At 53.0% G+C, this 138264-nt stretch overlaps 9 protein-coding genes and 1 long non-coding RNA gene across 13 annotated transcripts in view; 4 read left to right on the forward strand and 6 right to left on the reverse strand.

Moving 5' to 3' along the window:
* Positions 1–6285: 6285 nt before the first annotated feature.
* SLC15A3 (solute carrier family 15 member 3) lies at positions 6286–18032 on the forward strand (the record flags this gene model as incomplete). The annotated part of the gene is made up of 8 exons (XM_082627089.1): positions 6286–6843; positions 10005–10294; positions 12222–12369; positions 13821–13931; positions 14658–14826; positions 16285–16443; positions 17225–17380; positions 17861–18032. The coding sequence occupies 8 exons, from the start codon at positions 6286–6288 to the stop codon at positions 18013–18015; spliced, it is 1746 nt and encodes a 581-aa protein (XP_082483215.1). The 3' UTR covers positions 18016–18032.
* A 48-nt stretch (positions 18033–18080) lies between these two features.
* On the reverse strand, positions 18081–30499 carry TMEM132A (transmembrane protein 132A). Of its 2 annotated transcripts, none has more exons than XM_082627087.1 (11): positions 30125–30499; positions 27450–27664; positions 27037–27255; positions 25947–26278; positions 24097–24246; positions 22832–23030; positions 22604–22747; positions 21326–21528; positions 20312–20588; positions 19775–19966; positions 18081–19356 (listed from the first exon to the last, which is right to left on the reverse strand). In XM_082627087.1, exons 1-11 carry the CDS (start codon positions 30222–30224, stop codon positions 18313–18315), a joined length of 3075 nt encoding a protein of 1024 aa, XP_082483213.1. In that variant the 5' UTR covers positions 30225–30499; the 3' UTR covers positions 18081–18312. The 2 variants fall into 2 exon arrangements, with proteins under 2 accessions (XP_082483213.1, XP_082483214.1); XM_082627088.1 differs by having other exon boundaries at positions 18082–19356; positions 22832–23027; positions 30125–30498.
* A 933-nt stretch (positions 30500–31432) lies between these two features.
* On the reverse strand, positions 31433–39887 carry TMEM109 (transmembrane protein 109). 2 transcript variants are annotated; one of them, XM_082627828.1, is made up of 4 exons: positions 39726–39887; positions 34448–34692; positions 33438–33540; positions 31433–33017 (listed from the first exon to the last, which is right to left on the reverse strand). In XM_082627828.1, exons 2-4 carry the CDS (start codon positions 34682–34684, stop codon positions 32626–32628), a joined length of 732 nt encoding a protein of 243 aa, XP_082483954.1. In that variant the 5' UTR covers positions 34685–34692; positions 39726–39887; the 3' UTR covers positions 31433–32625. The 2 variants fall into 2 exon arrangements, with proteins under 2 accessions (XP_082483954.1, XP_082483953.1); XM_082627827.1 differs by lacking the exon at positions 39726–39887 and adding an exon at positions 39531–39719.
* A 10093-nt stretch (positions 39888–49980) lies between these two features.
* PRPF19 (pre-mRNA processing factor 19) lies at positions 49981–60578 on the forward strand. The gene is made up of 16 exons (XM_082627826.1): positions 49981–50213; positions 51885–52034; positions 52220–52296; positions 53039–53180; positions 53264–53337; positions 53456–53518; positions 54400–54441; positions 54568–54642; positions 54970–55045; positions 55140–55249; positions 56738–56893; positions 57131–57200; positions 57431–57516; positions 57819–57989; positions 58139–58244; positions 60151–60578. Exons 1-16 carry the CDS (start codon positions 50195–50197, stop codon positions 60246–60248), a joined length of 1515 nt encoding a protein of 504 aa, XP_082483952.1. The 5' UTR covers positions 49981–50194; the 3' UTR covers positions 60249–60578.
* A 9690-nt stretch (positions 60579–70268) lies between these two features.
* On the reverse strand, positions 70269–88370 carry ZP1 (zona pellucida glycoprotein 1; the record flags this gene model as incomplete). Its single annotated transcript, XM_082629330.1, is given in 23 exon segments — positions 70269–70377; positions 71177–71207; positions 71210–71240; positions 71244–71314; positions 71578–71649; positions 71652–71696; positions 71788–71829; positions 73841–73904; positions 73907–73926; positions 73929–73954; positions 74013–74189; positions 74280–74348; positions 74350–74418; positions 75022–75074; positions 76052–76165; positions 76238–76425; positions 76917–76970; positions 76973–77061; positions 77375–77464; positions 77466–77515; positions 77723–77793; positions 77796–77843; positions 88322–88370. Coding segments are annotated over 23 exon segments (1632 nt in total).
* A 265-nt stretch (positions 88371–88635) lies between these two features.
* On the forward strand, positions 88636–92868 carry PTGDR2 (prostaglandin D2 receptor 2). Of its 2 annotated transcripts, none has more exons than XM_082628552.1 (2): positions 88636–88885; positions 91577–92868. In XM_082628552.1, exon 2 carries the CDS (start codon positions 91585–91587, stop codon positions 92800–92802), a length of 1218 nt encoding a protein of 405 aa, XP_082484678.1. In that variant the 5' UTR covers positions 88636–88885; positions 91577–91584; the 3' UTR covers positions 92803–92868. The 2 variants fall into 2 exon arrangements, with proteins under 2 accessions (XP_082484678.1, XP_082484679.1); XM_082628553.1 differs by lacking the exon at positions 88636–88885 and adding an exon at positions 90925–91009.
* A 1346-nt stretch (positions 92869–94214) lies between these two features.
* On the reverse strand, positions 94215–102343 carry CCDC86 (coiled-coil domain containing 86). The gene is made up of 4 exons (XM_082628554.1): positions 101481–102343; positions 97154–97283; positions 95325–95399; positions 94215–95136 (listed from the first exon to the last, which is right to left on the reverse strand). The coding sequence occupies exons 1-4, from the start codon at positions 102233–102235 to the stop codon at positions 95017–95019; spliced, it is 1080 nt and encodes a 359-aa protein (XP_082484680.1). The 5' UTR covers positions 102236–102343; the 3' UTR covers positions 94215–95016.
* A 31-nt stretch (positions 102344–102374) lies between these two features.
* LOC309808362 lies at positions 102375–104348 on the forward strand. The gene is made up of 3 exons (XR_014294743.1): positions 102375–102548; positions 102664–102782; positions 103683–104348. It is a non-coding gene; the product is annotated as an uncharacterized lncRNA (long non-coding RNA).
* A 14155-nt stretch (positions 104349–118503) lies between these two features.
* On the reverse strand, positions 118504–126024 carry MS4A10 (membrane spanning 4-domains A10; the record flags this gene model as incomplete). The annotated part of the gene is made up of 8 exons (XM_082629331.1): positions 125875–126024; positions 125330–125449; positions 124125–124181; positions 122532–122660; positions 121256–121366; positions 118925–119043; positions 118777–118861; positions 118504–118596 (listed from the first exon to the last, which is right to left on the reverse strand). Exons 1-8 carry the CDS (start codon positions 125926–125928, stop codon positions 118504–118506), a joined length of 768 nt encoding a protein of 255 aa, XP_082485457.1. The 5' UTR covers positions 125929–126024.
* An 8338-nt stretch (positions 126025–134362) lies between these two features.
* The window catches only part of MS4A15 (membrane spanning 4-domains A15), a gene marked incomplete at its 5' end in the record, with an annotated part of 10496 nt that continues 6594 nt past the window's right edge, over positions 134363–138264 (reverse strand). Inside the window, 3 exons of the mRNA XM_082628780.1 lie at positions 134363–135598; positions 136525–136638; positions 137005–137097. Coding sequence (XP_082484906.1) covers positions 135482–135598; positions 136525–136638; positions 137005–137097 — 324 coding nt within the window. The 3' untranslated portion in view covers positions 134363–135481. The remainder of the gene's footprint in view (positions 135599–136524; positions 136639–137004; positions 137098–138264) is intronic.

Here is a 138264-nt window from a genome sequence, read left to right on the forward strand (position 1 = left end):
TTGCATTTCCTTCAGATAGACACCCAGAAGTAGAATTGCTGGATCATCTGCTAGTTCTATTTTTTACTTTTCTGAGAATCCTCCATACTGGCTGTACCAATTTACATTCCCAACAAGAGTGTGTGAGGGTTACCTTTCTCCACAGCATCACCAATACTTGTTATCTCTTGTCTTTGCCTTTCTCTTATAAAGATACTTGTGACGGCATTTAGGACCCAAAAAGATAATCCAGGATAAGCTCCTCCTCTGAAGATTTTTAATTTAATCACACCCTTTGCCCTATCAGATAATATTCACAGGTTCCAGGGATTAGGATGTGGACATATCTTTTGGGGGGCCACCATTCAGCCCATGATACCCTCTCACAGCAGACATTTATTTATGGCCGTAGTTCTCAACCAGGGATGATTTTACCGCCCAGGGACATTTTGCTAGTGTCTGGAGACATTTTTGTTGTCACACGGAGGTGGAGAGATGCAGCTAGCATTTTGTTAATAGAAGCCAAGGATACTGCTAAATACCCTACAATGCACAGGACTGCCCTGTAGCAAAGAATTAACCGGTCTGAAGTGTCAGTAGTGTTGAGGTTGAGAAATTCTGATTTATAATAAATTATTATTATTATATATATTATACTCTCTCTAAGAAACCTCCACTGTCATCTCCATCTCTTTATCCAACTTTCTCATTATAGTCTTTATTATATGTGACACTAAATACATCTTATTCTCTTTTATTTTATTCTCTTCTCTTCTATTCATTTGTTTCTCTCCCCCAACATGTCAACTCAATGAAGACAAAGATTTGTGTTCGTTTTGTTCACTGTTATGTCCTCAGCCCCTTGAACAGCACTCAGCACATAGTAAGCAATCTCAAAACATGCATTAATTAATTTATTAATTAAATAAAGTGCAGGTATTTCCTTTACTGTACACCAGCCACAGTGCTGGGTTATCTCACTTGGATGCTCACAAAAAACCCCGTAAGATAAGGAGTATTATTCTCCCCCATTTTTCAGATAAAGAAACTGAAGAGGTTAAGTAGCTTACTGAAGATCGCACAGCTCTTAAGAGGTCAAGACAGAGCCTTTTCTCAGGTGTCCAACCCCAGGGTATATTCCCTTGTGGAGGCAGGGTGCCAGGCTCTAGGACACAGAGATGAAGAAGACACAATCCCTGTCCCCAGAAGTCTCTAGTCCAGTGGGAGAAACAGACAAGTAAGCAGACAACTATGACATGAGTTATGCAGGGGGCTCTGAGGACTAACACAACCTTGGGAAATCAGGGGAGACTTCTCGGAAGAGGTGACATCTCAGTCAAGTCCTGAGGGACCAGGATTCATTAGTCATGGGAGGTTCTAGGCTGGGGAGGCTGGGGCAGCATGTGCCAATTTCTAGATGAGAGACAGGACTGGAAGCTGAAGGCAGAGTGGGGGCAGGGGCTGTGGAGAGGGAGCTGCGAGGGATGAGACTCAGGAGCTGGCAGGGGGTGGGAGGAGCCCTTGCAGGGTTTCGAGCACACTAACTGCAATGCTGACCATGAACTAGAAGGCATCGCTGCAGTGGTCCAGGCACGGAAGGACGCAGCCTGAATGGGCCAAGTGCCACGGGACAGAGAGAGGTGGGTGGAGATGAGACAGGGTTGTCTGGCAAAATCACTGGGACTTGGGGGCAGGACCCTTGGAAATTCTGAAAGAGGAGCAGGCTTGCTGGCCCATCAGTTTTGTAAAAGGTTGAGAATGGACATTTAGTAAAAGGAAATAATACGTAACAGCTGTCATCTGCCATGTGTTGCCGCCCCACCCAAACCCCAATCCATGGATGTTCACACTCATGGGTGCTGAGGGGACAGGAAGACAATGCGAGGACGCATCCCCTACTGCCATCTGCCCCCTGGGGGCCACGGCCTTCCACAGGCCAGTCCGCAACCATGCCAGACCTTCAGCCCTGGGAATGTCTTGCTTTCATTCATCGCCTTGGAAAGGCGTCCACTCTGTTCCATTCTTTTAAAGGCCCCTGGCTCTCCTGATGGTCATGGGAATGGAATAAACCAGCAGTTTTCAACCTTGTCCTACAACAACCCAACTAGGAACTAGGGTCTTCCGTGTGCTGCTACCCACCTCGTGGAGAATGTGAGTCCTACACAGACATGTCAGCTGCAGGTTACATGCCATTCCTGGTGCGCCTGCTACACCCCAGGATGTGTTGGGATTGGCCACCCCTGGCATAGGAAGCTGCCTTGGGTGGACACCTGCACAGCTGTCCAGGAACTGCCCCGGGCCGTCGCTGTCCTTCCTTCTCATCCGCCCCTCCTCACTCCACCGCTGCTATGCTTTCATCCAGCTCTGTTTTTGATTCCTACCTATCCTCTAACCCAGGATCCCCTACAGGTACAGGGAATAGGTTGGCCCAGTATAAGAAAAACCCAAATTGTCCTGCACGTGTGTGGCAGGCCTTGGGTGGGCCTGGGAGACAAAATTGGCTCCACTTCAGGGGCTGCATCCTGGTCATCCTTACAGAGTTGCAGTGAGGCTGTGCATATATGATGCTTACTGGGGTCTGTATCACCTGCAGGTGATGTAGCAGGACAGCACTGGGGCGTTGCTAAGAAACCGTACCTGCAAAGCTAGAAGTTAGATCTAGGTGTCACCGCTTCCTTTTTTCGACCACATAAAGTAATTGTGCTGGGTTTTAGAAGGTGGGGCTGGAGGGCTAAGAAGTTAGGCAAACCCCACTTTGGAACTTCCCACAACCTGGCGTCTCTCACCTGGCCTGGCAGAGGTTGTCAGGAGGACCTGGGTGAAGCCACTGCCACCAAACATCCCCAGCTTGCAGACAGTGCCGTCCTTGTCTTTCTCACGTTCACCAGTAGCTGCCACTCGGTGTGTATGTGAAAAGGCTCCTTCACCAGCCTCCGACTGCGACATCTGCAGAGCCACTTCAGTGATTCAGTGATGGCCTCCCTAGACCGGGGTAGAGTTGCAGACCATCCCCAATTTCCAGAGCAGCCAGAAAGCCTGATTTTCATGTGAACATTTCTGAATTTTTAAGGAAATAACTTAAACATTTTTTTTAAATTAAAAAACGAAACAAGAACTAAAATTACACACCATGGGGCCAAAGGCTGTTTGGGCCAAACCACATATGTTTAAGGGTCACGGTCATGGGCCACCGGCTCTGGGTCTCCTCAGACTAAAAGTCTGCTCTCTAGCCCATTACATGGGTAATCGATGTCAACTCGTGCCTGGGTGGTACTCACAAGTATCTCCAGAACATTACTTCTGCTGTCTGCAGGACACAAATCGCCCCTATCCAACAAACCAGGTCTCCAGGACTTTCCCCAGTCACCCCGCCTTAGTTCCTGGTCACCACACACCTCCGGGGACGGAGACTGGTTAACAAGGAAGAAACTGCACTTATTTTTTTTTTTTTTGGCTGCTTCCCTCTCCTGGTTTTTCTCCGCTGGCTACACTGTTATTAGGACCTTTCCTTTCGTTCACCACCCCATAAAGGTCACTGGTGGCAGGTCACCACTCTCATTGGCAAGGCCCAGCTCTCTGGGATGGCATTTGTCACCTCTGCCACCTTAGTGACCTTGTCAAGAGAGGACAGAGTGGAGTCTAAATGAGATGTGCAGTTCGTCACCACGCCCTGGTGATCCTGAGCTTCTACCAATTAGAGGTAGAGGCAGATTAGTCCAAGTATCTGGGAGGGACTGGGAGACTCCAGTCTCTGCCCACCTCATCCACAGCACTGTCCCTGACTGACGTGACTGAAACAGAATCCAGGGTGGAGAGCTCTGCTTTCTCTCCATCACCCTGCATTACCCCTGCCCTTGCATGGGCTTGTCCCATCCATCACAGCTTGGCTTCTTACCCGATAGAAAATTTTAACAACCCAGATTTTGGTGGTATCTACAGCTTTTGCAAGACTCCATTTATTTTAGCTTTTAGCCTTCCTGAGGCTATTCTTACAAATCTTGGCTTGGGATAGTCTTTCATTTATTTATTCAACCAAAAGTTTATTGAGCACCTACTATTTGCCAAGCACTGGGCAGTCATTAGGTTAAAACAGTGAAAAGTTACACAAACCTCTTCTACAAATAGTGCTGGAACAGCTGGACATCTGATCCAGCAATCACACTCCCTGATATTTACCCAAAGGATCTGAAAACGCACGTCCACGCAAAAACCTGCACACAGATGTTTATAGCAGCTTCATTCATAATTGCCAAACCTTGGGAGCAACCAAGGTATCCTTCAGTAGGTGAATAGATAAATAAACTGTGGTCCATCAGACCACAGAGTATTATTCAGTGCTAAAAAGAAATGAGCTATCAAGCCATGAAAAGGCATAGAGGCATCTTGAATGTATAATCCTAAGCAAAAGAAGCCAATCTGAAAAGGCTACATACTTTATGATTCCAACTCTATGACATTCTGGAAAAGGCAAAACTATGGAGACAATAAAAAGATCAGTGGTTGCCGGGGGATGGGAGGGTAGGGGAATGAATAGGCAAAGCACAGAGGAATTTTAAGGCACTGAAAATACTCTGTATGATACTGTAATGATGGATACATGTCATTATACACTCGTCCGAACCCACAGAACATACAACACCAAGAATGAACACTAAGGTAGCTACGGACTTCGGGTGATTATGATGTGTCAATGTAGGTTCACCCTTGGTAAAAAAAAAAAAAAAAAAGTATCTATTCTGGTGAGTGATGTTGATAAGGGGGTAGGCTATGCATGTGTGGGGCAGGGCGGGGTGCGTATGAGAAATCTCTGTACCATCCTCCTGATATTCTTATAAACCTAAAACTGCTCTAAAAAATTATAGTCTTAAAAAAAAGTTCAACAAGTTCCTTGATCCAATGACAGTTCTATTCCACTGGAGGTGATAACTGGTAATTGAACAAGTATTATGTGCTCCGAAGACATTAAAACAGAGAGGATGCTGAGGATCCAGTAGGCAACTGCTTAGATAAGATACCAGGGAAGGTCTCCATGGAGAGGAGACATTCCGGCTGAAATCTAAATAAAGAGAAAAGGCCACCCATGCCAAGATGTGGAGGAAAAGCAGTTCTGGCAGAGGTAACAGCAGAGACCAAGGTCCTGAAGCAGGAAGGGGCTCAGTATGTGAGAGGAACAGAGAAAGTAGGTCAGTGTGGCTGGACCTGAGTGGACGTGGAGCTGCGTGATGTTGGAGGAGGGCAGGGACCAGATGCCGTGGGGCTTTTAGGTCAGGGTGAAGGCTGGCCCTTAACCCAAGTGCACTGCAGAGCTCTGAGGAGGGGAGGGCTAAGGCCTGATTTTGATTTAGTCTGAGGTCAGCCTCTCTCAATCTCGACTTACTTGTGGGCCCTCTATGGCGCCACAAGCTTCTTGAAGGTGCCCCCACTTCCTTCCTCATGATAGCATTTGCACAATCTGAATTGCATTTGAGAGCTTCCTGTGTCTCTCAGGAGCCCGAGCAGTGGTTTACCCCTAGTTCAGCCACCATGAACCAGTCATCCCCGGACCTCCCTTCCCCGCCTCCACTGGGCCTCAGTCTCCACATCCACGAAGTGGGCGGGTAGAACCAAACGATGCATATGGCGTTTCCGGTCTTATCACTCTAGCTTTGGTTTGTGACTGGAAGAGGATGCAGCAGAAGTGGGATCCAGGAGAGAAACGAAAGTGAAAGATGGAAAAGTAGGCAGAGCTGAGTGGGGGGGGAGGGCGGTAATAGGGGCGGGGAGGGAGGTTTTTAGAAAGCTGGCCTGGCAGGGTCCCTGTGACCCAGACTTTCGCTTCTCCTAAACACCCCAGAACACCATGTGATGCAGCCTGGACACAGAAGCAGCGAAAGGGGAAGCTAGGGGCTCCCAGAGTTTCTCAAGGAGCAGAGAGCTGGACAGAGGCTGAGCCCGAAGGGAGAGGGCCTGGGAGGGGCGGCAGGGGAGGCAGTCTCGGGAAGGGGAGGAGGTGGAGGAGACAGCGGGGCGGTGGGGGCACAGGGAGCCCCTGTGGGAGGACCCTTGTCTCCGGAGTGTGGGCCAGGTGTCACCAGGGGAGGGGACAACTGTTAAGAACGGGAAGTAGAATCCGGATAGCCCCAGAGGCCCCAGGGGGCGAGAAAGACAGGGAGAGGGGACAGGGGAGCAGAGGGGAAAAGGGAGAGGGAGGGGGACCAAAAGGGGTGAGAAAGGAGGGAAGGGAGGAGACGAGAAGAGGGAGGCCGCGGGGGAGGGCCGGAGGGCTGCGGACAGGGCGGGGTCTGAGGAGAGCAGCGGGGGCCCAGGATGCCCGGGTCGCGCGCCCGAGTGGAGCCCCGAGAGTCCGGGGAGCGCCGGCCGCTGCTGGAGCGCAGGCCGCGGGAGCCCCGACGGTGGTGGCGGGCGGCGGCGGCCGCGGTGCTGCTCGTGGAGATGCTGGAGCGCGCCGCCTTCTTCGGCGTCGCGGGCAACCTGGTGCTCTACCTGAACAGCGCCGACTTCCACTGGGCGGGCGAGCAGGCGTCCCGCGCCGCGCTGGTCTTCCTGGGCGCCTCCTACCTGCTGGCGCCCGTGGGCGGCTGGCTGGCCGACGTATACCTGGGCCGCTACCGCGCCATCGCGCTCAGCCTGCTGCTCTACCTGGCCGCCTCCGGCCTGCTGGCCGCTACCGCCTTCCCCGACGGCCGCAGCTCCTTCTGCGGCGAGATGCTCTCCCTCCCGCTGGGGCCCGCCTGCCCCTCGCCCGGCTGCCTGCACACCTCGCCCACCCCCTACTGCGCCCCCACCCTCTACGCGGTGTTGCTGCTGCTCGCCCTGGCCGCCAGCTCCGTCAGGAGCAACCTCACCTCCTTTGGTGCCGACCAGGTGAGTAGCAAGAGGGCCCGCCCCGTCGGGAGGCCCGGGGCGTGCGGAGGGAAAGCGATGGACCCGGGAGTCAAGAGGCCCTGGCTGCCAGCCAGCGTGACCCCTCTCCGGGCCCAGTTTCTTTATTTGAAAGAAGCTGTGGGGTTGGGGGTTTGGGGGTGCGGACCCCTACAACAAAAACGGTGGCAACAATAGTGATCACCATGGCTGGCCTTGGACTATGCGCCACTTTCAGTGTTTTAACTCATTTCATCCTCTTTACTTAGAAGGTAGGTAGTATTTTTATGTCCATTTTACGGAGTAGGACACTGAAGTTTCAGGATGTTTATCGGCCTGGCTGAGGTCTCATAGACAGCAGGTCGAAGAGCAGGGTAAGGGTAGCTGCACTTCAGGCCCCACACCTTGGGCCCCATCTCTGTGTGTTGTACGGATCTAGAGGCAGGCGGGAGCCTCTTCCTGCCAGCTGTGCCAGAGGTTGAGTCAGGCCCACGTGCTCAGATCCCATTTCTGCCACTCACCAGCCAGAGGCACTCGGGCCAATATCTTAACCTCTGTGCCTTTTTCTGTACCCTTTTGGACAGAACATGGCACATAGAAATTCAGTAGATATTTGTTAAATGAATGAGTAAATACTGTGTCATATATGTCATGGCTATATTTTGATAGCTCTACTCAGTGGGCTATTAGACGGTAATTTAAAAAAATATGTAACGTGACTTGAACAAAACCACATACAGTGTTAATGAGCAAAAGCAATGCAAAATTGAATACAGAATATGAGTACAGCCATGTGAAAAGAGCAGGTGTCAACAAAAGGGGGAAACTGGAAAAAATGGTGACAGTAGGTGCCACTGGACTAGTTGTACTTTTGTCCTAATTGCTTTAAAATGTTCTTTAATTGCATGTATTACAATCAGAAAGGGGACATTTTGGAAGGAATATTGCATCCAGCTGGCATCCACAATCCAGCATCCAACACAATCTCCAGAGTCCTTACCAAGGAGTGACTCATCCAGCCTGTTTGGATTCCTTTGATGATGGGGGAGTCAGTGCCCCCAAGGACAGCCCTGTCCATTTCTCAGCCACCACTGACCTTCCTGCAGACCAGGAGACCCCCAATATCTGCCAGTGAGAATCTCTCATCTTCCCTTAATTCTGCTCTTTCATTGACATCCCACTCCACCCACAGGTGCCCTTGACTTCATTGACCTCCAGAGGGCCTCAGCCATCTACTGCCTCCTGTCTGTCCCTCCTCTTGGTGGCAGAATTGGTCTCTCAGAGGCTAGGCCACTGGGTAGCATGGACTCTGGGTGGGGCCAGGCCAGGCTGGAAGGCTGCCTGGGGGTCTGGCCTGATCCCTAGGACAGTTCAGAAACACTAAAATGATTTGAGGCAGGGATGGACATCATTAGATTAGGTTTGAGTTCTTTAAAATGGCTCTGGTTACAGGGTAGGCAGTGGATGGGGGTAACTCGAGTGGGCACACCAGAGCAGTGAGGGGGCTGCTGCAGAATCTGGGGGGGGCAGTCAGATGGGGAGTGCAGGTGGGAGGGGGTGGCACCATCTGGCAGACAGCCATACCCAGGAACTGAGTGTTTAACACACTTGCTGATTTCAGAAAGGGCCATCCATCATTCTCGACAAAGTGGCTGCTCATTTTAGGAGAGCTCATTTATATCCTGAATGGGCTGCCTGGTCTTCCCCTTAGAGTTGCAATTGTCATATTCATTTATATCCAATTAATAAATGGAGTGCCTGCCCATAATGGGACTTATTCAATTTTCTGCTCGAAAGTCTACAGCAAGGATTTTCAGTGAGTGAGAATTCTCAGTGAGTGGACAGGCCCCTCCCTCCTCATCCCCAAGAGGACCCCTCAGAATCTCCAAGGGGATGCAGTTTTAAGCGCACCTGTGTGGACTAAAATTTTACATTTGGAAAATGAACAAAATACCTAGTTACCTTTTTCCTAATGCACCTACAGAAATTAAAGCTTGATAAAATCTTAACTAATGGATATATGTATCTCTGGGTGGAAGGAGAATAATGGATTCTGAGATTTGGGGAGTTACTGAAACGGTGATGGGGTACAGAATCATTTATCTAGAGAGGTGACCTCCAGACATCACTGCTTTTAAAAAGTACAGATGCCCGGGCCCTGACCCAGACCTGCTGAGTCAGAATCTGGGACCAGGGTCTAGGAGAGGTATGGGCAGCCAGTGCAGTTGATTCAAGCCAGCAGACCGGAAGGGTGCCTGGGGCCTGGCTGTTGCAGATTGATCCAAATCCTGGGTAAAGATTTTCAGCCCTACTGCCCTTGCTGGGGGGCCCAAATTTTCTTGTTCACCAGGCCAGAACCTGCTCTTGGGGCCATGTCTGGGACCACTTCTGCTTTCCCTGATTATGCCAACTTTGTCTGACTGGGAGGCAAGTTGTGGTGGGAGCACAATGGAAAACTCCATTTGCATCTTCAAACTGCAGAGGAAATTTTCAATTAGACTTCTAACTGTTCTTTCAGTAATATGCACAAATCATATTTAATAATGTGGAACAGACCTAAGACCTTGACTGGCTTTTTTCTGACTATGAAGGTGATGCACAGTATGGATTACTCAAAGACAAAGGGATAAATCAGCTAGAAATGAACAAAGTGGCACCAGAGACATCTGTTGTGTGTACTAGTTAGTGACAATAAAAAAGCAATGTGGTGGCGCAGTGGTTGAGAGTCCGCCTGCCGATGCAGGGGACACGGGTTCGTGCCCCAGTCCGGGAAGATCCCACATGCCGCGGAGTGGCTGGGCCCGTGAGCCATGGCCGCTGAGCCTGCGCGTCCAGAGCCTGTGCTCCACGGTGGGAGAGGCCACAACAGTGAGAGGCCCGCGTACCACAAAAAAAAAAAGAAACAAAAAAAAGCAATGTGCGTCAAGGGCAGGAAGAAACAGCTGTGTCAAAATGTCCTGATCATTAACAGGTGACTCCCAAGAAAAGGGTTTATTCATTCATTCGACAAATATCACTGAGCATCTATTTAGTGATCAGGATGAGGAAAGTGCCAGAACACCCACCCACTGATCCAGGAAGTGTCTCTGTGGGAGAGGGGGTACAGGCACACGGCAGGGTGCCCGCACACCTCCTTGGCCCTCACTCTCACCCTTGCTTGGCAGGTGATGGATCTTGGACGCCATGCCAACCGCCGCTTCTTCAACTGGTTTTACTGGAGCATTAATGTGGGTGCCGTGTTGTCGTTGCTGGTGGTGGCTTTTATCCAACAGAACATCAACTTCCTGCTGGGCTACAGCATCATCGTGGGCTGTGTGGGCCTGGCCTTCTTCGTCTTCCTCTTCGCCACCCCCAGCTTCATTACCAAGCCCCCCACAGGCAGCCAAGTGTCCTCCATGCTCAAACTTGCTCTCCAAAACTGCTGTCCCAGGCGGTGGTGCCGACACTCTGCCAGGTAAGGGGAGGGCTCTGGGTGAAGGGGCCACGTGATCCAGTTTAAAGGCATTCTGGATCAGCTCCAGTGGTAGCCCTTTATGATGACCAGCTCCCCAGTGGGCTAGAGCTGCCCGCCATGACTGAGGCTGTTGACAGAGGTCAGGGTGATGGTGGTGGTATTGGCAGTGGACTAACTGTAGAAAGTATGAGGATGTTAGTGGCCTTGACAGTGACGCTGGTGATAAAGATAGGGATGATGGTGTAATTAGCGACAATGAAGATAAACGCTGGCAATGGTGATAACCATGGCAGTAGAGTGGTGGTTACGAAGATGATCTACCAGTGAAGGTTGTCGGGATAGCAGTCTACGCTACCTGGATGTTAAGTATAAGAAAGGCTAAGCTGTCAGCCAAACGGGCTCCCTTTCCCATTAGCTGGCATTCAAGGGAGGAACATTCTGAATGGCCTTGCATGTGTACAATGGCTTCCTTTTGCCCCTCTCTTCCCTGAGTTAATTGACTACTTATGCTAAGCAAACCTGTCTCCAGACCTTGGACCCAGTTACAGCTCCTGTCAGTGGGATCTAGATGGAAAAGGTATAGAACATGCTTTCCCCCAACCTGGTGCATCGCTGTAAGGTTTTGTTTGAATGGTCCATTGCTGCCTAACTAACTACCCCAGAACGTAGTGGCTTAAGCAACCACCTTTTTTTTACCCCTCAAAATCCTGTGGATAACTGGGCTCAGCTGGACAGTCCTGCTTCTTATGATATCACGGGGGGCTGCAGTCACTGAGGACTTGAGAGGGCTAGAACATCCAAGACGGCTCACTTTCCTGGCCGGCAGTCGATGTTGGCTGTCAACGAGGACACCTCGGCTCCGCTTCGTGTGGCCTTGCCCCCCAGGTGGCTGGAGCCTCTCCCGGCAAGGTGTCTGGGCTGCGAGAGGAGGGAGCATTCCAAGAGGGAATGTTCCAGAGGGCAAGAAGTGGAAGCTGTCGGTCCCTTGAAGGCCTTTTGGAGGTTTGGAGTCCCAAAGCATCACTGCCTCCTCATTCTGTTGGTCAGTACAGTCACAGCCCAGCTCAGATTCAAGGGCAGGGCAGCTAAAATCCACCTGTTAGTGGAAGAGCAACATCCCAAACTGGGTGGGGGAGAAGCTGATGGTGGCTGTCACACCACACCGGTATCGTCCCTTTTGGAATCTCAAAGGATGAGGCAAGGCTCTTGGGCAAGTAGGGATTAGAAGCCTCTCAGGACAAAGGGCAAAGGGTAAAGGATAAAGGTTGATCTTTCCTGTCTCCTAACAATGTTCCCTCCACCCCTTCCTCTCCATCCCTTGTTCTGTAGGGAGAGGGCTCCCATGTCGCCTGTTGAGGAGGATGGACTTGGAGAGCGTGCTGGGGGGACTGGGGTGTCTCAAATTGTGACAGCCTCTCTCTCTGAGTCAGGCACGGACTGGGGCTTCCCTGGTTCCCATGGCACACCAACCCTACAAGCCAAAAAATCCCCCAAGACTCTGCTCGCCACAGCCTCTGGTCTTACGTCCCCCAGGACCCGAGAGGCCACAGCTCTAGGATGGAATGGGTCTTGATCGCCAACTCTGCCACAGGGATGACAGTGATAGTATTGACAGTGGCAGTGCCAGCACGGAAAAAATAATGGTCACAGCATGAGAACTCCATGGAGGGGGTGGCTTTGGTGATGGTGATGACCGGACTAACGGCGACGATAGGCATGCTGGCACTGGTGATGATGGCGATGACGGCAAAAGGGATGCCGATGGTGGAGGGGAGGACATGAGGGTGGCGATTTCTGAGATGATGTCTGCGACAGCTGGTGATAGGGGAGTGGGATTAAAGTAGGGGATGATGGGGGAGGTGGGAAGGCGGCCATGCTGGTGGTGACGGTAGCAGCCATTTCATCTGCTGCCTCTATGGCCCCTCAGAGACCCTCGAGGTGCCCAGCTGCTGCCTGACCAGAGGTCTCCCCAGCCTGGCCCTTCCCCCCAGGAGGACATCGCCAACTTCCAGGTGCTGGTGAAGATCTTGCCCGTCATGGTGACCTTGGTGCCCTACTGGATGGTATACTTCCAGGTCAGCACCCCTGCCCTTTCGCTCTGGGGGGACTGGCTCCCCAGGCCCCTCACTGGTCTCATCTCTCACGGTAGATGCTCAGGGTATGTGGAAAGGGGGGGGGGGCGACTCACAAAGTGAATTGCTGCCACGTAGCAGCTGGGGTGGCGCCTGGCGCTGAGCCGTCCCAGTAATTACACTCTGGGTGGTAGAGCACAAGGAACTCTGGAGACGGGCCTGAGGCCCAGTGACTGAATAAGTCACCCCATCTCTCCGGGCCTCAGTTTCCTGTTAGACTAGAGGCTCTAACAGTTCTGCAGCATTCAGGTTCTCCGACTTGGCAACGGAGGCCCAGAGAAGGTGTGTCGGTTGCCCGAGGCCCCACAGCAAGTTAGGGGCAAGCTCAGTCCCTCGAGTGCTTTGCAACAGTGGTTCCCCACCCTGACCGCGCCTCAGAATCCCCTGCAGAGCTTTTAAAAAATACAGATTCCCAGGTCCCACCGCAGACTACTGAAAGAGAATTGCTGGAGGAGTCTCTAGTGTAATAAACTTCTCAGATGCTGCTGACGCTCAGCCAGGTTTGAAAACCGCTGCTTCCCGCCCGCTCCCCAAGGGGAAGGTTACTGCAGTGAATGTGTGTGCGGGTGTGTGGAGGGTGGGCAGCAGCCTAACCCCAGCCTCTAAGCCCCAGTCCACAAGGTCACTGCCTCCCACACATGCTCTGCAGGAACCTTGTTGCAAGCTGCAGGGGGTGAGGGTCATGCAGGGCCAGCCTGCTGCTTGGGGGTGGCACAGAGGCAGAAGGTGTCTATGATGGGACATGTGCGTGCATGGTTGATCCCTAGTCGTACCAGTTGTCAGAATACTGACATCCTTCCATACCAGTCAGCAAACAGCTGCTGCCCTGAGCAACCCAAGTGCCCTCCTCTGACCCCAGGCCCTCCTGCAGGATTCTCCCAGAGCCCCCTCCCTCATACAGCAACTAATGGGATAACGGCCGGTATGGCGGGGACCCCTGAAGCCTGCCCCTGCTGCTGTCCAGGGCCATTCTGGTGGGTCAGTGCCTACACAGTCCCCAGTTGTGTCAACCTGTGGGGCTCAGCTTGGCCTCAGTGTCAGATGAGCACTCCCTGTGGGGACAGCCATGCATTATCTTCCCCGTGTCAACAAATATTTATCCACGCTTACTCCGTGCCAGGCCCTGGAGACAAGAATGTGAGCCAGACCAGCTGGGCCTGGGCTCTGGAGCAAAGCTGCACTCACAGCCCTCAGGCCTGGGAACAGAGCAAAGGAAACTCCCGGGGAGGGAGGAGGGTGGGAAGGTCACTTGCCCCCTGAAGCTGGGCGAGGGGACAACTGCCCAGCTGCCCTGTGCTACTGCGGAGGAATGCCTGCCTTGGAGCTGGGAGCATCCTGGGATGGAGGTGAGGCGGCCATCTCTGTTCCAGCCTCACCTCCAGCTCTCTCGGCAGATGCAGTCCACCTATGTCCTGCAAGGTCTTCACCTCCAAATCCCGGACATCTTCCCAGACTACCCTGCCAACAGATCCGCGGCTCTGAGGGCCCAGAGCGGTGGCTACAAGGTGAGAGACACACGTGTGATCAGCCCCCACTTCAGGCCGGGCTGGGGGCTTCCTCTAAGAAAAGGAGGAAATGAAGCTGCCGCCACACTCCCGTCCCCCAGCGGCACGGCATCCTCAGGATACAGGAAACGCACCTGGAGGCCCAGACATCCTGCCAAAAGGCTCAAGTGCATACAAGACTTCAGGTCAGCTTCACTCCCACCCCCTGCTGCTCTGAAGCGGGCCTCACTGCCCAGTTTGCACCAGGCCCTCAGATCAGGCACATTTGGGGCATTCTCAACTCTACCTTGCTCCCTCCCTCTGTGGGACTCCTGGATGCTCAGATCTCTGCCTTTCACCAGGACTTTCCAAACCAGTTCCTTGGCATTTCAGAGACTCTTAAAATCAAAGATCTTCAGAGCTGGCAGATAAATGACATATCTGCTACTAGACCTCCCTTCCTTGCCCATGGCAGACATCATTAATCGATCATGGCATTCTTTCATGCTGAGCTCATGAACATTCCAGGCAGCCACTACCAACTGACAGAAGTCAAAGGAACCTATTTGCCATCCCTGATCTAATCCATCCCCTAGTTACACAGCCGAGGAGTGTGTATTCAGAGGAGGGGAAAGGACTGACTTTGGGTCACCCAGGGACAGTTTGGATGGAGTCCAGGTCTCCGGACTCCAGCCCAGAGCTCCTTCTGCTCTGCTAGCCTGCCTCTCTTGGTTCCTTCTTTCCCAGATCCCAGAAGCCTGGCTCCTCCTGGCCAATGTCGTGGTGTTGCTGATCCTGGTGCCTGTGAAGGACCACCTGCTCGATCCTTTACTGCTGCGCTGCAAGCTGCTTCCCTCGGCTCTGCAGAAGATGGCGCTGGGGATGTTCTTTGGTTTCACCTCGGTCATTGTGGCAGGTATGTCGGTCTCAGTGGAGGGCCTTGGGGAGGGGGCTGGCCTTTGTCTGGGGCTGGGGGGAGGCTGGATCCACCAGGAGCTGATGCTGAAGCTGTGGGCCTGGGCCAAGTACACCCTCCACCCGTGGGTGCCAGTCTTGGCTTCTGGAAGATGTGAGCTGAAAGAGACCCTCCTCCTTGAGTCCAGCCTCCCCTCGTTTTGACAGATGAGGAAACTCAGGCCAAGAGAGGAAAAAAGATTTTCCCCAGGGGGATGTAAGCTTTCTGAAGGCAGGGGATTTTTTTCTTTTTTATTCACTGCTATGAATGATGCACATGGGTGCTCAAAAAATGTGTTGAATGCATTTTCCAAAGACACACAGCCATTTAGCAGTTGGGGGACATTTTTCAAAAAGTATCTATTATTTATGCTCTTCCCTCTTCCATTTCAAAAGGATTTGAAGCCACTCATAAGAAAGAAGCTCTGGTAAAGAAGCCTTGCATGCTACTGCACAAACCTCAGCCCTTTTCACTTTGTGACTTAATGATCCTGAAGTTACTCAGTGTCTTTGAGCTTCATCTTTAAAATGGGGAGAGTGACTCATTCAGACCCTGTGCAGAGGCCAGGCTCTACCCTCACGGAATGTGGTCTAGCAGGACTGCTGTGAGGATTAAACAAGATGAAGTCGGTAAAGCACCCAGCACCATGCCTGGAACACAAGTAGGAGCCAGAGGAATTAAAGCTCAATAAGTAGTATTGTCTTGCAAGTATGAAAACCAAACTAGATTCTTTTTCAGCTACATGCTTTAGTGCATTTTGTCCTATTTCATCCTCACAATAATCCTGGGATTTTTATTCCTACTTCTTGCATAAGGGAACTGGGTCTCAGAGAGGTTAAGTGATTGGCCCAAGATCACACAGCTAGCCAGTGGCAGGACCAGGATTGGAACCCAAGTCACCTAATTCCATATCTGGTGTTCATTCCACTAGAGCACAGCTGTCTCCTAAGCAGTGAAGGGGAAGGAGATAAACTAAACTTGAAAGCCAGGTTAGAAACGCTATTGTAATACTTGATGCTGCAGTAGAGGAGTCATGTGATATCATGGGAATGGGGCTGGCTTTGAAACCAGACACGCTGGGGCACAAATACAGCCCCAGTCACTTATCAGCTGTGTGACTCAGGGCTGATTGCTTAACCTAAATTTCTCTTTCTTATTGACAAGAATGCATATTAACTGCCTCGCCTATAACAGGCTCTCAATTAACGAGAGCTGTTACGGTTACTGAGTGCAAAACCTAGTTCTGAGCTTCCTAGCAGCCAAGGCAAAAAGGGAAGAGATGGAGGGCCAGTGTTCTTTTCCTTACATGCTGCCTAGTCGATGACTGGCTGCTTAGTGAATACCCACTACATGCCAAGCTCTGTCATGGGCTAAGCTGCCTGCAGTGGGCCTGACTGTAGCCCCTCTCCCCACCACCAGGAGTCCTGGAGATGGAGCGTTTAGAGTACATCAGTCACAACCAGACGGTGTCCCAGCAGATCGGGCAGAACACATATTATGCAGCACCACTGTCCATCTGGTGGCAGACCCCTCAGTACCTGCTCATCGGGATCAGTGAGATTTTTGCCAGCATCCCAGGTATCCTGGACCCCTCCCCTGCTCTCGCATAGGTGAGGGGCTCTGCCTGGTGGTGCCTCGAAGTCAGAGGGCTCACGGGCACAGCCTCTGGGGCTTGTCTGCATGGAGGAAGGCAGGGTTTTCTGAGCGGGGCTGCAGTCACCCCGTGGGGACTTATCAGCACTGCTTTGTGCCAGGCACTGCGATAGGCAGTGGGGAATCAGAGGTGAATAAGACATTTCCCATACCGCCTTCCCCCACAGTCCCCCTGGCGCCATGTCCCCCACCCTCTGTGACTTTGCGGTTGCTGTTCCCTCTGCCTTCCCATTTCCCAGATTGGAAGTGAACTCCCATTTCCCCTTCAATTCCCAGTCTAACTGCCCTCTCCGCCATGAGGCCCTCTCCAAGGCCTCTGGGCAAAGGGGGTCCTCTCTGTCTTCCCTTTGTCCATGTGGCCCAGGGCAGAGGGAATGGGGCGGGGGAGACACTGGGAGATTTCTGAGGTTGAATCAAAATGATTTGATGCTGCTGCTGAAGGTGGGTAGAGAGGGTGGGAGAGAGAGAGGATGAGGACGGGGCTTCTGTCACTGAACTGGGAGACCCAGGAGGAGGGGGAAGAGGGGAGACAGAGCAGTGTGGGAGCATCCAGGTGGAGGTGTTCAGGGCGGATGAGCAGGGCAGAGGCAAGGGGCCACCCAGGGGAAGCCAGGAGGGAGGCCTGGCTGGGGGAGGGGAGGGCCGTGGCCCAGCAGGCTCTGCTCCTCCACCAGCCCCGTGGGTCGTCCTTCCTCCCTCCCCGCAGGCCTGGAGTTTGCGTACTCAGAGGCCCCGCGGTCCATGCAGGGCGCCATGATGGGCATCTTCTTCTGCCTGTCTGGGGTGGGCTCGCTGTTAGGCTCCAGCCTGGTGGCATTACTGTCACTGCCGGGGGGCTGGCTGCACTGCCCGGAGGATTTTGGTGAGTGTGGGGGGGCCTCCCCGGGAATGGGACATGGGTGGAGGGCGACTTGGAAAGGTGATGGCAACGGCCAAGTGCTTTGACCCCAGGCAGATGGAAATGGCATGCTAGACTCAGAACAGGGCTCTCGCCCAAAGCTGGCCCAGCGCCCACAGCACGGTCCTGTCCTGAGCCTCAGGTACCCTAACCGTCCAAAAGGAATCAGTGAACTCAGCAGACCTCCAAGGCACCTTCCTGCTTCCGGAACTCTGCCATTCTGGCTAAGAGTCACCTCTCTCTGTGGTACTTATGTTTTAAGACCCTGAAAGAACAGCTAGCTACCAGGGCCTTGTAGATGCCACAGGAGACACCTAGGGCAGCCCGATGCTAGTGGGCTATCTGCCCTTGTTTTCAGACCTCACCCACTGCCCGCTTTGGCTTCAGCTGCCAGCGCTGGGGGAGCCCTGCCCTGACCCGAATGCCAACCCCTCCTTTCCCCAGGGAACATCAACAAATGCCGGATGGACCTCTATTTCTTCCTGCTGGCCGGCATTCAGGCTGCCACAGCCTTGCTGTATATCGGGATCGCTAGTCGCTATGAGAGGGTGGCCCAGGGCCCAGCCTCCCAAAGCTGTCCCAGGAGGGACAGTGGCTGAACACGGCTCCCACTCCCCGCTTGCCTCTCTCCCCCAACAGACAGCCGCAGGCCCAGCTGGGGTTTCCTTCTCAGTTTATTCTGTACCCAACATTAGGATGAAATGGCTCTCATAAATATGGGCCATGAGCCCTTCCTCACGACCATGGTCCACGACAAGGGGCAGGGCAGAGGGGGCCTGGGTGGGAGTCCTTGCGAGGGACCAGGCAGGGGACTCGCATCAACAAGCACCAGAGGATGAGCAGGAGGCTGCCCAGGCTAGAGGCCGACGGCGCCGGGCCAGGCAGGCCGGGGAGGGTCAGGAGCTGCCCCGGATCCGCTCCATGTAGCTGCGCAGCTCCTCGGGGTCCTTCAGCCCCATGTCCTCACACACCCAACGGATGTCCTCCTCGCCTGCCACCAGGATGGACTGCACGGCAGGGGCCCCCCCGGGCTCCTCGGGCAGCTGGGCTGGGGGTGCTGGCGCAAACGTCACAAACTCTACTCGCTTCCGCCGCCCCCCGGCTTCCTTCCTGGCCAGGGTGCTCGAGGAGCTGGTGATGCCCCCGGCAGGGGCCTGGGCCAGGGTCGGGGCCTCCCCTCCTCCCCCACTCTCGCAGGGGCAGCCCCCCTCCCCCTTGGGCAGGCCAGGGGACTGCCGGTCCAGCTGGCGGCTCAGGTCCTCCTGGTCGGTGCCCAGCCAGACCCAGTTGTGGGGCTGGGGGGCGGCAGGGGCGCCAGCACCGTCGGGGGGCTCCTTGCGCTGGTAGCGCAGCATGAAGACCACACCGTTGACCAGGAAGATGAGGATGGCCAGACAGAAGATGCCCAGCAGGGCGTACATGCCCAGCTCTAGTTCGGTGACCCGCTGCGGGGCGGGGACCATCTCCTCGTCTTCCTCCGCCTCCTCCCTAGCTTCTGCCTTCTCCTTCCGGGCCTCCTCCTCCTCTGCCTCCTCAAACTTGCGCCTCCCCTCCCCGCTGCCCCCCCCACTGCCTGCCGCCCGCCGTTCTCCACTCACGCTGGCCTCTGGGGCCGCTGAGCTCTGAGCGGGGCTGGATGGGAGGGCAGGGGCTGGGGTGGGAGCGGGGGACAGCCCTAGCCAGGCGGTGCCAGAGGCCAGGGGCACACGGTGGCGGCCCCGGCGGCAGGGCTCAGGCGGGTGCAGAGCCACATGCAGGGGCAGCCCCTTGACGCCCACCCCACTCACCACCACCCCGAGTTGGGCACCCCGCTCATAGGCTGGCAGCACAGCGCCGGGCTCCTCGGCCGAGACGGACAGTCCCAGGTCACGGTGGTTGTAGAGCTCAGCGGGGGCCAGGGTGTGGTCAGAGAAGGACAGCCATAGGGAGAGGGCCACCTCCTGTCGGGCACACAGACACAGGCAGAGACACGCGAGGGCACGCACGCATGCACACAGAGACCACTCCCACAGAGACAGGCCACACGGAGGAGGAGAGACCAGAGAGAAAACAGACACAGGCAGAGGGACAAAACACAGGGAGAGAGGGGACATGCGTCAATCACCTGCCTTCTACTCGGCCCCGGGGTGTGAGTCATCGGGAGGGTACTCAGTTTAGAGCCATCTAATAACCTCCCACTGCCACACTCCAGCCAGCCACTGCTTGATCACCTCCAGCCACAGAGAGCTCACTACCTTATAGGGAGTCACTCCTCATCCTGAAAACCCTAAGGTGAAGGGTGGAGGTACCTCCCATCCCCCTGTTATCAACCCCCAGCTGGAGATGTTGACCTCAGCCCCCTGACCCCCCAGCTGTCACCTGCTTTGGGGCAGGAAGGGCTGACTGTGCCCAGCACGTGGCTGTGACCTCCCCGGGGTGGGCAGTGCCCCGGCTTAGGGCAAGTGAGATGCCCATCACTGGCTGCACGCGCAGCTCCAGCACCGAGACCTTGTCATCCGTCACAGCCAGCACCTGCTCCCCCAGGATGGAGTCAGACAGCGGGGAGCGCACCTGAGGGTGAGAGGGAGTTGGAAGTGGGGGCGGTGCTCGTACACAGACAGCCTCGGCCCTCTGAGAGCCCAGCACCCTTACAAAGGGCTCTGGTTTGTGCTCCCAGCATCTGCACAGGCTGCTTTCCCACCCTTGGCACCTCAAGACCTGGCTCCCACATACCCAACCCCGGCCCTTCATACTTCGAGGACTTCCCCCGTTACACGGGCCGCCCTATTCTGGCCCAATCCCCAACCCCACTGGGTTCCTACCTCCCCAGGTACACCCTGGGCCTCCCGACACTCTTCACACCTGCCCATTAACATGATGGGAGCCACCTACACCCTTTTCAGGCCGTCTGCTCACCTCGATGGAGGTGACACCGGGCTCCCGGCCCACCAGGACGCGGCCTCCCTCCAGCGAGGCGACACTCGGGTCCTGCACGCGGGCATGCGGCGCCACGAGGTGGGACACGTCCAGCAGCCAGTCCGGGCCGAGCAGGTGGGTGAGGCGGCGGCCGCCGTCCAGCGGGTGGGCCGCGAAAGGGACGAGGAAGCGCACGCCGGCGCGCTGGTACTGCAGGCGGCAGCCGCGGACGCGCCGCTCGGCCTCCTCCGCCCCTGCCGCCTCGGGCTCCAGCACCCTGCGGGGACCGGCGGCCCGGGGGCGGGGCGTCAGCGCGGGCCCCGCCCCTAGCCGGCCGAGGGCCCCGCCCAAGGGAGGCCCCCGGCTCCTAGTGGGCGCACGTTCCCCAAGCCCGGCTCACAGCCGCACCTCGGTGGTCAGGTCCTTCCACCCGCCGGCGCCGCGCCCCAGTGGTGCCTTTGCCTATGCATCGAGCCGCTCTCGCCCTCCTCTTACTCCTAATTGGAACTCTGGTTATGCGTGACGAGACCCTCTCTTACGGGGGAGACCCATGGTGCCCACTCTCTGGAGGGCCTGGGAGCTCAGATTCCAGAAGCCTGAGGCCACCTCGTCCTTGCGCTCTGGTGGGATCCCCTCAATATTTACTAAGTGCCATCTTAGGCTTTGAGGACACAGCAGGGAACCAAATAGACAAAATCCCTTCCTTCATGGGCTTACATTCTAGGGGAGGAGTGGGGAGGGTAGTCAGACCACAAACAAGACTGATTAGATCACGTGGTATGTTAGAAAGTGATAGGTACTACAGAGAAATAAGGCAGGGAAGGAGGAGTGGAGGTCGGCAATCACAAACAGCGGTCAGAAGCCGGGTGACGATGGGCGGGCAGGGGGAGAAGGAACCGCAGGCAATGGGGCAGTTTTTCAGGCCCCAGCTCGGGCTTATGGCTGCGTCCCCTGCACCCTCAGTCCCAGAGCGACTTTGCCAAGGCCTGCCAGCTTCCCCAGGGCTCCACCTACCCTTCCGCTGGGCCAGGTACCCTCCAGCCTCGGACCTGCTCGAGGGTGGTGTCGGTGAGTTCGATGCGCAGGGGCAGCAGCGGGGCCCACACGGTCAGCCGCAGCGAGGCCCGCAGCCGGCGCCACCAGAAGTCCACCCGCACCCCCCGAGCACCCCGGCTCTCCTTGCCAGCCACAAACACAGCGTCACAGGCCTCGGACACCTGTGGGAGGGCAGAGGACAGGGGGTGGGCTCAGCCACCCGGGACAGGTATGGACCGGGGGGCATCTCTTGACCCCCATACCATAAGAAAGGGGTACAGTTGAAATTCATTCTGTATTTTTCTGTAATGCGTGTCCTCAGATTAAGATTTCCCCATGCGGCCAAGATCTATTCCCCTGGCAGGAACGGCCCTTCCCTGAGTTCACCTGGGGCTCAGTTGGGGGAACTGGCTATTTGCACAGGAGAAAATCTTTCTCCTGGCAGAGGAGGGTTTGAATCCACAACTCTGGCCTCTCGTTAGTGCTGGCCTCTGGCTTTGGTGCTGGGGCCACCAGGTACGAGTGGGTAGGCAGAGGGTGAGGGCAAGGCAGACCTATCCATCCGTGAACCCTCAGGTAGGAACCACTTACACAGAGGCAAAGTGCTGGCACAGGTAGCCAAAGACACCTCCACTCGGGCGGCCAGAATTTAGGAAATGCAGGCTCTGGGCTTCCCCTCTTAGGGGAATTCAAAATGGGGAATGTTGCCCTGCCTTTTTTTTAACCTCATGGGTCATTATGAGGCTCCAGTAATAATAGTTGTCATTACGTTTACCATTCGATAATGATTATATTGTATTATGATTGTAACATCAGTAGCTGCCGTTGTTCAGCTCCTGCTCTCTGCTGGATACTGTCTTAGAGTGCTTTTAATTCTTACAACATCCCTAAAATAGATTCCCATTTTAAAGCTTAGGAAGCGGAGGCTCAGAGAGGTTGAGACTTGTCCACAATCACGCAGCTAGCTGATAACAAAGATGGGTTTCAAATGAAAACTTTCCCACCATAAAGTGCATGCTCTTAACTCTCCCACGTCAGTTCATTTGCCAGTGCAGTAAGAACGTGAAAGTGCCTAAGCTGGGGGTTTGGGGGTTGCACAGCTCCCACTTGACTCTGGAGGGGGTTGGTGGGACCAAAGCTGTGGTTCCCCTCATGAGGTTACTGGTGTCAAGAATAAGCTGTTCCCTTGGGGACCTGAGTGGGGAAGGAGGAACGCTGTGGGTGCCACGCGTACACAAACGCATACGTGCCACTCACCTGCAGGACCTGAGTGTTGGCTGACTCGCAGCCGATGTGCTCTGTCACCTCCACCAGAGCTCCGCCACTGTCCACGGTGACAAGGCGCACAGGGACGTGCCGTGGCACTCCAGTCAGCGGCGCCGTGTTCACCAGCTCCTCAGCCTGGGGGTGCAGGAGGAGCTCAGCCCCAAGCTCTTCACCTCACTTGGCCCCCAGCCTGGCTGGGAAGAGCTGGGGACCCCTTACCTTGGCCAGTGGGATGAGGGCTCTTATGTCCCGCTCCGACACCAGGATCTCCCACACCATTTTGTCCTTCTCTGCTTCGGGGGCCTGGCCTGGGTACTCCAGCTGCCATGTGACAGGGCGAGTGACCGCCACGCCCCCACTAGTGCCATTCTCCACCAAAAAGTCCACCCACAGGAACTCGGACAGTTCAAGGGGGCTGCTGGCCAGAAGAGAGAGAATCTGAGTGCTTGAGAGCGGCCAGGCACTGTTGTGAGCACTTTCCTGTATTCGTGAGGTAGGTCCTACGATGATCCCCATTTTACAGATGAGGAAACTGAGGTCTGGAGGTTATGTAACTCGCCCAAGGTCACACAGCGAAAAGTGGTAGGGCTGGGATTAAACCCAAGCATCCTGGCTCCAGAGCCTAAGCTCTTATCCGCTCAAGATCCATGGAGCCACTTTACCAACCCCTAGAATGCTTGCTGGCTCTCCTGCCTTCCTGGGCCTCCTGCACTCAGGCCTCTGTCTTCCACAGCCATTGGGGTGGCATGAAGCACCAATGTCAATTTCTACCAAGTAGGAAGATTCACTTCCCAGTCCCAGAACTGGCACTTGACACCTTGAATAATAAATAACCTCACGGTTTCCTTTGATCAAGCACCTACTATGTGCCAGGAACCAGCCTAGACGCTTGCTGGGTGGTACCTTATTTTCACAAACCCTAAGGGATGCATCATTATCCCCATTTCACAAGTGAGGAAACAGAGGTTCTGGTGGGGTAGGGCAGGGGTGTGCTTAACTGGCTTGCCCAAGTTATTTATCCAAAAAGTGTCAGAACTAGGATTCAAACAGGGGCTACAAAGCGCATGGCCTTGACTCAGACTCAGGGCATGAATAAGAAGAGTTCATAAGTGTTAAGAACTGCAACTGGGCTTTTGGGGGAATATTAATGGCCAGGAAAAAGGGACCCATTTGCTGGTAGTGGGAGGCAGGGTAGCAGCAGTGAGGGTTGTGACTGGGTGGCCAGGATAGATTGTCATCATCTGGAATAAGACTCACAGACACTCACTGTACCTGGCACGTACCTGGGGATGGATAAATAGTAGCTGAATGAACAAAAGATATATCTGTTTTGTGCTGCTTCCTCGAAGGAGTCTACTCTTGTGCCTGCCTACATGGGAATATGGGGGCCGGCAGCCCCCTCCCCTCGGGCCCCCTAAATCTGCCCACTAGCACTCTAGTACCATCCCTCCCCGCTCTACCCCTCGTGGGAGGGAAGTACCCACCTGGAGTCTGGCCCTGCAGGCCTGTCCTTGTGGCAGGTGATGAGCGTGGTATGGTGCTTGGAGCCCTTGAAGCGGTCCAGCTTGGCAGTCCAGAGGGCTGGCTGGGCTGGGCGGGCAGCTGTCACATGCAGCCCCTTCTTTACCTTGATCCTGGGGAAGGGGACACAGGTCCAGTGTGTCAGGGGGGTGCTGAAGTGTGGACTGGATCAGAGCGGGAAGATAAGGGACTCCAGGTTGAATCTCCTCCTCGCCATCCTCTGACCCAGAAGGACCTCATCTCGTTGCAGGTCCCGCCATACAGCTCTCCCCCATTCGAAGACCACTTATGACTCCCCACTGCCCACAAGGTCAAGTCTTAGCCTGGCATCCGAGGCCCTCCGGGGTCTGGTCCAGTTTCTTCTTTGGCTGTGACATCTCTCCACGCACTCGTAGCTTTAGCTGCACCCAAAGTACACGAGCACGGTGCCCGTTGTGCCTCTAAGCCTTTGCTCAGGCTGTGCCTTCAGCCTGGTCTGCCCCTCCTTTCTTCACCTGCTCACTCTTCAAGACTCCAGCAACACAGATACCATTTCCTTTAGAAAGCTCTCCCTGTGGCAGGATGAATCTCCCCTGCCTCCACCCCTCCTAACCCCAGCCCCTGCAGCACTTTGTACCTTCATCAGAGCATATAATCCAGTCCATGCCCATCCAGTCCCCTTCCCTACCACTAGGGGTCCCTAGTGCCAGAGGGAGATGGGGCCTTGGTCTTTTCTGAAGGTCCAGAGTGGAGACACAGGGCTTGGCATATTTTAAGATGTCTAACGATGATATGAGTGAGAGAGGAGGGCGTGAGAGACAGAGAGATGCGACGGGCACCTGTGAGACACAGGGATGGGACACACACAAACCCGATTATGGGATAGGCAAGTCACGCTCTGCAAGTCCTTGGCAGTAGTAAGACTGGGGTGGGGGGGACTTCCCTGGTGGCGCAGTGGTTAAGAATCCGCCTGCCAATGCAGGGACACGGGTTCGAGCCCTGGTCTGGGAAGATCCCGCATGCCACGGAGCAACTAAGCCCGTGTGTCACAACTACTGAGCCTGCGCTCTAGAGCCCCGTGAGCCACAACTACTGAGCCTGCGCACCACAACTACTGAAGCCCGCGTGCCTAGAGTCTGTGCTCCGCAACGAGAAGCCACCGCAATGAGAAGCCCGCGTACCGCAACGAAGGGTAGCCCCCGCTCACCACAACTAGAGAAAGCCTGCGCGCAGCAACGAAGACCCAACGCAGCCAAAAATAAATAAATACATTAAAAAAAAAAAAAAGATTGGGGTGGGGGACGGGTGGGGGACGGCTGGGGGTGGGGCACTTCCTGAAGAAAGGGACACAAAAGGAGGGCCTTCCTACAGGGATGAGCCAGCTCTGTCCAAAGGCTAAGGACCCATGGTGAGGGTGGCAAGAGGGAAAAGATGCAGATGAATGGGACTAGGGCAAATACCTCTGCTGGGCATGCGAGCATTAACCACTCCCAGGCACTGCACTTTCCAGTTTTTAAGCCCTCTCCCATTTCCCCTCCCTGGAGCTGCAACTGCCCTGTGGGCAACGTTATTAGCCCACTGGACAAAGGAGTCTCAGGGAAGTGCCAGGGGAGGGGAGCTTCCTCCTTCTGATTCCAAGTTCAGGGCTGTGCCCAATTGCCGGGTCCTGCCTGCTGCCAGGGCAATCACAGTGCTTGGCCTGGAGTGGGTATGGCGGACCCATGTTTTGCAGAGGTCAAAGATTCCACTAAAGACCCCAAGAGGAAGAGGTACCTGTGCAGTCTTCCTGCAGAGGTTCCGGCCTCTGACCCGCCCCCAGGGGCCCGGTGCTCACCGCAGGGTCAGGACGCTGGCTGTGAAATTGTGTTGAAGCAGGAGGGTGGCACTGAAGAGCTGGCCGGGCCGCACGGGCATGTCAGGCACCCGCAGAGTCACTGCCTCATCCAGGGGCACCTCTTGGTACTGTGGGGGGTCCGCAGGGCGCAGCTCCACATCGCCCACTGGGAGGGCCTGCTCTCCGGGGTCCTCCTCCCCGCCGGGGCCGCAGCCCCCAGGGCCCTCGGCTGCCGGCTCCAGTGTGTAGGCCAGCTCGGCCCGTGTGGCCGAGCCCTGGGAGAACCAGTGGGAGGGGAACTCCAGCTCCACTACACAGGCGCCCAGGGATGGCTGCAAAGACACAACGGCCATGGTCAGCGTGGCGGGGGAGGGGAGTCCCAGGACCCAGGGCGGGAAACCCAGAGCTGCAGGGGTCCATGAGAGCAGGGCCAGCACGGGCCACAGGCGCATGCCACGTGACACAGCCAACTGGCAACGCGACTGAGGCTAGGTCTCAGAACGCGTCCACTGGCCGTTCTTCCACCTTTGGGAACAGTCTCATTCCAGAGGGAACCAACCCCAACGCCTGCCCCTAATCATGCTCCAGGACCGCCCTGACGACCACTCAGAATCCTCAGGCTTCTCAGAATCCCACAGCCCACAGAACACCTCTCTCCAGTGGAATCCTGTGCTAGACTGCAAAAGAGCAGAAATTGCAATAATAAAAGTAATGCTAACAGTAATACAACACTCACTGAGGGACTGCTCTTGTGCCAGGCATTGTGCCAAAAGCTATTCTTGCACCCATCTCATTTATTCTTTATTCCAACTCAATATGCGGTAAAAATTGTTATTATCCCATTTTACTGATGAGGAAACTGAGCCTCAGAGAGGTTACGTTACTTGCCCAAAGTCACGTGCAATGGACTGAACTCCTTAAGGGGTCCTAAATAAGAGGGACCCGCAAAAGTCAGCAGAGCAGGAATGGAGTCAGGTGGTCCATAACCTCCAAACCTCCCAGGAGTGGTGAGCCGTCTCTTCCCTACTCCGGGACCACCCTCTGGCGGACACAGCAGCAGGGCCAGCCCAGGTGGGGCCCTCCCACTCACCTGGAAGCGGCAGGCTTGGTGAGCAGTGCCTGCAGGGTGTGTGGCGTGGAGCCGGGCACAAGGCAGGCTGCCAGGCCCCGGGGGCCAATCCTGCCCTTTGAGATGGAAGAGGACGCGGGCGTGGGGCTCCGCTGGAGTCACAGCCACTTCCACTGACACGGCCCGCACGTCCCACGGGACTGGCCGTTGGTGTGGCTCAGTGACCCGAGGGGGGACCACCTGGAGGGAGAACGGGGGTGCTCAACAAAGCAAGGGGTGGGGAGAAGCAAAAACTCAGGCTGGCAGGAGAGGGCCTTTATGGGCCTCCTTTTCCCCCTCTGGAAAATGGGGAGCACAGCTAGGGCTGAGCCACACACAGCAGACCTTGGCTCTGAGTCTGGTTAGCCCAGGAGACTCTGGTGGCCCCTCCTTACCTGCTGAGTGGCGAAGGGTTGGTAGGAGGCCCGGAGAAATGGCTGGGCCCTGGGCCAGGGCTGCAGGAGCAGAAAGGTCTCAGACCGGGAGCCCAGAGAGGAGTTGGCAGGTGGATAGTGGCCCACCTGCTGCACACGGAAGTGCTCGGGGGCATCCAGGAGCTCCAGGGCCGCCGGCAGGTAGACTGGGTCCAGGGGGTCCTGGTCACAGTCCACTGAAGAGGGAGAAGGGGGAGGGATGGTGACAGCTTTAGAGCAGGCAGGGGCTGAACTCAGCTTTGTCCCAGGGCACAGCAGTGGTGGGCGATGGTGGAAGAAAAGGGTTGTAAATGTCCCATCTTCCCAGGGTGTCAGGGGGAGTCTCCCCATTTCACAGATGAGGTAACTGGGACCAGGATTTGAATCTACATCCAGGATTGACTGCCAGCTTCTGAGTCATTCCTTCTTCTGCCTTCCACAGACCCAGGCCTTCCTCAGGCCAGCAGAACCTTCTCAATGTCTCCTCCTCCCCCATTCCTGCCCCCTATCTACCTGCCTCTGACACCAAGGCATTTGTGGGGTACAGACCTCCCAAGACAGGGTCTATGTAGTAAAAGATGGTGATGAGGTGAGCTTTGTAGAAGTAGAGACCCTTTCTCAGCCCCTGGATCCTTGGCCAGACTTGGCTGGGCATCATCCACCCCCCCTCGCTCTGCATCATCACCATGGCAACCTTGCACTGGTTTCCCGAACTTGCTCCTTTCTACCCCATCCCAACTGGGTATTGGAGTGCAAGTCTAGGATGGGGGAGAGGGGCGGGAACCATAAGCCTGGGGGGAGAGTCAAAGTATTCAACCAACAGTCAGAAGGGCAAAGGACCCCTAAGACCATATTTGGTTTTTATCAACTGACTATTAGTTAGCCCTAAAAATAATAGCTAACACTTTTTGACAGCAAGCTATATGTTGGCTACTATTTTAAATACCTTACATGTATTAACTCTTTCAGGTTTTGTAGTAGCTCTAAGAACTAGGTTCTATTAATATTAATCCCGTTTTATGGTTGTAGAAAATGAAGCTGAGAGGTTCAGGGACTTTCCTGGGGTCCCACAGCAGGAACGTGATGGAGCTGGGAGTCAGAGCCCAGGCACCAGCCATTACACACCCTGCCTCTCCACCCTCCACCTCTCTCCACCCTGGGCTGCTTTCCACCGTGCACCCTGTGGGCTTCATTCCCTAGAGTGTGGGTCTCTCCTCCTCCGCTGGGCAGCGCCTCCCTCCTCCTTCATGGTCAAGAGTCATTGTCACCTCCTTCTTCAGGAAGTCCCCCTTGATTGCTTGCCCTCCCACCAGTCCCCTCAGTCTTCTGCACCCCTGAATTAGTCATCTTCCTGTCTGTCGGCTGGGGGCCATGTCTTACTCATCCCAGCATCCCCCATCCCTGGAGAGGATGTTCTGGGAGCCTGGAGACGTGTGTTTACGTCCTAACTCTTCCTCGATTAGGCTTGGGTCAGTCATGTAACATCCTGGAGCCTCAGTTTCCTCACCTGTAGAACGAGCGAGCATTTAGTGACACGGTGGACAGGGGAGGGCTTTGTAAACTATGGTGCGCTGTCTGGAGGAGGGATTATTGCTGCTGCATAATAGATGTGACAAGGCTTTCCTCTTCTCTCTGTGTGAGGGGTTATTAGGGCTCCTGCTGGGTCCCCTGGGGAGGGGAGCAGGTGGCTGAAAGCAGCCCTAGAGCCAGTTCGCTCTCAGCCCCACTGCTGGGCTGGGGGACTTGACGGTTTCAACCTCCTTCTGGACCCTCCCCAGCAAGGAGCATGTGGCTGAGAAGCTCCACTCCCCGCACCCCCCACCCCCAAGTGTAACAGGTGAGTGACTATGGCTCCCTGGGGGCAGACCCTGGCTTCTGGTCCTTCTCCTACTCCATACTCCACTGCCTGGATAATTACAACATGCTCTGTGGCCTGACTCCCACGGACTCGCATCACTCAGAGCTCAGCTCTCTGGTGGGGGGAGGGGGGCAGAGAATGCCTCGCTCTCTGTGGCATCATCCACCTAGCAGCCTCAGCCCACGACAAGGGCAGTCTGTCTCCCACGCAGGGGCACAGGGGAGGCGCTGCCCCTTCCTCCAGTGATCCCCATACTCAGGAAGGCACCGATGAAGTAATTCCAAGGTCAAAGAGCTCCTTGGGGCAGGGAGAAGGCGGCTGCGGATCTCGCAGGTCCTGGGCAAAGGGGCTGCTTCCCGTTCCGTGGGGGCTGGGTTGATGGTTGAGGGAAGGAGGCCAGGAGCCACGGGGCTACAGCTCTCTGTACCGCAGATTAGGGAGCTGGTGCGTGCGGGACAGGGGGCAGCAGGTTAGACGTCGCGACTGGAGGGGAAACTCGTGGAAGGTGCGGGGACACGGCGAGGATGGGGGGAAGACGGTGAGAGCCCGGGGACCCCGCTGGCCTTGGGTCAGGAAGAAGTTGCCAGGCTATGCAAGTGAGGAAAGCCAGAGGCGCGAGGCTGGGGGCCAGATCCCTGGGGTAAGACCTCTCCAACCCTCAGGGCACGCTGCGGGGCGACCCGGCTCGGGGTTTAGTCCCAGAACTCGCGGGCTCCCGGCTCCCGAGCATCCCTCGCGCTCGGCCTCTGCTCGGGCCCGGCTGCCCCTCGCCCCGCCCCGCCCCTCCCCTGCCGCTGACCTCTCACGACGTCCAGGACGAGGGCCACCAGCAGGCAGAGCCAGGTGCCGCAGGGCCCCCGTGGAGCCGCTGCCACGCGCCCCGCCATCCAGACGTTCATCCTTCCCACGCAAGGCCGGGACTAGGCGGGCGGTTCAGGTGGCCGGGGTCCTCCCGGCATCTCCCAGCCCTACCGGGCCGGCTGGGTCCCTGCCGCCCGCCAATCCCCGGGCCCGCCCGCCCCGCGGCTGCAGTTCCCAGACAATGGAGCGGGAGCTAGAGCTGGAGCAGGAGGGTGGGAGGGAGCGAACGCGGCTCACGGGCTGTCCCTCAGCCACGCCGGGTCCTAGTGCCCTACGGATGCCGAAGCCCCAAGCGCCCCTGTGCTAGAGGTCGGGCAGAAGGCCACTTCCCCAGGGACTGACTTGCCTCTGCCAAAAGGGACACGATGACGTGTTCGGTTCGCTCCCTTTCGGAAGCTCCTGACCAATGAGGAAAAAGCACCTCCTCTGCCTCACCCCCACCCCACAAGCAGCTCTCCTATAAAGGCATCTGACACTTGAACCAGAACCAGAATTCGGGGTGGGGGGGGGATGTAGAGAACCGAGCTCGGTGTGGAGAGGGGATGGATGAGAGGGGCCAGTAGGGCCAGGTGACAACTGGTCTGACAGAAGAAGAGCCCCAGATGCAGGGAGCCCCATCCCTGGGAGAAGCCTGTGGGTCTATGAAGAGGGAGGGCTGCTCTCTTTGCTGAGGGAAGGCCTGCCTCCCAGGTCCGGCCTCTCAGCGCAGACTTGCCCGCCAGGCAGCGTTGGGAAAGGTCCAGAGCGGGGCACCTGGCTGCACGTTAGCCTTTCCTGGGCGGCGTAAAAAGGAAAAACCACACCCAGGCCCCTCCCCGAAATGCCTGATCCAATCTATGGGCCGGGTTGAGAACCGCGACGCAGAAACTCCTGTCCGGTGGGGAAGCAGGGAGGGCAGGCAAGCCTCTCTGGCTGCAGGCCAGCCTTCGCCACTCCTGCACACAGGGCTGGACGAGGTACCCTCCTCCCCATCCCCCACAAGCACACTATTGCCACAGAGCTGGTCAGTTCCTGGAAGTCCGGTAATGGGGGCGTGTGCCCTCCTCACTCCTCACACCCCTGGAGGGAAGGGGGACGGGAACCAGCCTCCTTTCCCACTCCCTTCCTTTCTCCCAGCTTCGCACTACCTGACACCTGCAGGGAGAAGTCGTGAAAGCTGAGCAGCTCCACAGAAATGGGTTTGTTTAGCTGCAGAGGGAGCAATCAAAGCAAGCCAGACTTTGAGCAAATACATCTGATCCGGAACTAGATAATAAAATAGCGTGCACTTTATTTAAAACCAACCAAGCGCTGATAAAAATATATTTCACTGCAGCTGTGATTCCATATCCAACCTCAACAGTAAGAACTGGGCATTTCTCTACTCTTCACATCACGTGTGGGGCCTGGCAGAGGAGGCCACCCACCTCCACCAAAGCCTCGAAGGAAGAATGAGCGCCCTGGTGGGGAGCGTGCAGCTGCAGAGCACGAGAAGGGAAGGGGCTGTGAGGTGCATCTCTGCCGTCTGCTCTGCGCTCCTCCTAGGCGACTGATCAGCGAGCTCCCTGGTGGCAGTGATGGAGAGAGAGATGGAGAACCGCCCGGAGCTGCGCAGACAGGAAGATGAACCCTCCTTCCTCCTTCAGGGTCTCTGAAATCCCCACAGGGGATCTCATGGCCACTGCAGGGTCCTACTTGCAGGCACAAGCCTACGAAGCAGTCATCTTTTGCTCTGGCTGAAGGAAAATCAAGATTCTGAGAGGAACCACTTTCCTCTTGACACAAAGCAGCTACAGGGCAGTTTCCTACATACAGTACGGCAGCGGGCAAGCAGAGGGCCCTGCTGGCTCGGATTAAGGCACTTGTAACAGATTCAATGTACATCCCGGCCCGGGCCCCAGGCGGGAACTTCCCCACTTCCCTTCCCCTCAGGCCCCAAACGCCCTGCCTCTTCCCCACGCTGGGCAATGAAGGGGACGGGAGCATGCCTTGAGGGACTGTGGTCTGGTTGGAGTACAGGGCTAGAAGGAGAAGACAAACAGGAAGGAAGCTGGGGACTTGGCAGGGGAGGAGCTAGAGAAGGACAGGAGAGCAAGAGCGTCGGAGGAAGGCAAGGCAGCAGCTGAGTCATGGGAAGCCACTGGAAGTGATCAGAGGTGTCTGCTGAGAGGAGATGCAGAAGCTGGCGGGAGGACCCCCACCTTCCCCTGGCTGAGACAGGTGGGAGCAGAGAAAGGGTGAGGAGAACCAACCCCAGACAGAGAACCACAGAGGACAGGGCCCCTGAGGACCAGCGGGGGAGGATGGTCTTTCTCTCCCTCTCTCGGCTAAGGGGGCTGGTGCAGAGACAGGGTTCGGAGACAGAACAAGAAAGGGGCAGGGGGCTGGGAGGAGGGCTGTGCGACCCGGAAGCAGCTCGGCTCTTTGGTATGACGAAGGTGGCAGCGTCCGGGGTCCCTCTCACTCCTCCTCCACGCTCCGGGGCCCCTTGGCCGCTCGCCTCTGCCGCCAGCGCAGCTCCTCCACCTGGCGCTCCAGCCCCCGCACCTTGGCCTCCAGCTGGGCTCCGGAGGCCCGGGTGCCAGTGAGCCGGCTCAGCAGGGCGTAGAGCGTCAGCAAGGCCAGGAGGAGCAAGGCCCGGGTGGAAGGGTCGGGCACTGACCTCACCAGGGCCACAAAAGCGGCCAGGAAGAGGGCAAGCTTCAGGCCCCACAGGATCCGCCCCAGCAAGGCCAAGACCAAGCCAAGGAGCAGGGACAGCAGCCAATAGGCAACCAGGGCCCCCGCTCCCCACATCAGGAAGGTCTGGACTTGGCCGGGGCTGAGCTTCAGGCCCTGGGTGAGGTGATCTCCTGGAAGGGGAGAGAGTCACAGAATCAGCCAACCTGGTGCCGTGAAAGGAGAGGGTTGGTCAAGAACCAAAAGGGGGAGGGGCCAAACCCCCGTGCCAAGGAAAAATCCTTTCCCACGGGGTCACGGAGCTTAAATCTCAGCTCCGGTCCCAGCTGACTGTGGGTAGACTACTTCCCTTGGTTGAGCCTGCTGCATCTATGAAATGGGAGTAAATCTCTGGGCTGTGGGTGACAGTTAGATGAGATGTTATGGCTTAGCATGATGCGGCAGTTAGCAGCCCGCTCTTATGCTCGTCTCTGGGGAGACCTGGGAGATGCTAAACAGCCAGGGAAAGGTCTAGACCCTGAAAAGATAAATTCCCACAAACAGGAAGGGACAGGCTAAGCTCCAGCTGACCTAACCAGGTCTCTGCCACTCACCTTCTAGCCCCAAGGCATTCAGCAGCTGTGCGGCAATCCCAGACAGAGTGAAGAAGGCCACAGAGATGGCCGATGAGATTGCCCAGATCACCTGAGCCAAGGTCTGTGGAAAGAGCAGGGCATGAGTTGAGGCCATGATTAATGATGCTCTTCTCTTCTGAGTCTCACCACCGCTGCCCACGAACATCTCCACCTGCTTCTCAGCCTGGCTGAGGGGTCCCTTCCACAGCCACCTTCCAGTGCATGGGGATGGACGGCGGGCCATTTCTCCTTCCTGTCTGAACTGGAACCCAGGACACTTGGGCCCTAGTTCAACTGATGTGCTGGAATACTTTGGCGGTAGTAGTGGGTGAACGTGGGCATGTGGGGGGGATCATCCAATCCCTGGAGTAATCACCCTGTAAAATTGGGGTCCTCCTAGCCTCCCAGGGAATCATGAAGGTGTGTGAAGTAACATCGGTGGAGGGCTAGGATGTTTCAGTGAAAAAGAAGTCAATCAGCTCTTCTATATTATGCATTTTATAAATGATTGTTTCAGCCGTTTAGTACGACCTATCAAAAGTATGCACCAGCATGCTTGGGATGCCATTAGGTAGAAGAGACAGCCCTGCCTAAGAACCCTGAGTCATCCTCACCGCCACCTCTAAAGGTGAAAGAATGAACTCAGGTCTTGATATTTTGCCAATTTAAGACTTTAGGTCAGATTTAGACCAAAGCCAGACTCTATAGTCACCGGTGACATAGGTTGATCAAGATGGCTCTTTTCCCAGCCTTTCTGGCAAGAAAGGGCAGGAAAAAGGCAAAGATGGGGGTGGAGCTAAAGGCCCTGGGGTAGGAATGAAACAATGAGAGTGCAAAAGGCCGGGGCTGTCTGGCTTCATTCTGTGGAACTGGGGGCTCTGCCCCAGGGATTGGGATACACAGAGGATGCGGAGCCGAGGCGGGCGGCCATGAACAATGGCTCCCCTGTCCTCAATGCGCGTAGCCACAGCAGGGAACACCTTCCTTACCTCAGAAGCTAGGTGCGTGGTTTCTGGCCCAATCCAGTCATCCAAGGTTTCCCGCACAGATCGACCGATCTGGCTCAGGAGATCAACTGGGGCCTCCTTCTTCTGCTGGCCTGGTGACACGAAGTCTCGATGGGACTGGGATGACGCTGAGTGGAGGAGGACGAGGGCCACTAGGAACATCAGGACGGCTTTGAACAGATGCTTGCCCCACGGTGAAGTGCTGCCTGAGCCTGCCATGGCTGGGTCTGCCAGAGAAGAAGCATGGCGTGAGCAGAGGACCCGAACTGGCCGAGAAACCCACTGTCCCGAGCATGACGGGCCCCAGCACCCCCCTCCGCCCCTCCCTGTTAGCTGACAGAGGCAGAACTCGGACTTCAACTTAAGCCGGGCACAACCGTCTCATTCACGGGTTCCTCTCTCACGTTCTTTACCACTTGCATGTTAACTAGCCAGCAAGTATCAGTCAATGCCTTCAGGTGGATGAGAAGATCTCTTTAAGGCTTATTCCAGTTCTAAAAACCCGAAGGCCTGCCTTTGTGTCTTAGGTGCTTTGGGCATTAAAAAAAAAAAAATTATAAGACTATATGGCTTTGGGCTTCCCAGGCGGCGCAGTGGTTAAGAATCCGCCTGCCAATGCAGGGGACACGGGTTCAAGCCCTGGTTCGGGAAGATCCCACATGCCGGAGCAACTAAGCCTGTGCGCCACAACTACTGAGCCTGCGCTCTAGAGCCCACGAGCCACAAGCGCTGAAGCCCGTGGGCCTAGAGCCCAGGCTCTGCAACCAGAGAAGCCACAACAATGAGAAGCCCTGGCACCGCAACAAAGAGTAGCCCCCGCTCGCCGCAACTAGAGAAAGCCTGCGCGCAGCAACAAAGACCCAAACGCAGCCAAAAATAAAAACAAACAAATACATAAATAAATTTATTAAAAAGAAAAAGACTATACAGCTTTGTCCTCAAGGAGGTTATAATCTACTTAAGATAAAGCTGATATTTATATTTTAAAAAACCTTAAAAAATAGCACTCGAATAGGATTATCGCTATGTAACGATGTAAAGAAAAGTGCTCAGTTAGGTGCTCAAATAAGAACCCACTGTACATAGGCCATTCGCTCTGCAGGACCATCACATGAGGTGGGTGTTATCCTCCTCACCGCTAAGGGGAGAGAGGAGAAGAAACTGAGACTTAGGAGTTAAGCATTTGCCCAAGGAGAAAGGCCAGGCGTTAAACCCAAACTTCTGCTTCCAAAATGCAGAAGTGAAGGTGGTTTTGCTCATTAGAACCACCTGGAAGCTTCACGAAGTTCTGATACCTCTGCCCCAAGCCCCGAGCTTCTGATGTCACCATCTGGGTGTGGCCTGGGCTTCGACCTGCAAAAGCGCCCCAGGGGATTCCACTGTGCAAAGTTGAGACCCACTGATACAGAGATGAGCTCAACTCCCCAGCCCCTAACGTAGGCAAGAAGTTAAAGCACAACTTTTACAGAAAGATATTATTATTATTAACAGAAAGTTAACCATGCGCCACCTATCTCGTTTAATCCTCACAACAACCCATCAGTCAGGTATTGTTCTTATCCCCCATTTTCCTGATGAAGAAACTGAGGGAGGATAAGTAGTAAGCGGGAGAGCCAGGATTTGAATCCAGGTGCATCTGACATCAGACCCGCTCACACACAGCACTGTGTTGTATCCTCTCCAACTTCAGTCTCAGAAGTGATTTGGAAAGTCCTACAATAGATTATTCATGAGCTAAAACAGACTTGACATCTACCAATCCACTCCATGAATTACTGGTGACAATTCACTTAACCACTTTGTGCTCTGATCTCATCTGTAATGTGATACTGTAGGCAAATTAAGACCCAAGAAGTATCGACTCATTGAAGTACGCGAGGATTCGGCCAAGAAAAACGTTTTCAGTTCCAACTTCTATTTGCCACCACGCCTGAGAAAAGTCAAATGGCACCAGCAAATCCCGCTCTCTTCCAGGCTCAGAAATGAACCTGCAGCTCCAGGGTGTTTCTGTGATTCAGACCTGATGAGCAGAGAGGCTAAGCCATGTCCCTGAGGTAGGAGCAGCCAGGTGTTTGAAGTTTTTATAGTTACCACGGCACTCCGGGAGTTGGCCAGAAATCTGGAGCCATCAGGATGGAGGAGAGCGAAGAGAAGATATTCCCATTCTTGTTTAGTGGGAAGGAGCGGGGTCCAAGAAGGGGTTATAAAAATATCACACTCGGGGCCCTTTCTGGCCCACAAACAGCTGCTCTAAGTCCCTCCTGAGGCCTGTAGGTAAAGCAGGGCTGCAAGACATGCAGTTCATAGGGAACGACCTCAGGCTGGGAAGCCTTCTACTCTTTTTGGCACAAATCAAGAACCAGATGGTTCCTGCCTGCCAGTGGTCAGAGATGAGGAAAGCATAGGTCGGTTCCTGGTCTATCTGGGTCATGACCACACTGGGGACATAAAGAGCAGGGTTGCTATCTTGGGTTGGATTCTACATCCAAGGACCTCCACCAGGAGGGATCAGATGTCGTCTCCTCCCTTCTGGAAGGTCAGGGTGACATGAGCTGCTAGCTGCTGCCCCCTTGGCAGACTTCTGCGTTCTTTGCCAGCTCGACTTTCAGGCGGCCATTTGCTCCAGTCAAGGGGAGCTGGGGGACCTTGAAATAAACTCTCCATGGGGAGGTTGGCATTGCAGTGCCAGCTGACCTTCCAAAGGGCACCGGAAACCAAATCTAACAGGATTCTGGAGTGTGCCCTTTGCAGATAAGAGAGCAGATTACTGGCTCGTCCCTTTCATCCAATTGTTTTCTTTAACAGGATTCTTTCTCATTTTTTTAACATTTTTATTGGAGTATAATTGCTTTACAATGGTGTGTTAGTTTCTGCTTTACAACATCTTTCTCATTTCTTCTTCAGCGAGAGTCTAACCCACCACCATTACGCCTCCTCACTTCAGCCCGATCAAATACTTTTAATAAAGAGAAGCCATGGTAGTCAGGAGCCGAAGCAGTCTTGAGCTCTGAGAGGAAGGATGTCTTAAACGTCTTCACCTCCTGCAATGCCTGACCTCAGAAAAATAGCAGGCACTCAACAACCACAACAAATTGTGTGTGTGTGGTGTGTACAGTGCGTGTGATGTGTATAGTGTGTGTGTTGCTTTATAATTTACAAAATGCTTGTTCTTTCACCATCTCATTTAACTCGTATAACAATCGTATAAGATACTGCTACTCTCCACGTTTTACTCAGAAAACAATGGCTTGGAGAGATCAAGTGACTTGTTAAAGTACACACATCGGGACTGGGACTTGACTCCAGAACCCAGGATCTAAACCTTGCCCTTTTGCTCCTTCCACACCTCCACTCTGCCTCAGTAAGACATGGTCCCTGCCCTCAAGGTGCTTAAAGTTCTGTCCCCAAATCAACAATCACAAAGTTACAGGACTATCCAGACTCCCACGAGGAGACCACCCACCAGAAGATGACCCACCTGCTGGGCTCACACATCATGGTTCTACATGAGGTAGAACCATGATGTATGAGGTTCAGGACAGCAAAAAATTGGGACTAGACCCACCGCTTTTGTTCAGGCAGCTGCAACGGGGCTCAGGAAGGGATGGGCTGAGCCGGGGAAACTGCTTCATTGAACTATGGTAGTGAGGAACCACGTATGTTTAGCTGTGGTTTGCTAAGAGGGCGGGGTGGGGGGGTCCCCACACCCCCTGCCAAGGCTCCTTCCTCCCGGTAGCTTCCTCTTGCGCTCTGAATCACGACGTGGCAGGAGGGTCAGCTGACTTAGTACCCTCTGCCGGCTCTGATTTCCCCATCATTGAGGGACTTGCCCCTTTGGAGCAGCGGTTCTCCACCATCATTGTGGGACTTGCTCCTTTGGAGCAGCGGTTCTCGACTCTGGTTGCCCATCAGAAGGGCCTGAGCCGGTTTAAGCTAGAGGGTCTGCCCCACCCCACTCCGAGGCTTCCTTACTCCGACCCTCCCCAGAGACGGGCTCAGGCTTTTGCTTTTAGAGCTCCCCGGGGATTTCTGATGCATAATGGGACAGCTGCCACAAATGATCAGCAGGGAAAAGTCTACTTGGGCAAAGCCCCCAGAGTGCAGCAGTGGGCAGAGGACTCTAGACTTGCTTCCGTCCCAGCCTCAATTCTGCCACACACTAAAAGCTTCTGTCTTATTACTTAACCTGTCTGAGTTTCAGTCTCCTCAAATGTAAAATGGGGTTAAGCAAGGTTACGAGTTATTGCAAGGAGTTAACATGTTTCTGCAAGAACTTTGTAAACTGTAAACATCTATAGGAACGTTGCAGTACACAAATTGCCAATATATCACTCATTGCATTGCAGCATCATTGACCAGTCTCTATGCCTGGCTCCCCCATTAGACTCTGAGCACCTCCTCGTCAGACTCAACTTTTCTTGGAATCCCCAGCGCCTAGCACAGAACAATGACTAATAAATGCTTGTTAAATGAGTATTAGAAGCCCGCCAAGAAGCGGTGAGGGCGGCAATGGAGAGCCATGGAGAGGTGCGGAGAGGAGGCTATTTTAAAGTTGATCCAAATATGCAGCGGCCACCCGAAAAGCACAGCTGCGTGGAAAGGAAGCTGCTAGACCGGGTGAAGCTGCCCCTGAGAAGAATGAAGTCAGCGTCCCAGCAGGTGGGGCAGCCCCCGCTAAACCTCTGACAGCTGCTGCTGCCCAGCAACTGTTTGGGGACCGGGCGACGGGCAAAGGGGCAGCCTCCCAGGCGCACGACGCCTTCCCCCCGGACCCATCCTCCCCGAGACAGGGTGTCAGTGGCATGCATGTGCTATTTCGAACCGCGTGTCCCCTGCCAAGCTTGCTGGGTGGCGTCACCGGCAAGGGATGCGGCGCGGCCCAGGGGTTCGGGGTACCCCAAAGGGCTCGGAGCGGGGCCCCGGCAGGCTGGGCCGTGGGCGGGAGTCGGGGGCGAGGGGGTCAGCGCTGGCCTCGTCCCCCAGCCTGACAGCCACCCGGCCTTGACCGGACCTCGGAGCAGCGCTGGGAACTCTTCTCCACGGAAACGCGCGCCTCCCCTGTTACCTACTAACGACGCCCCCTGTTGCATAGCAACGAAGATCCGAGTCCCCAGTTAGTCTCCCCGCCGCGCAACGTCGGAGCCCTCTCCACTGGTGCTCGCCAGGCCTCGCGGCTCCGCCCTGGTCCCGCCTGTAGCGGCCGCCGCCGCAACCCAGTCCCGGGTACAGCCCCGGAGCCCTGGTCTCGGGTCGCACTCACCGGGCTCCGGCCACAGCTGTTCTTCACGTGCAACTTCACTAAAACGCGCCACTAAAGCCGCGCCACTAAAGCCGCGCCTCAATACTGGGGCGTTGGTTTATCGTCTGCGCAGGCGCGAGGCGGGATGCGGCCAAGGACCGGCCGGCCTCCCTCACAGCCCAAACCTCGTGCCGGTCAGCGCATGCGCCCTACCCTCTGATTACCTTTTTTTCCCCAAGCACTCCCACGGAAAGAATGGGGTCGGAAGTTCGAGCTGGGAACGGAAGTCTCTGGCAGGAAAGGGGAAAGAGGTGACTATATCTGGGCTATAGAGTGGGTAAACTGGATCTTGAATTTGGAGTGGAAGCTTATCCGCCTCTAAAAAAATCCCCTTGGCATTTCGGGGAATGTAGTTCTCCAGCTACGTGGTGCCTCCTGTGGCATTGTGGGAAATGTAGTTCTAGAGGCGCCTCAGAGCACCTGGTCTTTTGAGAAACTTTTCGCGCTAAAAAGGGACAAGGGGAAAGGGTGTTAGAGGAGCAGTAAGAGGCGCACAACGGGGAAAATGCATCCTTTCCTTCTGAGAGCATTTCCACACCCAAACTCTGCAGATGGCTCCTAAATATTCTCCGAATTTTAGAAAGGGAAGGAAACCGACTCCCAGACCCACTTCTATATATATATTTAAAAAGGCAGCATTATGAGGGGGAACGCCAGGGGATTTGGAATGAAGTGATCTTTGGTCTGCTTTGTGATTCTAGCAGGTCACTTCATCTCTCTGGATCTCCTTGTTTCAACTTTGCTATTGTTAGAAAGAAAACTATAGGCTCGAAATGGAGTCACTTATTGCTAGGACAAGCCCCCAAACTGGGGATTAATACCTGACCTAGTTGAACTTTCAACCTCCCCCAGAAATGTAGTCTTAACTAGTCAGTCAGGAATTTTTTCGTCAGCACCAATGAGGCAATCTGTCACATGGGCTCTCTATTGCCCCCAAAGGAAGATGAGATAATCTGCTATATAGACCCCTTCCATTCCCCATGGATAGGTTACCTATGCCTAAAATAATCTCCTTTTTTCTGTTTATGACTTCCATGTCCTGCCTTTAAAAACCCTTCCCTTACTGTAGCCCTCTGGAGAGATGGCATGCTGCCTGATTCATGAATCTTTTATAGCCAATTAGATCTTTGAAATTTACTGGGTTGAATTTTGTTTTTTAACTGTATAAAGTACTAGAAAGTCCTAAAAATACTTCTTCAATGCACAGTAGGTGTGGCGATTCAATGAAGTAAGAGGGATGAACATGTTTTTAAAAACATCCAAGTAGCTGTCCAAATGCTTTTATCACATTGGCTGCCATAGGCAGGCTCCCCTTTGATGTTAAAACAGTTTCTGAAACTCAACACTCTAAAATAGAACTCTTTTTTCCCTCCCTCCCTGAATCAGCTGTCTAATTCAGCCTTCCATAGCTCTGAGGAATTGATCCCAAGAGGTAGTGGGAGAGGCCAGTATATCTGTGACTTTGGCTAAAGGGTATGTGCAATCCAGCATACGTCTCAGCAGAAGGTTACCGCTAGCCATGAGGAACAGGTATCTCAGTTCATGATTTTAGGGCTTTTCTAAGTATGGGAAGATGCAAGAATTTGGGTTCATAAAAAATTTTCCTGTCATGTCTAACTATCTAAGGGCCTGTTTTACCTGTTTTCTCAAAGCACAGAGTAGATCATCCTGTTCTTCACCCTGAATTCCCTTCAGGGTGTACTGTAGTTCCACAAGTACAGTGGCTAAGGACTAGCAGACTAATCTTTAGTAGACGTGTGGAACTGGATGGTGAGTAGCATTCCTTGTTTTACAGTGCCCCCCTGTGGTCATAAATTTAACCAAGGTTTGGGAGGCATTTCATAACCAATTTGTCCCATGGGGCCAGTAAGGCTTATTTCTAGGTCAGGCGAGGATTTCGTGGATATGCCGCCTAATGTGAAATTACTGGACTGGACCCTGTTAATTGTAGCCATAGAAGTATCTGAACCACCTGTATTACTAGTCTGTTATAGTTCAGGAAATGATTCTCTCTTGTTGCTTCTTCCCATATCTAGAGTTACACTGTTACCATCATTTTAATTTTTTATAGAACTATGTATTTGGTCAACTGTTTCAAGTTGCTTAGTCATCATTATTTTTGTTGGAGGCTCAATTACACAGTGGGTAATACAAGAAATAACAATCTTGTAGAATAGGCGGAGTACAAGTAGTATAGCCAGCAGCATTAATAAAGTCTGAAGTAGGAATTTAAACTAAGAACTTTCATTAGCTGCAGCCCCTGGTCATCTGACCCAGTCTGTTCCATACCAGTCACTATATTTAAGGGTAATGATAAATTGTGACATTGTTCATAAGGTACTCAGCCCAATTTCCCAATGTTATTAATCTGATGATCCTTAGTATAATTTAAGTGTTCCCAACATAAGGGGGCTTTTAAATTTAAATGACTGTAGCCTGGCGTTAACCACATAAATCCATCCCATAATTGAGGGACAGTCTCTCCCAATAAGCAGGAGGTTATGGTTTTTGACTGAAATTTAGCTCATTGTTCCGACTGAGCTTGAGTGAGTAACCTTTAAAAAAAAAATTGTATTTTATGGCCAGGGTCAGAGCAGGTATGATTGATTGGCCAAGTGAGGGGGTCTCATCTAGTAATATCAATAGTGGCCTGAATGGAACTATAACTTCTTTCTTCTAGAAAAAATTTCCTAAGGGTCATTCAATCAGAGCCTTGGAGTGGAGAAATCCACCAAGGTAAACCAGAAGTACTGGACATAGGTAATTGACCATAAACCCAACAACTGGATTGATGTTTAAACTCTGCATAGGACTTATGTACCAGTTGTAGAAACCAAGAAAACATTATAAATGATCACACAGGTCAGGCCCAGCATCTTGGAATAGCTGTCTACTTCTGGTGTTGTCTTTTTTTTTCTGGTGTGGGTGTAGTTTCTCCTCTGAGTGTCGTTTTAAGTTGATGTTGAGGTCAGCAGACTAATTTGCTTGCAAAATGAGTCTGGTTTCAATAAACCTGGCCTGATTATTTACATGAGTATAATTGATCATATATGCTGTTTTAAATTGGCTTTGTTGGAACTTTTCATAAGGAATCTCAGATTTGAACTTTAAAAGTCCTCTCAAGGCCAGGAAAGACATGCCAAGGACTTGCCATCAGATTCTGTTTGGAATACCTATAAATTTGGGTGAATCTCTTTCTTCTTGAGGTCCTTGCATCTGCCAGGAAGTGGCTTTCTTTATTCACCTCATAAGGCTGTTGGGGACCCTGTATGCAAGATACCAGACTGTTTTTTCAAGGGATTTATGGCTCCATAAAGTCAATCTTAGTTCCTTAAAGCTGTCTGGTCATATCTGAGCCTATGCACATCTCTCTCTATTATGACATTCCAATCAAAGCCTTGATAGTATAACGAATGTTTCCAATTGTGTGCTGTTATAAGGAGAGTAGATTCTTATTGAACTTATGCAAATAACCATATTGCCATGAAAATAAGAATACTAAGAGTTTCCAAATTCTGGAGGGATCAGGTAGAGAGAAAAGATAAATGTTTCAGTTCTGCTTACACAGGTATAATTTACCAAATTGCTGTAAGTCACAGCTTAAGGGGAAAGGTTTGCATATATCTGGAAAACAAAGATTAAAAGTCAATAATATTTCAGACAAAAAGTCACGCTTGCTGATCTTGATACTTCATAGTTTTATGAAGCCGTCAGGTTTTCCATTCGAATTCTTTAATTTCTTACCCAATTCAGCAGTATAATCTGAAAGTTATCAGAAACCTGTACTTATCAGAAAGTCCTTTCTATGAATCTTCTTGAAAATGAAGCATTTTTGCAAAAGCATCAGAGCAAAACAGTAATTATCTATAAATGACAAGAGACTTTAAAAGGCATAGTTAAAGACCTGATTACAATGCAATTGTCAGAGAAATTTAGTTATTTTTGTGACATAGAATATTGAAATAATAACTAGAATTATGACTGATAACATATTACGACTGATAACATTATTAATGTTATAATGTAACATTATATCTACATTCAAATTTCATATAATTTCTAGAACATTTATGTTAATAACAATTGCCCATAAACTATAACCTAAGAAGGTTGACAATGCTTCCCCTGTAATTTAACATACCAAATAGTTGGGATTGACATATATACACTAAGATGTATAAAATAGATAACTAATAAGAACCTGCTGTATAAAAATAAAATAAAATTTAAAAATTAAAAAAACACACAAAACATACCAAATATTATGTTAGATATTAGTTTAATCTCTTTCTTTGAGATGTTTTAGTATTCTCTGAAGTATCCCAAATTTAGCTAGAAGTCAAAAGAACTTTGGGAGTTCCCTGGTAAGACACCCCATGATGCACGCACGGAAGTTTGTCAAAGATATCAAAAGATTTCAAAACACTTGGTCAAATAGGATCATCGGTCACTGTGAAACAATATTTATTCACTTAATCAAGTGACAATAGAAGATTTCAAAGGCAAATACAAAAAGTTGCAACAGATTGTTTAAAAGGTAGAGAAACTTTACATTCTGCTATCGAAAGCAGATCAATATTCCAAGAAAACTTTGCCCCTCTTAACAGAGAGAGAAAACCAAATTCTAATTGTGTACCAGCTTATTTTTAATATTAAAACTCATTCAACCAATTAAATTCATTCCAGTCTTCACCAGTCCTTATCACATACAAAACTCTTTTCCTAGATAACCTTCTATAACTTTCTTTTATACCTTCAGATTTTGTCCTATGCTTTCCCTTTCTCTCTCTCTCTCTCTCTCTCTTTAACTTCTTTTTAGGACAAAATTACTTCCTTTTCCCTTAACAAAATTCATTTCCATTCCTTAAACCTTCTTTTTCCTTTGCACACAAATATTTTTTCCTTATTAATTTTTGGAAGTTTTAATTATATATTTTAATTACATTCTTTAACCTTTAAAAACCTTAATTTCTAGTAAAAGCTAAGAAGTAAGCAATTATGAACTGTCTCTTAATTAGCATTCTGTAGAATGGCAAACTTATTAACTCTATTTATAATTTCTAAAAACATGTGCTTTCCTATTTAAAAAAAGTCTCAATTAATAGTTCTAAATATCATTAGTTCCTCTGTAGAGGGAAGCCTATGTTACTGTTTCAGTATCTTATTTTATTTGTAAAGGATCTAGATAGTCAATAAACTTCTAGATATTCAATAAACTTTAACTTAACTTAGCAAAACTCTAAAGTTTCAAGTTACCAAAAACCTGGAGAAACTATTTTTTAGAAGACATACGATAAAACATATTTTTTCCTAAAGAGTTCATCTAAAAACTCTTATCTCATTTACATTTAATTTACTTAATTTAAAAATCTTACTACAGCAAGTTATTTTTCTTGCTGACAAATTTTGTAAGAGAGATAATAAGATCTTATTTGACTTTTAGTAAACCTACATACAATAAAAATATTACACTTAATGCTGATTACTTTAAAGACATCTCAAGTTACCAAGTTACCAGTATTAATTAAACCAACAAACTTAAACTAACTTAATACCAAATATTAATACTGAATATTTCCCAGATCATATGAACCTGAAATCCATTTGGGTTAGTTTATTTATATTTCTGAGAATTTATATAAGTGCTTAATTTCACTTAAGCCAATTAAATAGAACTTATTTACAAATTAATTTTGGCAATACCACCTGCAGGTAGAAACATATCATATCTATAACATACACACAAACATGTAGACAACACAACCAGAGATCTCAAAGCTTCGTTTAAAATGTAGTCATGAATTGGATATTACAATATAAAACTCATTTGTTTATATAACAGAATAAGTTGTTTACCTGCTTTAGTTTAAAAAGGCCTCTTTTCCATTTTTTCCCCTCCAGTCTCAGGAATTAGAGACGGTCTAGATAGATGAGAGTTCCTGAGAGCCCTGGTAGAATATTTACATCTCAAAGGCACAGGGAGAGAAATGAAAGCTCCTCCTAGAAGGACTTTTGTTCTGTTAGGTTCAGAATTTTGAAAAGATGTTTTATCAAACCGATTTCTCTAAGAATGCAAAAACCAGTTTTGGAATGTTAAAAGAGCTCCATCCTGGCCATTTCAGGGTGGGATTTCCTTTAGTTCCCAATTAAGTAAGTACTTGCAAAAGTATAAGTTCTGTAAATACATGAACCTGACTCTGGTGTTAGTTGGAGGTTGGCTGTTTAATGCTCCTCTTTCCTTCTTTTTGGGAAACTCGATTCCGCGTTTTAAAGTTGGTTTGTCAGGATAAAATTACTACTGAAAACTGTATCGTGGGCCCATGTGCTGTTTGTGAGCTTAATTCCTCTAAGGTGTCACCTTAGAGTCATTTCAGCTCTTTTACCTGTCTCGGTTTCTCCTTCCAGCAATCTAAAACCCCCACAGGTGCGGACAGTCCTTATGTGTGCATCCCTGGATGAGTGACTTTTTAAATTAATGAGTGGGAGACTTCCCTGGCGGTCCAGTGGTTAAGACTCCGTGCTTCCACTGAAGGGGCCACGGGTTCAATCCCTGGTCAGGGAACTAAGATCCTGTATGCTAGAAAGTGTGGCCAAAATTAAAAAAAATAAAAACAACAAAGAACAAAAAAGACCCCAAAAATCTATAGAAAAAAAATAACATAAATTAATGAGTGGGTTTCCCTATGGGACTGCGGTACGGTATGAGGACTCACCTCCCCCTCTCCCATAAATTTCTCAGTTGCCTGAGAAAGCTGAAACCAGCTGGGAGGAGCTATGTCTCTTATCTTTGGAGCTGAAAGCTCTCATATGCTATCTTCACTTTTATTCTGACAAACCCTGTTAAAGTTTTTGAAGCTGATTTGAGGAAAGACATCAGGTCAGCCTCCCCCCCAATCACCCAGTCCAATCACACTGAAAGACTCCTCAGTCAGTGTCTTTCAACAACTGAGCAAAATCTTCCCAGTGCCTCTCAACTGGGTAATAAGGCACCTCTTCTTGAACCTAAGTTGAAGGATAACCCGCTACTCATACCAAGGAGTTTAACAAACTCTGAATTAAACTCAGGATTGTCAACCACGATGAGAGATCTGAGCTTAGGAGAGACTCAGCTAAATTCATCTGGACACACCAAGGAGGCAGACAGGCACAAGGGGCCCTTGCTGGTACCAAGGGTCTGGATCATCCTAGAGTTTAGACAAAGGAGAGAAGTCTGCTCTGGGTTTCTCCCCTCATGGTCACCAAAACTGTCAACTGACAAAAAAGTGCCTAACATACAAGCTGTGAGTTGAGTTTTATGCATTGTCTTACTGAGGACTGTAGCCCGGGAGACAGCCTCTCCAATAGCTCTGAGGAACTGCTCCAAAGAGGTAGGGGGAGAGGCCAGTATATGTGTGATTTTGGCCAAGGAGTATCCGACATCTCAGTAGAAGGTTACTGCTAGTCACGAGGAACAGGTATCTCTGTTCATGATTTTTTTTTTAATGTTTGGGATTTCATTTTAATTAATTATTAATTTGGCTGCACTGGGTCTTAGTTGCAGCACAGGGGATGCCGTGTGCAGGATCTTTGTTGTGGCATATGGGATCTTTAGTTGTGGCATGCGAGATCTAGTTCCCCGACCAGGGATTTAACCCAGGCCCCCTGCATTGGGAGCGTGGAGTCTTAACCACTGGACCACCAGGGAAGTCCCTCTCAGTTCATGATTTTAGTGCTTTTCTAAAGTATAGGAAGATGCAAGAATTGGGGTCAAAAAAATTCTCCTGTTACATCTAAGGGCCTTTTTTGCGCATTTTTCCAAAGCACAGCGTGCCTCATCATGTTCTTTGTCCTGAATTCCTTTCAGGGTGTACTGTAGGGCTGCGATTATAGTGGCTAATGATTTAATCCTTGTAGGACTGGATGATAAGTGACATTCTTTGTTGCACACAGACTACACATGAGTAGCAATCGGTCTGTCCCCATGTCAGATTGTTTCTTTCCTTCAGATGTTTCTCAGGCACATCCATCTTCCTCTGGACCTTCATCACTTCCTGCCTTGGCTAAGGGTCTCTTTCTTCCAGAACAGGCTCTGGTAGCATCCTGGGCAACACCTTCCAGTCTTTCTCACAGTTGCGACTTCACATTTGCTTGTGAGGTCGTTTTTGATTTGTAGGACTACCAATCTCATGTCACTTGGATTTTCCTGTGCAGGAAATATAACTTTTTTTTTTTCTTATGACAAGTTAATTTCTTTTCAACTCTCTTTTCCATCTGAGTGGTAAGAACACTCTTAAGACAGTTCAGCGTTCTCCCCACCCTTGTTTTACAGGTTGTACACACCTTTTGGAAAATTAACATAGGGCCAAAGGGTGGAGGGGAAGAATTCACCTAATCCTCTTAGTTGTTTGAGCTGCATTGTCCTGGTTAATCCTCTGTCAGTTGTCCACACAGGTTGCAACTAAATCTACCTGGGAAATGGAGCTTCTGGGTTATTGACCAATGTGTACCTTTGCTTCCCAAGGAGCAGCAGCCTTGGCCTGGGGGAGCAGGGCATAGAGTTCCAGTCTCAAGAACCCACTGACAGCTATGCATATAGCCCATTCCCCCACCTCTTTCCTTCCCAGCCTTAGGTAATCTTTATCTCCTTTGTGGGGAGATTGAGACTGGGGGGAGTGGGGAGGAACCTGAGATCACGTTCTCACCTGTAATAGTTACTCCAAAATCAATTGCCCTGAATCCTTTCTATTCCCTGAGGGGCTTGTTTTGAAACTCTAAAGCCTTGAAATGACTCCCCATTTCCTCCATCTTCTGTCACAGCCATAAGCTCCCCAGCACAGGGACACCTCTGGGTTTGCTCAGAGTGCTATCCCCAATATCAAGTACAGAGCCTGACTAGCACATAGTGGATACTCAATAGATTTGTCCAACAAATGAATTATTGGGTCTTTCTCTCTCCCCCTCCAACCCATCCAGTTAAGTCTTCCAGAGGAATCTTCTGGAAATGTGGTTATCACTCCACAGCTGATCTGCTGTCCGGCTGTGAACCCAATCAAGTCTAACCACTTCTGGTTCAAGGTCCCCTCTAAACGGATCCATTTCATTTTCTACCACATCCAAGTACTTAAGATGCCTGGCCTGTCACGCAGCCTGTCATTCAACCAACAATAGTTACGACGTTCCTGCTCTGTGTCGGGCACCGTGTTAGACCCTGAGAAACAAATGTGACCGGAACAATCATGGTTTCTGCCATCACGGACTTTACAGTCTAGCAGAGAACCCAGACGGCAAACAGATACTTGTACATAATTAAATAATTAAATGATTATAGTTATCCAGAGTGGCTCAGGGGAGAATTACAGGGTGCCGTGACTAAAATTCAGTCGGGGGTCAAGAAAGATGCTCCAGAGGAAGTACCATTTAAGGTGTGATTGAGTTTACTTTGGAGCGGATGGGCGGGGAGGGAAAGGAGAGGGAGTTGAGGAAAGTGTTCTGGGCAAACAACTGGAACCAGCCAGAGTGGGTAAGTTTGACGACTTAAAAGGCCAGTGTGGATGAGCAGAAGGTGAGGACTTGCCCAAAATCACACAGCAAATTGGTAGCAGAGGCAAGACCAGAACAGTTTCTTGGCCAGTGTTAGTTTCTCTACCCATCTGCATCTGCGCCTTCTTCACTGGGTCTTTCAAAGCGTATCCCGTGGGCTTCCGTGGTGGCGCAGTGGTTGAGTGTACGCCTGCCGAAGTAGGGGACACGGGTTCGTGCCCCGGTCCGGGAGGATCCTACATGCCGCGGAGCGGCTGGGCCCGTGAGCCATGGCCGCTGAGCCTGCGCGTCCGGAGCCTGTGCTCTGCAACGGGAGAGGCCACAAGTGAGAGGCCCGCGTACCGCAAAAAAAAGAAAAAGCGTATTCCGAGAAACACTTGCCCCAGAATCACGTGGGTCACGCACTGACAACGCAGACTCTCTAAAGTAGACCCCAGGAAGATGCATTTTAAGAAGTTCGTTAAGAAATTCTCGCATACACTAAAGTTTGCAAGACTACGGTCGCATGCTCCCCGCCAGCTCCAGTCTCAAAAGGGTGTAGCTGAATTGATTGGCTTTTAAAAGTCCCACTGCATCATGGGAAATGTAGTTTCGGATCTCCTTTCCTAGTCCCTGGGAGTACTTTACGGAACGAGCCGAGAGGGCCCGGAAATAGCCGAGTAGTTCCTGGCGCGCCCTTTCCTGCCCGATTGCATTCTGGGAAAGGGTAGTTTCCGTTAAGTGCCAGAGGCTGAGGCGCGCGACCGGTCGCGGTCCCACGTGAAGCCCTTCGCGAGCGTCGCTCGGCGGGGCTGCTCCCCGCTCTTAGCGGAGCGTCCCGGAAGCAGCGGGGAACCGGAAGTGGCCCGCGGAGGCTCGGAAGCTGATCCCGGAGCCCGGTGTGAGGAGCCTTGGAACGCAGCGACGGCGCCATGTCCCTGATCTGCTCTAGTGAGTATCGGCTGCGGCCGATTGCGGGTCGCAGGAGGCCGGAGAGCCGAGCGGGAGGATATACGGGCCGCTGCGACGCCGGGGTTGAGGCGGAGGTGAAAACGGGGCTCCCGGGAGGCAGGGCGGCGGCCTGTCAGCCCGGCGGTCCTCCTCCTTAAGCGTGGGGTGCATTTGCGCTGAGCTTCACAGTTTACATAACGCCTCAAGCGTATTGTCGCAGGCAGCACTGAGGCCACCCACCTCGTTTGCGCAGTGGAACTGAGGCCTGATAGAGGGAAGCAGGTGCAGGGGAAACAGGGAAACCCTAGGGCTTGTGCAGGATCCGCCTCCGCTGGCGCAGGGATGCGGGCCTCAGTTTCCCCATCTGCAAAATGAAGGCCTTGGCACTGGATGTCGTCTGAGGCGCCTCGCTTGGGTAGGCAGAACTTCTGCAATTTGCAGAAGTCGCACAGTAGGTTAGAGGCAGTGACAGGGCTGGAAGCCAGGTCTCTGGCTCCCAGCCTGACTCCGTAGGACTAATGAAAACAGCGCACATTTATAAAGCCTCTGTTGGTTTACAGCGCGCTTACAAGACTGTGATCTCGTTATATCCTCATAAGAATTCTCCAAAGCAGAAATAAACATCCGGTTTTACAAATAAGGATGTAAGGCTCAAGAAGAATGTGGCTTTTGTAAAACAGTACAGCTAGTAAGCGGCAGAGCTGCATGTTGGAGCCAGGTTCCCTGACCCTGAATCCATGCTCTTTTCAGATGCCTTGTCCTGTCTTTCCTTTAGGTGTTTTATTGAGGCGTGCAGATGTTTTGCATTCTCATTGTTCATCCGGGTATTAGTTTCTCATGTTTTTCTCTCTTGGCTTCCTAACTCTCAAGCCCTTTACTCTTCTCAGAACCTCTCCATAAGTCCAATACAAAGGGAAGAAAGAGCGAAAGGAAATGTGACTAGAAAAAGGAACCTTACACCTTAAAGAAATGACGGTGTGCAAAGTATTTTCACATTCATTGTTTGAATCTTGAGAAAGATCCTTTCTGTTTTTCCCAGCTCCATCCTTCCTCTCATTTGCTCATGGGTTAGATGTTTACTGAGTGCCCGCTGGGCATCTGCATTGTTCTGGAAGGCAGAGACCAGCTATAATCCCTATCCTCAAGGGGTGTAAATGATACCTCTGTTGGGGGTTGTTGTGAGGATGAGTTAGTCAGTGGAGAATGTTTATAGTCGCCCTTGGCACCTAGTAAACACCATGTAAATGCTTTTTGTTATCATAGCACTTGGCACATCGCTTTGTAATTTCTTTGTTTGAGAATCCATCTGGGCTCTAGCTTGAGATTTGAATGGCTTCGTGTGTGTCTCCCGGTCCTGCGGTATAATGGGTGCCTAAGCATCTTTGTTCAAAAATGAGATGGGCGGGGATTATTGACTGCTCTCTAGGTGCCTGGCATTTAGTAGTCCTGTAGTAATTATTTATTGACTATCTGCCTGTCACGAGACTGATGGAGAAGCTAGTTAGGTGGCTGGAAAATGTTCTGGGTACAGTCCGAAACTGGCTTGGTGTCACGACTTGATTCCTGTTAGCTGAGTGTAGGGACGCGTGGTCTTGTGGAGGCCAGCAGTAGGTGAAGCATCCCTGTGGCCCTCTCACCGCCCCAAGCTCACTGCCTGCCTTTTCTCTGCAGTCTCCAACGAAGTGCCAGAGCACCCGTGTGTGTCCCCTGTCTCTAATCATGTCTACGAGCGGCGGCTTATTGAGAAGTATATTGCAGAGAATGGCACAGATCCCATCAACAACCAGCCTCTGTCCGAGGAACAGCTCATCGATATCAAAGGTGCCTGCTGGCTGCCTCAGTCCAGGGCCGTCCTAGCCCAGAGCCTGGGAGGGTGGGAGGGGGTGCCCGCGCACTCAGGGAGGGGAGATAGTGGTCTGTTAGTGCAGGCTGAAGGGGAAAGAGTTGGGGAGGGATAAAGCGCCCTGGGTTATGGGTTTTCACACCCACTTTCCCTCTCTTGGCAGTTGCTCACCCAATCCGACCCAAGCCTCCCTCAGCCACCAGCATCCCAGCCATTCTGAAAGCCTTGCAGGACGAATGGGTAAGTCCCTGGAAGAGAACTGGTATCTTACCCACTTGAAAAGAAGGGATCACTGGACTAGGACGTGGGGGTGGGAGGGATGGAGCATTACTTTCTCTTTTGAGGAGAGGGTGAGAGCAGAAGAGGAGCCTGCTTCTTGACCTCACACGGATCTGGGCTCCACGCTTTGTTCCATTGCCTGCTTGCCACGTCCCTGGGCAAGTTGCTCGTATCCAAGTCCTGATTTTCCTGACCATATGACATGGATTAGTGCCTGTCTCTCAGGGTTTTGGGAGAATTAGAATAAGGTTAGAGTATAAACTTCATGATGTCAGGGGCTTATTTTACTCATCGATAGAGCCCCAGCACTGAGAGCAGTGCCTGGTACATAGTAGGTGCTCTAAAGTGTGAATGAACAACTACATCTTGAGGATTGTCTGGCGTAGTGCCTGACACAATGAGGGCAGTCAATAAATAGCAGCTGTAGCATTTTTATTCCCTTTTGACAAGGTGATGGCATGACATCTGAGATGTGACGGTAAATTAGAGAAGATGGGGATGGGAAAGAGTTGGCTCCCACTCCTGTCTGTGTGCCCAGGGTTTGGCGTGCATAGGGGCTCGGGGGCATCTCCCAAAGCGTTTAGGGTCACTCACATCTTGCTTGGGTCACCAGTACTGGTCTAGTCTTCGTATCATGGGCTGACTTCTGCTGGGTGCTCCCCGCGTCTCCCCGCCCCCTCACAGTGGCATCTCCCTCTCCCAGGATGCAGTCATGCTCCACAGCTTCACCCTGCGCCAGCAGCTGCAGACCACCCGCCAAGAGCTGTCCCACGCTCTGTACCAGCACGATGCCGCCTGCCGTGTCATCGCCCGTCTCACCAAGGAAGTCACTGCTGCCCGAGAAGGTAGAGCCTCTCGCCTGCCATGCCCCACTCTGGGCTGGGCCTGTTTTACAATAGCCCGTTTCTGACGTTGTCTTCTCTCCCAGCTCTGGCTACTCTGAAACCGCAGGCTGGTCTCATCGTGCCCCAGGCTGTGCCAAGCTCCCAGCCGAGCGTTGTGGTGAGTGTCCCCCGGCCCCGCCAGCAGCGCGCACGTGCGCGGTGGCTCACACAGCCCTCCTCTGCAAGGGTGTCTGGCATTTCTGTGCTCCTCTCACCTTCACCTTTCTGCTCTTCAGGGTGCAGGCGAGCCGATGGATTTGGGCGAGCTGGTGGGAATGACCCCCGAGATTATTCAGAAGGTATGTCGTGCTCTCACTTGGGTGGAAGGCTGATGGGTCCTCCCTTTTCACTATCTGCCTGGAGTCCAATATGAATAAAAATCCCATCCATTTGGAGATGAAGTGGAGTGGTACAGAGCACAGACTCCGACTAGGCTGCCTGGCTTTGTGTTTTGATGTCACCAGTTATAAGCTTTATGACCTTGGGCTGGCTTAACCAGTCCTGTGTCTAATTTGCCTTCCAAAGTGAGGATAATGCTACCTGCTTTATAGACTTGTGGGAATTTTAAAGATTTTGATTACTGTTCAGTACCGTTTGTTGCTCTTATTAGGGTTCTTTGCAGATACTAAAACACTTTGTTACATGTTTTCATTTTCTTTTGAGGGAGACAGGACAGGAGTGACCACTATCATTTCACAAATGAAGAATCTGTAAAGAATGTGAGGTTCAGATTCAAAGGCACAGCTCACAAGAGGCGGAGCTGGCCCCTGAGTCCAAGTCCAGTGCTCTGTTAAACTCAGGGGGTCCTCAGTACAAGTTGATGGTGTGTGTCTTTTCCAAGCCGTTCAGGTTGTCAGCATGCATCTCAGCTCTCATCTTAGTGGCGCAGGCGTGGTCTGGGAACCGTGCCATTTATTGCCTCTGTGGCCTTGGGCAAGTGACTTCACTTCTCTGAGGCTCAATTTCCTACTTTGTGAAATAGGGTCATCAACACCCACTTCATAAGGTTGGAATGAAAGTAAAAAGAGATAATGCACAGAAGCCTTTAGCACACAGCTTGGCAGATGATGAGTTCTTGGTGACGCTTGTGAAAGTGTAGATGTGACCAGCATTCACTGTGTTGTTTTCCTGGCAAAATAATTTGTCTCCCGTTGAGCCTATTCCCCTCTCTCTTCCCCAGCTTCAAGACAAGGCCACTGTGCTAACCACAGAGCGGAAGAAGGTGAGTCCTCCCCGGGTCAGGGGCGGGAGCTGGCCTGGAGGACGTGCTGGCCCCTTAGGAGGAGGGGGGATGGCCGAGTCCTGCACTCACTGCCACTTTTCTTGGGGGGCTTTTTCTTTCTCTCAGAGAGGGAAGACTGTGCCTGAGGAGCTGGTGAAGCCGGAGGAGCTCAGCAAATACCGGCAGGTGGCATCCCACGTGGTAAGTGGCGGAGTCCTGCAGACTTGGAGACGGCCCTCCCAGGCTGTTTCTGGGGTGGGGCAGGTCAGCATGGACTGTCGCCAAGGCCTCTGGCCCTGCCCCGTTTCTAGTCTTGGCCGCTGAGTTGTCAGGCTTCTCTTCCTGCCCAGCTCTGGCTTTCCCAATAGTCAATGAGGGACTTACTGCATCCAGGCAGAAGTCCAAGTGCAGTGGATGAGGAACAGAAGTCACTTATGTGCCCTGGGGCTGGGGCCGGGGCAGTTGGGTGGCTTTGTGGCCTGCCTTGATTCAGCCGTGACTGGGTTTGATGTGGCTCTCTCTGCACAGGGCTTGCACAGTGCTAGCATTCCCGGGATCCTTGCCCTGGACCTCTGCCCCTCTGACACCAACAAGATCCTCACTGGTGAGAGCGGGCCTGGGGGACAAAAGTACCTTCTTCAGCAGAGGGACTTGGGTGGGCCTGACGCATTTTTGGATCTCATTTTGGTCCTCTTCAGGTGGGGCAGATAAAAATGTCGTCGTCTTTGACAAGAGTTCTGAGCAAATCCTGGCCACTCTCAAAGGCCATACCAAGAAAGTCACCAGCGTGGTCTTTCACCCTTCCCAGGTAAGGGCTCTCCTAGCACCCTTAGCCCTCATTCCTGAGCCCCGTTTCAGTGGTTTAGGGTCCCAGGACCAGACCCCCACCCCCTTGCCTCCTTGGTGAAGTGACACGGGCCTGAGAAGGAGTGCCGACTCTCTAGCTCTGGCAGTTAGGGGCCGGGTTTGGGGTCATGGGGTTGCCCTCTCCTCTGTGTCAGAGCTCCTAAAGCGTGGCCTTCAAACCGGGGGAGAAAGGAATTGTGTAGTTTGAAAAGCATGTTCATTGAAATGTTTTATGTTAGGAAAAGGGGAAAAACCCTACAGCGTTTATAATACAAACTGTAGTAAACAAAGCTCAACAGAATCTTGCCTCATGTATCTGAGGAGGACAGATGGGTCTGTATTCCTACGGTCCTCCAGGCTGAGGGTGAAAACTTGACGTTAGCCGCTGCAAGGGGTGTGGGTTAAAACAGATGGAGAGCCGCTTGTTTAGAGGGGAAGCAGGTCGTTTGACCAGATTAATGATGTTATGGGATTTGCGTTTTTACATCTAGGACAGTTTGGGACTGTAGGAGAAGTGGCTGGATCAGCTTTTCCCAGAGTCTTTTCTCTGTACCTTTAAGGAAATTAGAAATAGAAAAATAACATGGGGAATTTTTCATTAAACTAGATATATTCAAATTGAAGCACTATTTTCCTGCTTACTGCGTGTTAATACATTATTTCTCTTATGCAAATGCATTGATGGAAGATGGTAGTTGGTTTTACCTTACAGTTTTTAACGTTCTAACTAACCAAAATAATTGGTTGGTGACACCACATAAGTTTTTCTGAGAATTAACTTGCCCCCGAAATCCTTAAGTGTGGGATGCACTGGAACATGCCCTTGCAGCCCCTTCCGGGCCTGGTACTGTTAAGACCTGTGCCACCCCAGACAGTAGCCATTAGCTACATGTGGCTATTTAAGTAAACTGAAATTTAAAATTCAGTTTCTCGGGATTCCCTGGTGGCGCAGTTGTTGAGAGTCCGCCTGCTGTTGCAGGGGACACGGGTTCGTTCCCCGGTCTGGGAAGATCCCACATGCATGCCGTGAAGCGGCTGGGCCCGTGAGCCATGGCCGCTGAGCCTGTGCTCCGCAATGGGAGAGGTCACAACAGTGAGAGGCCCGCATACCAAAAAGAAATAATAATAATAAAATAAAATAAAATAAAATTCAGTTTCTCAATTGCACTGGCCACATTTCTCTCTGGTCCTGGAAAAGGGTTGTGGGAAATTTCCCTCTGGTGCAGTTATCCTTTTTACCACTAGATGGCAGGGCCTCCTGCCGTTGGCCAAAGGCTGTTTAATTTCCCATTCTAATAGCATTTACCCTGGGGCCCTCTTAGGCATCGTTGTGCAGATGGGTGGTTCCAGGCAGGGCAGGGCTGTGGCTGTCCCCAGCCCTCTTTTGTAAGATGGTTGTGGTCCATCTCTTCTCTGTCTCTGATCATCTGTCTCCTTGCATTCCTTTTAGGAGCTGGTGTTTTCCGCCTCCCCAGATGCCACTATCAGGATTTGGTCTGTTCCGAACGCCTCTTGTGTACAGGTTGTTCGAGCCCATGAGAGTGCTGTGACAGGCCTCAGCCTCCACGCCACTGGTGACTATCTCCTGAGCTCCTCTGATGACCAGGTGTGGTCCCAGCCAGGGCCCCAAAGAGGCTCCTGGTCCCCACACTCCTATACCCTGGGAGGAGGGAACATCTTACCAACCTCAGCTGGTTCCCCAGAACCCCAAGGAGAATGTTCCCTCTACCAAGAGGGGCTGGCCTTGTCAGGGTCTGCCGGACTAGAGTCTCTGCCTTCCTGAGGGGCCACCAGGACCTAGGGACCCACTGTCTTACTGGCTCCATTGTCTCTGTGTTTTCAGTACTGGGCCTTCTCTGACATCCAGACAGGACGTGTACTCACCAAGGTGACCGATGAAACCTCTGGCTGCTGTAAGTTGCCTCAGAAGCGCTGGGCTCTTCATTTGCTACGTTTTGTGTATTTTAATGTTTTATTTAGTCATTTGCTCATTTGTTCTAAAAACACACTTAACTACCAGTACCTGCTGAGTGCCAGGCGTGGTGCCAGCCCGGTGAGCAGTGGGAAGAGTGAGAAGCCTGCCTTGGCTGCACTTAGTCTCCCCTGCTGGGCTCTGACGCACAGCCGTCTCCCCTCTCCGCAGCCCTCACCTGTGCGCAGTTCCACCCTGACGGACTCATTTTCGGGACAGGAACCATGGACTCTCAGATCAAGATCTGGGACTTGAAGGTAGGACATGGTGACCTCCATCTGCGGCCCAGGGCTGGAGCTCTTGGAACTGTGCAGTGTGATGAAGTGCTTATGGCACCTGGTCCCAGGGGTGTCCCAAGAGTGGACAGTGGCTGTGTATGTGTGTGTGACACAGTAGGTGTGGTCTGGGGGCCCCCAGGCTGGGCATCCACCCCTGCTATTCCTGCTGGTTGTCCTCCCTGAAGGATGGAAGAGGACATCTCAGAAGTAGGACTTTGATGAGCTCCATTTTCTCCCCCTGACCAGTGGGTGACATTTTACTCCCTGTCCCCCAACTGTAGGAGCGCACCAATGTGGCCAACTTCCCTGGCCACTCGGGCCCCATCACCAGCATCGCCTTCTCTGAGAACGGCTACTACCTGGCTACGGCGGCTGATGACTCCTCTGTCAAGCTCTGGGATCTGCGCAAACTTAAGAACTTTAAGACGTTGCAGCTGGATAACAACTTTGAGGTGTGCCCCCTCCCTCCCCCCAGCTCTCTTGGTCGCCTCTCCTCCTCATTTGTCGGTTATTCACTGAATTACTCTAAACTGCCTCTGTTTATCCCCGATTGCTCATAGTTTCTGCTCCCCTCATGTGACCTCTCTCCTGATTCTGGCAGGTAAAGTCACTGATCTTTGACCAGAGTGGTACTTACCTGGCCCTTGGGGGCACAGATGTCCAGATCTACATCTGCAAACAGTGGACGGAGATTCTTCACTTTACAGGTAGAGGCTGGCCCTGGGATCCTGATGTCTCTGCGTGCCCTGGCCCAGAGGAAAGTGGGAAAATCTCACTGTGTTAGGAATTTCTAGGGCTAGGCTTGCACTTGCCAGGGCCGCTTTTAATCACTGTCTGAGGCAGTATAGTTTAACGGCTAAGACAGTGAACTCCAAGGGTCAGACTGCTTGGCTTCAAATGCTGGCTCTACCAGTTGAATTGGTGTGACGTCGGGCAAGTTACTTAATCTCTCTGGAGAGTGATAATAGTACAGTTGATCCTTCACAGATTCAGCCAACTGTGGGTCGAAAATAGAGCAAAACTCGAATTGGCCACACACTGGCAACTGTTAGCATAGCATTTACCTTATATTTACAACTATTTACATAGAATTTATGTTCTGTTAGGAATTATAAATTATTTAGGGATGATTTAAAGTATATAGGAGAATGTGTGTAGGTTATATGCAAATACTACACCATTTTATATAAAGGGCTTGAGCGCCCGTGGATTTTGGTGTCTGCAGGAGTTCCTGGAACCAGCACCCCTCAGATACCAAGGGAGGACTATACATACCCAGTGGGGTTGTTGTGAGGTTTAGCTGAGTTTATATATACATGCATGTATTTAGATGAGTTTATATAAATATATAAACATATAAAATACAAATGTACATAATGTGTAAATGTATAAATACAAGATAGCAATACACATAAATACATGTGTTTAGAACAGTGTCTGGCACATAGGAAGGATTTGCTACTATCATTCAATATTGTGTCTTAGTTCATGGTGGGATTAGAGCAATAAATAAGGCAGACCCAGTGTTTGCACTAACGGAACTTCTGGTCAGGTTGGGAAGGCAGATGTAGAGTGACTTCACCAGTAATTACTTAAGTGTGGTGATAAGTACTAGAGAAGACAAGCATGAAATGCTGAGACAGTGGCTAACAGGGTTGGCAACCTCATAGTCCTGTGGCCTCGGGTCTGTGACTTGCCCTTTTGGAGCTTTAAATGGGCGTTTTGACACTGCAGATTGTGCCAGCTGGTGCTGTGGAAGTGCCTGCATGGTGACAAGGTGCCTCTTGCACCCTCGGGAGCTGAATGAACGGCAGCTGCTGTTGTCTTTGTTGATGAAGTTCTTGTCCTCGTTAGCAGGTTGTGGGCAGGGCACAAGCACCTTCTCCCACCCCAGATTCTACTCGGTGTGTGTGTCCCAGAGGTGGCCAAGCCTGACTGTGTGGCCCACGAGTTTTAACCTTCACTGGGCCCTGGTGCTTTGATTTGGAGCAGAATTAGGTGGAGTGGAGGGCTGGAAGCACAGGGTTCTCTGTAGTGGGGAGCTGGCGGGCCGGCTGTGATCCTAGGAATTGGCACTGATGCCCTTAAACTGCCCGAGCCCGGCGAGGAGGGTTGCCCAGCCTCTTCTGCCCCTGCCCCAGCCCTGCCTTGTGCCAGGGGCCCAAGTCTCCTGGAGTTAACCCCATGAGCTGGAACCAGCTGATAGACTATTCCAGTTACACACAGGGAGTCAGAACTAAATACGTACCAACCAGCCTAGCTCCCATTCAGTTCTCGGACTTGAACCGAGCCAAGCAGAGCCGAATTGTAGCTGCTCCGAAAGCTTAGGTGGGGGAGACGGGCGTTCCACTCAGCCCAGCCACAAAAACCTGAGTGCCTGCCGTGGGCCAGCACCGAGTGAGGCCCTGGAGCTCAGTGCTGTGCGGGTCAGACTAGAACCCTGGCCTCGGGGGTTGACAGGCCACGGGGAGGTCCATACGGGCAGAGGCCCGCAGGATGAGGAACACTTGATGGGGGAGGACTGGATGGGTTGGAAGCGAATCATCAGGGGTCAGTGCTGAGACCCTGAGGAAGAACAGCCCCCTCACCATTGTCTCTTGTCTCTCCCCACAGAGCATAGCGGCCTGACCACGGGGGTGGCCTTTGGGCACCACGCCAAGTTCATTGCTTCAACAGGCATGGACAGGAGCCTCAAGTTCTACAGCCTGTAGGCCCCGGCCCTCCTGGCAGGAGCTGGGCCTCATCTCAGTAGTGGGGTAGCGTTAGGGGTGGGGGGGGGTAGGGGAAAAGAGACTACTGGGGGGTGGGGGGTGTATGGGGTGGGACATTCGCATCATTTCCCTCTGGTCCGGGCGGCGGGCTGAGAGCCGCGGTGGCATGGACCACCCTCATCTGTGCAGCCTCTGGGCCCGCTGGGAGCAGCCGTGGGGCAGAGTCGGGGAGAGGCTGAGCCAAGGGGACTGTGAAGGGGCTGGGCCAAGGGCTCAGGCAGGGTTTTGTAAGCAGCGATCTAGTTTTCATTAAAAAAAGAAAACACCAAACACAGCCACCTTCCTCTGTGTGTCTGTAGCAGGGAAAGTCAAGGGGAGGGGCACCAAGTAGGACTGACCGCCAGGGTGCCCATCGTTCCTTTTTTTTTTTTTTTTTCCCGAATGCACAACAGAAATAAAAAAGAAAACAAAAAGAAACCTACAAGCCACTTGCCGGAATGACTCTTCCCGTCCCTGCAGGCCTTGACTGTGTGTTCATAGGGCCTCGTGGGGTTGGCTCCCACGCGAGCCTGGAAGGGAGGGGGAAGGGCTGAGGGGCTGCCGGCATGTCAGGAGGGATTCCTCAGTCCTTCAGTCCAAGGTGACAGAACATCTGTCCCAGACTAGCTTGAATCAGAAGGGTTTCTGTAACTGCTGTTTGAAGATTTGAAATAGAACGGGTCCCAGGGGAGACAGCCAGCAAACCGTAAATAAGCAAAAGATCAGCGAATGCCCTATTTAATTAGGGAAATAAGGGTGGTCAGTGTGGCTGCTTTGGGTGGTCAGGAACGGCCTCTTGCAGATGACACTTAAGTTGAAGCCTGATTGATGGGAGCTAAAGGGGAAATGGAGTGTTGCAGACTGAGGGAAGGTTCTAAGGCTGGAATGGTCAAGGTGCGTGGAGCAGGGGAAGGAGGCCAGTGTGGCCGGAGTGTGGCGCCACTGGGTGTGGCCCTGGGAGATCGTCAGTAGTACCCTTGAGAAGAGCTGTCCCAGTAGAGCGTTGGGGCGAGAGAAGTGAGAAAGTGGGAGGCAGTGATTGTAGGTAAGGAATCGTGCCAGGGAGGGGAGCCAAGGAGTGGGGTGTCCTCTTGGGGTGGCGATGGGGTCAAAGCATAGCAGTCCATGTTGACACAGCAGAGCCCTCCACGTGTGCTTTGCTGGGTCCGTGCTGTGTGGCCACGTCGGTTCGGGCGTGCCGTGTCTTCTAGGAGGGTCAGAATGCCTCTTAGCTAGTAAAACCCTTGAAACTCCTGTGGCAAAGAAGCCATTCAACTTTTTAACCCAGTTTCCTCATAAATATTTGACAAGGAGAGCCTCTGTGTATGTGTGTGTAACCCCTGGTGTCCATGGAACTCGCCTTTTGGAAAACATCCCAGAGTTTTAGCTGTTTTTAAACAGTGTGCAGTGAGCGTCTTCAAGCATGCAGCCTTTTGCTAGCTTAGGTTAGTTCTTACAGGTAACTTTCCAAGAGTGGAGTGGTAAGGCAGCGTTTGGAAGACTTAGAAGTTTTCCCACATTTGCCAACCAAAGTAGTACCAATTTGAAGGTGTGGCTCAGTGTGTGACGATATTAATTTTATGTATCCTCAGCCAATTTGGGGTATTTGAAAAGAGTATGGGTCTTAAGAAAAGACCCATCATGTAGTTCTGAAGCAGGACCAAAAAGGAGAAGAGAAACTGCTGAGTGAAAGATGGACCTGTGGAGCTGTCCGCTGTTGTTTGCAGGTGGTGGAGCAGCATCATTCAAGGTGGGGGTGGCTGAGGACCCTGGGGGTGTCCTGGGGCCAGCACAGCACCAAACCATCTAATGGTTTCTGGCTAGATACTAATAAGCATACTTAAGGTTTGCCTTCGTTTCCAGGAAAACTGGAAACCGGGGGACATAAGGACAGAGGTTCTTGGGGGACCTGTGGGTTGGAAAGGGCACCGTGGTCTCCCTCAGATTGAAGCGTGTGTTGTATCCATGCAAATGTGCACTGGGGCGGGGCTTAGAGTATATCTCAGAGGGACTGTAGTCCCGCCCCCACCCCCAGTCAGTTCCAGACCACTGCCCTAGAAGGACTGGTATGTGGATCGTAAGGCTCTGAAGTGCTTTCATCTCTCCTGCCCTCTTTCCACTCCCACGGGCAGAAGGGCTGTGTGCCAGACACTATACATTTTCTCATTTTATGCTTGAAACAACCTTGCCTTTAGCTGTCCAGCAACTGGGCAGCTTCCTGCACCCCCATGGGGCTTCATGTCCCTTTGCAGTCCAGGGTGGAAGATAGGCTCTGGGACTCTGGGGACAGACTCTGGGTTTTGAGACCCAGCTCTGGCACTTAGTAGTGAGGGGCCTCGGTCAGGTTACTTAAGTCCTCTCTGTTCAGTGCCTTCGTCTGGAAGATGGGGACAGTGTACTAATTGGGGATGTTGTAAGGCTTAAGCAAGGTAGTGTGTGAGCAGTGCTTAGGACAGCGGTGGACGTGATGAATGCCGTCCACATTTTAACTGCTGCTGCTACTTCTACTGCTACGCTGTCTGCTCTCCCCAGGGTCCCTGCCCTGCCAGGCGAGTGCCCTCACTCAGCCCGGGTTCGTGCCTCTGGCATAGTTCTAACCACGTTACCTTGGAGGTGTTTATGCATTTGTCTCTCATAACTAGGCTTTAATCTCCCGAGGGCAGGACCGTGTACTCATTGCTGGTATTCAATTCACTGCTGCTGAGGGGCAGACAGATTCAGACCTGGGGCTCGTACCGAAGCCCAGGCTCTGTCTCTCTGCAGAAACAAAAGGCGGGGGCGGGGAGGGGTGGGGGGGGATGGATGACAGACTTCGTTATTTCAGCCAGAATGGAATGGAGAGCTGTCATCCCTGCCACGTCGCTCCAGATTTCAGCTCAGCTGTCTTGTAGGTGAACCTTTTGGAAGTAGGGCTCACCTATTCTGGACCCTTATTAGGCTCATGAATTTTTGTAATTAGTACTTATTGCATCCTACATGAGCTTGACTCCTTTGACGATCCATTCCTGGATCGTTCATGCCTGAGGACCCAGTCCCCAAACCCACCCTTGTCCGTCCACTGTTGAAGCTTGCTCAGCCTTGGCGCACTGACCAAGGTGGCCACCTGGGGGCACTGTAGTTACACTAGTCTCCCCAGTAACACTGGCCCCAGGACCCAGCTGTCAGCACCACAGCTGGGCCCTGTTTTCCCCATTCCACAGGCTGGAAACCATAAGTAGTAGAGCTGGGATTTTAAGCTGTCTGGCTACAGAGACAGCTGACTGCTCCATCGTCCGCTGAGACGAGCGGGCAGCTCCACGGTGTGCCAGGATGTGGTGCTCTGGTTAGGTGTGGGCTCTGGAGTCAGAAGCCAGGTTCGAACCCCAGAGCTGCAGCTCTCTATGACTTCGGTGTTTGTGTCTCAGCTTCTGCACCTGTAAAACTGAGTTAATGGTGCCTACTGCACAGGGCTGTTGTGTGCAGAGAGCTTGGGAAGCACTCCATAGCTGGCTGCTTTCTCCCTGCTCCTGTCTGCACTGGCATCCACTGATCCTGCTGGGGTCCTGGTGGCCCTTGACCCTCCACACCCGTGTTATAAAGGTGAGGCCTGACATGGCCTTCTTCCTTCATAAATCATACGTTTATAAGGCTCTGATAACACCAAGTGGAACGTGATTAGGCAGGGAGGTGGGAGCACACAGGTGATACGACCGTGGGGCTATAGAGTTCTCATAGAGGTGCCAATGCAGAGGATGGGGTGCAGCTGTTAGTGAAAGGTAAATCTGGGGAGAGGCGACATAGGCACATTTTAGAGAAGTAAAAATTCACTAGGTGGACCCAGGGTAGGGGTGGATGGTGGAAGGAGAGGCTCTGGCAGCCCCACTGCCTTGCTGAAGTGGGGAGGGAGGAGAGAGCCAGAAGGGGAAGACAGCCAGCGTGGAGGGTGGAGGGCAGGAATGGTGGAATAACGCCCAGCAGATCGTCGTAAGGCAGGTTGGGAGGTGGCTGGTTTCAAACCAGCAGCGTGAAGTCTAAGATCTCATCTGAAGTTTTTCAGAATTTGGAACAGGTCTTTAACCAACATTTTAGAAGTTTTTTTGTTTTCTATTTTGATACATTCATTCAAAAGTGTCTAAAACATATCTTTTCAGTTTAAAGGATAATAAACACCCTTGTATCCACCACTCGGCTTAGGAAAGACAGCACTGGGGGCCCTCTGTGTGCCCTTCCACGAATGCATCCCTCTTTCTCCCCCCGCAGAGGAAACTGCTACCCTGAAATAAGGGTTGATTATTCCTTGTTTTTATAATTTTGTCACTAAATATTTTCCTTTTCTTTTTTTTTTTTTTTGAGGTACGCGGGCCTCTCACTGTTGTGGCCTCTCCCTTTGTGGAGCACAGGCTCTGGACACGCAGGCTCAGCGGCCATGGGTCACAGGCCCAGCCGCCCCGCAGCATGTGGGATCTTCCCGGACTGGGGCACGAACCCGTGTCCCCTGCATTGGCAGGTGGACTCTCAACCACTACACCACCAGGGAAGCCCACTATATATTTTTCTTCCTTTTTTTTCTTATCTTTGAACTTTGTATAAATGAAATCATTCAATTTGGTTTCTTTGACTTCATTTGCTAAACATTGTTCCTAAGACTTACCTGTATTGATACACATAGCTGTAGTTCTTCACTATCGTGCCAACAAAGGCAAATGGCCAAACAGAACTCCCCCCAGGTTGCTGGAACAGCATTCACCAGAGACGGGGGGGGCAGCCGTACAGATGTGCAGGTCCCAAACGGTGCATTCATCCTGGGCAGGGCGCTCCGGGGGACGATTTCCACCATCGGGCTAAGGTGCTTTTGAGCTGCCCGATTGGGAAGCACAGCTTCTCCTCTGTTGTCCTCAGGGGAAGAGAGACAGTAACGGTAAGATGTCGCAGAACCTTGCTTCAGGCCCTCATCTGCCAGCTCCATGTTTTGTGGTGGGTGGGTGGCCGGGGGTTTGTACCAGCTCTTTCCCTTGACGTGATCCTGGATCTAGGGTCCAAAGGATGCCGTTGCAGCTGTTTGATGTGGCTAGTGGGCAGCAGGACTCACTGCATTGCATTCATGGTTGGAGAAGCACCAGCCCCTCCTCTGACATAATTAAGGGGCTGGGGTCCAAGCTTTGTAATTGATTAGCGCCTTAGGCACTTGGCAGTGGCTGGATTCCATGGAGCCTTATAAGAGGCCTCCTTTTCTGGGAGGCCAGCCTGCAAGGGATAAACTTGGACAGGTTAACCCTTACTTCTCATTCACTGTAGAATCCCATTATAGAAATACCCTGCACTGCACTTATATGTCCTATTGACGGTAATGGATATATGGGTTTCCAAATTTTTTGCGATTATAAACAGTGTTTCTGTGAACATTCTGGTACAAGGGTTTTTCCTAGGATATTAACCTAGGAGAGGATTTATTATATAGATCATACTATAGGTAGTGACAAACTTTTTAAAATTTATTTTATTCAAGTATTGATTTACAATGTGTTAATTTCTGCTGTACAGCAAAGTAATTCAGTTATACATATATATTCTTTTTCATATTCTTTTCCATTATGGTTTATTATAGGATATTGACTAGAGCTCCCTGTGCTGTACAGTAGGACCTTGTTGTGTATCCATCCTGTATATAATAGCTTGCGTCTGCTAATCCCACACTCCCAGTCCATCCCTTCCCCACCCTCCCTCCCTCTTGGCAACCACAAGTCTGTTTTCTAATGACAAATTATTTTTCAACATGGCTGTACCAGTTTACACTCTGATTAGCAATGGATGAGTGTACCTGTCCCTATACCCTTGCCAACCCTTAATATTCTCTGATTTTTACATTTTTGCTCATCTGGGGGGTATATTATAGTATCTTGAAGTTTATTTTCACATCCATGATTACTAATAAGGTTGAGCATCTTTTTATCCACTTACAGGCCATTTGAGTTTATCTTTTGTGAAAGTGCTGTTTGTGCCTTTGCCCATGTTCCTATTTGGGTTGTCTTTTTCCTTTTGATTTGTGGCAATTTTAAAGTGCATATATATTTTGGATAGTAATCCCTTATCGTGTTGCAACTATCTTCCCAGTTGGAGCCTTGTCTTTTCACTCTTTTTCATGGTGTCTTGTGATTTTGGGTTTGTGAAATGCTCATTTTATCTGTGACTTTGAGAATTCTTTGAGACTTTGGCTGAAATCATGTTTTGTTTTGTTTTTTTTTCAGTCAAGGTTTGCATTTGCTTCTGCTTGAGCCCAGACTACTTTAATTCTCACCCTGGGATCACTTTAAATTAAATTCAGCCCTTGAGGTTTTCTCCAAACTGAACTTTCAAGAGTCCTCACCCCTGCCGTAGACTAAGAATCTGGACCAGAAAAAAGGGAATTGTACTCTTAATTCTCAGGGGAGATTTCTTTTTCTCATCCATCCATCCATCCAGCACCATAGTCAAGATAGGCAAGATCCCTTGCTGCCCGCTTCCGTGCAGTGGTTTGTTTCTCCTTTACTCTGGCCTGAAGATGAAGCCCCCTGAGTCCCAGCTTGGATAGAGGCCTGCACTAGGCTCCCCAACTCTGGCAGCCTCTGGGCTGATCTGCAGTTCCCTGTGCTCATCAAAGCAGAATGTCAAGACCTCCAGGCTTCTGCGGAAATCCCAGAATAGAAGCTGGGCTCACTTCCCAGAGTTTTTGTTTTTACTTTATTTTTGGCCTTTGTGCATGCCTTTTTTTTTTTTTTTTAATATTAGCTCAGCAATGATTTAAACATGTTTTTAAACACACACACATAAATAATCTGGGATTTTAGTTGTTTGCTTCTGAAAGTTGACCTGGGTATCTGGTCTTCCCACTGCTGGAACAGAGTGGTACTTTTTTTTTTTAATTTATTTTTGGCTGCGTTGGGTCTTCGTTGCTGCGCACAGGCTTTCTCTAGTTGCAGCGAGCGGGAGCTACTCTTCGTTGTGATGTGCAGGCTTCTCATTGTGGTGGCCTCTCTTGTAGATCACGGGCTCTAAGCGCACGGGCTTCAGTAGTTGTGGCGCGTGGGCTCAATAGTTGTGGCTCATGGGCTCTAGAGCACAGGCTCTGTAGTTGTGGCGCACGGGCTTAGTTGCTCCGCGGCATGTGGGATCTTCCCGGACCAGGGCTCGAACCCGGGTCCCCTGCACTGGCAGGCGGATTGTTAACCACTGAGCCACGAGGGAAGCCCCAGAGTGGCACTTTTATGTAAAATACCCTTACAGAAACGTCTGGGCATGGAGTCACACTTTATAGAGTTGAATCTTGCTTAACTTGAAGAAACAGGCTGCGAAGTATTCTCCTTTTTATTTAAGGCAAAGCGCCGTGATCTCAGTGTAAAGATGAGGGAGCCAGGGGTAGATGGAGAGGGAGGGAATCCCCCTTGGGTATCACCTAGCTGCAGTCACGGCCCCTGGCCCTCTCCCCAAAAGGCAGGAAGAGAGAAAACCTGACAGGCACCGAGCAGCTCTGCTTCCTGCCACAAGTCAGCAAAAGTGGTTTGTTGGGGCTTCCCTGGTGGCGCAGTGGTTGAGAGTCCGCCTGCCGATGCAGGGGACACGGGTTCGTACCCCGGTCCGGGAAGATCCCACATGCCGTGGAGCGGCTGGGCCCGTGAGCCATGGCCGCTGAGCCTGCGCGTCCGGAGCCTGTGCTCCGCAACGGGAGAGGCCACAACAGTGAGAGGCCCACGTACCGCAAAAAAAAAAAAAAAAAAAAAAAAGTGGTTTGTTAATCATCCCCATCAAGTCTGACTCAACTGTTTCTCAAGGCTCAGGTGCCTTCTTATACCAGGAGATGGTTTCAGGTGAGGGAAGAAGTTAAATTGGGCAAATTTGGACTGGATTTTGATATCAGGAAAGTCAAAACTTAGATTGCTTCCCTCCAGGGAAAGCACAGGGAACTTAGCACTGCAGGGACCTTCCTTTTTCACATACTTTGTACATTTGTTTCTGTAAACAGGACCCTTTGACATGGAAGTGTTGACAGAAATGTATGTACAATGGAAATAGCGTTTGCCAAAGTTACCTATCGAAATCATGAGCCTGTGTACGTGCAACAGCGGTAGAAAAACACCTGCAGCGTCATAAGAGTATTACAAAAGTTAATGGACACTTTTATGAGCATATAAGGTAGGGAAGTTCTTTGCTACATTTAAAGATAAAAATAGGATGGAAAAAAAATTCATCATTACATAATCCTTTCAAACAGCAAGATGGAAGGACCCCATGAAGAAAAACCAATGGGCAAATCAGTGGGAAACTTGAAAGATGAAGATATCCACCCCTTGACTTGTGAAAGCTCTTTACAGACAAGGAAACAAACTCAGGAGAATAGATAAGAAACACAAAGAGGCGATTTATAAGATACAAGCAGCTATAAAGATGCTTGGTGTCTAATCAAAGAGGTCCATGTTAAATCAGAAATGCTGTTTACCTAATGATGCTCAGATAGGCAAAGCTGTAGAATGCTACTGATCTGTGGGGGCAAGAGTGTGGGGAACAGGAACCCATACGTTCCCAGAGCCCTACAGTTAAGAGGGGCGTAGCTTTCAACCCAGCAGTTCTAAGAGTTTCTTCTGAGAAAATGGTATACAAATAATTACACGCTTGCATAATTGTATTGGAAGATCAGGAAGTTCCCTGGTGGTCTAGTGGTTAGGATTCGCTGCTTTCACTGCCATGGCCCAGGTTCAATGCCTGGTCAGGGAACTAAGATCCTGCAAACTATGTGGCCCGGTCAAAATTTTTTTAAAAATCGTTTTTAATAAAAAAAATTGTTTTTAAAAAAGGAGATCAAATATACAGTTCAACCATGAAACGAAGGAGAATGCAGCTGTTAAAAGTAATAGGTAATGACCCAAGATGTCTACCTTTGCATGAAAAAAAAAGTTAAAGAGAAAAGTTGATTATGTAACGTGATTCCAGTTGGCATCTATAGACTCATGCTTGGTTTAAACACAGCATCGATGCCATTCCCAGAACCACCCTTCCATGCTGTTTAAATGCTAACAATGAGCTTGTGCAATGAAGGCAACGGTAAGAAGAGCTGGCCCTGGATGGAACTGAATCCCCGACCCCTCAGAGCCTGTCAGCCTGGCTCCTCCAAATAACATCCAAGCTGAGAATCCTCACTTATTTCACACTAACCCTGAAAAGTATATCCCATAGGCCCTGCACAAGCCAGGAGGTTGGAAAGAACAAGTCATCCCGAGTCACAGATGGGGAAACAGTCCCAGCTAAGGGGAGTTCCTTAACTAACTTCCATAGCAAGTGTCTGGATCTTCCTGCCTAAGTGCTCTATTCTGCTAGAAAAGCCTATGGCAGCTGCTTCCCCTAGCCCCTCCTCCTCTTGAGCTATAAGCTTGTCCTCATATGGGGAAGAAAAAAAAATTTAGGTAAGCATTAGTTTTGGGGCAGGAGGAGGAGAAATTCTGGTAGTTAATAGTACTCAGTAAATGTTGGCTGTTCTATACTATTCTAAGGATTCTTATCTATTAATTCATTTTATCTGACACCCCTATGGGGATAGGTATTATTCCCATTTTACAGATGAGGACACCGAGGCCCAGAAGAGTTCAGGAACTCAATATCACACAGCTAGTAAGAGGCAGAGCCAGGGTTATAACTCAAACAGCCTGGCTTGTATTTGACCAGTATCCTGAAAACAGAAAAGATGGAGCTGGCCAGGGCTGGAGAGTGCCTGCATGGTGTCAAGGCCACGGGCCTGACTCAAGCACTGTGGTTCCCTTTATGCCACCTCTCTAACTCACGCCCTACCAAAGGCCAGAGAGGTGTCTGAAACCAAGTTTGACTTCCGCACCAGATTCTCCAGCGGCCAGAGGCTGAACCCAACCCACTCCACCTAGGTTGGGTTACCTTTCCTACCTAGAAGCTCTACATGGCAGCAAAGACCTTTCCAGACCGACAAGTCAGAGGTGAAGGCCCATGTCATACTCGAGCAGACGGTCAGCAGCACAGGCCAGCACTGGTACTGACCTGTCTGGCAGCCGTGCCCACTGTGGCATCAGGCAGCATCAGGGCCAACAGACTGCCATTCAGCCTGTGCCAACCATCCCTGTGTGGACCAGTCCCAGGGGCCAAGGGAGTGGGAAGGGGGGCTGGCGAGGGGAGGAGTAGCCAGCATCCTCTATGGGAGGCTGGGAGGCTCAGGGGGGGTCTGGGAGGAGCTTGTTCAAGTCAAGTTTAGTTTGTTTGGCCCCGGGAGCTCTGGATTCCCTCATCCATGATGGCAACCAGGCGGCATGCTTCGAGGATGCCCAGTCAGAACTCGTGTGTCTGTGAGAAGGTGACAAGCCTTCACAGGCCATTAGCCCTGCCAGGTTCCTGATTCCCAGCTATTGCTGTTCTTTTTTTTTTTTTTTTTTTTTTTTTTTGCAGTACACGGGCCTCTCACTGTCGTGGCCTCTCCCGTTGCAGAGCACAGGCTCCAGACGTGCAGACTCAGCGGCCATGGCTCACGGGCCCAGCCACTCCGTGGCATGTGGAATCTTCCCGGACCGGGGCACGAACCCGTGTCCCCTGCATCTGCAGGCGGACTCTCAACCACTGCACCACCAGGGAAGCCCTACTGCTGTTCTTTGACTCTGCCATGAGCTGACCTCTCCCTACCTTCTCTTGTCCTGCTTTCTCTGCCTGGAATGCTGCCTTTCCTTGCAGAGAGGCAAAGTCTCCTAAATTCAGTCCTGGGAGGCATTGGACTCTACCCAATAATAGAGGCTGCAATTCTGGAAGGACAGAGCTGACTCTGAAGAGCAAGTGTCTAAGATGAGAATGATTCTGTCTAGTCACCACAAGTAGCTTTTCCACACCTGCTTTCACTAGGCTTGAAACAAGGGTCTATTCAGCCTGTTCACCTTCTGTTGCCTTCCAGGAGCTTCTGGGCTTGGCCTGGCTCAGGTCCACAAAGACGCCAACCCCTCAGACCAGGGCAACAGCCAACAGCAAAAGAATTACCCAGAGGAGAGGCCTTGGGTTGCAGCTCATGGTGGAGCCTGCCAGACAAAAAGGATCTGAAGGATGGCAGGGCTGGGCAAGGGCCCCTCCAACTCTCTCCCCAAACCCCAGCCCTTGGTAATCACACTGGGCAGAGCTGAAGCTGCCCTTTTGCAGATGAGGTGGACCATGGCTAGCTTAGCTTAGTTCCCCAATGAATTCAGTTACACCATCTCCTGCCCTCACTATAGCCAGAGCTTCCCCATTTTGTCAGCACACCCTGGAGGGCTAAGGCCTGAGGGGCCTGCCCACAGCCTCATACCTGCAGGCCCCAGCGTAGACTCCCACCTGTAGGAATCCTCAAAGCCCAGTGGCCCGGGAGAGCTCGCCATGCTCTGGGCCTGGCAATGTCATTGTGGTGACCTGAGGCGCACTGCCGTCCTGCTCCTCACGTGGCTCAGAAGCCAGGAACAGGCCTGCAGACATGAAAGAACAAAGAACCCCCATATTTTGTCCTCCACCCTGGACTCACCTGCAGCCCCAGAGCTACATGTAGTCGAGTAAGTCTTCAGGCCTGAGGGGCAGCAGGCAGAGGTGCCGCAGAGGAAGTAAACCTGGTGGGATGAGAATAAGGTCAAGGTACGGGGCTGGCTTGGAGCCGTGGGCGAGAAGCACTGAGGCAGGGACACGGGGTGTGGAACCCAGCCCAGGTCCACACTGCTGCCGGCCAGGCAGGAGGGAAGAGATCTGGGCATGCCGACCAGCCCCAGTCCCACGAGGTACAGAGCCATAGGTGCTGCTTCCCAATTTGGAATCTGTGCCTCCCTCATTCTGGATGGCTCACATCTGCAGTAGCGGACCCTGCGGGAGGGAACCGCTGTGCCGCGCGTAGAGCCCTGGCCCCGGCCTTCAGAGTCCCCCGGGGAGGGCCGACTTGCTCCCTTTGCCACCGACAAATGGGGAGAGGGGATTCCGAGGACGTGGTGTTAACTGGGCAGCAGGAGAGCAGATGTCTAGTGCCCTCTCTTCCTGGCCCTCAATGACCAGTGACTGGGGGCAGGGTTGGGGGGGCGGTTACCATGGCTTCCAGAAACACAAAGCCACGGGCAGCTCCCAAAAGGTGTAGAAGCAGGGACTTCCCTGGTGGTCCAGTGGGTAAGACTCCACGCTCCCAATGCAGGGGGGCTGGGTTTGATCCCTGGTCGGGGAACTAGATCCTGCATGCATGCCGCAGTGAAGATCCTGCATGCCGGAACTAAGACCTGGCGCAGCCAAAATAAATAAATTAATTAATTAAAAAAAAAAAAAAGGAGTAGAAGCAGGAGGAACTGACCTGAACCGGCACCCAGCAGTGTAACCAACAGGTACCCCTTCGTCCACCAGGCGAGGGTCTCTTGGCTCAGGAAGAGGCACGCAGCTGAGATGGTTATTCAGCTACCCTCCCAGGTGCTAACCAGTGACATCTGTCTACGTCTGATGGAGTGTCATGCATCTATTTAAAATATATAGAGGGCTTCCCTGGTGGCGCAGTGGTTGAGAATCTGCCTGCCAATGCAGGGGATTGAGCCCTGGTCTGGGAGGATCCCACATGCCGCAGAGCAGCTAGGCCCGTGAGCCACAACTACTGAGCCTGCGCGTCTGGAGCCTGTGCTCCGCAACAAGAGAAGCCGTGATAGTGAGAGGCCTGCGCACCATGATGAAGAGTGGCCCCCGCTTGCCACAACTAGAGAAAGCCCTCGCACAGAAACGAAGACCCAACACAGCCAAAAAAAAAGACTGGGAAATATTTTTTTAAAAAATAGATCTGTTTTTATTAAGGTGAAAGATTTATATTGTTCAGTAGAACAAAAGTTAATAGTATATGGCCTATGGTGCCATTTATAGATTATGTAGAAAAACCTAAATATACACTAAATGTATCCATATTTACCTTCTGCAGAAGTTGAGTTATAAAAATTCAAAGCAGAGGGACTTCCCTGGTAGTGCAGTGGTTAAGAATCCGCCTGCCAGTGCAGGGGACATGGGTTGGAGCCCTGGTCCGGGAAGATCCCACATGCCGCAGAGCAACTAAGCCCGTGCGCCACAACTACTGAGCCTGCGCTCTAGAGCCCGCGAGCCACAACTGCTGAGCCTGCATGCCACAACTACTGAAGTCATGTGCCTAGAGCTTGAGCTCCGCAACAAGAGAAGCCACCCAATGAGAAGCCCACAAGCAGAAATGAAGAGCCAACACGGCCAAAAATAAACTACTTCATTAAAATAAAATTCAAAGCAGAAGTATGCTGAACACATCATTTCTAGAGTCAGAAGTGAGGCCACTCTGGAACACCATGCCCGGCTCAGGTTAGGGTTGATTGCCTTCACGATCTGGCATTTTCCTTCCTCCTTCTGGAGTGGTTTGCAGGTCGGGGCTCACTGCCCTCCACAGCACTCAGGAAGACCAAGTCCCGTCTGGGGACCTTTGTCCGCATTAGCTCGCAGGTGGCTGGAGGGATTCAGTGACCAGCTCATCCCCGCTTAGCAGATGGGGAGCAGGCAGGAGGAACACGTGCTTCTGAGTGGTCCCCCGCGGGCCCTCTAGGAGCCAGTGTCCAGGAGGGTGAAGGTGGCAACGGTGAAGCACTGGTAGTGAGGGTGGAAGGGCAGAGCTACCCTTCCAAGGCCATCATTCAGGTCCTGAGCTGTCACCGAAAGGACACCTGGGTAGGAGAGAAGTCAAGGAGGGGAGGGGAGGGGCAGCTCCAGCACCACCGCCACTCACCTGACTGGATGGGCCACTGAGGGTACTGGAAGGGGTGGGCACCGGGAGCGGCCCAGTGCTGGTGCAGCACCAGGACCAGAATGGGGTCTGTCCTCTGCAGGAGCCAGACCTCCATGGGGTCAGACTCTTGAAGCAGCCCCACAATAGGGTGGTCCCCCTCCCTGTGGTAGGAGCTGAAAGCCTTGTCTGCAGGGAGAGGGGCTCACGAACTTCAGTTGGCTGTAGGTCTGGGAAGTGGGGGTGGGTAGAGAAAGCACAGGGACCCGTACCCTTTTCCCTTGTCGATCTGCAGCTGGAGCCGCAGGGGGCTGAACTGGGTCACAGTGGCTGGATGGGGGAGGAAAGAGGGACGCCTGGAGGGGCAGGAAGTCACTGGCATTGAAGACACAGTGGATGTGAAGCCTGAAGTCCAAGTTGGAGAGAATGGAGGAGAGAAGACACAGAATCAGCGCATCCAGATTACTGTACTATGTGGATGCGACATACGAGACTTGGTCCAGCGGGGCGGATGGATGCCACCTGCAATCACCTGGGTGATGTGCATCGTTGCCCCATCCTCTGCCCACCACATCTTGTCTTCTCGGGACAGTTCGAGCCTGCTGTGCCAGGCCATCTTCTAGATGGAGGGAATGGAGCCCCCATGGGGCTGACAGATGCCCACCCTGTTCTGAAAGCTCTGTCATCTCACAGACCCAGGTTTGAATCTTATCAGCATTTACTGGCCGTTTAACCTAAGCCTCAGTTTCTCCATTTGTACAATGGCGCTGACCCCCTCTCTCCAGAGGCTGTGCTTAAGGATCAAGCGAGGTCACGAGATAGCCCGCCGGGGTCATCATTGTCCTTGCAGTTGTGGCTGGTCTGCCACTGGGTCCCGTGTGCCTGGCTGGCCTGCGTGGCACTGCACACACCCGGTGGGGGGAGGAGCATGCCGGCACCCGGAGATGTCCTGCAAGAAGAGCTGACCCACCCTACCCCAGCTCCGGAGCGCTCGACCTTCACTCCTACTTGTGGCAGAGCCCTGGGTTCGGGCCTGGGCCGGTGCCCTTGGGGAGGACGTCCTACCAATGGAGACCAGGGCCTGGCACAAAGGAGGTGTCAGTACACACCAGTGATTCCACCCCGACCGGAAGGCCTTTCCTCTGCGGGGCCCTCCAGCTCAGTCCTGATGGCCCACAGCTGTTTCCCTTTACATTTCCCTTCTGTGATGAATTCTGGCTAGCTCCCGTAGCTTTTAAATCCTGATGTCCAAAGCATGACAGATTTCTGCCCCGGTCCCCCTGGGAATACATAGCATTTTGAAGGAAAATACATTTGAACCCTGACGCCAGCAGCCTGCCCCAGCCCTCATGGCAAGAGGGTGGGAAAAAAAGACATCTGGGAACCCACTCAGTGACAAGCACTGAATTCCTACACCCCGTGGTTACCATATTAGTTCAGGCTGAGGTTGGTGCCTGGCCCCTGGGGTTCAGAGACAGGTGTGACAAGCTCAGATGTCCTCAGGGGTTACCCCCTGGCACCCTGGGTTTCTGGCTCGTTTTGCCACCTGAGTCAGCAGGTGCCAGTGGCCCCTTTCAGTGAGGGGTTCTCCCTCAGCTCCTCCCCCACCCCACCCTGTACCCTCAGAGCTTCAGCCCCAGCTCTCTTCTGCCTCATCTGCGGCTTTGCAACCTCTGAGATCAGGAGGTGGCAACGGCCAGGCACAGCCTTGGCTTCTTCCTGGGGCCTGGAAGGGGACTTTTCAGCTTCTTCATGCTTCGTTTCTCAGCTTAGTTCCTGGAGGGATAAAGGTGAGGGCTCTCGAGGACTCCAGCCCTCTCAGGCCCTGCTGTGGCTTCTGCCTGCCAGGCATGGGCAGGCCCCGTCTAATGCTCACATCAGCTCTGGTTGAGGGGCGTTGCCCCGGCCTGGGGGGCGGGTGGTGCTGGGAAGAGGTAAGTAGCTCATCCGAGTTCACACAGTGGGTGATAGCAGAGCTTGGACATGAACCCAGATGGCTCCAAAGCCTGTGCTAAGCTCACCTGTGCCCCCTTCACACCCAAGCCTGCGGCCCAGCCTGTTTGAGGAAGGTGCCATCCCACATGATGGAACCCTGTGGCCCCATCCAGATGCCGATGTTGGACACCAGCTGGTTCTGCTGGATGCTGTCCACCTGTAGGAAGAGACAACTGGGGGAGGCCCTCCCAGGGGGTGGTCATGGGCACCAGAGTGGCGCCCACTCTACCTGGACTGTGGTGTCACAGCAGGTGAGAGGGCTAGCCGTGGAGACCACGGAGGACCCTGCCTCCTGGTTGGGGAGCAGCTGGGGGGCGGTGCAGACCAGGTGGACATTGATCAGTGTCCTGCACACCAAGGCTGTTTCTTGGGACACCACCAGGACGAAGTGACTGTTTCTGAAGCACTGGACAGTTGCTGGGATGAAGGCAGATCAAAGAGGAGGGTCAGGGCCTTGGGGTTCAGGGTCCATCATAGACACGGTGCGGGGAGGGCCTGGGCGACCGTCAGCATTTGAGGGCTGGCCTCGGAGGGGAGACCTGGCTTCTCTCACTGCCCTTTCTTGCAGTGGTAACTCCAGCAAAGCCTTCACAGACCAGACTTTCTCACGCAGGCAACAGACAGGTGAACTACACTCTAAAAGTAGGGTCACCATTTAATATCATCCACGCTGGAATGTTCTAGATCTACGGGTAGGGGTACATGTAAAGATAGATTAACTGTTCTCAGGCTGGGGCAGGTGGTCACCACATCTAAAGATCTCCTCTGCGGTCCATTCTGGGGGCCAGGCTCTCCTGGGAACGGGGCGGGGAGCAGTTTCATCACTGGTGGGTGAGGTGGGGGAGGAAGCCCTCCTATTCCTTCAGCATTCAGGGGACCAGGGCCTTGCTTGGTTTGGAAAGTGGCACCTGTGTTGCCATAGTAACAGGGACCCTCTCTGGTGTTGGCATGACAGCAGCCAGCTGACGGGCTTCCTTTGAACTTCTTCTCACTCTGCGGGGGATGTGCCTGGAGGTCACCTGGCACTGTTCCTGAGTCAGAGGGTACCTAGGGCTGGGGACAAGAGTGGTGAGGACATGAGAAGGAGCCACGGGGGCTGCAGACCTCCAGGGAAATGGAGGGCAGTGGCCTCATAGAGCCCAGAAAAGGGCTGTCAGGCCACCGATCCTCAGGAAGGCTCCCTACAGAGTGCGCGCATGGAGGACTCCTCCGTACCTCCCTCCGTAAGCTGGCTTGTCAGTGGCTCCCCACCGTGTTCCAAGGTGCCCCGCTGGGGTCGAGCTAGGGTGGGGTGGGTGGGTCGAGGGACAGTGAGGCAGGGGTTAAATGGGCTGAGCTGTCCTCTGGGGTAGGGCGGAGGGGATGCAGATGAGGGGCAGGAAGTGAGAATGTGGTGGGTGGTGCCAGGTGGGAGTCTGGAGTCCAGGTGTGATCAGGTTTGGGACAGATCAGAGTGACCACTGGGCAGCACAGCTTCCGTGAACACCCTCAGGTGGGAGCGCCCATCCTACAGGAGAGAGGGCGACAGGGCAGCAGCATCCAGGCAGAGGAGGGATCGGTGCCCAGGACTTAGTCTTCCTCACCCACCAGCCCACTGAGTGGTCTTGGGTTCCGATGTGTCCCTGGTCCCTGAGGAGCCTCTCTAGCCTCACACTGTGTTAGGGCAAGCTGCTTCCCAGCCGTGGGGTCTCCCCCAGAGCAGTGAGATCCCTACCTTCTCCAGCACATGGCAGTCTTTGTAATTGGCAGAAAAGACCGCGGGCCCCTGGGGCTCGGCGGTCACCCGTGATAGCGGATGGAGCAGCTGTTCACCCCAGACGGGTTCCCAAATTCATCTGGAATGGGGGGAGGGGAGACAGGGATGGAGGGAAGGAGTCACGGATGCTGAAGGGTGAAGCCAGAGGCCGTTGGACTCTGCTGAGAAGGCTCCCCACTCAGGAGGAGAAGTACCTCCTAGAGGTCTCCTGGGGAATTAAGGCCATTAATACCACCTTGGCTGTTACCATAACAAACAACGGGAGCAGACAATTAAATAACGTGGCCTCCTGGCTGGGGTCCTAAAACAGAAAAAGACCTTAGATAAAAGCTAAGGAAATGGACTTTAGTTATAACAATGTGTCAACATTGGTTCATTAATTGTAATAAATGTCCCATCGGAATGTGAGATGTTAATTACAGGGGCAGCTGTGTGGGGTATATGGGAACTCTCTGTGCCGCTTCTCAGGTTTTCTGTAAATCTGGGACAGTTCTAAGAAGTAAAGTCTATTAACAACAACAAGCCTGGTTCACAGACAGGGGCGCTGCCCACGCGCCCGGCAGGGTCCCAAGGCCTTGCTTGTATTAGCTCATTAGTGGTCGTCCTCCGAGGGAGGGGCTGTCCCCGTCCTCATCTCCTGGAAGCCTTAGCTCAGGGTCCGGACGAGTCCAGCTCAGCGAGTGTTAGTCCCCACAGGTCATTATAATTCATAGCAGCGGGGAGAGCATGTGGCTTGGCAGTTAGAGTCTGGTTCCAGTCCAGCCCCCTGGTCACTTTCTGGCTGTGACCTGGGACACATCATTTTTCTGAGCTTTGGTTTCCCACTTGTGGATTGGGGTTGATATTGCTTACCTCGCAGGGTGACGGGAGACTGCAAGAGACCAATACCGGGAGTGATAAGTCATTTGTGATAATGACTGAACACTTGGTAGTGATCAACTTTTACTGTGGTTAGCGCCGAGGTGGGGGAAGCTCCGTGGGTTAAGGGGCCTGGGAGCAGGGCAGGTAGAGCCTGCGACCCCAGAGGCAGGGCAGTCTCTGGGGGGACGGCTGCCTGAGCAGAAGCAGAGGCGCCAGTAGACACAGGGGGCGCCGTGGGGGGGGTATTGTGCCGAAGCGGAGGGAATTTGGGGGGGGAGGGCAGGGGATAGAGAGGGGGGGAAACATTGGACTTAAGCGGGGCTGGGAAGGGGAGGAGATGTGGCTGGAGGGGGGCAGGGGCTGGTGAGGTGAACTTCTTCCTGCGGGACGATGGGAGGTTTTCAACTGTTTATTTTGAAATACTTCCGGACTTACTGAAAAGAAGTTCCGTATATCCTTCACCCAGATTCCTCAAAAGTTAACTCTTTACTTCGTTTTACATTGGTTTCAGCGCTCACCTTCTCTCTGATTGTATGTACATGCACACACGTGTGCACACGCACACACACATACACACACATGCAATTTCTTCCATATAGTGTGAGAGAGCTGGTTGCAGACGTGACTGACTCTGAACAGTGCTGTGTGCATTTCTTAAAAAACAAGCAACCACAGTCAAAAGATCAAAATCAGGAAATCGACATTGGTATGACACAACTGTCTAATCTATGAACCTTATTCAATTTGCCTATTGTCCTCATGCTTTTACAGCAAAGGAGAAAGTTTTTTTCCCAGACCAGGTCCAGTCCAAGGTCAGGGTCATGTTCCTTGGGCCTCCTCCAATCTGGGACAATCCCTCTGTCTGTGTCTTTCATAGCGTGAATATTTTTGAGGAGTACAGGCCAGTTATTTTGCAGCATGGCCCTCATTTGGGTTTGTCTCGTGTTTCCCCCTGCTTAGACGCAGTTTATGCATTTTTGGTGGTGTATGGGTTGCTAGGGCCACCATAACAAAACACCATAGACTTGGTGGCTGAAACAATAGAAATGTATTTTCTCACAGTTCTGGAAGCTGGAAGTCCAAGATCACGGTATCAGGAAGTCTGGCTTCTTCTGAGGCTTCTCCCCTTGACTTGCAGGTGACTGCCTTCTTGCTAAGCCCACACACGTGCACATACACCCCTGGTGTCTCTTTATGGGTCCAAAATTCTTCTCCTTCTAAGGACACCAGTCTGATTGGATTAGGACCCACCCTAATAGCCCCATTTTAACTTCGTCACTTCTTAAAGACCCCATCTCCAAATACAGTCACATTCTGAGGTACTGGGGATTAGGGCTTCAATATATGAATGGAGGCACAGTTCAACCCATAACAGGCAGCAACACCCCAGAGGTGATATTGTGTCCTCCTAATTGCATTCAAACCGGAGGCTCGTCGTACTGGCTTGTCCTATTACTGCTGATAGATCTTTGATCACTGGGTGAGATGGGGTTGGCCAGGTTTCTCCACTCTACAGCTACTGTGTTTCTCTTTGTAAATAGAAAGTATATTATGGGGAGATATTTTGAGACTACTTAATTATCCCGCCTCTCAGCAAACATTCACCCACTGGTGTGCTGGCTCTCCAATGCATCATTCTTTCTGTCAATACATTGCTTTGCTTTCTATTGTAACAGAGAGCTTTCCCTGATGGGGGGTTTTAGGTGCCAGGGAGAGCACCAGACAGAGGAGTTGAGAGCCCTGGAGTCTATCCTGCATTCACCTCTCAGGAGCCAAGGGACCTTCCCCATCTGTAAAATAGGCATGGAATTAGATAATACTCAGAGAGGTGTTTTCTAACGGATCACTGACCTTACTCATGAGGAAGGCATCTCTCCCAAGTCCCTGGAAAGGCAGAGAAAGAGCAGGGGAGCTTCCTCATGGCCAAGGGCAGAAAGATGCCTTTGAGAAAAGTGGTGCTGAGCTGTCCTGGAGAGAGAGAGCCCTGAGCCCTCGGTCATGACTCTACATTCTTGCAAAGACTCATGGGCACCAGAGCTCATCTGCCTGATGCTGGGTGGCCTCAGCCTGCAGCGGCTTGAAGCAGGGTTTCAGTTCCCAGCCAGGGATTGAAGTCAGGTCACGGCAGTGAGAGCACTGAATCCTAGTCACTAGACCACAAGGGACAAGTGGCCAGTTACAAAGCCCTGGCCCATCAGCTGTGTAGAGACGAATTTCCATACAGAGATGGAAAGTAGTGAAACAAGTAAAGTGTTTATTAGGAGGAAAAGGGTTACGTGTGGATAGACACACGGGCGGGCTGAGAGAGAGAGAGAGTCATGCCCCTGTGATAGTTTGAATCACTTATATGGAGCATTCCTTCCTGGTTTCCTTTGGCCAATCATCTCGCTTTGCCTGGTTCTGAGGCCGTATTTGGTTTATCTCAGAGTCCTCTTATGTGTGCACACACATCTCTTAGCCAAGATGGATTCTAGCGAAGAAGGCTATGGGTAGGTTGACATCACTTACTATGAGATGATACCCCCTCCCTTTTGACCTCTGAGGAACCTTTCTGCACATGTATAGTTGGGAAGGACTCCTTGCCTTCAAGAATGAGGAATATTTGGTCTTTTATCTCTTTTCTGGGCATGGCTCAGCTCTTCTTTTGCTCCTCATCTTGGAGTATCTGTCCGCAGACGACAGACTCCGGCTGCTCAGCCTGGGGCCCATTTATCTCCTGCCTCAAGCCTTAAGCTCCAATTCTCACCCACAAGAGACCTTGGAAAAGTCATCTACTGGCTTGGTGACTCCATTTCCTCATCTGTATAGTGGGGTTACTATTATACAGATGAGGTTACTATTATAACTTGTAGGGTTGCTCTGAGGATTAAATAAATAACCCATGTAAAGCACTGAGAACAATCTGCATGTGGTAATCATTTGAACGTGATAGTGATGAAAACCACCATTATTTTTTATGGTTGAGGAGAGAGGGTCAGAGCAGGGTGACTTGACTTGGAACCTTGGCTTCCCTCTTGGCCTTTTTCTAAACCTCAGTTTGTTTATCTCTTTCTCACCTTTTTAAACTTAGTCCTTTTTATTTTTGAAAATTGGACTTGAGCTTCTGAATCTGTAAAGTGGGATTAAAAATAAGGTCAAGGGACTGCCCTTGTGGCACAGTGGTTAAGACTCCACGCTCCCAATGCAGGGGGCCCAGGTTTGTTCCCTGGTCAGGGAAATAGATCACACATGCATGCTGCAACTAAGAGTTTACATGCCACAACTAAGGAGCCCGCCTGCTGCAACTAAGACCTAGTGCAACGAAATAAATATTAAAAAAAAAATAGGGTCAAAGTCACTGAGGTGCTGAGAATTCCGTGTCAGCTCTCCACCCCATCTGTTTTTTGTTTTTTGTTTCTTTTATTTTTGGTCGCACCACAAGGCAGTGGAAATTCCTTGACCAGGGATCACGGATCAAACCCGTGCCCCCTGCAGTGGAAGTACGGAGTCTTAACCACTGGACCACCAGGGAAGTCCTCACCCCATCTGTTCTGCTAATAAAAGCCAGGGATGGAGGGAGGGTGCCAGTGGAGGAAGGGGCCTTTCTAGGCTGGAAAGACAAGGCTGACGGGGACTGGGATACTGTGATCTATGATAAGAAATATATATTTGGTCTTTGTCCCCATCCTGGCAGAGCTCCTAAACCCCCTTGGAATTTCCTGGGAGGAGAGCAAAACAAAGGTGTCTTTTGTTATGTTGTTGAGGTTCCTTTAGGAAGGTACCTAGGGATGGAGCTTGCTGCCAAGGGAACCAACCACATGATTAGAGGATTAGAACACATCCCCCCTTCCCCACCTCTTGGGAGGGGCTGGAGATTGAGGTCAATCACCAACAGCCAGTGATTCAATCAATCATGTCTATGTAGCGAAGCCGCCATAAAACCCTCAAAGGACGGGGTTCAGAGCTTCCACATTGGTGAACATGTGGAGATATGGGGAGAGTAGCACCCAGAGAGCACAGAGGCTCTGCGCCCCTCCCATACACCTTACCCTGTGTGCACCTCTTCCATTCAGCTGTTCCTGAAAAACGTTTCTCTGAGATCTGTGAGCTGTTCTAACAAATTCATCAAACCCAAGGAGGGGGTCGTTGGAACCTCAGATTGATAGCCAGTTCAGATCAGAAGAGGTGACACCTGGACTTGTGATTGGTGTCTGAGTAGGGGGAGGGGACAGTCTTATAGGACTGAGTCCTTAACCTGTGGGATCTGATGTTATGTCTCCATGGAGATAGTGTCAGGATTGAATTGTAGGCCACCCAGCTGGTGTCATGGGGAAAAAACCCCACACAAAATCATAGGGACCAAAGCATGTATGGGAACCGGCAGGAAGTAGGTCACCTCACCCTAGGGGCTTGCAGACAGACCCAAGGGAAGCCCTAGCCATGGTCCCTGTGTCATAGGGAAGAACAAATCTGACTCCATATTGGATCTGTTTCTTTTACTTTAACCTTTATATTCTATTGCTTTTGCTACAAGTTAATCACTAAAGGGATTTTGCCTATAAGCTTAAATTATACCTAATGGCCCATCTCTGGGAACCCTGCCACCCAGGTAATGAGTGTTAAGCTAAAATCCCTTTGTTTAGCTCACAGGAAACATCCTGACCAAGCCTACCTGTGAATGGCTGTAGGAAAGAAGAAATTAACACATCCCCTCTGGAGTCTGGCTGGAACCAGGAAGTGTTTGACTTTACCCGCCGCCCCCCACCCCCCAACCTTTTAGTATAAAAGAAGCCTGAGTTCTAACTCAGGCAAGATGATCCTTTGGGACACAAGTCCACCCTCTTCTTGGTCTCCTGGCTTTCTGAATAAAGTCGCTAGGCCTTGCCCCAACAGTTGGTCTCTCAGTTTACTGGCCTGTCCTGTGGCGAACAGTACGAACTTGGACTCGGTAACAGCTGTGGATCCTGTCGGCTGCAGAGATGCTTCCCGAAGCTTGTGGAGCATGTTTAGCAGCAGAAAGTCAGCCCTACTTATCCCGCAGAGCTGATGACAATGAACCTCAGAGAGTCCAGTCATCTGGGAAGCGCTGCGTTCTGGTGCTGGAGCACCTTCTTCTTCCTTTTTTTTTTTTTTTTCCTGGTTTATTTATTTTTTACTTATTTATTTATTTGTTTAGGCTGCACCACGTGGCATGCGGGATCTTAGTTCCCTGACCAGGTATTAAACCCATGCCCCCTGCAGTGGAAGCATGGAGTCCTAACCACTGGACTGCCAGGGAAGTCCCTGGAGCACCTGCTTCTGAGTTCCAGCTCTTCTGCCCACTGGCTGTGTGGCCTTGGCTGGGCCACTCAACCTCTCTGTTTTCTTCTCTGGGAGTGAGCAGGATAACAGTCCCTACCTCAGGCTCACAGGGTGCTTTTGTGAGAATCAAACTAGCTTAATACACATGAAGGGCTGAGCCTGGTGCCTGGCACGTAGGAAGCACCTGGTAAATGTAGCTGTTACTATTTGAAATAGGTGGAGTAGCGGCCCCTCAAAACATATGGACACATCCTAACCCCCAGAAACTGTGAACGTAAAGCTTGTTTGGAAAAAGGGGCTTTGCAGATGTAATTGAGTTAAGGACCTCAAAATGAGATCATCCTGGATTATCTGGGTGCAGCATATATATACAATGCCTATAAAAAAGATATATGTCTAGACTTTTTGGTGAGGATTAACTGGCATACATGTGGGTCTGAGAAAAGTTATTAGTTAATAATAACAGAAAGGTACTAGTCCCCAGGGTTGTACCCACCACAGGTGAAAACAGAGTCTGGGAGAATTGCATCAGGCCATGATTACCAGTGGATCCAGACTGGTCGCCGTGAGGAACTGGGGGTTCTTTTCGGGCCTGATCTCCAATGCTAGAGATTCATTCTGTGCAGCAAAGCTTCACTGAGAGCCCCTCCCACACGTCAGGCCTTCTGCTTGGCTTTGGTGATGAGGAGATAAAATAGGAGCTGTCTCTGTCCTCTAGTTGCTCGTGATGAGGGCGGGGTGGCAGTTGTGTGAAAGGTACCCTGGAGGGCAGAGGTGCAGGATATGAGGTGAGGCAGGGATGTGGGAGGTAGGGTCTGAAAGGCTCAGCAAAGTCTTCGCAGAGGAGGTAACCTCTGATCAGCGTTTTGAAGGATGAATAGGAGTTCACAGAGAGGCCAAGGGAGGAAATGGTTTTCTAGAGCAGGGACCCAGCAGCAGAAGGGGACAGAGACGGTCTGGTATGTACAGGGCGTGGGGATGCAGGGATAAGTGCTGACGGGTGGTAGGATGTGATTAGGGAAAAGCAGAGATGAAGGTGGAGGCACAGGCCGGGCCAGATCACTGAGGGGCTTGTTGGCCACGTGAGGAGCTAAGCCTCCACCTGTGGGTGCTGGTGGCGTTCGGGTGCTCCACCCGGGCCTCCCACAAGGTGTCCTGTGGGGTCCTGCCCCTCTGCTGTGTGGGGCCCACTCCAGGGCCTCCCAAGTATGGGAGGCTGGAGGGTTCCAGGGCATGCCTCACCTGCTTCCTGCTGTGCATCTCACATCTCACTTCCTGTTTTATTGACTCTTTAAAGAGGCCAGAAAGGAGCCTGAAAACCTGCTTCCTAAGGCAGGGCCGGAGGCAGAAAGCCCTTCTGGGCTTGGCCCCATGGCTGGGGGGTAGCTGGCCCATTCTCTTGACTGTTCTTTAAACACACTTGATGCCACGATCATTCTCTTGGGAGCCCAGAGACACTGATGATCACAGAAAGGGGTCTTGCTGTAGAGAATGCACTTGAGGACACGGGGAGGGGGAAGGGTAAGCTGGGACGAAGTGAGAGAGTGGCATGGACTTATATACACTACCAAATGTAAAACAGAAAGCTAGTGGGAAGCAGCCGCGTAGCACAGGGAGATCAGCTTGGTGCTTTGTGACCAGCTAGAGGGGTGGGATAGGGAGGGTGGGAGGGAGACGCAAGAGGGAGGAGATATGGGGACATATCTATATGTATAGCTGATTCACTTTGTTATAAAGCAGAAACTAACACACCATCGTAAAGCAATCCTACTCCAATAAAGATGTTAAAAAAAAAAAAAAAGAAGAAAGGGGTCTTGCAAGATGAGTGGGGGAGGGGAAGAGGCATTCCAGGCAGCAGCAGCAGCGAACGCAAAGGCATGGAGGTGAGCAGAGGGGAAGGGGACAGGGACCGGTGGGCTGTGTGCTGGATCCCGAGAGGACTTGAAGGCTGCTTTGAGAGCCTGGACAGTTCCCACAGGCAGCAGAACCCCCGCAGAGCTCTGTGAGGCTCTGGTTCGTCTACTCCAGGGCAGTACGTGTGGTTGATGGGGAGACAGACCTGACTTTGGCTCTTTCAGGCTCTGACATCAAGTTGCAAGCCATGGAGAAGGCTGTGCTTCAGGGACTATGGCCTGTGCTCTGGGGGTGGCTGCATCTTTCTCCAGGTCCTGGGGGGGTCACTGGACAGCCCGCCCTCCCCCCCTCCCAGTGCCACCAGGACCCAGCTGCCGCTCCCTGCTCCGAGTGCACCAGACACAAGGAACCCGAGTTCTCCATCCCAGCCAAACCAGCAGCATCAGCATGCTCTGGGGAACTTGCTAGGAATGCACATGCCCAGGCTGCACCCCCAGACCCGCTGGATCGCACGCACTAGGGGTGGGGGACCCAGCAGTCTGGACGTCACAAGCCCTCCAGTAGGTTCTGAGGCACATTCAAAGTGGGACTGGCTGGTCTATTTGCCAAGGCCCTGATCACGTCACTCTCCTCCGGACTCTGAGCGCCACACGGGCCCATCTGGCAGCCTGGGTGTCCTCCTGCCTACAGCACCGGCCCGACACTGCGAAGGGCTCCGCAGGGTTCTCTGATGGCATCTTCTCCCGGAGGCGCCTGTCCTCTGCTTTCAGCCAGGGAGCCCCGGCTCAGAGTCCCCACGGCTCACGAGACTTTTTCTCTCAAGTGTCTGGTGCGGAAGCCCAGTGCTCGAGAGGCCTGACATCCAGGGAAGAGGCACCTCCTCCCCGTGCCCGCCCCTCCCCCAACTCCAACTCCTTCCCGCCCAGGCCACCTCCATGTGGAGCCTGAGGGACTTGTGTGGGAGGCAGGTTTACACCGTGGGAGTGCAGCCAAGGGCCCTACAGGAACAAACATCCCTGCCTCCTCATCTGGAGTACTTTCTGCGTTTGTTTTAGTAACTTTTCATAAAGTGTCCTGGGGTTGGGAGACAGTCACCACAGTGATTACAGGATTGGAAACGAGGGCTGGGGGAAGGGGGCAGAGGCGTGAGCGTTTCAGGTGAGCAGGGCCGCCATCAGGGCTTGTGCAGAGTGTTCACCGCTCAAGGGTACCTGCTGGAGGGGCTGAGGGAGGGCTGAGAGCCAGGAGGAGGGCTGGGCCCCACCCCAAGCCTGATGCCCTAGAGCTAAGGTACGTTATAGGAGGAAAGGAGGGATTCTTTTTTTTTTTTTTTTCTGGCCGCACCACGTGGCATGTGGGATCTTTGTTCCCGGACCAGGGATCAAACCCATGCCCCCCGCATTGGGAACATGGAGTCTTAACCACTGGACTGCCAGGGAATTCCCAAGCGGGGATTCTTTCTAGGCCCAAAGAGCAGTCTGTGCACCACTTTGGGGCAGGGACAGTGCAGAAGGAGCACCTTTAAAAAATTCATATTTTATTGCTGTGAAGTTACTTGCCCAAGGTCACCTGCCACACTCCGCTGCCTGCACAGCCTTAGAGGATGTCTATGGCTCAGCAGGTTGGGTGTGGAGGGGGGTGGATGGGGATGAAGGTACTTTCCCCCGAGTGGAATGGAAACACCCACCTAGGGAGGGCTGTAGGCACTTGTCTTTAGAAGACGGAGACCCTCTGTCCCTAAGAGGAAAGGGGACATTACCCTAGTGCTACTGATTTGTTTAAACAAGGCTCTTACTGATCCTCCGTCTTGGATGACAGTGAGCAATAGTTCCCCCATCACACTCTTCACTCAGGATTGCAGTCTGTCAGCAAATTTATCCAGTGCCAGGCCCTGTATTAAGTCTGTACCAAAATGGAAGAGTTTTGTAGAGTCAATCCTATGGGGGTCCCCTGTCCCTGATTTGGGGGTACTGAGTTCTTAACATGTTTTGAGTATTTCCTGGTTGCTGGGATGCTAAGGTTGGAGGAAAGGTCCTGGGAAGCTTGGTCAGCGAACGAGAGTGAAGACTTAGGGAACAGGTCAGTGCAGATGTATACAGTTCAATCATCTCATCCATGGGCTCTGAGCCCAGCCCATTTTATTATTATTATTATTGTTATTATTATTATTATTATTATTATTGGCTGCACCACATGGCTTGTGGGATTTTTAGTTCTCTGACCAGGGATCAAACCTGGGCCCTTGGCAGTGAGATCGTGGAGTTCTAACCACTGGACAGCCAGGGAATTCCCAGCCCATTTAAAATAAAAGCTGTATTGCCTTTGCCCTGCAGCCTATACCCATTTTTCCCCAGGAGGGAAGAAACCTGATTTTTATGAGCACCTACCATGTGCTGGGTGCTTTGTGAATGAGGACATCTCACTCAGCCTGGGAGGTGACACTGTCGCTCTGGTCACAGATCGCCAAGTGGGAGCCGGCAAGGGGAAGTGGCTTACCTCCCAGCTGGGCCTGCGGGCAGCATGGACAGCCAGGCCTGTGTTCTTACCATGGCCCCGCCCTACCTTCCTGGCCATAGAGACCCTGGGGCCCCTCACAGACGGGCACCCCCATGCTGCCCGGGCACATGGGAGGAGCCGCACCGGTTTCTTTCCTGAGGGTGATGGGGTCAGGGGAAGGCAGTCCAGGACAGTGGACAGACGGACAGGACGCCCTCCTCCTCACTTCTCCTACACACCTGTCGCTCTCAAAAGCACCCCCCATGCACACTCGGGCTCACACTTTCTGGCTTACACCTATGTCCCCATGTGCACTTGTACTTGACCTCGGGCTTTTGCAAAATCTCCTCTGTAAAGGGAGATAGGATGAGCTGGGCTGCCGGCAGTTACGTCCAGTCCCCATCAATGGAGATGGATGTTACTTGAACACCAGTGTGACAACTCACTCTCTAGCTGTCCCCGCCTCCCCCCACCCCACCCCTAAATACACGCACACACACCCTGGGGCTGACATCTATTTCCTCCCTCAGCCTCCCTCCCCTGCCTCTGCCTGCCCGCTGCCTCGTGTCTAGCTGCCTCCAGAAGCCGCCTGCCTCTGCGGCTGGAATCCTCTGCTCTCTCTGTGCCCAGGTAAGGAGACGGTGGCCCCGGGGCTGGGCAGCCTCAGTGCCCTCTCTGGACCCGGGAGAGAAGGCACAGTTTTATCAGGGGAGGGGGCTGTTACCAGCTAGGATGGCAGAGGGTTGAGTTTACCAAAGACTGGAGGGGACTTGTCGCTCCGAGGAGGAAAGGACTACATTTTCCCAGGGAATAACCAGATGCCAGGCACAGTGGTCAACCATTAAGGCTTCTCTTTCCAGACTCAGGAGCGATCTGGGGGGAGGGTTACACGAGCAGTCTTAAGGTAACTGACCCAAGTGCACCCAGCCAGGAAGCCGTGGAGCTGGGATTCAAAGCCAGGTCTCTGATACCAAAAGCTGGTGTTCTCTGCCCCCAGCCCTCTGTCAAAACAGGACCTTCACTGATGGGCTCCCTGAGAACCCTGGGAGGCTGGGGGCCAGACTCTGTCAGCCAGGAAGCCCATACTGGGTGCTTTGTGAATGAGGACACCTCACTCAGCCTGGCAGGTGACACTGTCGCTCTGGTCACAGACGGCCAAGTGGGGGCTGGCAAGGAGAAGTGGCTTACCTCCCAGCTGGGTATGCAGGCAGCATACTCGGTCCCCAGGGCACAGCAGGATGTGCTGTCTGAGCATCCCCATGGGACTTCAATGGGGCTAAAGGGAATGTTTCAGCACAGAGAGGGGATGGCTCTTGTGTGTTTGCTGGGAGTGGAGTTCTCTCCCTTCCACTGCAGCTGAGGGACGCTGGGCCAGTTGCTGTGCTTCTCTGAACCTTTGTTTCCTCTTCTAAAAAATGCGGTCTCACAGGGTCATTGTGAAATGTAATCGCTCTGCAGACTCTAGAGCTTGGGAAATGGGAGCATTTTCAGGGAGCACAGGGACAACAGCTCCCCTCCCCCAACCTGCATGTCCCCAGCTCCCAGCGGCTCACCTGCCAAGGAAATTCTAGTTTGATATCCGGCACCCTCACCCTACGAAGGACCGTGGTCCCTGGAGAAGGGTGTGGATTTTCTCATCCTGGCCAACAGTGCCTCCCGTGGAAAGATGAATACTGAAGAACACCTCCTCCCCCGCCCCCCGCCCCCCACTTTCCTTCTCTTCTTTCTCTGTCATCTTGTGCTTAGAGCAGAGGTAAAGCACAGAGAACAGGCTGATTGCTAAACTGTCGTTCCTCCACATGCCTGGGTTGTTCCAGAAGCTTTGGGTAAGTGATTTAAACACTTGAGTTTCAGTTTCCTCATCTGCAAAACGGGATGGAGAGAAGTATCAGCACTTTTCTTCTAGAGCTGTGAGCAAGACAGTACCTATGTAAAGGATCTACCACAGTCCCTGGCATGTCACGGGGGGCCCAGGACAATCTGAGTTCCCAACCCGTGCTATCTGTCGGTCTCCACCTCCTGCATGCAGCCTCCCACCCTGACCTCCTCTGCCTTCACTGATCTCCACTGGCTCCACATCAGATGGTCTCAGGTTCTTTTTTTTAAAAAAAATAAATTTATTTATTTATTTTGGGCCGCGTTGGGTCTTCGTTGTTGCGCGCGGGCTTTCTCTAGTTGCGGCGAGCTGGGGCTACTCATCGTTGTGGTGCACAGACTTCACACTGCGGTGGCTTCTCTTGTTGCGGAGCACAGGCTCCAGAGCGCAGGCTCAGTAGTTGTGGCGCACGGGTTTAGTTGCTCCGCGGTGTGTGGGATCTTCCCAGACCAGGGCTCGAACCCGTGTCCCCTGCATTGGCAGGCAGAATTCTTAACCACTGTGCCACCAGGCAAGTTCTGGCCTCAGGTTCTTGATAAGGCTGTGGGTCTGCACATCTGGCCAGGGGCTGGCTTCTCCAGTGCTTAGCTGAGTAGTCACTCAATAAATAGCTGTTGAATGAGTATGAACAGGGCTGGGTTTCCTGGGGCTGGCTGAGCTCCTGTGGCTGCCCCTGAACAGGGGAGAGGTCTTCTGGCCCTACTGGGCCTCCGGAGCCCAAATCTGGTAGTTCCTTCTGCACAGCTCTCTCCCTGCTCTTATCTTACTTCCTCTTAAACTACCAAAGGAGGGGCTGGCTCCACTGTTTGCAGTCAACACACCCAACCAGCCACCACTCTGGGAGCAAAGGGCCACAGGACGATCTGCAGAGAGGCAAGGTCCGGGGGTGCTGTGGGTGGGTGCGTGGGTGGGTCATCCCTTAAATGCACGGACTCCGCCTTCCATTCCCATCCTCCAGCCCAGCTGAACCCTTCAGGGGGGCCTCGCTCACACCCCAGTGCTCTGGGGATGGGGAAAAGGAGCCCTTCGTGGCCTGACCTTGGTTCCTATTTCTCCAAGTGATCTTAGGCCATCTGCTTAATGATAATCACAACGCCATTGATGCAGTGCTTACTGCATGCGTACTCTTGCTTGAAATGCTTATATATATGATTAACTCATTTAATTCAACCACCAATAACCCTATGACCTAGATCCTGTTATGACTGCCATCCGTGTTACGGAGGAGCAAACAGGCTCGGAAAGGTTAAGTGTGTTGCCCAAGGTTGCACAGTGAGCAGGTGGTGGGGCTGGGATGTCATCCCCCCACCTTACTGCCCTTGCTCAACTTCATTGATCCCCAGGGGCCTCACCTATAACTGTCACGGGTCAGAGTCCCATCTCCTGGCCAGGGTCGCCCGTTGCCTGGCACTGCCCACCACAGTGCCTCTTCCTCTCCGCCGCAGAGCCCGCGATGTCGGCCAACGTCACGATGAAACCCCTGTGTCCCCTCCTGGAGCAGATGAGCCGCCTCCAAAGCCACAGCAACTCCAGCATCCGCTACATTGACCACGCGTCTGTGCTGCTGCATGGGTTGGCCTCGCTGCTGGGCCTGGTGGAGAACGGACTCATCCTCTTCGTGGTGGGCTGCTGCATGCGCCAGACCGTGGTCACCACCTGGGTGCTGCACCTGGCGCTGTCTGACCTGCTGGCCACTGCCTCCCTGCCTTTCTTCACCTACTTCCTGGCCGTGGGCCACTCCTGGGAGCTGGGCACCACCTTCTGCAAGCTGCACTCCTCCATCTTCTTCCTCAACATGTTCGCCAGCGGCTTCCTGCTCAGCGCCATCAGTCTGGACCGCTGCGTGCAGGTGCTGTGGCCCGTGTGGGCGCAGAACCACCGCACGGTGGCCGTGGCCCACAGGGTATGCCTGGCGCTCTGGGCCCTGGCCGTGCTCAACACCGTGCCCTACTTCATCTTCCGGGACACCATCCCGCGGGTGGACGGGCGTATCATGTGCTACTACAACGTGCTGCTCCTGAACCCCGGGCCCGACCGCGATGCCACGTGCAACTCGCGCCAGATGGGCCTGGCCGTCAGCAAGTTCCTGCTGGCCTTCGCGGTGCCGCTGGCCATCATCGCCGCGAGCCACGTGGCCGTGAGCGTGCATCTGCGCCACCGCGGCCGCCGGCGGCCCGGCCGCTTCGTGCGCCTGGTGGCGGCAGTGGTGGCGGCCTTCGCGCTCTGCTGGGGGCCCTACCACGTGTTCAGCGTGCTGGAGGGGCGCGCGCACGCGGACCCGGCGCTGCGGCCGCTCGTGTGGCGCGGGCTGCCGTTCGTCAGCAGCCTGGCCTTCATCAACAGCGTGGTCAACCCGCTGCTCTACGTGTTCACCTGCCCCGACGTGCTGCGCAAGCTGAGGCGCTCGCTGCGGAGCGTGCTGGAGAGCGTGCTGGTGGACGACAGCGAGCTGGGAGGCGGGGGCAGCAGCCGCCGCCGCCGCCGCGCCTCCTCCACCAACACCTCTGCCTCCTCCTTCTCGCTGGGCGGCCGCCGCCTGTCCCCGCTCGGGCCCGCAGGCCTGCTCGGCTGGCTGCGGGGTGGCCGCGCGGCGCCTCCGCAGAGGGACCGGGCCCGATCCGAGGACGAGCGGGGCCCCCTGAACCGGGCGCTGCGCACCACCTCGGCGTAGGAGCCACGGGCCGGGGGTCGCCAGGCTCGGACCATTCTCCCCCAGCCCCCGGGAGGCAAGGGCAGGGAGCGACCGCGCGCAGCAGCTTCCCCAGGGCCCGGACGTTTAGTCGGAGGCTAAGGAATCTGCACGTTAAAGCGTCCCACGTGACTCAGTGTATCCTTTTCAGAAACGAAGTGAGCTAAAGCCGTGCTTCTCAAACTTTCTTATGCGGGAGTCACCCAGGGATCCTGTCGGCTTGAACGAGCCGCCGGGCGGGTGTGCTGACAATCTGCATTTCTAACAAGCTCCCAGGAGGCGATGGGACCACGCTCGGAGTAATGTGAGGTTAAAGCCCTAAGACATCTCAAACTAGGGTAGTGGATGCCCCAAGGTACACAGGACGCGTCTCCATGGAGCTGTTTTTAGCAGATGATGGGTGGGGGGGATTTTTACATTAAACCAGTGATGTAGTTTTGGAGTAGAAAGCGAGAGAGGAAAAGTTTGGGAAGCACTGTTCCAGTCTAACCTCGCTTTGGTCCTTTAGTTGCGCTTTACTGAACTACACGCTTTATCCCACAATCTCCAGGGGCAGGTTCTATTAGCCCCACTTTTTACCATGTGCAAATTGAGGTGCAGGGAGGTTAGGTAACCTGCCCAAGGTGCAGGGACTGCATACCAACCATGAGGCATTACCTGTTCAATTACTATTTAGTACGTGAAAGGGCACCCCCCACATACCCAAGGTCCTTCAGATAGCAGCTGCATGGGAGCCCCCATCTCTACCTGTCCGACCCAGCATTGCCCGAAGTGGAAAAATCAAGGGGTGCTATGGTCAAAAATTGGGGAAACCTGGGCTAATCAAAGTGCCATGGACATCCTTACTGAAGGTCTTTAGTGTTTGGATGAGCCCCGCAACCTCCGTGACCACAGCCGGTGATACTTCCTAGCTCATCTGACACATGTGCCAGCTTACAGTTCCCTGGGATGCCCTCTGAGCAATGCTGGTAATCCTTAGATCTGTGCAGCACCCACCTCCCTCCCGAATGCACGGGGCTGCAGCTCTGACCCCCAATTTGTAGGTGTGAGGGGTAACTTACCATAGCATCTCCACTCTACCATGTCTGTTTAGCTCAGCAGCCCAGGGCCTGGTGCAGAGTTGGTGCGGTACATGTTTGGTGGATGGAACTGTCAGTGGAAGAGCCAGGGGAGAAACTCTCCTGGGATCTTGGTCCAGTGTTCCCTGTGCCACCACCCGCAGCTGGGCTCCCAGCGTTCATTTTCAGTGCCAGGCAGGGCCCGGCCCACAGCAAGCACTTGGCAAACGGAGCAGTCGACAGACAGCTGGCTGAACGGACATCCCATCTCGACCTCACCCATGCTCCCTCCTACCTGCTCCCCTGCTTCACCGAGCACTTGGCGCCAACTGACACACAGTACATTTTACTTGTTTATTATGTTTTCTCCATCAGAATGAAAGATCCTTGAGGGCAGGGACTTTTGTCTGTATTCCCTGGTACCTAGAACTGTGCCTGTACACAGCAGGCATTCAATAAATATTTCTGCTGTAGACTGGATGGCATGAGTTAATCAGATCTCTGGGGCTTCTGCAGAGTCTGGTACAGGAAAGGGGGAGCTAGAGAGACCCTGCCCCCTGCAACCTCCCCATTTTAACCTTAAGTGTTGAAAAGTGGGGCAGAGCTGGATTCAGTCTGCTGGGTGACAGGGTCAGTGGGATGCAGAGGGAGCCAAAGCAGCCTTTGGAGGAGGGGTGTGTGTGTGGGGGGGTGGATTCCTGACTTGCGGCCTCCTGGCCTGGGTTAGACCCAGGACTCAGACAGAACACACATATTTTGGGGAGTCACCCGCCAGTCACCAGCTCACTGAGGAACCAGAAATTACTCTTCGTGGTTTGAAGGCACTCGGAGAGGAGGGGGGAGGGGAGGGGGGGAGGGGAGGGGGGGGAAAGGAGAGGGGGGAGGGGAGAAGGGAGGAGCGAGCTGACCCTCCTCCCTCCTCCAGTCTCTGCCAGGTCCCAGGCTACCTCTGGGTCTCTGTGCCACAAAGACCTGCCTGTGAGTCCTTTTGAAGGCTCAGAGCCCCGTCTCGGGTGGAGCCACTGTTTTGGAGCCATGGAGTTGGAGTGCTGGGTCAGCAGAGGCGTGTGGCCAGTGGTCCGAGGGCTGCCATGTGTGACACGGTGCTTGGCCACAGAAGGCCTTGGCCACCCTGAGCTCAGATCTTGGCTGCTGGCCGCTGTGGCGGCTGCTTCTGCAGCTGGACCAGCGTGTCGCGCTTCTCAATGGAGCGCAGCTGCTGCTTCTTCGCCCGCTTGAGCTTGGTGGGGTTTCGGATCTGGGGGGGGTTGAAGGGAGGGCATTAGCATGGCTGGGGTCTCCGCCCTGCTCCCCAGGGAAAGGGAGGCCACCACGGGGGCCTGGGACTGCGGCATGAGCGGGGGCCGTGAAGCAGGGGTGCTGGGGTGTCTGGAACACGACATTCAGCCTGGCCGTGTCCCGTCCCGCAAGCAGGGCAACGCTCACCACTTGGACAATCTCCGCCTTCCGCTCGTTCTCCAGGCGGCGTTTCAGGTTCTCGGCGCGGCGCTGCTTCTTCTCCTGGACACACAGGGGAAGGCGATTGGGTCTGGGAGCCGAGGCGGCCCTGGTCTCCCAGGCAGTGAGAGCTGACAGAATTCCCAGGGAGGAGGGCAAAAGGCCCACTTATCCCGGCTCTGGGTTGTTCCTGGTGCTGGGGGGTGGAGAGGCAGCAAGGAACCATCCCTGTGCCCCTGGAACCAGCACCCAGAGGCCCACTCTGGTGGGAAGTTCCTGACTTCACCTGAGAAGGGGGGCGCCTGGTCAGGCGGCTGAGGACACTGGGGTTGGAGGGGGCGGGGTGGGGTAAGACACAGGTGGCACCCCACTTGGAAACTCAGGCCCATGCAGACAGTGGCTCCTCTTACCACACCCCTCATCAACTGCCCGGGGAGAAGGGGTGGCTGGCCCTTGCCCTCATTCCCGTCCTCTGAGTCCCCCCTCTCCCCCTGAAGCCCACGAGCCCCTAGAATGCAAGGGCTGGCCTCCTGAGGTTCACCCTGGCGCAGGGCTGGGAAGGGAGGAGGCTGCAGAGAAGAGGCTCCGGAGCCATCTGGTCCGGTTTGAACCCTGACTCTGCTACTTCCTGAATGTGTGACTTTGGCCAAGTGATTTAAGCTCTGTGTCTCAGACTCCCATCTTTAAAGTGAGGATGATTACATAAGATTGTTTTCAGGACTACGTGAATGAACACACATACAGGGCTTGGAATAGTACTGGCCCACTGGGAACACTTAGAAGATCAATGTAGACGGAGTCTTCCTTGGGAACGGCTAGGCTGACTGCTGTCCCTGGTGGGACAGGGCAGGGACGGTGGCCCCAAGGCTGTGCATGGTCAGGGGCCTCCCCCGGCTTTGGCAACACAGGGTAGAAGGGGTGGCTTGGGCCCGCGGGGAGAAAGGAGAAGTGACACTTGAGCTCCCTGAGGCGCAGGGGAGGGTCTGGACTGGGGGCTGGGCGGGGCACCTCTAAGGGGACAGTGACAAGAAGGTTCTCTCTTGCCCAAGAGGGAGCCAGGGCCACATAGGAAGCTAGATAAGGCCTCAGCACGAGGTGGCGGCCACACAGTCTGCAGGGCCTCGGCCATAGGCTGAGCTGGGGCAACTCAAAGCAGGGGACACATGACCAAGTGGCTGACCCACCCCCTCCCCTCATGGCCAGGCAGGGGCTGCAGGCTGGGGGCGCGGCGTTTGACTCCTCCGGTGGCCCGGGGACCACGAGGCGAGTGACGTCCCACTAAGAAGTCCGCTCCTGGTGGATCTACACCACCACCTCCCTGTCTGCCTTCTGGGGCTTCCTGGAGGTTAGAGAGGTTGGGCGTGAACCTCTAACAGGGCACCTGTGGCCCTGGGATGAGCGTGAGGGAGAGCTGGAGGAACGCGCAGGCTGCCCACTTCGCTGATGTGTAGCAGCTGTGTCTTGGGGAATGCCAGCAACACCCGGATGAGGCCTCCAATGTGTATGCCTTTCCCACCCTTCCCCACGGCCCCCAGGCTGGAGAACGGCTTTTTTCTTTTTTTTTTTTTTTTGCGGTACGCGGGTCTCTCACTGTTGTGGCCTCTCCCGTTGCGGAGCACAGGCTCCGGACGCACCACGGCTCACGGGCCCAGCTGCTCCGTGGCATGTGGGATCTTCCCGGACCAGGGCACGAACCCGTGTCCCCTGCATCGGCAGGCGGACTCTCAACCACTGAAGCCTGGAGAACGGCTCTTGCCCAAGCCCCTCCCACCCCTGCCTGGCCGGCCCCTCCCACCCCTACCTGGCCGCCCCCTCACCTGCCGGCGCCGCTCCTTCTCCTCCTGCAGGTGCCGGGCAAAGTCCTTGGCCTGCTTTCTCTCCTGCCGGTCCTTCATCTTCTGCTGCCAGGATGTGCGCAGGGGCTTGTCCTGAACCATCTGGGAGAACCTACATGGGGCAGACTGGGTGCTCTTGGAGTCCGCGGGATGCCCCGGTGCCCTCCCTTTGGGCCTTCTTCCCTACCTGCCTGCTTGCCCGGCAGTCGACCCTCCGGGTCTGTAGAAACTTGGAGCAGGAAAGGGCCCTGATCACGCCCACTGCCATTTCTTAAGCCCTGGTTATGTGCCTGAGGTGGGAACTCCCATTCCCTCCAGTATAGAGGAGCAAACAAAGACTCAGAGAGGTTAAGTAATTGCCCAAGGTCACCTTGCTCCTGAGCAGCAGTCTGTGACCAGAGTCCGGGCCGCACGGCCTCCACCACCAAGCTCCGCTGCTCCGGCCGAGCGCAGAGGGCTGGGCATGGACGCCTCTGCAGAGGGGGCTCACTCCCTACTGGGGCGCAAATGGTCACGGTCCCCTGCAGTGCTTCAGAACCTCTGTCCCAGCAGGGGAAATGTGAAAATGGAGTGGGTGCTAGGGAACATCAGGGAAGTCTTGATTTTCTAAAGAGTGATAGTGACACGGTCACAGAAGCGAGATCACCTCTGTAAGAACGCACACTGCCAGGATCTAGGGGTGGGATGATAAATCTAGGATGTGCTGTAAAACATTCCGGCAAGATGGAAAAACGTCAAGGAGCAAGAGGACACTAGACCAGGAAAAGGCTGAGGGCTGCTGAGACTGGTGACGAGGGCTTGGGGGTTCATGCAGCCGTGCCGCCCCTTTTCCGTAAGCTTTCTCCCTGAACGATTTGAAGCCTGTTCGGGTGTCCCACGGGCCTTCTTTCCCCCTCAGCAGTTCCTCTCGTAGTGGCCTTTCCGCCTCCCTCAATAATTTCTTGACTTTCAAAAGAGCTCCTGTTTACCCACGTCCACTCTACCATGCCCCATGCAGTCACAGCAGTGGGCTGCAGTGGGCACCGGGCAGAGCCCACTCCCGCCCCTGGGAAAGGTCAATACGGCTCTTCTGGTTCATCCTTCCCCTTTCTTGCTCCACAGGAGTCTGCACATACAGCCTGGACCCTGACCCCAGGCCTGTCCGTCCTGTCTGGTTCTGCCTACCCACCCCCTCCCCAGTTCTGCCTGCCTGCCCCCAGCACACACCCCACTGCTTCTTGTCCCCCTCCCCTTACGTGGAGACAAGAACCGTTCCCATCACAAAGGGTGGTGGGCGGATTCATGGCTCCCCGCCACAGGAGAAGCGTTGAGCACAGTGCTCTGCATATAGTAGGTGCTCAGTGAATCCACCCTTCAGAGAACGGACACGGTGCACCCGGGGAGGACTGGGCAGAAGGTGGCATTAGGCCTGGGCACAGGGGGTGGGGCGGGGTGGGTGAGTGGGCGTGTGCTTCCCAGCCTCGGCTCCCTCCCCCCGCATCCCCCCTTTGCTGGGACACCTCGTGCAGCAGGTGCCGCCCCTGCCTTCTCGGGGCTCACTCACCAACTGCTGAAGCTGCTTTCTCAAAGGTCCCAAACATCCATTCAACGGCCCCTCTGGCCCTTATCCACAGGCCTGGCGCCGCTTCTGAAGGTGCTTTAATTCTACTGCAGCAGCTTCCTTACTGGTCTCCCTGGTCTCCCCTCTGCCCTCCTAAAGGTCTGTTCTCCACAGGCCAGACGGGTCCTTGCAGAGGTCAGATCGCGTCACTCTTTTGCTCAACACCTCCCATGGCTCTCACGCTCACTCAGGTCCCTGCAAGGGCCCATGTGGGCCCACGTGACCTGGCCCTGTGACCACTCTGATCTCACTCACCTCCTACCGCTCCCCTTGCGCCCAGTGATGAGGCCTCTGGACTGTTTCTCAAACACAAGAGCACACACCTGCCTCTGGACTTTCTGTTCCCCTTGCCTGGATACTCTTTCCCAGTATGTTCACTCAGGCCTCTGCTCACATCCCTGTGGCAGTGAAGCCATCTCTAATCACTGTGACAACGCCCTGCACCTCTTGCTTTGTTATTTTCCTATATTGCCCTAATTACTGATATATGTATACATTACGTGGTGGTTACCCATTTCTCACAACTAGAATGTTTTGTTTATAGCCACGTTTACCCCCAGATCCTAGCTCAATGAAATATAAACTGGTTGAATGAATGAACTACCTTCTGTTCTCATTCATCTACTTGTTTGACTCAGTGCCTACCATGTGCTGGGCTCTGGGGAGAATCTAGCCATTGTAGGTAAATCCTCACTCTCCTGGAGCCTCTGGTCTAGAGGGGAAGCTGGCAGCCGACAAGAATCACACAAGTAAACAAGCATTTGTGCAAATGGGGGTGTTACAAAAGATATAAGGTACAATGACAGCATATAGCTTGAGGACTTAACCCCGGTTGGGTTGGACAAAGAGGGCTTTTCCCAGCGGGCGATGTTTAAGTGGAGCCCTGGAAGATGAGCAAGGAATGGCCAGGGGAGGAGCCTTTCAACAGAAGGAACAGCATGTGCAAAGGCCCTGAGCTGGGAGGGAGCATCATCTACAAGGGGCACACAGAGGGGAGGTCAGTGTGGGAGACTCTTAGTGATGGCAGAGATGGCAGAGGAGAGGAAGAAGTCTGGAGCACAGCTCCAGGCAAACAACAGGAAGCTGGGAAGCATTTCAGCTCGGGCAGGAAGCTGGGACAAAACACCCTTTCCCTTGCTTCTTGGTATCCTCTGCTGACCCTCTCTTCTCCTGGCCTGTGTGTCGGAGCAGCCTCCTCATGCTCAGTGAGCTCCTCTCCCCGCCATCCACCTCCCGAGTACCAGGACTCCAGGCTCCCACACTCAACTTGCTCACCATCCTCTTCCCACCGGAACCAACCTCTTCATCTGGTCCCACATGGCCACCAGTGGCCCCACCATTCTCTGGGACTTGCTGGGACCGAGGTGGAGGGGCAGCGCCACCACCCACTTCTCCAAGTCCAACAGTCGCTCCATCTTCAAAGTCTCTGATTGGTGACTTGTAGGAAATCACTCCCTAAGTTTCAGTTTCTTCTCTGTTTAAGGGGGGAGGGGCTTGGGGGAGGGGAATAATGCCCACCGCCTTGGGGTTTAGGGGTTCAGCAAAATGACATCTGCAAAAGGCCTAGCACAAAGCTTGATGCACAGTCATCCCTTAGTAAATGTCCGCTTCTTCCGTAAAATCACTGCCTTCCCCTATGGGCCCTCACAGCCAGGAATTCCTATCTGCCCAGTGGTTCCCAGTAGCTAAAACATGAACTGGACCCCACCTCTCCTTCCTGGCAGCCTAAACATTTCCTTCTTCAGTTGCGCCTCTTCGTCCCTTCACTCAACAAACATTTAATTGAGCACTTACTGGCACAGAAAGACAAGACCTCACGCCTACCCTTTAGAAGGGATAGTTAGGGAGTTTGGGATGGACATGTACACACTGCTATATTTAAAACAGATAACCAACAAGGAACTACTGTAAAGCACAGGGAACTCTGCTCAATAGTATGTAACAACCTAAATGGGAAAAGAATTTGAAAAAGAATAGATACATGTATATGCATAACTGAATCACTCTGCACCTGAAACTAACACAACCTGGTTAATCAACCATGCTCCAATATAAAATAAAAGTTTAAAAAAAAAAAAGAAGGTTGCAACTCAATGCAAGGCGGTTCTACAGAGCACGGGTAAAGGGCTTTCACGCAGACTCTGGAATCAGATCTGTGTTCAGGTCCTGCCTCTACCACACATTTAGCCTCCCTGAGCCTCAGTGTCCTCACATGTAAAATGAGGATAATCCTAATGCCTGCTGCTTCATAGAGCTGATGAGCTGATTAATTGCCAAGAAGCATGCTGCTCCCTGTCTGAAAGGCCCTTCCCCTGGCCAATCCGTACCAGAGTGCTTAGCAGCGTCCTATATACTCAGCGCTTGGTAGTGCCTTTTATCAAAAAGGCAAATAGATACAGATAATGTAACAGATAATGGTGGATGAAGACCTCACTGCTGGTTTACTTGCTTCTGCCCCCTTACTAGAGAGGTCAGAGACAAGGATAAATGCGTGTTGAACGAACACAGATGAGGTGCTATCCAGGGGTCCTTTAAGGGCACCCCTCCCTGAGATCCCAGTGCATTTCACCACATTCTGGTTATAATTACCTCTTTGTGTGACTCCCCCAGTGATGTGAGATCTCTCCAACCTACGGGCTATCTCCTGGCTGCACCCAGGCTCCAGCACCACACAGAACCCCACCCCTGCCCAGCTGTCCCCCACTTCACCTCTTCTTTGAGCGGTCCTTCCACACCCGCCCAGACTTGGGCTTCCCCTTCGGGATTTTAGGAACCTCCTCCTTCTTCGGTTTCTTGGACGCTGGGGCCTGGGCTGAAGAACCTTCTCGCTTCTTTGGCCCGAGGCCGTCTCTCTCCGGCTGCCCGGCCGGCGGTGGCTTGCTCGGCTCATGTTGATCCCGTGGGGAGCCGGGCGACTGGGGTGTCAGCTCCTGCAGTGGCTCAGAGGGCTCGGGACCCGGCGCTTGCTGACCGGGGTAAGGCTCTAGTGACCCTGGGCTCGGCTGCAACTGATGTCGGGGGGACCCCGGGGTCGGCTCCTCCTTACTCTTGGGCAACTCCGAATCCGCTTCTCGGTCCTGGGAAAACTTTGGTGACTCCCCACTTAGCTTTGGCTGAAGTCGGGAGAATTCAGGACTCGATTCCGGCTGTCTTTGGGGCGACTCCAGGCCTGGGTCTCGCTGACGCTGGGGCGACCCTGGGCCCGGCTCTGGCTGCTTTCGGGGGGACCCCAAGCCTGCCCCCTCCCGTAGACTGGGTGATCCCGGGCTTGTCTCCGGCTGGTGTCTGGGAGACTCCAGGCCAGGTGGCCGCACACTCCGAGGAGACCCGGGCTCCCTCCTTTCTTCTGGGCTCGACTCGAACTCCACAAGGGCCCGTCTCGCCCGCAGAACTGAGGTGGGGTTCTCGGGGGATTCAGGCTTTAGTCCTTCCAGCCGCCGGCTGCGCCTCAGCGGCGTATCCATGGCCCGGGCAGAGTTTCTAAACGCGAGCTCACGTGCAGTCTCTCGGACTACCGGCGCCGTCCTATGACGTTATAACCCCGCCACGTCTGCGCCGGGCAGGAGGGGCTGTTGCCTCGGAGGCCATGTTGGTGATGGGCGAAGAGGCGCAGGGAGAAGTCCGGGGAGAGCGGGCGTTGGGTTTACTAGGCGCATGCGCAAAGCGCTTTGGCTCATTTACCTGTAACTGAAGAATGAGTCCCAGCTTGAGATCCGTATTCACCTTGCCTGCGAGCCCAGTCTCCCGGGGGGAAAGAGAGTGTGCAGGCGGAAAAAGGTAGAAGGGGGTCCCATTTTCGGGAGAGAAGAGGATTGGAAAAAGATCCAGGGAGCCTGTAGGCAAGGCTGGATGGAAACTTTGCTGCTAACTTACTTCTTTACTGCTAACTCAGCTTCAGCGCTGAGCACAGCCCCACCTGCTGAGCCACTGCCGACAGGACACAGGAGCAGGAGTGAGAGTATCAGCGTATCAGATGGGCCCCAGGGTGTCTTGACTGCTGATCAAGAGGAGGTGAGGAGGAGGAAAACCCAGGCAAGTTTCCTGGAGGATTCCTTAACACCTCTCACCCCTTGGCTGGTGCCACACGGCATCCGAAATGCACCCCGATTAATTTAGCCTGTTGAAATCACCTCCCCAAGGCTAAGGCGATGGCACAGCTTCTTCACTATCCTTAGAGGTTGTCAGAATTAGTTGCACCCTTGTGCTGTAATCCTGTGTCAGTCCCTGCCTTTCTGGCCGCTCTCAGAGACTCCATCTGCAGGCTCAGCGGCCTTGGGCCCCTTGCTCCTGGACCAAGGAAATCCTTGCAGTGAGTCTTTGTCTCAGTGCCCCAGCCCAGCAGTGCAGCTCCCCGCTGCAGAAGCAGCTCAGACCCCTCCTTAGCCAGCTCTTCCAACCCCCCAGTTCTCAGTTCCTTAAATCCCCTGCCCCAGCCTGGATGCCTAAATGGCCTGCCACTCACATCCACACCTGGCATGCATTACCAGGGCTGTGGAGACGGCACACCACCTCACTGCCCTGCCCTACCCTGGGTCCCCTCAGCTCTCCTCACTTCCTGAGCACCTGTCCTCAGCTGGAGGGATCATTCTCGAATGCCAATTGGATCGTATCCTGGTTCCGCTTAAAATACTTCAGAGGGTGATCTCAGGTCCCTGCCAGGTGATGTAAGAGCAGGGGATGCTTTACAGACATCCTTCAGATCTGGTGAGGAGACCCCTAATCAGTGGAGGCATCAAGCGATCTCTGGCCCAGAACCATCCCTTCCACCCAGGCTCAGTTTGTCATTGTCATTATAAATGGTGTGCAGGGGCCCAGGGGACACTCCTGAATTTTTCAGAAAAGTGTGTGACACTTGTGTGACAGTTGCTGTTGGAACTCTGTTCTCATATGCTCTTTGTCTTTCTACTGCAGGCATCCCAGCCTCCTGCCCTCGGGGGAAAGGATGCTGAAGGGCGTGGGTCTTCTACAGTCTCCCAGAGGCCCCAGCAGGATTGAGCCCCAGTTTCTACGAAGGCAACCTGGTCATTCATGCACCTTCTTTTGGCTTCTCCCCTGTTCCTGTCTCAGCTTCCCACTCCCTTAGAGGTGCTTGCTGGGGTCATTTTCTTTCTTTCTTTTTCGGCGGCGCCATGTGGCATGTGGGATCTTAGTTCCCCGACCAGGCAATGGAACCCATGCCCCCTGCATTGGGAGTGAAGAGTCTTAACCACTGGATCGCCAGGGAAGTCCCCTTGCTGGTGTCATTTTCTGAATAGACTATTTGCATTTAAATCCTTGTCTCAGAGTCAGCTGTGGAGGAGCCCAGCCAAAAACACTGGGACAAGTAATTATTGGACCAGGCATTCTTTCACGTGCTCTATATGTACAAACTCACTTAATCCTCACAACCACCCTGTGAGGCAGGTGCTGTTGTTATTACTCCCATTTCACAGATAAAGAAAACTGAGGCACAGAGAGGCTGGGACACTTGTAAAGGTCACACAGCAGAGAAATGGTGGAGGTGGGATCCACATGTGGGCTTCTGACTGCAGAGCCACAACACTTAAGAGTAAATCTCTCTGTTATCCGTGTAAGAAAACCAAGGCACAGAAAAGCTAAGCTGTTTGCCTAAAGTCACACAGCTCTACATCGACGAGCAAGGACTACATTTCCGGTGCTGACAAGCTTAGTTGCCTTGCAACTGTCATTCCCGTGGGCCTCCCTCACCCGTTCCTCACACTGATCTTGGTCTGCGTACTGGGAGATGCTCGGTGCCAGGTCGCCTTAGGGGCCTGCCGAGGCTCTGTGTGCACACGCGTGGAGCGGAATGTGCGGAATCAGCAATACCGGGCTTGTTTATGTAACCTGAGATCTGCTGACTGAAGGAAACTGTGTGCCCACAGATGACGGAAGATACAGATCAGGTGTTCTTCTCAGAGCCACTGAGCCTCCATCCAGCCATAGGTGCTGTGGTTGAGAGGGTTTGACATATCAGGGACCTGTATCCCTGTATCCTCTGCTCAGCACCAAGATCAGAGATGGCTAGGGAATGGGTCCTGGCAGTCACCAGATGCACTCCTTGAGCACTTGCTCAGTGCCGGGCCTCCCCTGCGGGCTCATTAATCCCCTGGGACGTCGGTGCAGGAGGGTGATTGCAGCACATGCTGGATGAGTGTTTGCTGTATAAGTGAACGGGCAGGGAGGAACATCCGCGGTTTACCAACAAGGAAATCCAAGGCTGGGACAGGCTGTGATCTGGCACAGGGTGACCCAAGGAGAGGGTGCAAGGTGCAAGGTGCAAGGTCAGGGCTGGAATTCGGGGCTTCCTGACTCTAAACCCAAGCGCTCACTTGCACGTGCATTGTACTCAGGACTAGGAGACGGGCTGAGGGTGTGTAAGGACTTCCTCGGTCTGGGAGGGTGGATCTGGCGACTGGGACATCGCTGAGTGTGGCTGGAGTGAGAGCAGGGCCCCGATGAGGCGGAGGCATCCCTGCACTTGAGCTGCCCCTGCCTGCCTGTCACTGGGTCACATGGGTCCAGGCTGCTCTCTGTTCCACTTAGGGTTCTCAAGTATTCGAAGACAGTTTTCCTGTAGCTTCCCCGGAATTGTCTTTTATCCTGGCTGAACATCTGCTCCTCCAGCTGTCTCTCCCACAGCGGTCAGTCTCTGGGGAAGACACTGGTTCTCTACAGCCTTCAGACTGTGGTGTCCAGAGCTCCTGCAGGCACCCAGGATTGATTGTCCCACAGAGAGCTGAGTGGATGTGTCACCTCCCTGTTCCATGGTCCCTCTCAGTATGGCCAGGCACCCACCCTCTCTTCTCAACAGTGAGCTGCCAATTGAAACACTGTCTGGTTCCAGATGCGGATCCCGGGATCCTGGACGTGAGCTGTTGGCTTTTCTAGACAAGTGCGGGATGTGTCATTTGGCCGTGCTACATTTTGCTTTGACCTCTCTGGAGACCCAGTGCTCCTCCTTCAGTCTTTGCTGCCCCCTCCTCCTGTGGGCGTGTGAACAGCTGCTCTGGACACCGTGAATCAGGCTTTCCTGAGAACCTGCAACAAGAGTGAGGTTATCATGTCTGTTCTTATCAGCGGTTCTTATCTTGGAGGTTCATCTTTTCTGCGCATTCCCAGCAGCTCACAAGGAGTTTCAGATCCTCAAGAGGAGGAGGCAGAGACCTCAGCAGAGGGGCCAGGGGGAAGGGCGGGCAGGAGTGGCCCCTGGGACCCCTGGGCGTTGCCAGCGTGCAGAGGAGCTGACTTGACTGGGAAGGGACCCCTTTGCAAAGCTCTCGTGAACCCGCAACTCTTATCTCCTGATCCCCTTACAGCATCTGCAGGTTTTGCTGAAACAGGAAGGGGTGGATGTGCTACTGCCGGTGTGACAAGACCTCCCTCTGCCTTCCCACAACCCCGGGCCCTCGCCAGCTTCCACAGTCTGGTCCCCTGCCCTGGGCAGGCCAAGGAAGGGAGCGCAGGAGTGGGCTGGGGAATAAACACCTGTGCCAGGTGGGAGGAAGATACCCCAAGAAGGGGGGCATGGCAACTCATGCCGCCTCTCACCCTCACCCCAATGTGTCCAATAGCAATGCTTCTCAAACTTGGGTGGGCAGTGCTTTGTGACCGCCTGGAGGGGTGGGATAGGGAGGGTGGGAGGGAGGGAGACGCAAGAGGGAAGAGAGATGGGAACATATGTCTATGTAGAACTGATTCCCTTTGTTATAAAGCAGAAACTAACACACCATTCTAAAGCAATTATACTCCAAAAAACTTGGGTGGGCATCAGAATCACATAGAAGACATGTTAAAAGCCAGACTTCTGGACCCAAACTCCAGACATGATGATTCAGTAGGTCTGGGGTGGGCCTGGGATTCTGCATTTCTACAAGCTCCCGGGTGATGCTGCTCTTGGTACGTGGACCACGCTTACGGGAGCTGGAGGGAGGGAGAGATTTCCTGTTTCACCTTCGTGGACGGGGCTGGGGCTGAGCTCCCCATCATCCTACCATTTGCTCATTCACCAAATTTTTTTTTTTTTTTTTTTGTGGTACGCGGGCCTCTCACTGTTGTGGCCTCTCCCATTGTGGAGCACAGGCTCCGGACGCGCAGGCTCAGCGGCCATGGCTCACAGGCCCAGCCGCTCTGCGGCATGTGGGATCTTCCCGGACCGGGGCACGAACCCATGTCCCCTGCATCGGCAGGCGGACTCCCAACCACTGCGCCACCAGGGAAGCCCTCGTTCACCAACTATTGATTGACTATTTACTCTGAGAGGCACTAGGGGTGGAGAGCAGGGAGAAGAGCAGTTGAGGTCCCCGCCTCGATGGCACTAACGTTGTCTTGGGGCACTTGTGTTAAACACTGGAATCTCAGAACTACCCTTTGAAGAAAGCTGAGCAAGAATCATCATCCCTATTTCACAGGTGAGGAACTGGCATCACAGAGAGGTGACGTGTCTTGCTGAAAGTCACATTAATGTTAAGTGGCAGGGCCTGAACTCAGGACTTCTCAGCTCAAAATCTGGCCACCATGCCCTGGCTGTGAAACATCTCAGTTTCATGGGGCTGGATTTCGATGGCAGAGATACAGACCCTGGACACGTGTCCCTGGGTGGCAGCTGGGGGCTTCATTCTTATGGATGGAAGGTGAGCTTGACAGACAGACAGACACACCTCCCCACACGCCCCCACACACAGGACTCAGTTCCTGAGACCAGGATAACTGCAGAGTTTCACGGTGACTCACTTCCCCTCCCTTCCTCGCTGTTCACTTACCCCTCTCCTCTCACTTCCTCTAACATCTGGTTCCTCTGCAGCTCTGGCCCCTCCTCGGTGCCATATCTGCTCCAACGAGGGTGGTCTCCTCCATCCAATATGGCAGCCTCGTCGCCATGGCAACCCCTGGAGACCTTGCCTTGGTGACCAAGGCGCAAATTATGAGGCCCCTTTTCTGAAGCACAGACCAACTAGGCCCCTGATTTGAGGATGGGAATCTGCTGGCCCTTTGGCAAAGGAATCTCTGCTCTCTCTCCCTCCTCTGTACACTCTACCAGTGAACAAAAACCAGCCCTGAGCTGGTAAGTTGAGGTTTTTCCCTTTCGTCAATAGTCTTGCTTCTCCATTCCTCTCACACTGCGTCCAAAACCTCAGGCTCCGGGCTTCCCTGGTGGCGCAGTGGTTGGGAGTCCGCCTGCCGATGCAGGGGACACGGGTTCGTGCCGCGGGGCGGCTGGGCCCGTGAGCCATGGCCGCTGAGCCTGCGCGTCCGGAGCCTGTGCTCCGCGGCGGGAGAGGCCACAACAGTGAGAGGCCCGCGTACCGCAAAAAAAAGAAAAAAAAAAGAAAAAAAAAGAAAACACCTCATGCTCCTGGAGCCCAGTGGATCAGCCAGGCTCATCCTTCTGGGCTTCACACCCTAAGGCTTGCTCTACCGAAGGATCGTTATAGAAACGAACAGATCATTTCCCCCTAAACACCCCTTCATATGCTTACAGATTTAAAAGCATACTGTTTATGGTAAATTTTAAGGACATAAAAATTATAGCAGATTTGATGAGAAAACATTTTATTGCTGTGGATTAGAAAAACACAAAAATATACCAATTCCACTGGCAGTTTAAATGATAGAGATTCTGTCCACAGTGCTTACCAAGCATGGAGGGCGTTTGCAGGTATTATCTCATTTAATCTCAGGCAACCTTATGAGGAAATTAATCCTACTGCCCTGGTTTTTAGAGGTGAAGGAAAGTGTTCAGGGACGGGCAGTTGGAGACAGGCAGAGAGAGAATTCAAATCCACGATTCTGCCTCCAAAGCAGGTATACCTTTCACCTATACCACTCGGCCTCTGTGTTTTAGGCACTTGACCTAAATAAAAAAGAAATCCTTTCTTTAGCCTAGGCCTAATTTTCGATTCTTTAAAAGTAAGTCCCGAGGCAGAAATTTCATGTTGTTAAGAAATTGTATGCCTTCCACACAGAGCAGGGCTTATCAATCAAAGTTATTGATTATAACTTTGCTTCTTTGGTTATTCTGCTGCTCTTTTATTTTCTCTTCAAAATAACATATTACACAACACTCAGATATTATCACTCTCTGCTTGAGTTGTTTTAGTTCTCTGCCTGTGAGATAACTGTGGGTAGATCTAGATATCCCACATTTTTGTTCTTTGAAATCAGACACAGAAGGTGTGGGAGATTACCTTTTTAAAAGCTGGCTGTGGGACTTCCCTGGTAGTCCAGCAGTTAAGACTCCACGCTCCCAACGCAGGCGGCCCGGGTTTGATCCCTTGTCAGGGAACTAGATCCCACATGCCGCAACTAAAAGATTCTGCACGTGGCAACAAAGATCCCTCGAGCCACAACTAAGACCCGGTGCAGCCAAATAAATAAATAAATATTTTTTTAAAAAGTTGGCTGCAATGGTATCTCCCATCCATGTGTTCTTCTTCCAGTGTGACCTTGACACCGTTTCCCTTGAGTAGTAGGACCTTTGTGATTGCCTTGGCCAAAAGAGTATGGGAGAACTGTTGCTCTGTGACTTCTGAGCCTAGATCATAAGAATGCCATGTGGTTCTGCCTGGCTATTATGGAGTGCTCACTCTTGGAGCTTAATTGCCATGCAGTGAGGAAGCCCAAATCATCCCACATGGAGAGACCACACAGAGAGTCCAGTAAAGGTGTTCCAGCTGACAGCCCAACTGGTGACCCAGCTGACAACCCCCATCGTCTGACAGGCATCAGCAAAGATACTTCTAGATGATTCTAGCTTCCACCTGTCAGGTCACTGCCAATTTTGAGTCTTCTTAGGAGAGGTCCCAGAAATCATGGAGCAGAGACAACCTCTCTCCACTATGCCATGTCCAAGTTCTGCGCCACAGAATCTGTGAACATAATGAAATGGTGGTTTTACACCACTAAGTTTTGGGGTGTTTCTTACACAGCAATAGTAACTGGAACCAGGAGATATTTTCTCATAATCAGGAGTCTATCTCAAGGGAGAAAATCTTGTGGCCTCTTTTTTTTTTTTTTTTTTTACATCTTTATTGGAGTATAACTGCTTAACAATGGTGTGTCAGTTTCTGCTCCACAACAAAATGAATCAGTTATACATATACATATGCCCCCATATCCCCTCCCTCTTGCGTCTCCCTCCCATCCTCCCTATCCCACCCCTCCAGGCGGTCAAAAAGCACAGAGCTGACCTCCCTGTGCTATGGGGCTGCTTCCCACTATCTATCTACCTTACGTTTGGTAGTGTATATATGTCCATGCCTCTCTTTCGCTTTGTCACAGCTTACCCTGCCCCCTCCCCACATCCTCAAGTCCATTCTCTAGTAGGTCTGTGTCTTTACTCCTGTCTTACCCCTATGTTCTTCAGGACATTTTTTTTTCTTAAATTCCATATATATCTGTCAGCATACAGTATTTGTCTTTCTCTTTCTGACTTACTTCACTCTGTATGACAGACTCTAGGTCCATCCACCTCATTACAAATAGCTCAATTTCGTTTCTTTTTATGGCTGAGTAATATTCCATTGTATATATGTGCCACATCTTTTTTATCCATTCATCCGATGATGGACACTTAGGTTGTTTCCATCTCTGGGCTATTGTAAATAGGGCTGCTATGAACATTTTGGTGCATGACTCTTTTTGAATTATGGTTTTCTCAGGGTATGTGTTGTGGCCTCTTTTGCACCTTCTCCTGGGGCAGGTGTGATTGGCAAGGACGACACCCAGTTGTAGCCCCATGACTTTATTAGAGGCAGATTGATGGCAGAAGCAGATTCCTTGTTCTTTAGTCTCAATATATTAACACATTTTACTTGTTTACTTGTCTATTGTTTATTTCCCACTGACTAGAATGTCAGTTCCCCATGGACAGGATTTTTTTTTTTTCTGTTTTGTATGTTACTACTTTCTTTCTTTCTTTCTTTCTTTATTTATTTTTGGCTGCATTGGGTCTTCATTGCTGTGCGCGGGCTTTCCATAGTTGTGGTGAGCGGGGGCTATTCTTTGTTGCAGTGCGCGGGCGTTGCATTGCGGTGGCTTCTCTTGTTGTGGAGCACGGGCTCTAGGTGTGCGAGCTTCAGTAGTTGTGGCTCATGGACTTACTTGCTCCATGGCATGTGGGATCTTCCTGGACCAGGGCTCGAACCCATGTCCCCTGCACTGGCAGTCGGATTCTTAACCACTGCGCCACCAGGGAAGCCCTGTATGTTACTACATTCTTAGAGCCCAGACTAGTACTTGGTACTTAGCAGTTGCTCCATAAGTAATTTTTGAATGAATGAGTGAATGCAGATGAAACATCAGGTGAGCACACTTTTTGATAATGATTTCTCAAGAGAATTTAGTTAACATTACCAGGTTCTAGTTATTATCATAATAGAAGATTATTTTTTGGATAATGGCAAGCTCACATTGTAGTGCGAATTTCTTGTGAATCATAGTAGAGAATAGAGAAGAGGCGAGAATAATATGGAATAGTCAAAAGAGTTAGGAATTAATAATTCATAGTTAAGAGTCCCAACCTCTTCTTGAAATAAAGGAAAAAAATAATCATTAAATGTGTGATGAGCAGTTGGATTTCAGGTCTGCGCTAAGCAGTTTGTTCAAGGAATTTGTTCCTGGACACTCTCTAAAGTGGTTTAGGATCAATCATCCAACAAGAATCGATTCAGATGATCTTTGTTGCCTGGTGTGTGCTGAGTGTCAGGGGAACCACACATAAGTGTGAGGTGGGGATGCTGTCCTCAAGTTATGTTGAGTCCAGCTGGAGAGGTAAGACTGAAGTCTGTGAGACCGCCAGCCCAGCAAGGCAAGCTAGGCCCAGTGGTAAACCTGTAGGGTTTTACCTGCTGAGGCTTCTGAGGGTGAGGGAATGCCTAGGAGGACTTCCTGGAGGAGGCAGGTCCGGGGGGATTGAGAGACTGGCCAGGTGGGCAACTTCCCCAGCTGACTCAGAGGAACACTGAAACTTCAAAGGGGGTCATCAGAGATCAGCCTCCCGGTTAACTTGGGTTTCTATCTGTAAATCCTCACACAGCTGGTGGAAAGGAAATTAGTGTTCCTTTTACCCTAATACCCTTATGTAGATAATTAAGTAAGTACTTAAGTAGATAATACCCTTAAGTAGGAAGAAAAACTTCTCCTCCCTAGCACCAGCCCACCTCCATAGGGTCTTTTTTGTGATGGGCCAAACCCATCAGATTTTAGACTCCCCAGGCTTCCACACCACACGAACGAATTCCTTAAAATAAACTCAGTCTCTCTACACACACACACACACACACACACACACACACACACACACACCACATTCTGTTGGACCTGTTTCTCTGAAGAACCCTAATACAGTTGGGGACAAGGAATAGACACAGACAGCCCCAGTGGGGTGAGAGCTGAGTGGATGAGTAAGGATTTTGGTGGCTGCAGCGAGTGTGAAAAACTGGGGAGAGGGGAAAATGTCCCCAGAAAAACTCTGGGATGCTTTCTGTATGGCAGGCTGGGTGGAATCCTGGGTCATATCCTTAAGAAAACCTGCATTAAAGGCCTTCCCTATTCCTCCATGCTCCTTGAGCCAGACTTTTAGGGTCCTGGCACTCACTTGGGTTATGTTTGTTGAGTGAATAAATGAATGAATGAATGCACCGCCAGCGTTGGAAGGACTGTTTGAAGCCACCTAGCTCAGCTCCCTCACATGTCAGAGGAGACTCAGGCATGTCAGCCAAGAGGGAAATGTTCTTCCAAGAAAATTCTGAAGTCTCCTTACCTGTGGGCACATGTATGACTTCATGTGTTTCCAACAGCTTGACTGTTTAGCCTTTTTTTGCTTTAAAGTCTTCTCTCTGTGCTATAACCTTTAGGGTAGCTTGAAGTCTCTCCCCGAGCCCCCCAAATTTGGAAAATCAGTAAAGATGATGGAGATGAATCTCCTGAGGGAGGACTTCCTGCCACCCCTCCTCTACCCACCATCCGTTTACAACTCTTTCCTTCCTTAGGGGGGAAGATGAAACAGTTTTATAAGTGTATTTACCTTCAGATTGCTTATGACCTACACACTTGTCTTCATTGGACGTTTTTCTGAGAGTTGCCTGGGTTCCTTGGGTGAGGATGGAATGGATCATAATTATCCCACTTGTGTTCATGAAAATATTTTTTTTATAGTTGCCTGTTTCCTTTTTTTTTTTTTAAAGATGTTGAGGGTAGGAGTTTATTAATTAATTAATTAATTTTTGCTGTGTTGGGTCTTCGTTTCTGTGCGAGGGCTTTCTCTAGTTGTGGCAAGCGGGGGCCACTCTTCATCGCGGTGTGCGGGCCTCTCACTATCGCGGCCTCTCTTGTTGCGGAGCACAGGCTCCAGACGCGCAGGCTCAGTAGTTGTGGCTCACGGGCCTAGTTGCTCCGTGGCATGTGGGATCCTCCCAGACCAGGGCTCGAACCCGTGTCCCCTGCATTAGCAGGCAGATTCTCAACCACTGTGCCACCAGGGAAGCCCCATGAAAATATTTTTATTTCATGGCTTTTTGCTTAGTAGCAGGGTCTTCAGGAACAAATTTGAGTCGTTAATTGAGGAATAAGTGGATACTCCTGCCCGCTTTTCTATCTACACATGTGGATGTGATATGCTCAGGGTCCTCAGACACGTACACACAGAAAAGATAATCACCTTTAGTCACTACATCCAGACAGATGTGACCCAAGCCAAACGTCAGTCTTTTATTGATAACAAAGCAGCAGTGTTGGGGCATGTTTTCAAGACACCAAGTGCAGACCCCTCTCCCCATGCTGTTATGTGTGTGTATCAGGGGGCAGGGTAGTGATCTATGGAACTGGACGTGACAAAGGCAGGGCTGATCCGAGAAGAACCGCAGACCTGCTCTGGGGGACTAGGAACCAGTGACTGGAGGTGAGAAAGACACCTCTGCTCCGACTGCTGCATCCCATGGGGCCATGGACTCCAAGAGCTGCTGCCGCCAATGGAAGCCAAGTCAGCCTGAGCAGCCAGACGACAGCTCTATGGCTGGGGGCACAGGCAGGACGCCTATGGCCTCTTTTTCCTTCTGTGCCCGTGAAGACAGCACTAATCAATCCTCACAACCCACCAGAGTTGGCATCAATATAAAAGCTCTTTGCTATCTGTTGAGGGTTGAATTGTGTTTTCCCAAAAGATATGTTGAAGTCCTACCCCCGGTACCTGTGAATAGGACCCATTTGGAAATAAGGTCTTTGCAGATGTAATCAGGTGTGAGGTCACAGCGGATTAGGGTGGGTCCTTAATCCAATAGGACTAGTGTCCTCATCAGAAAGGAAGAGACACGGGAGGAACGCCATGTGGCCAGAGGCAAAGGTGGAAGTGATGTGGCTACAAGCCAGGGAATGCTGAGGATTGCTAGCGAGCCCCTGGAGTACAGGAGAGGCAAGGAAGGATTCGCCCACAGAGCCTTCAGAGAGAGCGCGATCCTGCCAACACCTTGATTTGGGGTTTCTGGCCTCCAGAATTGCGAGACTATGAACTTCTGTTGTTTTAAGCCCCCCAGTTTGTGCTAATGTGTTCCAGCAGCCCTTGGAAATGAATACACCATCCCAGGTCCCTACATCCAAAATCATGACTCTGGCTTGTGTTGCTCAGGGAACAGGATTGATCTCCTCTGAAGCTCCTTCTGATCCAGGATGCCCCCAGCAAGGTTAACCTTGTATGTGTCTGCATTTACCCTATCCCACTGGGGCAACTTGGTGGCCGTGGTGAGGTCTGGGCTGGACTGAAGGTGCGGAGGACTAGGATGTTTCTCAACCCCCATGGGAGCAGGAGGCTCCCACGGGGGGCAGGGGGGAGGGTAGTGAGGAGTTCAGGCCCAGGTAGGCAGGTTTGAGGGCAAAGGCCCTCCACTCACTCTTTCCACCATCCTGCACAAAGGCTCCCACAAGGATCCACTGTCCTATGAGGTTTTCCAGGAGGCAGAGGCCATGGGTGAGAAACTCAGCCCAGAAATCGTGCAGTTTGCTGTGGTCATCAGGGCGGCTTCTCCTGCAATGAAGAACTACAGAGAGAGGCGGGATTTACGGTCTGAGAGCCCAGGGGTGGCTCTGCCTCCCTTGTGCTGTAAAGTTTACCATCGGGAAGGACTGACCCTGAGGGTGGGCCTCTATGGCTCATCATGATGTGGCCACGTAGCAGGGAGGAAAGGGGCTTACGGCAACAGAGAAGGGCATGAGGCCTCCCACTGGGCTCTGCAGAGCTTGGTGGGCCAGAATTCTAGAAGGTGGCCACTAAAGACTCCTAGGTACCTGGTCCTTCTCAAACTTTATGAGCATACAAGGAGCCTGGGGGTGCTTGTTAAATGCTGATGGATGAGTCTGTCTGGGGTGGGGCTGAGATTCTGCATTTCTAACAAGCTCCCAGGTGATGCCCATGCTGTGGGTGCATGACCGTGCTTTGAGGAGTGAGGGACCAGTCTCTTAGTTTGAAGATGGAGAAACAAGGGAAACAACCTGCCCAAATCATGGGGCTGGCAGGTGATAGATTTGGGTTTAGAAATCAATTTTTGGACTCTAAGTCTTGGCGGGGTTTGTTCCACTGCAGGGGGTATATTTCTTGACTTGCATCTCTCCCTGCTACCACATCCTGACCTTTCTTCTTCCTTGGGCTAACCCTATCGGGGCAGGGACCCTTTTTCACCACCCTCTGCTCCCACCCCATGTGCAATGAGGCAGCTGCAGCCCCCAGCTGACCACCCAACAGCCCAGCTCCATCCCTTGGGTGAGCAAGGTGGAGAGAACCGAGCTCTTCCCCTGGAGCTCAGAATAGCTTCACCCCCACTGCACAGACATTTCAAACTCTCCCCCGAGGACCCAGGAAGGGAGCAGGGTCCCCAGGTCCCTGTACGCCTCCTCGGCTCCATGGAAAGCCTTCACTTGGCATGGTCCTCAGGGTACTCACAAGCACGCCGCCGGCCAGTGGGTACCAGTAAGTGGTGGGAAATTCCACAAAGTTCGGGACAGCAGCCAGGAGAGCTCCACAGCTGACATGCAGCAAGCCAACAATCACCTACAGGGCCTGTGGGGTGGGGATGGGGTGAGTTAAAACCCCAGTGGCCCCGGGAGGGGCTCTGTCTCCCAAGGATTTAAATGGCTGAGCAGACCTTTGTCCAGACATCCCTGCCAAAAGGGATATTAGACAAACTCCCCATCCACCTCCTCACTTGGCAGCAAAGGAAACAGAGGCCTGGGGAGAATGAATGCCTGGCCAAGCTCACCCAGCCAACGAGAGGTAGACCCAGGCCACTGCATCCCCAGTGGGGCACCATGGGTTTGCAGAACCCCAGAAACCTCGGCTTAGGACCATCTTGGGCATCTGGTCTAGTCCTCCTTCATGAGATATTATTCATTAGTAATGCTGGTTGCCCCCAAGGTGCCAGGCTCCAAGGGTGCCAAGCACTCCCTGAGCATCGAATTATTTAGCTCAAAATACCAGGAGGGGGCTTCCCTGGTGGCGCAGTGGTTGAGAGTCCACCTGCCGATGCAGGGGACATGGGTTCGTGCCCCGGTCCGGGAGGATCCCACATGTCGCGGAGCGGCTGGGCCCGTGAGCCGTGGCCGCTGAGCCTGCGCGTCCGGAGCCTGTGCTCCGCAACGGGAGAGGCCACAACAGTGAGAGGCCCGCGTACCGCAAAAAAAAAAAAAAAAAAAAAAAAATGGGGGTGAACTATCCATCCCAGGGGATCTTGTGGGAATAAATGGGCTGCTACATGCAGAGGGCCTGGCATAGTTCCTAGCATGGGGAGGGGGCTGCATACAGGTTAGCATCTCCTTTCCTGCCAGATGCAAACCAGCAGCAGGAATCAGGGCCCTCCTGAGGCTTGAAACTGTACTCACCTCTTGGGTTCCTGTAGACCTGTCTCAAATGGCCTCTCTTCCCAGACACCCACCTGCCCTCTGCAGCAGTGGCTGCGTCCCCTATAAAAGCCTGTGTTTCCTTTTATAAATGGGTGTCTGCCAGTCATTTGCCAGCCTCATGTCTGTCCAGGGCCGTGCCTGGCCCTTGACAGGTGATGGTCAGGCTGGCATCTCAACTCCTCTGCCAGCTGAAGGCATCAAGGGCCCCAGGTTCACTGTCTCCCCAAGCCCATTGCCAACACCACTCGAAGGTCATGTGTGCTTCACCTTAACTCCATGACAGTGGACACAGTAACCATCAGGAAGAGTTGGCAGGTGGTGCTTTTGTGGTGATAGAGGCCAAGGGTTAGAGCTGGCTGACAAGACCGGAACATCTCCCAAGTTCCATAGGAGTTGGCCCGAGGCAGTAGAAGGAGCACTGTTTGGAGAGGGAGGAGACCTGGCTTCTTCTACTAAAGGTAGTGATTTGCTGTGTGACTCTGGCAAGACCCTTCCCCGCTTGGGCCTCAATTTCCTCATCTGTAATATGGAGACGTTGGACCAGATCATGAGCCCCAAGGCTGCTTCCAATTCTAACATTTTTAATCTCATGGTTGGGATCAAGTATACATTTCTACTATAATAGTTATTGACACTGAATAAAAAGTACCCATCGTCCAAGTATATGTAACTTCCATGTCTAATATTTCTGAGGTCCTGCCTGGACTCTGCCGATATTTCCATGGAATCCAAATGCCATAAACTGAATTTTTCCCCCCAAATTCATATGTTGAATCCTAATCCCCAGTTTGATGGTATCAGGAGGTAGGACCTTTGGGAGTGCTTAGATCGTGAAGGCTGAGCCCTCACGAATGGGATAGTGTCCTTATGAAAGAGACCCCAGAGAGCTTCCTTGCTCCTTCTGCTATATGAGGACACAGCGAGCAGACAGTCATAGACCAGGAGGAGGGCTCTTATTAGACACTGGATTTGCCGGTGCCTTGATCTTGAACTTCCCAGCCTCCAGAACTCTGAGAAATAAATGTTTGCAGTTTAAGCCACTATTTTTGTTATAGCAGCTTGATTTGACTGAGACACAAGTGTTCAGCAAGACTCAAGGTCTCACTCGAGTTAACCAGTGATTGTTCTGTGTAAGAGCTACACTGGGATTCCACTAAATATTGGAGATGTTTATGACCAGCAATTTCACCTTTCTGCTGCTCAGCTTTCTTATCTGTGTAAAGGGAGTGACATCTTCATGCCTGGCCCACTGTGGGTGCTGAGTCAATTCCTGCTGTCTACCCTCTGCCCATCCCAGTTAGGGAGAGGGGTCCAAGCCAAACCCCAGCCATATGGCCGTTCCTTCCTTCAGGGTCCTCCTCAGACACACACCAAGAGGAAGACAAAGTAAGCAAACGTCATTTTAATTCCAATAGATTTATCAAGTGCCAGGGATAAAAGCTGGGAAAACCCCCAATAGTCTTCCAGTCTAGCAGAAGACTGTCCTCGGATGACTGTAATTCAGGAAATGAGGAAGGTGGGTCTCTCTCCCATAGTCATTCAGCCCAAGTAGGTGTGGAATTCTGAGGCTGAAGCTTCACTGGCAACCTCGGATGTCACAGCTGGGATCCTGAACTTGACTCTGATGTCAGAGCTTTTCACCTGGATCAGTTAATCCACTCGCCCCCTTGTTGTACAGATGGAGACACTGAGGTCTGCCGGGGCTGGGGGGTAGGCAGGGAGACACATAGACGGTTTGGAGGGAAGAGCTGGTCAGAGTTTCTGCCTGACTCAACACCCCTGCTGCCCTCACCCCAAATCCAGGGATTCAGATGCACAAGTTCTCCCAGAGACCTCTGGGTAGGTTGGGTCAAGGGAAGATGGTGCCTTCCTGGGCTCTGAGGGAACTTCTCTGGCTCCACTCACAGCTCCACATGGACAGGCCCCCTGTGTGCCCTACTGACTGGGGGAAGTGGACAGGGAGGGTGGAAGGGGTGCAGGAGGCTTCCGGCCCAGGGGTCTGCTCCCAGGGCTGGCTGGGTGGGAAGGCAGGATCCAGCTGTGCTCGGTCCAGCTGAGGTGTTATGGGGCCTGTGGGCCTGGAGATCCCTCCTGGGCCTGAGGGGCTGGGCTGGCCCCATACCTTGGCCACCAGCATGGGGCAGACATTTCTAGCAATGGCACCATTTGGCCCTTTTTGGTAACCATCCCTTGGAATCAGTCCATATCTGCCAGGGAGATAGGCGCAGGGGGTGAATTCTGATGGTGCGGGGAGCCCAGGGCCTCTTTACCTCTGCTCTTGTTCGCCCTGCACGTTGCCTCGAGTCACATCCTCATAGGATGGTGGAGGCGTCATCGGCGGCCCCCTGAACTCCAGTGGTGTGTCAGGAATAAGGGACAGGTCATCCTTCTGCAAAAGAGAAGCCACCATCCCCACTGCTCATATATGTGGAGCGAGTGGCCATCGACAAAGCCCTTCCCTCTGGCTGACTTGTTGGAGTCTCAATTCCCCATAAAGGTGGAGAAACTGAGGCTTGAGAGATGGAGGGACTTCCAGGAAGCTAGGGTATGACTCTCTCCCCATCCGTGATCCTGAGAAGGGAGAGACCAGGTTGGAGGCAGTGGACCTGGCCCTTGTTCCTGGCCTGCTACCTGTGTACTGGTGACCCGGCACATCACTCACGCTGTTGGCTTCCCCGGTGGGGCTGGGCCAGCTGATACACTAAGGTCCCTCCAGGCTAGAGTTCATTCTGGGGACAGGTCTAATGCTGCCTTTTCCTCGTCCCTGATCGGTGACAGGGAGCGGCAGAGCCTGTCTCTGGCACTGGCTCCCAGATGCAGGAGGGTGCGGAGGCCTTGGGGACTTGGCCACTTACTGGTCGTTTGGTTGTAGGGGGTCACTTAACCCTTCTGAACCTCATGCTTCCTCTTAGAAACGGGAAAGCAGAACCTGCCTCTGAGGGTGGCTGTGAGGTTCAAGGAGGTGTGGCCCCCAAAGACATCTGTGTCTTTCCCCCGAACCTGTGACCATGTTAGTTTACATGGCAAAGGGGAATGCATGTTGCTCATCAGATTAAGGGTGAGATGGGGAGATCGTCTTGGATTCCCTGGGTGGGAACAATGGAACCCCAAGAGTCCTTAACAGAGTAGAATGGAGACAGAAGGGAGATATCAGAGGATGCTGGGCTGCTGGTTTTGACAATGGAGGAAGGGCCACAGGCCAGGGAATGTCTGCGCCCTCTAGAAGCTGGAAAAGGTGAGGAGACAGACTCTCTACCAGAGCTTCCAGAAACGAAGGCAGCCTGGCCCACACAGCTTGATTTTAGCCCAGGGAGACCCACTGCAAACTGCTAACCTCAGAACTGTAAGATAATACAGCTGTGTCATTTTCCCCTGCCAAAGTTGTGTTAATTTGTTACAGCAGTGATAGGAGACTGATACAGCCGCCTGCAGCATTCAGCACGATGCTCTGCACACGGCACATGCCAGGAAGTGGGAACAGTTATTGTTAATTCCTGCCACTAGGTGGCGGGGCCTCAGTCTCCCTGACCTTAAAAATGGGGTTGACCTCAGTGACTCAAAGCCCCTTCCAGCTCTCTGCCATCTTAACAAGAAGACTTCCTGCCAGACAGCCAGGCAGGGACTAGGACAACTTATTTGTTTGGTGTTAAGTAAAACTCAAGTGCAAAGTCATATCTATCGGCGTTATGTGAAAACTCAGTACATCAAGGATGCTAACATGAAAACAATTGAAGTGTTAAAGTTGCAGAATTATGGGGACTTTAGAACATTTTTCTTTTTTACAGTGTTTGAAAGTTAAGATTATAGTATGAACTTTTTTCCTTTAAAGAAATGAGCCTAGGAAAGAACTTCTGGGGTGGGGCAAGTGATCCTGAGGGCATCTATTCTTTTATTTCTAAATCTATCTGGCCTCAGCCTGCCATTCTGCCATCCTCATGAGCACACAAGGGCTTGGCTATGGGTGGGACGTGCCTTGGTTTGAGCCCTCGTTTTTCTCATGGCTGTTTGACCTTGGGAAGTGATGTGACCACTCTAAGCCTCAGTTTACTTATCTGTAGAATGGGGTGGGGTCAGTACCTACCACAAAGGGTAGTTGAGAAGCTTCAGTTAAATAAGTCATGTTTCTCTAATGTGCTTAACAGAGAGGATACTTGGTACCCCCAAAGTGCTCAGTCCCTGTGATCCCCCCTGCTGATTCCCACAGCCACAGTCCACAGCATGCTGCAGCTCCTCCAGCCTTCCCTGGCCCGTCTCTGAGCCATTGCACCTGCTGTTCCTTCTGCTGTGGGTCCCTTCTCTCATCCTACCTGTGGGTCCGGATCCCGCCCATCTCCACGGATCTCCCCCGTAAGATTTCCAGGGGCTTGAGAGCTGGGAGCACAGTGGCCTGTTGTTCTGAGCGCCCATGGTCTTTTCTCCTTGGTGGCCTCACATCTTTCATGTCGAATGGCATCCTCCCTGCTACCATGCATTGTCTCCCCTACTGGACTGTGGGTTGCCTCTGTATGTGGTCCCAACTAGTCAGGGCTTGGCAACATCCCCTTTGCCTGCACCCTCTGTGGCTACACCCTCTGTGTTTCCCATCTTCTGAAGACCCTCACCTCTGCAGACAGGTGGGTATCCCTATAGGCCATGATGGCCATGAGCCCCGGCAGGAAGAACTCCAGGCAGGTGAGACAGAGCAGGGCCAACTCCAGCCTCTGGATGTGGACCTGGGAGGGAGACAGGGGAGGGAGAGGCAGGTGAGGCCTCACTGGGTATCTGCACCCAGCACATGGGCACGGGCAGGGGTGAGACCTGCCAGCAAGGACAGTGGGGCTTCAGCTCACAGGTGGGCCCCGGAGGCAGGGCGAGGTTCTGTGGGGCTGGGATGGGGTCTGTCTCGGTCATTGCTCTCTGCCCAGCGCCTGGCACCCACAGGTCCTCGGTGAGTAGTGTTTGAGGGCTGGAGAATCTCGTAGGTCCCTGATAGAATGGCAGGTGGTCTTAAGCATCATCTCATCCAACCCCACTTAGATGGGGATACCTATGTTCAGGGAGGGGGAACATCTCTTACAGCGGGGAAGGGGAAGTGCTAGGCTGAGGACCACCATGCAGCTGGGGTGTCTCACAGGGCCATGAGCACTTGGTGGGGAAGTGTGTGCATGTGTGTGTCTGTGCACACGTGTCCGTGTGTGTGTGCCCACACCTGCATGTGCATGGTGGAGGGCAGCTATAAGGAACCGTGAACCACCATGGTCAGAACGCTTGGAACCTGACCCTGAGGTCCGCAGACATTCACATGGAATGGCTGGTCCACCAGCTTCAGGGGTGGCAGTTGCAAAAAGAGCACTGGGCTTGGAGTCTAGACCCAGCTGAGTCCTCACTGCAGCCCTGCCGTGCTGTGTGGCCTTGGTCCACTAGTTAAGCTTCTCTGGACCTCAGTGTTCACTCCCATAAAATGGGGGTAACAAAGTGAACTCGGCCAGCTCTGCAAGTCTGCTGTGAGGCTCACAGAGAATGGGGTCACTGGGGCTACAATATTTAAAGAGCCTTGAACAGGGAATCAGCCGTCCTAGACTGTGGTCCTGAATTTGCTGCCAACTTGCTACTTGACCTCCGACAGGCCCCTCCCCTTCTTTGGGCTCAGTTTCCCCATCTATTAAAGTTGGACTCAGTGACTCGAGGTCCTGTCTGGCTTCCTGATGCTGAAGGCTATCATCCCCTCGGCACCACGCCTCAGGGTGGGGGGATGGGCTGGGAACAGATCCACCAAGGGCCCCGCCGCCTGTGCCGGGCTCCAGAAGAGGTTTTCTGAGAGCTGGAATCTTCCTCTGGGTCAAGCCCAAGGCAGTGCCTTCCTGGGAGTCAGAGGACCCCTGGGGCCCAGGCACTCACAGTGTCACTGGGGTACGGTTTCCAGATGGGGAAGTCAAATGGACTGTCCAGAAAGAGATCCTTGGCAATGACACAGAGGCCAGCCAGCACACAGAAGAAGCTGACGGTGTTTGCTATCAGGCACACCTTCTATGAGCAAAAAAAAGAAAAGTCACAATCACTGTCCAAAGGTTACAGACGGGATCTAGGTCCTCCACCCAGGCCAACCAGTAGCTCGCTCTTGGACCTCAGAAAAATGCCGCCTGTCCCTGGGCCTGAGGCTCCTCGTACAAACATGGCTTTCTGAGCTAGCTGACCACCGAGGAGGCCGGTGGTCCGGACCGGACCTCACCTTCTATGGGATGGGATCAGGAGAACCCAAGGGCCGCCTCTGGATCTATAAACTTTGTAACGAAGAAGGATGCTCCCACTGCCATCTCCCTCTCAAAGCTGCCCCCAATCTTCCTGGCATCAGATATGCCAACTGATGAGGCACCCAAATGGCCCCACACCCAGCTCCTTCCCCACCCACAGGAAAGGGTGGGAGCAGCCCTGAGTGAAGACTCACTCACGTCTGCCTCCTTCCCCACCACCCATGGCCCCTGAAATGCCTCTGTTCCTCATCCTCTTGGGTTATTTACGCATTATTCCAGGAGTTCTTGCCAAGTGCAAACCCCTGTAACAGGGAAAGAGCATAGACATAAGGCACCTCCAACCCCTTACGCTAGAATGGATTTCTCTGCAATAAGAGGCTCCCTACGCTCAGGGGTAGGAAGTAGGGAGGCTTATGGTTTTGAAAGGGGCCCAGTCCAGGAAGAAGAGGCAGGTTTTTGTCAAGCATCTCCTGCCTCTGCTCTGGGTAAATGGCACAATACCCTTCTGATCTCTACATCCGCTGAGAGAGCAAGGGGCAGCCACAGCCCAGCCCAAGCCGAGGGGCATGAATGTGGACCTGGGCTTGGGGGATGGAGGTGGGCTGAGGCCATGACACAGGATTGGTGGAACGGTCCTTCCATCCCCCATCCACCTCCATCCACCCGGGCTTGTGTGGGTGCCGACTCTGTGCCTCCCTGGGCCACCCTGGGATAGAGAGATGCTCAGACATCTGCTGCCCAAGCTTAGTGCATGGGAGAGAGAGTCAGGAGCTGTGTGGACACAGAAGTCAGCCAAGGCAGTCAGGGAAGACTGCCTGGAGGAGGAGGCGTGTAAGCCAAGCCTTGAAGAATGATCAGGAGGAAGTCAAAGCCAGGAGAGAATGCACAGCGGGGAAAGGGCAAGGTGCTCGGGCAGGAGCCAGCACAGTGCAAGCAAGGAAGAGTTGTGTCTGGCTGGCGCTTAGAGATGAGAAGTTGATGGACACCCAGCTGCGGCCGGCTTGCGGGCCTCATAGACTTGCTGACATGGGAGGCAAGCCCAGGGCACAGGGGAGCCGAGGGAGGTGGGGCTGCTGTGTGAACAGGCTGGATGACGCCTCCAGGCCTGACAGGACAGTGGCCAGAGCTGTCAGGTGGGGGAAGGGCGGCAGGTGGGGAGGAAGGTGGGGAGTAGGGGTGAGAGGGCAGACCCCCAGGACGGGGACTTTTCTGCTTGAACACCCTCTGCTCTCCGACTTACCAGATAATTTTTCTGAAACGTCTCCATTGTTATCGCCAAGATCCCTGAAATGAAGAACTGTGGGCCAGATTTGAAACAGTCGTAAGAGAGAGGCTGGGGTGCCTTGAAACCCACAAATTCCCTTCCCGCTATTCTCTAAAAAAACCAGCCTCTGGGGGCTGGTGGGGTAGAGAGCATCATTCCTCTGACAAAGGGGGCTCACGGCCCATCACAGGCCCCTCTCCAGCCAGGCTGGTCTTCCCTGTGCGCACAGGCCACTCCTGTGCGCACAGGCCACTCCTGGGCTTCAGCTGTGTCCTGTACTCAGAATGCCCTCCCGGCCCCCTCCCGCTTCCCCCGTTTACCAGCCCAAACCATCCCTCTGGTGTCAGCTGCACTATGCTCTCCACCCTGACCCTGGCTCCTTTCCTGGATCCTGCAGTTTGGAGGATATTCGCTCTTGGCTGTTAGCACCTGGAGGGTCTCTGGAGTTTTTCTGCAATTATTCTTTCATATGTGTGCTGAGCACCTACTATGTGCCAGTCACTGGGAGCACGGGGATGGGTAGGCACCCACGCGGAGACGGTGGTTCCCTACTGTGCACTGAAAGCTTGGGGTGGGGGCCATGGGGACAGAGGACTGAAGTGGCAGCAGAGGGTCAGGGTGCCTGCCTGAGAGGGCGCCGAGGAGCTGGGAGGTGGTGTGTAAGCGGGACTCCGCCGAGACTCGGGGTGGAGGAGGATGCCCTGGGGAGCCTCCAGGAGAGATGCGGCCACTGGTCTCGCTTTCATCTCCCACCCTGGCCAATGGCCTTGGGGGGACGGGAGTTGTGTCTTACACCCTTGTGCCCTGCAGACCAACCCCGACAGAGACTTCAGGCACCAGGGATGTGTGGCTGGATCCAAAGGCACCTGAGGAAGCCTGAGAAAGGTGTGGCTGCTCCAGCTCACGCTCACTCTGTGCTGGGTGCACTGGTCAGTTAGGGGAGGGTGCTGAGAGCCTGGGGCTGCAGGCCTTCTGGTCTGCAGGCCTGCAGGGGCCCCTGGGAAGGAGCTGCTTCGCATGTGACTGAGAGAGCGGAGGCAGAGCTAGGAGGCTGGAGAAGGGGGCTGAGGCTGCTCCCCTCCTATTCGCTCACTCCGCCCCACCCTGCATCCAGGGCCGAATGCCAGGTCCCCCGGGGTCTGCCTGCTCCCCAGCTGGCCCACGTTTTGGCATCTACTCACAGAGGCAGCTCCCCAGAATGGATACCAAGACTTCAGCACCACCAGGTGAAGGCTCTGGACGGCAGCAACCAGGTAACCCCCAAGGGACAGGTACAGCAGAGCGATGACAACATGACAGGCCTGGGCAGGGGGCAGAGAGCTGTCATCAGGGGACGTGGCCCTAAAGGAGGTCGTTGGGGTCTTGGACTGGCTGGCTGAACAGAGACCACTCTCCACCTTCTAAGGGATCCTGGTGGGTCTGCAAGGAAGGACCACGTCTCGGAAGGCAGGTGGGAATCACGCACTTGATCTACCACCTGTGGCCATGGCAGTGCCTCTGGGGGCTGGGGGATGGGGAACAGAAGCCAAGGAGAGGAAATTTCTTCTGCTGAGGACTTCTTATGGGCCCGCACTGACCTAGTGTCGGTGTAGGTGTAGACAGCCTCTCCCATCCCTCAGGGGCTTTTTAAATCTTAGGGTGAGTGTTAAGCAGGGAAGCTGGAGTCTGTCTCATCCCCCTCCGCCCCCCTCCCCCTCCCCCAGCGCCCTAGGAAATGGACACACACCCCCAGCTCCTTGAGAACGCGGCTCCTCTTCCTGGGCTTCTCTTCTGGTGCCATTCTGGAGGCAGGAGGTCAAGCCGGGTCACCTTCTGGGGTAGATTTGGCAGGCTAGGCTGGGTTGGGCTGGAGGCCTGCTTTGGCGTGGATCCTCCAGCTCCAGACCTGGGAGTAACTGTGGCTGCTCTATCGGCTTCTGCTGCCGTGGCTCCAGCCGAGGACCTTGGCTGGGGGCCAAAGAAAAAGGCTGGGACAGGACGGTCTCATTTCTCTGGCTTGTGCCTGGGCGAGACTCAGTGACTGTCCTCGGGGCCAGGACCTTCCAGAACAGCGGCTGCCCTGTGCAGCAGCCCCTGACTTGATTTGACCTGGAATGAGCTGAGTCTGGGGATAGCAAGAAACTGACTCACAGCCTCTGTCAGGGGCTTCAGGGATACAGCTCCTTCCGGGGCAGAAAAACGAGGACCAGACAAACTTTCCAACCATTGCAAGACAGACTGCACCCAGACTGGCCGCCTGCAGTGTGGCGAGAGCCTAGGGCTGCAGGAAGCCGGGAAGGTGGTGGGAGCTTTGTAACCAGTCCCCATCCACTGGCCCAGGATGATCCGAAAGAAGGCAGGTGGGAATCCAATAACTGTCCTACCACCTAGGGCGATGGTGGTGGCTCTTGGGTTTAGGGCATTAGGGAAGAGAAGGGAAGGACACTTCTGCTGAGAACTTACAAGGAGCCAGCACTGAACCAGGAAGCCAATATTTAACAATGACAACAAGTCAACATTTACAAGTGCTTTCTCTGTTCCAGGCACAAGGATGAGCATTTTACATGCATTATCTGATTGTATCCTCATCCCAGCCCTATGGGATGTCCTTGCTCCCATTTTGCAGATGGGGCTCAGATAGGTTAAGCCACTTGCCCAAGGTCACACAGCCAGTAAATGACTGGGCTGGGACTCAAAGTCCGGCAGACTGGCTCCAGAGCTTGTGGGCTTCATTCTTTTATGCCCTGTTGCCTTAATGAATGAAAATGAATGTTCTGGATGTTTTAACAGGCATGAGAAATGGGCTGGGGGAAAAGGTTGCAGGAGGCTGAAAGCTCCACTTGCTGAGGGGCTGGGTGACTATGTTGTATGTTGATGTCAGGGCACTTCAGGGCCTGGGAGCTGCCTGGTGATTTGGTGAGAAAAGCTGAAGTTTTTCTCAGGAGAATGGAGTTGAGGGGTGTCTGGGAGGGGATTGGGGGTGCTGGCTGTGGGGATCATGGTAGGTGATGGTTCTCCATGGGGACAGGGCTAATGAGCAAATCCTTTAAAGGAATTGGGCTGTTTTTACTCTTTCTAATAAAAAGAAAGGCGGTGGGGGAACACGTTCTCCTTGATTTTCATTCCAGCTGTGAATTCAGGAGGTCCTTTGTGAATATCCACATTTTGCAGTTTTTCTGCCACGGAGGTAGTGGTGGGGGGAGAGGAAAAGAGCCTAGGGAGGCTGGGGGGGACAAGTAGCCCAGGTGACTAAATCCCGGACAGCAAGTCCCTTCAGAGCCAAAGGGCCGGACGGGGCCCCAGGGTTGGTGAGCACTGGCTCTGTGTAGGCACTGTGTGGGGAGGTATTCTTGTACACTGACCTCCCTCAATCCCCAGGAAGTTGGCTCTATTCTATAGAAGAGGAAACAGAGGCTCAGAGAGGTCAAGTGCTTTGGCCGAAATCACACAGCAGAGAAGTCCCTGGGATTGGGACCGTGTGTGGTCTGACAACAGTGCCCTGTGCCCAGGCTGCTGGGACATGTGATCAGTATCTCCACTGGCCTGTAGTGACAACCCCTGATTTAGTGGGGATGGTTGAGGAGGCTGGGCCTCTCTCCTTCCTGGGCTCCAGAAGCAGAGCTCAGAGACGCATGGCTGCATGGCTCCCTTTTCTGGGACCTGGCCCAGATCTGTGTGGGAATCCATCCCTGTCTCAATTCCCAGCTCTTCAGAGCCGCTCTGACACAGCGAGCTGGACTGAGGGATGCGGTTGGTGGCAAAGGCCAGTATCAATCAGCCACTGGCTGTAACCAGACTTCTCCCCTGCACCTGCACCTCAGTTCCACTGGGAAGCACAGAAGAATGAAGACCTCTTGGCAGAGCTGTCTTGGATGGAACAGGTTGCCCAGGGAGATAGTGAGCGTCCAAGTCACTGGAAGCGTGCCTCTACTTGGCATTCGCTTTCCAGAGTTGTGGTGCTCCGAGTGGGTCAAATAGTCAGTCAGGAGTTGGATTCAGGAAGCTGGAGTAATCTTTCTCAAAGTATGTTCCATGGAACACTGGTCCGGATAGATCAGTAGCAAAAGGGCTGCATGATCAAATAAGTTTGAGAAACCCTGGATATCTATTCTTTCCCCTCTTTAGCATATTAAAGGGTCTGAGAATTCCTGCAGTGGAACACTTTAGTATAATATTAAGGGCATTTCCCAAACTTAATTGGCCATGATAAATTAACCATTTTTTTCTCATAGTCCAGTGATTCTACACACGTGGTACTCTGTGGGGAATATGTTTGGGCAAAGTGGCCTTAAACTTATAAACTGTAAATTCTGTTCTTTTCCTGGCCTTCTTTGCCCTCCTTTTGGTTTTCTCGGATGCATATCACGGCAGGGATTGGACTGTGGTCTCTAAGGTCACTTCCAATTCTCAATAATCCTCTCACGGGACAGGAGGAACTTTATACAGCAGGAGGAGGGGAAGGAAGTGCACAGGGCAGACCGAGATAAGCAGAGGGAAAAGTCTCTTGTCTGTAAAGGTGACATCCTGCTCTCCGAGAAGGGCATGGACCCTGGGTCCTCAGGAAGCTATGCCCCGTTGTCCTGCCTGCTGCACCTCCAGAACCTGGCACAGGGCTGGTTGGGGCAGGAGATGGCTGTGGGCCGTGGGAGGAACATTTTTAGGCTTGACCCCTCCCCAGTCCCCTCAGCCAGCTCAGGACCCACAGGTCCAGGCAGCCTGGCCCCCCAGGGAACCAGCCAGGGACGAGCCTTTGTTCGTTTGGGCTCCTGGAGGGTGGGGCAGGCAGGGACAGAGGGGGCAGGACCCTCCAGCTCCCCTGCAGAGTGGACAAGACCCTGAGCACTGGACGTGAACAAGCCCGGGCCAGATCCTGGCTCTGCTTCCCCAAGCTTTGACCTTGGGCAGGTTGATTCCATCTCAACACCTCAGCCTCCTCACCTGTCACATAAGGAGTGCTGGTGCCAATCCTGGGGGTGCGGGTGGGCCGGGGTCGTGAGGATTAAGCAGGATAACACCTGTAACATGCAGGGCCTGGCACCTAGCAAACGTTCACTAAATGCTGGCCAGCATCACCTCCAGCCTGCTGCGTGCCTAGAATCCTGCCACCTGGCTCCACTTTGTCGGGTAAGACCCGATACATCCTGGTCTCATCATCGGGAGAGGTGATCCCGGGGTGGGGAGAGGGCATAAGAGCTCTGGGCTCTGGAAGAAGGTGGGGAGGGGTGTGGGAAGGGAAGGACAGGACCATGGATATTGAACTAGTGGTCGGAGATTTATCTACGGAGTCCTGAGCTCAACACCACAGGGACCCAGGCAGCAGTGAGTAAGATCTGTCCATGGGAGTTTGTGGTCAAGCAGGCAGAGAAAACCTGTGACCCGAATGGGACTGTACTGTGGAGGCCTAGAGGACAGGGCGAGCTTCTGTGGATGTGTGGATGTGTGTGTGTGTATGTGTCTGCGTGTGTGTGTCTGCGTGTCAAGCAGAGAAAGGCAGGGTTGAGAGGTATCGAGTCACACCATGTGACGGGGGATGGGGGGGCCAGGGGCCACCCGTAGAGGATCGGGGTTCAGTGGATGCCAGTTAGAAATCGGCCGCGAATGTGCCAAAGCCAGCCTTCCCCCAAGGCATCAGAACAGGGTGCTGGTGCAGAGAGGTTCACCTGCCAGGGGCCCTGCAGGAAATGAAGGCCTCTACCCTGGGATGGAGTCAGGAGGCCCGGATTCTAGCCCTGGCCTTGAGTGGTCCTGGGCAAGTCCCTTCCCCTCTCTGGGGCTCTGTGTCCTCAACACTGTCTCTGTATGTGAGTTTCTGGGATTGAAATGGAAATGCCGAGGCCTCTCCCAGTATCAATAGTCAGTGACTGGCAGCAGGATGGGGGTCTGGGTAGCAAATGCCTCCCTGGGATAGATGCTGCTGGTTCCCCCCAATTCCCAGATATTCTTTGCTGGGAGCAGGGGCACCCATTTTCAGCTGCCATAATTGTTGGCTGCTAGGGGCTCACAGCTGCTCCCTTTAAATTTAAAGTTTAAATGACACTTCCTCCCCCAACCCTGCAGCCAATGACTGGCTGGCATGGGGTAGTAAAGGCTGACCCCCTTGCCACACTGTGGGACCCAATCTGTGCTTCTGAATCACCCACCAGTGGGATCTGGCTGAAGCCAGCAGTCAGCTGAAACCACAGCTGTCCTTGGCTTGCTTCCTTTGCCCCTGTCCTGCTTCCCCTGCTCTTCTCCTGAGAGGGCTCCCTCATAAGTCAATTGTCCAAAATCCTTGTCTCAGGCTCTGCTTCTAGATAACCTGATGGAAGACACTCCTTCCTTGTTTCTGCCATGGGGTCCACTCACCTGGCCTGGGACCTCCACTCTGAGAGTCCAGCTGCCCTGTATTCTCTGGATCCGCTTCACCCCACAGAGGCAGCACCAGAAGATCAGAACATCTTTATAACATTAGACTTTGGATATTTTCCCTCCTGGCCACACCTCCTGCTTCATGGCCCAGCTGCATGGAGTGAAGATGATTGTGATCTTCATAGAGTCAGAGGTTGAGCCTTTTTTTTTTTTTTTTAACGGTATGCGGACCTGTCACTGTTGTGGCTTCTCCCGTTGCAGAGCCCAGGCTCCGGACGCGCAGGCTCAGTGGCCATGGCTCACGGACCCAGCCGCTCCACGGCATGTGGGATCTTCCCGGACCGGGGCACGAACCCGTGTCCCCTGCATCGGCAGGCGGACTCTCAACCACTGCGCCACCAGGGGAGCCTGAGTTTGAGCCTTTTAAAAGACTTTTTAATTCTGGAAAATTTCAATAATTCACAAACGTAGAGAGAATGGCCCTGTCAACTCCCGCATACTATTCCCCAGGGACAATTGTCAGCTCTCTGTCCATCTTGTTTATCTCTTGCCACTCTTTCTCCTCATCAGTAAGCAAAGCTTGGACTTCCAACCGTTTTATTTGTAAACATTTTAGTATTTATCTCTAAAAGATAAGGACCCTTTAAAAACAAGGTGACCACATGTCACAACTGAAAATTTAAAACAGTGAAGACCTGCTGCTCCATGGGGCCTATTTCTGGGCGATGCAATAGCCCTGCAGCCACACCGAGCTCTGTGCTGGGGTTAGATGGCTCCCTTGTTGAGGACAATTCAACACTGGGAGTCAGGAAAACCTCTTCTTCTTCCAGTTTTTGCTACTTACTAGATATCAAATATCTACTCAGTGTTCACATTTCTCTAATTGTCTCATCAGCGTCGTGTGACCTTTGATTTGCTTGAATCAGGATCCAGGCACGGCCTGCAAGTTGCATCCGGCTGGGGGCAGGGACACGTCTCACTTTGCCTGGCGACCTGTCCCTGGGCTGCTCCCAGCGTGGTGCCCGCGTTCTGGGAAGTGAGCAGACCCTCAACCAGGCGGTTCTGGTGAAGGAGGTGTGAGTGGGCTTGGACCACCCTCAGCTCTCACCCTGGCCTCTTCCTTTTCACCTCTGGCTTCTCTCTCCGCGCTGCTATGCCGCTGGGGGCAGGAAGGTGATGCAGAGCCCCGCGGCCACCCTGGATAAGTCACCCATGCCCGCACTTGCCGACTTCAGAGCTGACTCTGGGCCTGGGCTGCCTGAGTAGAAACCTCAGTTCTACTCCTTCGTAGTTGGGAGACCTAAAGTGACTTATTTGACCTCTCTGGGCCTCAGTTTTCCCCTCTGCAAGATGGGGGTAGTACTCCCTCTGCAGTCGCTAGAGGGTTAAGTGAGTGAGAACGTATGGGATGCTTAAAGCAGTGCCTGGCACGTATCAGGAGCCGTGGACAAGTACTAAAGTCACCACTGACTCTCAGGGGTCACGCAGGCTCCGTGTCACACACACAACCAGGCAGCAAGCGACCTTCCACATTCACTTACCTGCCACTCACCTTCCCTCGGGCCTTCCGTGTGGGGTGAGGCCAGGTAGTCATAGCTCTGGAAAAGGTCCACTTCCCCTGATGGCGCCCTGCCCCGCCCGCCCCCCCTGCAGTGTCCAGACACTAGCCCTGGGACCTCCTGCAGTGCAGGCCCCACCTGCCATTAGCTGCTTTGCACTCATTCATCATCTGCAACCTTACTTCTGAAGTTTTTCCAGAACCTGTGGTTTTTCTCTGGGTTAGAGGCTTCTTCTTCACCACTTTTAGTGACGTACGACATACAACACACACACACACACACCTGCACACACACGCAGACCACCCCACGCCCTTGTTCATTAACTGACCCACTCATTCATAAAACCCTCAATGAGCACTTACTACCAGCAAGGCACTGTGCCATGTGCTGGGGGGCCAGGACTGAAGGAGACACTGCCGTGCCTTTGAGGAACTGGGAGACTCTGGTGGCAGAATAACAGCCCCCGGAGATGTCCATGTCCCAATCCCTGGAACCCATGACTATGTCATCTGACACAGTAAAAGGACTTTGCAGTTGTGATTAAGTTAAGGGACTTGAGATGGAGAGATTATCCTGGCTTATCTGGCAGGTCCCACGTAATCACGAGGGTCCTTATAAGAGGGAGGCAGGAGGACCAGAGTCAGCGAGAGAGATTGGCAGGGGCTACGATGCTAGCTTTGAAGATGGAGGAGGGGCTAGAAGCCGAGGAATGCGGCAGTCTCTAGAAGCTAGAGAAGGTGAGGAAATGGATTTTTCCCCAGAGCTTCCCCCCAAAACTCAGAACTGCCAACACTTTCATTTTCGACTTCTGACCTCCAGAGCTGTAAGATAATAAACGTATTTCTTTTTTTTTTTTTTTGGCCACACCACGTGGCTTGTGGGATCCTCGTTCCCTGACCAGGGATTGAACCGGGGCCCTCAGCAGTAAAAGTGTGGACCCCTAACCACTGGATCACCAGGGAATTCCCTGAACGTATTGTTTTAAGCCACTAAGTTTGTAGTCATTGGTTACTGCAGCGATAGGAAACTGGCAGAACGCAATAGCGAAGACGATCAGGGAGACAGGCGATAGTTTGGAGGGAGGGGGTGGGACCCCAGATATGCATGTGTGCTGAGAGCCCAGCAGAGGACACCTCACCTGGAAGGGCCAGAGAAAGATGAGCCAGTAAGGCTTCCTGGAGGAAGTGGTGTCTACACCGAGGTCTGAAGGAGGGTTGGAAGCTAAGTCAGACAAATAAGAGTGGGGGGCAGGCAGGGAATAGCATTCCAGGCAGAGGGAGTCTCACAGAGGTCCAGTATGGCAGCCAGGTCGAGTGTAGGAGGAGCGGGCCGAGCAGAGGCTGGAGAGGGGAGTGGGCTACATCTCCAGGGCTCTATCAACTCTGCCAGAGCGTCTGGACTTTAGCCTGAGGGCGGGGAGAGCTCCAAGTAACTTTAGGCAGAGCGATGACACTGTTGCTTTTGTACTTTAGAAAAATCTCTGTGGCTGTTATCTAGCCCAGACATGGGTTGGGCCAGCGTGGAGCTGGGGACAGAGGTTAGGGGGTCAGGAGTTTGATGCCATGATGCAGGTGAAAGATGACGGTGGTTCACAAGTGCTGGGAAAGAGGGTGGGGAGAGTGGACTGAGTCGAGAAAGCTAGAGCAAAGAGAGTCAGTGGGGGATGACTATACCTGGGGCTGAGGCAGAGGGAAAACCAAGAATGATGCTCAGATTCTGGCTTGGGCACCAGCCAAGTCTGTAGTGACATTGATTGACAAGTGGTATGTGTTTCATGTCAGTAGAACGTGAAAGTAGATGCTGAAGCTGGCTCAGAGAAGAGACCTGGGTGGAAGACAGGGGTTTGGGGATTGTCAGGATGGGGACAGACAGCTAACCTGAGCTCCACGAGAGCGGAGAGATTTGGTTGACATCTGGCATCCTCAGAGCCTGGACACACAGTCAATAAACACCTGCTGAATAAACCATGAGATGAGACCAGAGCAGCAGATGAGATCACCCAGAGGAGAGTCCAGGGTAGGCAACACTTAAGAGATGGATGGAGTTATTATTATTAAAATAAGGATATTAAAAAGCCCATTGATGCTGGTGACAATGAGATCATGACAACAGCAATTTCAGTGGTGTGAGTGGGAGGTGAGGAAGTAAGACTATAAAGGAGAGGAGAAAAGTAAACCCACGACCGAAGGGGTTTAGGGCATCAAGATAGGGCATTTTAAACTGGGAGAGAATGAAACACATTGTATTTTCACATTCACAAAATTTTAATGGGCAAAATGTAACTGTGGTGGACAGATTCTAATAAGCCCAAGAACTCTCCCCCCCCGCCCCCCAGTGTGGGTGAGACCTGTGATGTGCTTCTAACCTATAGAAGCAAAGGTGATGAGATGTCACTTCTCATCAAAGGTGATGAGATGTCACTTCTGTAACCACATTGTCACATGAGACTGCCTCTTGCTAGCAGGCTTGCTCTGCAAACTCTCTCCCTGGCTGGCTATAAAGACCATGGGCTGGGAGCTGAGGGAAGCCTCTGGGGGCTTAGAGAAGCTGACCACCAACAGCCAGAAAGAAGCTGGGGCCCTCAGTCCCATGGCTGCAAGGAAATGAGTTCTGCAATCAACCCCCTGGGCCCAGAGACCCAGCCCCACTCATGGTACCTTCAGAGGCAGCCTTCTCCTCAGGATAGGGGGTGAGGGTGGGAGCACTGAAAGCCCCATGGAGGTCCTGAGCCCCCCAGGGGTAGGGACCACCACCGCTGTGCACCTGTAGATGCTGCCCAGGATGCCGTGGGCTGGACTCAGCCCTCCCCTGCAACCTCCGCAGTCCTGGGGGGTGGGCAGGGTTGAGTCAATAGGGACTCCAAACGTTTCCCAGAGGCACGGGAGTTGGAAGGGTCTTAATTGTCATCTGGTTCAACCTTTAGTTTCTAGGCAGGAAAACTGAGGCCCAAAGACGGAGCAGCAGATTACAAAGGACAGAGCCGGTCCTAGGGCTTGGAGACCCGAAGCCAAGCCACTGCCAGCTGTGTGACCTCTGCAGCTGGACTCAGTACTCCTTACTGGAGGATTCTGGGGTCTCTGAGCTTAATGACCGTCCCAAGGCCTGAGGGCCAGGGCGACCCTTGAACCCGTCTCCCTGTGAGGCCAGGGAAATTCAGAGCAGCACGTGGGGGTGTTTCCTGATAGTGACGGCGCCCAGCAAGGCAGAAGGACACGTACCCTTGACATCAGCTAGCTTTTTAAGGAAATAAACCACTGCGGGAAATGTGTGGGACAGACATCCCCAGGGTCTCCACTCGGTGCCACACCATGTGAGGCCTGGGGCCGAGGGCCGCCGCAAGATTAACGAGGTGGGGGTGGGGAGAGGCTGGGCTCGGGATGGCTCGGGATGGCGCGGGTGGCGGCTGGAGGGTAGGGGAGGCGGGACTCCAACCCCCAGAGTGATCATCTACTCGGACGACGCCCTGGGCACATATGCCACGTTATCATAGGCGGGGGGCGGAGAGGCTGCGGGGCTGGGGATGTTGAAGTCTGTGCTGAAGGCATTTGGCAGGAAAATCACAGGCTGCAAAGAAGAAAACAAACCCAGGCAATCCTAGAGGCTCGGGCGCCTTCTTGGAGCTGTTGCAATAGTGTCCTCTTGTGGGCATTCTGAGAACACACCCTAGTAGTGAAAGCCGCCAAGTCTGAATTGACCCCACTCGTAAGTTCACCTAATATTCCAAAAAATATTTACTGGGGCCAAGTATGACCCGGGCGTTGGGGATAAAGCAGTGAACAAAACAGACATAAGTCTCATTTCTCTACGAACTACGGTTCTGGTGTTGTCTCTGGCCAGCCCTGCACTGGTTCGAGGCCTGGATGCCATAGCACCCGCCTTCTAGCGGCTTCCCTGCCTCCAGCCCCGCCTCTCCGCCCCGCCACCCCCTGCACTGGACAAACCCTCTGGATTGATTTCCTTGAGCCCCGCTCTATTCCCCCTCCCCTCTGAGCTTATACTCCTCTGCTCAGACTTTCAACAGCCTCACGTCCCATTTTGCACAAATCCACCTCCTAAGCGGCATCCCCACGCTGTGGCCCGCACTGTCCCGCGGAGGAGGACTTTACTCCAACTGGTTCCCTTGCCACGAAGGCCCTCCTCCATCGCCTCTCTGTCTGCACCGTCCTCCAGTTTGGGGGACTAAGGTCAGTTCCCACCCGAGTCATACTGCCCTTTCTGATGCCCACGTCTCCCTCACGGCCCGTGAACTTCTGGAGGGTCCCACTCATCCTTGGACAAGGCTCCCCCTCGTCCCCTGCACCTGCCTTCCAAGGCTCTGCGTCCAGGCGCACAGGGCAACGGGTCCCTTGGTGCTGGCGCCTCCCTGTGGCCACGAGGAAAACAGTCCCACTTTCCCGCTGAAACTCCTTTGGGTCCCCGGATGTAGGAATGGCGAGCTCATTGCAGAGCAGTGGCCCCGGGTGGGGGGTAGGCAGGGGTGAGGCACTCACCGCGTGGGCTTGGGCGCGGGTGACTTGGCACCCGAAGTGGGTGGCAATGACCGCGATGAAAAACTCCAGGATGGTGAAGATGGTAAGCACGGCTAGGTAGCCCCTGCCCACGTCCTGGGGACCAAAAGCCACCGTCAAGGCAAGCCGAGAATTCTAGAATAGAGGAGGAAAGGGGGCCCAGAGCGAGCGAGAATAAGGTGCCCAAGGTCCCACAGCCAGCCGATGGCAGAGCTGGAGCCGTATCCAGTTGCCCTGCAGCCCTCCCCTGCACTCTGGGCTGCCTCTCCGTTGTCCCCACGCCCATCCCTGGGGTAGGGTCTTGGGGTCCATATACTCATGGGGTCTCGGGATTGGCAGGCCCTGGCGAGGCCCAGGGCCCCAAGCCTCCCGGGGCTACAGCCTCTCCCCCTGCCCCCTCCTGGATGTGGCTGTATCCTTCTCCAAGTTTTCCCACTCCTTGGGGAGCGTCAGACAACACACCCAGTTAGTGACACCAAAATCCATGAGCAGAATGGCCGTCCCGGCAAAGGCCGCCATGGCGCTGAGAATGTTGGTCCCCAGGCTGCTCGTCACCTGCAGAGGAAAGGAGCAGAGGGGAGAGGCGGGAGCAGAAGATGGGACGGGAGGCGACAGCTCTCCTCCGCCTTCCCCAGCCTCCCGTACCAGGCCTCCCGCCGCCAGGGGGCACTGTCCTCACGCTCATGCCCACGCCTGCGCTCTTGTTGCCCTTGTTTCCTCCTATCCTTCCCCGGGACTTCGGGAGCAAAGGCCCTGCTGCCCCCTTGCCCCACCCCCACCCCTGCCCCTTACCTTCCGTCGTCTTCTTGGAAGCTGCTGGCAAAGGGGCACGGCACGACCACCTCCCTGGGTGGGGTTTGCAGAAGCTCCTTACCCACCCAATACTGTGCCCCTCCACCCCAGGCCGAGCACCCTGCAGGCACAGGGCCGGGGGGAGACCCTCTGCTGTGGACGCTGAGGTTGGGAGAGGCGTTCGGGTCAGTTCCACGTGGTCCCAGGCAGGGGCTGGCAGCGCAAGGCACTGCAGACCCTGGCGGGGCACCAGGCAGGGGAGAGGCAGGTGCTGTGAGCCTGAGTTCGGTGGGCCAAGCCCTCACCCGGAGGCCTAGGGCTTCGGGGCAAGTGGATACCTGGGTGGCGACCACTCAGGGGTCACCCTCCCTATGTTGCCAGAACCCGATGCTCTTTTGACCCAGTAGCTGAAGACTTCTGGTTAAACAGCCCTGGCCTTAAAGCGGGGACCACTCATGGGTGGGCTGGGGACTGCAGGACCTGCTCAGGCTCAAAGACTCTGACTCCTTTTTGCGAGGAGGTCATTGAGACCAGAGCAGCCTCACAGGAAGTCAATTAATTGATTAATTAATCCAGCAAACTTCTATTGAGCATCTGCTGCCTGCGAGGCACTGTCCAAGGTGCTGTGAGCACAGAGCAGAGTAAGTCAGCTCTCCCCCTGCCAGACTTTACAGCCTAGGGGGACATGGGTTTGATACTGAGGGTCCCCTGTGTCCACTCCTGTCCTGCTATAATCCATTCTCCACCCAGCACCCAGCAGCTCTCAGGAATGCACATAGGGCAACGATTCGTCTGCTTCAACCCTCAGTGGCCTCCCACTGCCCTTAAACTCCAGGCTCCGCACCCATCCCTGAGTCACTCCCTGCCCCTCCCTCTGAGCTCAGCCCCTCCTACTCTGCCCCTTGTTTGCTGTAATCCGGTGTCCTGGTC

The sequence above is a fragment of the Mesoplodon mirus genome, assembly GCF_964341445.2.
Source record: "Mesoplodon mirus genome assembly, chromosome: 7".
In the NCBI taxonomy this organism is placed as follows: domain Eukaryota; kingdom Metazoa; phylum Chordata; class Mammalia; order Artiodactyla; family Ziphiidae; genus Mesoplodon; species Mesoplodon mirus.

Coding starts and splice junctions, on each gene's coding strand:
- PTGDR2 (XM_082628552.1), top strand. CDS start 91,585: ATGTCGGCCAACGTCACGATGAAACCCCTGTGTCCCCTCCTGGAGCAG.
- TMEM109 (XM_082627827.1), bottom strand. CDS start 39,555: ATGCAACAGGGGGCGTCGTTAGTAG. Junction 34,693..39,530: donor ACAGGGGGCGTCGTTAGTAG/GTAACAGGGGAG, acceptor CTTCTCTGGCAG/ACCCAGCCATGGCAGGCTCA. Junction 33,018..33,437: donor GAATGCCTTGGGGCTAGAAG/GTGAGTGGCAGA, acceptor CTCCCCTTCCAG/GAGATCACCTCACCCAGGGC.
- TMEM132A (XM_082627087.1), bottom strand. CDS start 30,224: ATGAACGTCTGGATGGCGGGGCGCGTGGCAGCGGCTCCACGGGGGCCC. Junction 27,665..30,124: donor CGTCCTGGACGTCGTGAGAG/GTCAGCGGCAGG, acceptor CTCCCTCTTCAG/TGGACTGTGACCAGGACCCC. Junction 26,279..27,036: donor ACCAAGCCTGCCGCTTCCAG/GTGAGTGGGAGG, acceptor GTGTCTTTGCAG/CCATCCCTGGGCGCCTGTGT.
- CCDC86 (XM_082628554.1), bottom strand. CDS start 102,235: ATGGATACGCCGCTGAGGCGCAGCCGGCGGCTGGAAGGACTAAAGCCT. Junction 97,284..101,480: donor AAGGACCGCTCAAAGAAGAG/GTGAAGTGGGGG, acceptor TGCCCCATGTAG/GTTCTCCCAGATGGTTCAGG. Junction 95,137..95,324: donor AGGCGGAGATTGTCCAAGTG/GTGAGCGTTGCC, acceptor AACCCCCCCCAG/ATCCGAAACCCCACCAAGCT.
- PRPF19 (XM_082627826.1), top strand. Junction 53,338..53,455: donor GCTCCCAGCCGAGCGTTGTG/GTGAGTGTCCCC, acceptor TCTGCTCTTCAG/GGTGCAGGCGAGCCGATGGA. Junction 58,245..60,150: donor GGAGATTCTTCACTTTACAG/GTAGAGGCTGGC, acceptor CTCTCCCCACAG/AGCATAGCGGCCTGACCACG.